This window comes from Osmerus mordax, chromosome 10, assembly GCF_038355195.1.
Source record: "Osmerus mordax isolate fOsmMor3 chromosome 10, fOsmMor3.pri, whole genome shotgun sequence".
Classification (NCBI taxonomy): domain Eukaryota; kingdom Metazoa; phylum Chordata; class Actinopteri; order Osmeriformes; family Osmeridae; genus Osmerus; species Osmerus mordax.
The window spans coordinates 2314799-2443921 of record NC_090059.1 but is presented as its reverse complement, the minus strand read 5'-3'; the positions used below and the strand labels follow the sequence as shown (position 1 = coordinate 2443921).

General features: G+C 47.4%; 12 protein-coding genes and 1 non-coding gene across 16 annotated transcripts in view; 9 read left to right on the top strand and 4 right to left on the bottom strand.

The window, feature by feature from the left end:
* The first annotated feature begins 2987 nt into the window (after window positions 1-2987).
* On the top strand, window positions 2988-10585 carry fshr (follicle stimulating hormone receptor). The gene is given in 14 exon segments (XM_067245110.1): window positions 2988-3110; window positions 5318-5391; window positions 5539-5560; window positions 5563-5612; window positions 6617-6691; window positions 6904-6926; window positions 6929-6987; window positions 7375-7442; window positions 7606-7680; window positions 8082-8267; window positions 8362-8582; window positions 8712-8893; window positions 8984-9175; window positions 10037-10585. Coding segments are annotated over 14 exon segments (1875 nt in total). The 3' UTR covers window positions 10562-10585.
* A 4694-nt stretch (window positions 10586-15279) lies between these two features.
* fbxo11b (F-box protein 11b) lies at window positions 15280-24498 on the top strand. 2 transcript variants are annotated; one of them, XM_067244740.1, is made up of 21 exons: window positions 15280-15560; window positions 16825-16976; window positions 17083-17164; window positions 17396-17537; window positions 17665-17794; window positions 17996-18079; window positions 18195-18327; window positions 18406-18512; window positions 18726-18837; window positions 18949-19055; window positions 19207-19344; window positions 19486-19703; window positions 19815-19995; window positions 20081-20203; window positions 20397-20482; window positions 20565-20785; window positions 20897-21007; window positions 21106-21213; window positions 22311-22419; window positions 22492-22590; window positions 22678-24498. In XM_067244740.1, the coding sequence occupies exons 1-21, from the start codon at window positions 15473-15475 to the stop codon at window positions 22805-22807; spliced, it is 2661 nt and encodes an 886-aa protein (XP_067100841.1). In that variant the 5' UTR covers window positions 15280-15472; the 3' UTR covers window positions 22808-24498. The 2 variants fall into 2 exon arrangements, with proteins under 2 accessions (XP_067100841.1, XP_067100840.1); XM_067244739.1 differs by having other exon boundaries at window positions 17393-17537.
* A 37-nt stretch (window positions 24499-24535) lies between these two features.
* Window positions 24536-33896, bottom strand: msh2 (mutS homolog 2 (E. coli)). The gene is made up of 16 exons (XM_067244738.1): window positions 33682-33896; window positions 33233-33381; window positions 32748-33032; window positions 32468-32614; window positions 32247-32396; window positions 32021-32154; window positions 31727-31926; window positions 31440-31549; window positions 31206-31329; window positions 30633-30783; window positions 29007-29104; window positions 27515-27757; window positions 27227-27431; window positions 26636-26883; window positions 26377-26543; window positions 24536-25016 (listed from the first exon to the last, which is right to left on the bottom strand). Exons 1-16 carry the CDS (start codon window positions 33887-33889, stop codon window positions 24855-24857), a joined length of 2781 nt encoding a protein of 926 aa, XP_067100839.1. The 5' UTR covers window positions 33890-33896; the 3' UTR covers window positions 24536-24854.
* Window positions 33897-52848: 18952 nt separating this feature from the next.
* Window positions 52849-55997, top strand: gch2 (GTP cyclohydrolase 2). Its single transcript, XM_067245208.1, has 6 exons — window positions 52849-53242; window positions 53743-53852; window positions 54079-54134; window positions 54796-54827; window positions 54969-55053; window positions 55229-55997. Exons 1-6 carry the CDS (start codon window positions 52930-52932, stop codon window positions 55356-55358), a joined length of 726 nt encoding a protein of 241 aa, XP_067101309.1. The 5' UTR covers window positions 52849-52929; the 3' UTR covers window positions 55359-55997.
* Window positions 55998-56586: 589 nt separating this feature from the next.
* On the bottom strand, window positions 56587-58172 carry cript (cysteine-rich PDZ-binding protein). Its single transcript, XM_067245078.1, has 5 exons — window positions 58078-58172; window positions 57760-57825; window positions 57613-57667; window positions 57362-57468; window positions 56587-57168 (listed from the first exon to the last, which is right to left on the bottom strand). The coding sequence occupies exons 1-5, from the start codon at window positions 58091-58093 to the stop codon at window positions 57104-57106; spliced, it is 309 nt and encodes a 102-aa protein (XP_067101179.1). The 5' UTR covers window positions 58094-58172; the 3' UTR covers window positions 56587-57103.
* A 118-nt stretch (window positions 58173-58290) lies between these two features.
* Window positions 58291-59891, top strand: pigf (phosphatidylinositol glycan anchor biosynthesis, class F). Of its 2 annotated transcripts, none has more exons than XM_067245137.1 (6): window positions 58291-58381; window positions 58529-58776; window positions 58900-58991; window positions 59165-59281; window positions 59369-59477; window positions 59567-59891. In XM_067245137.1, exons 2-6 carry the CDS (start codon window positions 58549-58551, stop codon window positions 59678-59680), a joined length of 660 nt encoding a protein of 219 aa, XP_067101238.1. In that variant the 5' UTR covers window positions 58291-58381; window positions 58529-58548; the 3' UTR covers window positions 59681-59891. The 2 variants fall into 2 exon arrangements, with proteins under 2 accessions (XP_067101238.1, XP_067101239.1); XM_067245138.1 differs by having other exon boundaries at window positions 58309-58372.
* Window positions 59892-63340: 3449 nt separating this feature from the next.
* cox7a2l (cytochrome c oxidase subunit 7A2 like) lies at window positions 63341-64558 on the bottom strand. The gene is made up of 3 exons (XM_067245228.1): window positions 64410-64558; window positions 63838-63972; window positions 63341-63709 (listed from the first exon to the last, which is right to left on the bottom strand). Exons 1-3 carry the CDS (start codon window positions 64479-64481, stop codon window positions 63569-63571), a joined length of 348 nt encoding a protein of 115 aa, XP_067101329.1. The 5' UTR covers window positions 64482-64558; the 3' UTR covers window positions 63341-63568.
* Window positions 64559-71911: 7353 nt separating this feature from the next.
* Window positions 71912-73750, bottom strand: kcng3 (potassium voltage-gated channel, subfamily G, member 3). Its single transcript, XM_067245518.1, has 2 exons — window positions 73128-73750; window positions 71912-72557 (listed from the first exon to the last, which is right to left on the bottom strand). Exons 1-2 carry the CDS (start codon window positions 73748-73750, stop codon window positions 71912-71914), a joined length of 1269 nt encoding a protein of 422 aa, XP_067101619.1.
* An 855-nt stretch (window positions 73751-74605) lies between these two features.
* Window positions 74606-91180, top strand: mta3 (metastasis associated 1 family, member 3). The gene is made up of 19 exons (XM_067245041.1): window positions 74606-74834; window positions 76169-76236; window positions 76727-76820; window positions 76897-77023; window positions 79144-79207; window positions 79330-79447; window positions 79566-79668; window positions 80125-80224; window positions 80492-80680; window positions 81062-81136; window positions 81795-81853; window positions 81959-82155; window positions 82493-82650; window positions 85045-85267; window positions 87374-87466; window positions 87542-87703; window positions 88016-88083; window positions 88214-88332; window positions 91009-91180. Exons 1-19 carry the CDS (start codon window positions 74807-74809, stop codon window positions 91178-91180), a joined length of 2217 nt encoding a protein of 738 aa, XP_067101142.1. The 5' UTR covers window positions 74606-74806.
* Window positions 91181-92833: 1653 nt separating this feature from the next.
* trnai-uau (transfer RNA isoleucine (anticodon UAU)) lies at window positions 92834-92927 on the top strand. Its single transcript has 2 exons — window positions 92834-92871; window positions 92892-92927. It is a non-coding gene; the product is annotated as a tRNA-Ile (tRNA).
* A 4147-nt stretch (window positions 92928-97074) lies between these two features.
* Window positions 97075-108665, top strand: ppm1bb (protein phosphatase, Mg2+/Mn2+ dependent, 1Bb). 2 transcript variants are annotated; one of them, XM_067244515.1, is made up of 6 exons: window positions 97075-97420; window positions 100904-101746; window positions 101840-101957; window positions 104372-104483; window positions 104666-104723; window positions 107381-108665. In XM_067244515.1, the coding sequence occupies exons 2-6, from the start codon at window positions 100916-100918 to the stop codon at window positions 107408-107410; spliced, it is 1149 nt and encodes a 382-aa protein (XP_067100616.1). In that variant the 5' UTR covers window positions 97075-97420; window positions 100904-100915; the 3' UTR covers window positions 107411-108665. The 2 variants fall into 2 exon arrangements, with proteins under 2 accessions (XP_067100616.1, XP_067100615.1); XM_067244514.1 differs by lacking the exon at window positions 107381-108665 and adding an exon at window positions 105302-106847.
* Window positions 108666-119162: 10497 nt separating this feature from the next.
* Window positions 119163-120709, top strand: six3b (SIX homeobox 3b). Its single transcript, XM_067245089.1, has 2 exons — window positions 119163-119854; window positions 120571-120709. Exons 1-2 carry the CDS (start codon window positions 119163-119165, stop codon window positions 120707-120709), a joined length of 831 nt encoding a protein of 276 aa, XP_067101190.1.
* A 5740-nt stretch (window positions 120710-126449) lies between these two features.
* prkcea (protein kinase C, epsilon a) overlaps window positions 126450-129123 on the top strand; it is a 23097-nt gene continuing 20423 nt past the window's right edge. Inside the window, exon 1 of the mRNA XM_067244190.1 lies at window positions 126450-126615. The gene's annotated coding sequence lies outside the window, so the exon portion shown is untranslated. The remainder of the gene's footprint in view (window positions 126616-129123) is intronic.

Here is a 129123-nt window from a genome sequence, read left to right as displayed (position 1 = left end):
CACCCTCCTCCTTACAGAGTTCCCACAGTACACACACACACACTCATACATACACACACACAAGGTACACTCACACCCACACACACATTCACACACCCACACACACTTTGATTCACACTTTCACACACACACCCCCACACATACACACTCACACGCAAACACTCACGCGAACGCACACACGCACACACTCAGGCACACACCACATAGAACACATCAACACACACACACGGATAGATGCAAAGTTTTGTAAAAGTGCAGATTTGTGTTCTTGTGACTTGTTTCTGTTGAGGGTAGTATTAGGGAACATTATGTCCACTGCTATCCTACTTTGCTGAAATATAATTCAGACAGAAACATGAGAACAAGACTAAACACCAAACGCAGGCTTGAGCAGGCTGTTATCCAGACACACCAGCTCTCTCACAATTCACCTGCAGCAGGTCACTGTTACAGGACTACATTTCCCCTAACCCTCACACGACCTCACTGGTAAAGGACTACATTTCCCCTAACCCTCACACGACCTCACTGGTAAAGGACTACATTTCCCCTAACCCTCACACAACCTCACTGGTGAAGAACTACATTTCCCTAACCCTCACACGACCTCACTGGTGAAGGACTACATTTCCCCTAACCCTCACACAACCTCACTGGTGAAGGACTACATTTACTGTAATCCACACAATTTAGGTGCAGGTGCAAAGGGGAGATGGTGAAAGGACAAGGGAAATGAGGGGGCTGTGCAGGAATGCAGGGACAGAAGGAGACAACCTGTTTATCAGATCCTTCTACCAAGGTCTTGGCCTGCTGATCACACTCACCCCTCCACACACACACACACACAATGCCACATAGACTCCCAGCAAGAGACCTCCTCTCTTCCAAACTCTCAAAGCTCCACACAACTCCCACAAGCATTCAACACTACAGGAAGAAACACCAGCTTATTTTACAGTTTTTCTCAATTGTTTACCACACAAATACTGGTACTTGAGACACAATGACCACAACATGTAACTCATGCACCAACCCCATGAACGAATTCTGCTAAACTACAAGCACAATTCATGCTTTACACTCAAATTGCAGTTTTAAAACACACTTTTTTCAAAACACTACACACAATTCTCTGCATTTGGCACAATTTTCATGAAGAAAATCTTTTGTTTTCACAAGGAACACACTGCCATTCAAATACACACACGGACTCATCGCATGGACAAACACCTGTCACACAGTTTTACAATTAGCAATCAGAGCTTTAAGCATAAAAGGGCAACAGGTGACCTTTTCTGTTTTTTGAGCAATGGATGCCAACATGGAAACAGAGGCAGAGGAGTGAGAGTAAAGAGGAGGAGGACGGGGAGGACGAGGATGAGGAAGGCCAAGGACATAATCTCTGATGAGATCCGAGCCGCTTTGGTTGACCATGTGGTCAACCATGGTCTAACAATGAGGGAGGCTGGGCAAAGAGTACAGCCAAATTTGAGCAGGTACACTGTAGCATCCATCATCCGGACTTTTCCGAAATGAGAATAGGTAAGAATCTACTCTCACTACAAAATTGAAGTAGGCCTACTGCATATCAATAGCAGTACTCAATGAGTACCGTAGTACAGTATTGCCTGTGGACTGTTCTGTAGGACTGTAAAAATAAAGTATGTTCAAGTATTTGGAAAATGTATTCCTACTTTGTATTCCAACACAGTATTTACAGTATTTTTACTATTTGTTTGGCAGAACTGAAAGATTACCAACACAAGGTGGTCGGCAATGTCTTCTGTCTCCTGAACAGGAAACTGAAATCATGAACATGGTCCTAGAAAATAAAACGCCATAACATTGCGGCAAATACAAAGAAAAATAATAATAATGTTAACTGTATACACTATACAGTAAATGATTCTGTTGTTTTGTATGTAGACCACTGTATGTGCAACTTTGTGTTGGTTGGGATGTATTGTACACTGTGTACATTGTTTTTCTGGGAAAAATACGTAAAACATATTTGTTACCGTGTATTTCTGTGTTCTGAGTATAAAAATAATATTTTCAAATATTTTACAACACACTTATGTATGTACTGTCTGTAGTAAGTGTAACACTGAACAAAAAAAGGCCTAACTCACTATGATGAATGAAGAAGAAGTGTTTTCCATTCATTATAGTGTTTTACATTGAGCACATTAGTGTTCAAATGGTTCTTATAAATGTCTATTCATATGATGGTTTGTGTTTGTCATTTGAAAACAAAATACCATTTTGAGATTAAATAACATTGTTTTGAATGTAAAGTTTAATTTTGCAGGAGAAGTGAGGGGTTTTGCCCATTGTTGTGTGTTTTTTTTATTTGTGTGTAGAGTTCTGAGAGTATGAGCTATGCATTCAGAAAATGTGTGTAACCAATCGAGAAAAACTGTAATCTCACACACTCACACACATCCTGAAACCCTGAGCAGGGAGAGGGAGGAGGGAGGGAGGGAGGGAGGGAGGGAGGAGGGAGGGAGGGAGGGAGGGAGGGAGGGAGGAGGGAGGGAGGGAGGGAGGGAGGGAGGGAGGGAGGGAGGGAGGGAGGGAGGGAGGGAGGGAGGGAGGGAGGGAGGGAGGGAGGGAGAGAGAGAGAGAGAGAGAGAGAGAGATAGAGAGGGAGGGAGGGAGGGAGGGAGGAAGAGAGAGAGAGAGAGAGAGAGAGAGAGAGAGAGACAGAGAGAGAGAGAGAGAGAGAGAGAGGGAGAGGGAAGAGAGAGAGAGAGAGAGAGAGAGAGAGAGAGAGGAGAGGAGGGGGGAGGGAGAGAGAGAGAGAGAGAGAGAGAGAGAGAGAGGATGGACAGAAGAGAGGACACATTTATGGGAAAAGAAAAGTGAGAACTGAGAGACAAAGAAGACAAGAAGAGCAGAGGAGAGGAGGACGAGGTGGAGAGAAACAGTCCAGAGGTCACTGGCGACGTTGGGAGAACTCAGAGAAGAAGTCGGAGGGGGGAAGGATGACACCAGCGCTTGTGCTGTTGCTGGGGCTGGTGGGGTCTCTGGCTGCGGCGGAGCTCGGCTCGGTGTCTGGGCCGTGCTCCTTCAGCAGGGACTGTTCCTTCCTGTGCGTCGGGGGCAAAGTAACACAGCTGCCTTCAGCCCTCCCCAAAAACACCAGCCAGCTGTAAGTACAGCCGCACACGACTCAGTCACTGCACCGCTGGAGGTATGTTTGAGCTGGTGTGTGAACTTTAGGGGCATTGTGTGTGTGTTTGTGTATGTGTTGGGGTGCTGGTGATTGTGTTGTTGGGTTGTTGCCTATGACATCATGGCTGTTGATCATCACTGTGATGGTCATGGTGACATGGACAGAGTGGCTAACCCTTGTTTGGTTGTTTTGGATGGAGTAACATTGTTTCAGGAATCTCAAGGCTGTGACCACAGATGACCAGGCGTCAGCTTGTTTGTGTGCGTGCTGGTGTTGGTCTGAGTGGCCGTGTGTGCGTGCTGGTGTTGGTCTGAGTGGCCGTGTGTGCGTGCTGGTGTTGGTCTGAGTGGCCGTGTGTGCGTGCTGGTGTTGGTCTGAGTGGCCGTGTGTGCGTGCTGGTGTTGGTCTGAGTTGGCCGTGTGTGCGTGCTGGTGTTGGTCTGATTGGCCGTGTGTGCGTGCTAGTGTTGGTCTGAGTGGCCGTGTGTGCGTGCTGGTGTTGGTCTGAGTGGCCGTGTGTGCATGCTGGTGTTGGTCTGAGTGGCCGTGTGTGCGTGCTGGTGTTGGTCTGATTGGCCGTGTGTGCGTGCTGGTGTTGGTCTGAGTGCCGTGTGTGCGTGCTGGTGTTGGTCTGAGTGGCCGTGTGTGCGTGCGTGTCTGTGTGCAGGTCAGCGAGTCATGGTAAATACAGACCTAATGATTTGGAGATGTAAAGAGCAATTCTTGTAGCATAATAGTACATTTTATACACACACACAAAGCAGTGCCTTTCCCAGGCAACACAGTGAACTCCCAGAAGAGTATGTGTTCTGCTGTTAGAGGTCAAGGCTGTGGGACAGTAAAGGGACAGCTACTACACATCCAAATACTGGACACTGGACAGCTCCAGAACATTCCCAGTTAAGCCCAGAGTCCATCTTAACTTCTGGTCAATGGCCAAGTTCTAATCAGCTCGTTGATCTTATTTATTTTCGTCATTTTTTTTCTATGCTGATGCATGACATGGTGGCTTGTGTTTTCACAGGGGACTAAAGCAAACCAACTTGAGAGAACTTCTTCAAGGTGCCTTCAGAGGTCTGAATGAGCTCAGCAAAGTGTAAGTATGTGTGTGGTCTTGTTTAACTACCCTTGAGAAATCCCCACAAGGATAGTAAACTAAGAAAACTTGACCTTTTGGGGAACTTTTCCTGGCCCTATAACTTCTAGTGCTTTCTATGGGGGTTTTAGGGTTACGGTTCATGATATGTGTTAGGGTTTGAATTACCTTAAGGGTTAAGGTTAGGGTCAGGGCTTGGGGTTAGGGGTTAGGGGTTAGAGGTGGGGATGACGATTTTGAATGTTAATGACTTGTCGGTCCTCACTAGGATAGTTAAAAAAACTTCTGTGTGTATGTGGGATGTGTCCATTGTATTTTGTCTTATTATGTGTTTAGTCTGTTGTCTGGGAACATGATGAGTGGGAGAGATCCAAACATGGTGGATATGAATCACAGAGAGAGAGGGAGGTGGAGGAAAACAGAAGGAAGGAGGAGTGGATATCTGGGTGCTAAGAATAGAATCGCCTGGTCTCTCTGTCTTTAGCTCTCATCCTACTGCTCTTTCCTCTCTCTCTCTCTCTCTCTCTCTCTCTCTCTCTCTCTCTCTCCTCTCTCTCTCTCTCTCTCTCTCTCTCTCTCTCTCATCCTCTGCTCTTTCCTCTCTCTCTCTCTCTCTCTCTCTCTCGCTCTCCTCTCTCTCTCTCATCCTCTGCTCTTTCCCTCTACCTCCCGTAGTCCTTTGGACTACGGGAGGTGGACAGTCACGCTTTCAACGGCACCAGGGTGGACAAACTGTGAGTCACAGCCACCGCATAGTTTTAAGAGGTCACAGGCTTGATTCCTTCTCTGTTACCACTGAACACGCTCTCTTTTCTCTCTCTCTCTCTCTCTCTCTCTCTCTCTCTCTCTCTCTCTCTCTCTCTCTCTCTCTCTCTCTCTCTCTCTCTCTCTCTCTCTCTCTCTCTCTCTCTCTCTCCTCTCTCTCTCTCTCTCTCTCATCCTCTGCTCTTTCCTCTCTCTCTCTCTCTCTCTCTCTCTCTTCTCTCTCTCTTCTCTCCTCTCTCTCTCTCTCTCTCTCGCTCTCTCTCATCCCCAAAACCTTAGTTGGATGATAGAGAACGTTGTGTGAAGAAAATAGGGGCTTCTGCCTTTGCTGACCTCCCAAAGCTGACAGAGATGTAAGTCTGACTCCTTCTACATCAGGAGGTCGTTCACTCAACATCCACACAGCCATCACTTTAGTCCTCTCAGCAGAGTTTACAATGTGTGTGTGTGTATGTGTTTGCGTGCGTGCGTGTGTGTGTGCGTGCCCTTGTCTCATCCAGAATCATAACCAAGTCGAAAGACTGGCAGTCATCTCTAAGAAGGCCTTCAAGGGACTGCCTAAGCTACAATACCTGTGAGTGGAGTGTTTCAGTGTGTCAGTGTACCTGTGAGTGGAGTGTTTCAGTGTGTCAGTATACCAGTGAGTGGAGTGTTTCAGTGTGTCAGTGTACCTGTGAGTGGAGTGTTTTCAAGTGTGTCAGTATACCAGTGAGTGGAGTGCCTAAAATCTCAAGTTTGAGTTTTACCAATTTACTTAGTTAAGTAAACAAAATAATGTATTTAGTCAGTGCATTCATTTTACATTGATAATCCTGGAAAAAAGTAATGCAGTATCCCAATCAACGCTTGTAAAATCAACGCAGTTTAAACCGAAAACACAAACTGATGCGTGTCCACAGATTTCCATGTCAGCGCGCTCTTCTGTGCTGCTATAATAGCCACTGCAGCGGCACACTGAAGTCCAGGTGTCGGCACACAAATCAGAATTGAGGTAGGCTAAGACAACTCAAGAAAGTCTCTAAATAATAGGCCTAGCAGTCAGTTTATTTATTTATTTTAAGTCCAAATTATTATATAAAATGAGGCTCAAAAAACTGTATTTGCGCTCAAATTATTGCAAAGAAAAATGGCTCGCGCCAAGCGTTGCACACTTCTGGTGTGAAACACATCGCCTGGTCTCGCAAGCTTGGAAGAAAAAAATTGTGACATGAGTAATGAGGAGCCTGTGCCCCATTAGAGCAACACTCCTGGTGTCAGTATACCTGTGAGTATCTGACAGTGTTTCAATAACACGCTGGACATGACACAGCCCCGTTGTGCTGGCAACAATCTAGTCTGTACGGCTGGTTGTTTTCAACCCTGGTCCTCAGGGACCCGCTGCCCTGCATGTTTTAGATGTCGCCCTGCTCCAACACACCTGATTCAAATTAATTATCGTTATGACGCTCAACAAAAGCCTAATAACGACCCATTCATCTGAATCAGGTGGGTTGGAGCAGGGAGACATCTAAAACATGCAGGGCGGGTCTCTGAGGACCAGGGTTTACTTCTAACTCCCCCAATCTGTTTTTTTTTCAGGGAAATCTCCAATACTGGGCTGACTGTTATTCCAGACTTCAGCCAGATCTTCTCTTCAGCTCCTCGCTTCGTTCTGTAAGTCCCAGTTTCCTGGTTCTGTTGGCAGGATGTGTGACAGCAAGCTGGCCTCACATCCAAGCTAACAACAAATCTCAAATTCAAGGGCTTAACATTAAAGCAAAAACTCAATAGGAACGTATACAGACTCACACGAGTACAGGTACGCACACACTCTTATTCACACACAAATCGTCCAGACACTGTGATGTGACATGTGTGTTCCTCAGTGACTTGCAGGACAACATACACATAAGAGGATCCCCAGAAACGCCTTCCAAGGCCTCTGCACCGACAACATAGAGGAAGTGTGAGTGATCCTGCACGTGTTCCACACAATTAACAACTTTGTAGACACTTTTATCTGAAGCTAGATCCACACTCTTGAAGGGGGTGGAGGGGTGGTGAGGGGGGGGGGGGGGGGGTAGTGGAGATGTTGAGGGGTGGTGGTGGAAGGGTGTATGTGGAGGAGGAGGGGTGGAGATGGTGGTGGAGGTGGTGGAGGTGGTGGTGTATGTGGAGGAGGAGGGGTGGAGATGGTGGTGGTGGTGGTGGAAGGGTGTATGTGGAGGTGGTGGTGTATGTGGAGATGGAGGGGTGGTGGTGTATGTGGAGGGATGGAGATGGAGGGTGAAGGTGGTGGGGTGGAGGTGGGGGTGGAGCATTGATGTTGTCGCTGTGTCTCTTTTTCTGCCTGGCAGGCGTCTGGCCAGAATGGACTACGGGAGGTGGACAGTCACGCTTTCAACGGCACCAGGGTGGACAAACTGTGAGTCACAGCCACCGCATAGTTTTAAGAGGTCACAGGCTTGATTCCTTCTCTGTTACCACTGAACACGCTCTCTTTTCTCTCTCTCTCTCACTCTCTCTCTCTCTCTCTCTCTCTCTCTCATCTCTCTCTCTCTCTCTCTCTCTCTCTCTCTCTCTCTCAGCTCTCTCATGGGGAACCCACAGCTCTCTCATATCCATGGCAACGCCTTCACAGGAGCGGTGGGGCCGGTGTCTCTGTAAGCATGACGACCCTGACCATGTGACTCTGTCCTCATCCCACATCACGCTGCCACAAACTCATGGAGGACAGACACACACAGAGCAGTTTAGTCATAGGGCGACACCATTACATAGGAAGAACGTTACAACAATTCCAGTCCACCACCAGTTTGATTCCAGCCGGGCTGATTTCCTGCATGTCTTCTTTTTCTCTCTCCCTGCTTGTCCTGTCTATCTCCAACTGTCCCCATTCAACAAAGCAGTAAAATGCCAAAAGCATATTAAAAAAAAAAAATATATATATATATATATATATGTTGGAGATGGAGACTAAAAATTGTGGACAATTCATTAATGCTGTGTGTGTGTGTGTCTCTGTGTGCGTGTGAATGCATATGTGTTTGTGTGTGTGTCAAAGCTTCATCTCCCACACAGCAGTGAGCTCTCTCCCTGAGTCCATCCTGTGGGGCATCCAGGTGCTGTCAGCTGAGTCTGTGTTCACCCTGAAGGAGCTCCCCTCCCCTGAGCACTTCCCCCGGCTGTGGGAGGCCAGCCTCACCTACCCCTCCCACTGCTGTGCCTTCAAACAAGAGCCCAGGAACTGGTGACCCCCCCCGTCTCCTGCACGCGCTCACCTCCCACGCCCACACAACACAGGCTGGTGTGCTCACCTGTGTGTGTGTGTGTGTGTGTGGCAGGTCCCGTATGAACCCCCTGTGTCAGAACCTCACGATCAAGGAGGAGCCCCACTTCCACAGAGACCACTGTCACAACTCAACAGCAGTCAGCTGTAGCCCCGCCCCTGACGTCTTCAGCCCCTGTGAGGACATCATGGGCGGGATGGCGCTCCGGGTCCTCATCTGGCTCGTCTCCACGCTCACGCTGCTCGGCAACACAGCTGTGCTGCTTGTGTTGCTAGGTAGGGTCACATGACGAGGGTCTGTGCGGTTGTCTTGTACGACGGGATGTCAACTGGGTCGCATCTGACAAGATGATCAAGATCGTGTTTGTGATTGGTCGACTCCATCCGTGCCCTCTGCCCTGATAGGCAGCCGGACGAAGTTGACCGTTCCTCGTTTCCTGATGTGCCACCTGGCATTCGCTGACCTCTGCATGGGAGTGTACCTGATCGTCATAGCAACGGTGGACATCCATACGCGCGGGAAGTACTACAACCACGCCATAGACTGGCAGACTGGCTTTGGCTGCAGCGCTGCAGGCTTCTTCACGGTGTGTGTGTGTGCTTACTAAGTCAATATTCTCTCCTTGTGGCATCTCAGTACAAACTGTACGTTACACCGTGTGTGTGTGTGTGTGCAGGTGTTTGCCAGTGAGCTATCTGTGTTCACGTTAACCGCCATCACCCTGGAGCGCTGGCACACCATCACATACGCCTTGCGGTTGGACCGCAAGCTCCGCCTCCAACACGCGTGTGTCGTCATGGCGGTGGGGTGGGTGTTCTCCTCGGTGGCTGCGGTGATGCCGGCGCTGGGAATTAGCAGCTACAGCAAGGTGGGGTCACCACTCCTCACATCACCACTCCTTACATCATCACTCATCACATCACCACTCCTCACATCACCACTCCTTACATCATCACTCATCACATCACCACTCCTGATATCACCACTCCTCACATCATCACTCCTCACATCATCACTCCTCACATCATCACTCCTCACATCACCACTCCTCACATCACCACTCCTTACATCATCACTCATCACATCACCACTCCTGATATCACCACTCCTCACATCATCACTCCTCACATCATCACTCCTCACATCACCACTCCTCACATCACCACTCCTCACATCTCCACTCCTGATATCACCACTGCTCACATCATCACTCCTCACATCATCACTCCTCACATCACCACTCCTGATATCACCACTCCTGATATCACCACTCCTCACATCATCACTCCTCACATCACCACTCCTCACATCACCACTCCTCACATCACCACTCCTCACATCACCACTCCTGATATCACCACTGCTCACATCATCACTCCTCACATCATCACTCCTCACATCACCACTCCTGATATCACCACTGCTCACATCATCACTCCTCACATCATCACTCCTCACATCACCACTCCTCACATCACCACTCCTCACATCACCACTCCTCACATCATCACTCCTCACATCATCACTCCTCACATCACCACTCCTCACATCACCACTCCTCACATCATCACTCCTCACATCATCACTCCTCACATCATCACTCCTCACATCACCACTCCTCACATCACCACTCCTCACATCATCACTCCTCACATCACCACTCCTCACATCACCACTCCTCACATCATCACTCATCACATCACCACTCCTCTCTTCTCCTGTGTTCCAGGTGAGTATCTGCCTTCCCATGGATGTAGAGACAGCCCAGTCCCAGGTGTACGTGGTGTTCCTCCTCCTGCTGAATGTGCTGGCCTTCCTATGCGTGTGTTCCTGCTATCTGGGGATCTATCTGACCGTGCGCAACCCGTCCTCCACCCCGGCCCGCAGCGACGCCCGTGTGGCCCAGCGCATGGCCGTGCTGGTCTTCACAGACTTCCTCTGCATGGCGCCCATCTCCTTCTTCGCCATCTCGGCTGCCCTTAAGCTGCCTCTCATCACCGTCTCCCATTCCAAGCTCTTGCTGGTCCTCTTTTACCCAATCAACTCCTGCGCCAACCCCTTCCTGTACGCCTTTTGCACGCGCAACTTCCGACAGGACTTCTTTCTGCTGGCCGCACGCTTCGGACTGTGTACGACCCGAGCGCAGATCTACCGGACGGAAAGTTCCTCCATCCAGCAACCAGCCTGGATTCCCTCGTCCAGAACCAGCCAAGGAACACTCTATTCGCTGGTCACGATTAGCCATGGCCACTAGCTGGTCCCTCCTCTGCCTTCCAAAGCAGGCCATTCTGTTGGTCTCAAGCTATGAGACATGGATAAAAAACGTTGATGAGGTCACTGCACAAGGCTAGAAAGAACCTAAGCTTTGATGGCCCTGATGCTTTTCAACCGTTGTATTTTATATTTGTAGTTTTATTCCATTTTATGATGCAGATATTAATACACACGTACAAATGCGTAATACAAAGAAATTAACACTCATACTCAAAACAAAGTCCTTGTCTCTTATATTCCATTTGTCTGTAAACGAAAAATGCAATAAACAATACATGCAACAAAAAACACCAGCCGACAAACACATACTCTCTTGAGTATTGTAGTTTAGAATATGTTATCAGAACTTTCTGTCCTTCAGCACACCCAGTTTATTCAAGGACAGAGTGACTCCACCTCACCGCCCGTTTTGAGTTTGGGAGGAGAGGTTACACAGCTGTGCTATGCCCTCATAAGGGGAGGATGGATATGGCTGGCACATGGGCCTCTCACACAAACACACACACACCCACTGGGATCTCAAGGCTCCAGGTGCAAGACAGGAACTGTATCCTACCTTTGAACCCACTCTGTTTGGAGAGCCATGTAGCCCTGGTTCTTCTCCCTACCCCTCGATCCCAACAAGAATCGGGACACCCGACCCATATGCGTGGACGCCCCAAAATGGTAGGGGCAAGGGTGTGTTGGGATTGGGCCTTTTTCCACTTGTCAATGAAAACAAAAAAAAACCTTACACACAGCCAAATGCAGGATTAGAAAAAAAGACACGACAGGGCATCACTGTGCAAATTTGTCTACTTGAAGATTTGCAATCAGTAGCATTAGTATTAGTGTTAACAGTATCTGTGTCTCAGCCACACAGCCTTTAACATGAGGGCATATTTAAATAGATTATGAATTAGACACGATAGAAGTTAATCTGGTTAAAATATAAAATGTTTCATCAATCAGAGCCAAGACAGACAATTCATATTTAGAGTTTTCACTTTGGCTCATTTTTAAACATTCTTTATACTGTATGTGTAGTTGTCTCCACTGTTTTATGGGACATCAAAACTCTATTGCGTGTCTTGAAAATGTAAAAACATTTAATTCATGCTTCAAAACTGAGTTATTGTGTCAGTAAATTGTCAATGCCACCAAAATGATTCTTGTGAGTAATGATTTTTGTAACTGTGTGGGCCGTACTACTAGTCAAAATGTTTTGATGTTTTTTAACCATGGCCCGAGAAATGTTTCTCATATTCAAATACAACACAACACACAAATGCACATAGGTAAAAGATTACTGGGAATGTTTTTTGAAATACTGTACAATACTGTAGTACAAAAAAAAAGGATATGAACATTTGCATATACAGTAAATTAATTTTTGTATCAATGTTACATATAAACTGAAAATTCACATTTGCATGTCAAATGTTTTATGTAGTCACTTAGGCTATATAGTACCGCTTTTCTCAATCACTTTTGCTCGATTCTCGAGTGAAATCAATCATTTTGCATGTGATGGTTCACACGCTGTTTAGAAGTTGTGAAGAGTATGACAATTTCACTGAGAAATAACTTTTATCAGCAAGCTATGTGCATGTGGTTATTGTGTAAATTGTAAACAATTGTACTTCTCTTTTGCACACTGCCAAATCATATAATAAATTCTAATCTAGTGAAAACAAGGAACTCATTGTTCTCAGAGATTTGAATTTATGGTTTTGAAAAAGAAATCTCATTCAACAATTACATTTACATTTATTCATTTAGTAGACGCTTTTATCCAAAGCGACTTCCAAGAGAGAGCTTGTCAAGATAGCCCCAAAACATTGCGGGTAGCCAAAACGTGAAGCATACATTGTGAAAAACCAAATAAGCTCAGCCACCTGACAGGGAGTCAGGTGGCTGGCAGGGAGTCAGGTGGCTGACAGGGAGTCAGGTGGCTGACAGGGAGTCAGGTGGCTGACAGGGAGTCAGGTGGCTGACAGGGAGTCAGGTGGCTGACAGGGAGTCAGGTGGCTGACAGGGAGTCAGGTGGCTGACAGGGAGTCAGGTGGCTGACAGGGAGTCAGGTGGCTGAGCGGTGAGGGAATCGGGCTAGTAATCCGAAGGTTGCCAGTTCGATTCCCGGTCATGCCACAGATGTTGTGTCCTTGGGCAAGGCACTTCACCCTACTTGCCTCGGGGGAATGTCCCTGTACTTACTGTAAGTCGCTCTGCTAAATGTAAATGTAAATAAGTGCCAAAGGGAAAAACCATAAGAGCATGTAGTTAAACAAGTTACAATTAAACAACATGAACCGCAAAAGTGCAAGAGTGTACCTGTAGAAAAGCAAGCAACAATAATATATTTTACAGCGAGTACAATAATTTTAAATCAGTTGCAACTAACCAACAAGAGCAACAAGTCCCTCAATAAGAGTCATTGTGTTCCTGGAGGAAACTAACATCAGGTTCAGCAAATCATTCCTAAATAACGTTGTACTCCCGGAACAAGTGCGTCTTGAGCCTTTTCTTGAAGGTGGGGAGACAGTCAGTGTCTCTGATGGAGGTGGGGAGTTGATTCCACCATTGGGGGGCCAGACAGGAGAAGAGCTTGTGTTGGGACCGGGCGCTATTGAGCGGTGGGACCACCAGACGGTTGTCAGAAGAAGACCGTAGGTGGCGGGTGGGTTGTAACGGTGCGTGTCCACTACAGCGGAGCGGGGCGTCGGCTTCCAATTCATTTTCAATGAAACCAGGCGTTGACGCTCGCATAGGGCATTGTGGGAAGGCGAGCAGAGCGTTGCAAGTTGGATTTTCTCAACTTTATGTAAATGAGGAGCGTGAAAATGCTAGCGTTGGTCAATCGGATTGGTTTCTTGTAACGTAGCAACTGTTGGTCATGGTAAACATTTCTAGGTTTTACAATTTCAAGATGGAGGAGAAACGTATGGTATGTGTCTGCTAAAGTTTTGGAAAGGGTGTCTCCCTTACATTCCACCTACTCGCTCGCAGTACCGGTCCTAGAACATCTGGCGCCCTAGGCGAAATGTATCAACAGAACCCCCCGCCCCCCCTGGGCCGCCCCCCCAAACGCAACACGGAGGTTGCGGTTGGCGCCCTCTGCTGGTTGTGCGGGATGGTTAATTAATGGATGCACTTGGGAAAATGCCACCCCCCTCTTCATGCCACCCTAGGCGGCTGCCTATGTCGCCTGTAGGAAGGACCGGTCCTGCTTGCGCGAGCTCTGACTGTACAGACAACTGTCATTTTGTTCAGATAGTGTGGCATGCAATACACGACCAGCACCCCCGTCGTCGTCGTAGACGCAAATCGACTAAGTGTCCTCTTTTTCACAAAGTCAAATCTGGTCACCCTACTTTACTGTATTATACGTATTCTAAAAATACAAAATTGAAACACAAAACCAAATTATCAATGATAATGCAATTCCAATAGTAAATACAAAAAACAGCATGTATAGTGTGATCACTGTACAGAACTGTGAGGGTTCTAGTTTCTTTTATTTATTTATTTAATTCATTTATTTTGCAGGGACAATGCACACCAATCAACAGCAAAACTGTAAGTGAGTCAGAGTGAGTCAGAGTGAGCCAGAGTGAGCCAGAGTGAGTGCTTCAGTTTTGACCAATGCATGTAAACAATTGCAAAAAGAAAACAATGTTTTTGTTCTATAATGAAATACTTAATTCATGTGAAAAATCATTAGAACTTCAAAGATAAAAGCCCATCATTTTTGTAATGCTCCCTGTTAGTGTCTTTTATGTCAGTGTGTTATGAGTGTGTATGCTTCTGAGTGAGAATAGTTTCCAGTGTTGTGGTAAAATGGGACATGTATACAATGTGTTGGTGGTTTGAGTGAGTTTTGGAGGAGAGATGAACTGTTTGGCCCACCTGCATGTTGCTAATACAGACTGTGTGAAGAGTTTTGAAAAAGTGAGTTAAGTTTTGACCAATTGATCTAATGAAAGAAATCGAAAAACTAAACAGTGGTTCTTTTTGTCAAACAATGACACCTGGTGGATTAAGTGTGTCATGAACAGGCAACATAAAGACAGACGGGGTAGGTTGAATTTCGACAGATTAGAAACAAGGGTTTTATCATCAACGTATTATTCAGACATGCAGGTTTTAAATTAAATCACAGTGTTCAACCAGGGTACAGCTCGAGGGACCCTATTCAGAATGGTCTCTTTAATTGGTGAGTGCTCCAATTGTCTGACATGACATAAATCATGATTACAGGATTAGTGAATTGCTTTGCAAATCCAATTAGTTGATGCGGTGATTAACGGAGAGACATTTAGTCCACTTCACTTCGTGAAGTTTAAAACTAGGGGTTGGGGGGAAGGGGGGTCTTGAGATTGGAAGTTGCGTAACTCGTCTATTGCGTTAGTCTGGACCATAGGACAATTCATTAATTGTCAGTTTTAACATAATTTTTTTCATCATAAATCATCATTCCAGGCTGAGTATCCTAGTACTTACATGTGCCACTCTTTAGCCTGGCCTCAGTCGGAATCAAACCCCACTAGTAAAACTGGATTCAGACCGAACCGTTCGTGGGGCAGCTGATCGTAGCCGAGGGGAAAGATTGAGAGCCTCCTAGTGGGGATTGGTGGGCAACACTACTTGCTCGATTTTTTTCTCTCGATAGTGTCCCCGTGTGGGTTAATGGCTCCTCCTGCAACTGAGAGAGACGGAGCTGGCAGCGAGTAGCAATACGGGGGAGCAGTCGGAAAAACATAACTACGGCCCTAATTTAGCTGTTTTCGGTGGCAGTTCGTTGGATGTTATTTGAAAAATAGGCAGACGGGGTTGTAGTTGGGGCATAGTGTCAAACTAGAAGTGGGGAGGTCGAGGAAAGCGTTCTATTTTTTAACAACCAACTCCCCAAATGAACTCCATCAGAGCCACCAACAGGAGACCCAGGCGAGTGTCGAGGCCGCGCCCGGTGCAACCCGAACGGAACAACGGGGAGCGAGGTGAGTCAGGTCGCGGTCGGCACACCGTTTAGAGTGTAAAGGTGTACGGTAGTCCAATAACAATCGCTCCGTGTATTCAAACCGTGCTATTAATGTACACTGATTGACAGAGGGTTTTCACTAGGAAAAGCCGAGGCTTCTTGCTCTATTGCTTAGGCCAGGCCGCGCTTTGTTTGGCTCCAGTGATTGTGGCTAACGCCAGCTTCTGGGAGGTTGGGGGAGTGCATTAGTTGCATTTGCTTACTGCGTACACGGCTCACTAGCCCATATTCCAACATTGTGACCGTTAATGAAAGGCGCGAGTACAAGACTTCGGACTACCCTGTGCCATTATGGCATTGTATTCTCAGCTGTCACTAACGCGTCTGACGACATAAATCTGCGTTGTCTTCTGACTGCCATTTTTGGGGTCAGCTAGCTAGGTTGCTACGGTTAGTTCGTTTATTCTGAGGCTAACCAGCTCATACGCTAGACATACAGCATTGCAGCATTGCTTATGCATTCTTGTAGCTGGAATGTGAAGTCCCTGTTTTAGTAATGAGACCCTCTGCTTTTGTTAGCTAACCAGAACTAGAGCCCATTCCTCAGACCCGGCAGTTCTAACCATCTGTCTGGCTACGTTAATGCTATTTGTTTACACCGCGGATTTGCAAACTACGCAGTTGAGTAAAAGGCTAGTCTGAATACAAAACGTTAGGCGTCCATAACCTGTCAACTTTAATTACCCCAGGCCTTAAATGTATTGCAGGGGTGGGTAAATGGGTTTGGGTGGCCAGTGCTCACTGTCTGGTCCAGACCGGCCCTTAACTTGGAGAAGATATGTTGGTTGGTTAAGTGAACGGTCAGGCCCTCGTCTGGCTGCGGGGATGCATCTGTCATTATCAGTCACCAACCTTTGTCTCACGTATGCAAGGGTCTACCGGCTTTTCTGTAATATTGTCAACCATTTTTTTAACACGACGCTCTCTCCAACTTGGGGACGAAAATGTCAGTGGGATTTTGAACTGTTACTGTGGACACTCCACACACTTACCCCAATAAAAGTCAAATCCATGAGTTTAAAAGCCATGCATAGTCGCACAAGCAATGATGTGAATGTGATGTTGCAGCAATGTCTGGCCTGGCATACAATTTAGCCAGTTCCCAATGTCTTGTCCATGTGATGGGTCAGTAATGTGTGTGTGTGTGTGTGTGTGTGTGTGTTTGACGTGCGTGGTGACTGAGCTGAATGGGGGGGCTCTAACGTGTGTTCTTGCCTGTTCAGATGGTGAGGCTCCACCAGCCGAGATGGCTGTGGAGGAGTCGGGACCAGGAGCTCAAAACAGCCCCTACCAGCTCCGCCGCAAGTCGCTGCTGCCAAAGAGAACTGCCTCTGCCGCCACTGCCTCCGCCTGCCCCAGCAAAAGCCCCATGGAGGTCATCCCTTACAAACATCACGTAGTGTTAGAGTGAGAGTCAGAGAGAGTGTGGACCTGTGTGTGTGTGTGTTCACGTGAACTTAACTTCTGATGTCCTCCAGCAGGGAGCCTCCACCTCGACCACAGAGCCCTTTGGCCACCGAGCCAAGCGAGCACGGGTGTCTGGCAAAAGCCACGACCCACCAGGTGGGTGTTCTGGAACATTCCAACAGGAACATTAATCATATTGCTTACAGGAGCTTCTTTGAAACTAGTCGACTTCTAAATGAAACAACAGCATGCTCGTATCCTACAAAGATCAGTTAGCTATAAGCTAATTGGCCATTTTGTTGTTTTTCTGGCTGTTATGTGGATATGTTCCTATCCCACACGTCTTGTGTAGACTTGCATTGAAGCATGTGTCTGTCTGAATAGCAGCACCAGCAGAGCAGTATCTGCAACAGAAGCTTCCAGATGAGGTGGTGTTGAAGATCTTCTCCTATCTTCTGGAGCAGGACCTCTGTCAGGCAGCCTGTGTCTGCAAACGCTTCAGCCAGCTAGCAAACGACCCCATACTCTGGTCAGTCTAGCTCTTTCCCAGAAGAATTCAACATAATTTTCAACATCATCATGAATAATTACATTTACATTTCAGCAAGAACTGCATCTTGAAAGGTTCATGGGGAATCTGTGTGTTTGCCATCCAGGAAGCGTTTGTACATGGAGGTGTTTGAGTACACGCGTCCCATGATGCACCCTGAGCCCGGAAAGTTCTACCAGGTCAGCCCGGAGGAGCATGAACACCCCAACCCCTGGAAGGAGAGTTTCCAACAATTGGTCAGTTTGTGTGTGTGTGTGTGTGTGTGTGTGTGTGTTTAGGATGTGTCATGTGTACTGATGTTGTGTTGTACTGTCTGTGTGTGGTGTAGGTGTGTAACAGTGTTGTGTGAGTGTGTATTGATTTGTGTGTGTATATGGACTTGATTATCTGAGTGTAGTAAGTGTTCATAGTGTGTGTGTGTGTGTGTTATTCTGCAGTATAAAGGAGCCCATGTAAAACCGGGCTTTGCAGAGCATTTCTACAGTAACCCAGCCAGATATAAAGGCAGAGAGAACATGCTGGTAAGAGACTCTCATCACATAGTTCTCTAGAATCAATTTTGCATGACCATGAGAAGAATTCTAAGCAAAAGGTGTGGTGTGTGGGGTGTGTGTGTGGTGTGGGGTGTGTGTGCAGTACTATGACACCATCGAGGACGCGCTGGGCGGCGTGCAGGAGGCTCACTTTGACGGCCTGATCTTCGTCCACTCTGGCGTCTACACAGACGAGTGGATCTACATCGAATCACCCATCACCATGATAGGAGCAGGTACAGCAGGGCTTTCACACCATGAAGGGCCGCGTGTGTGTGTGTGTGCGTGCGTAACCAGACTTCTCTTCCTCGCAGCTCCTGGGAAGGTAGCTGATAAAGTAGTGATCGAGAACACCCGCGACTCTACATTCGTTTTCATGGAAGGATCGGAGGACGCCTACGTGGGATACATGACCATCAGGGTAACGCACACACACACGCACAGTCCCTCTTAATCAGTCTGTGTGTGTATTATCTGTTTTTTCTCAATACGTTTTACTGGGAGATTTTCCTTGTCTTCCTCAAGGGTTTAGGTTGGATGAGGTGTAGTCCTCTGGGCTTGTGTGAAGCGCTCTGTGACCCAGCTTGTATGAAGGGCTATAGGGGTGTGATGTGTGGAATGTCTCCCTCCTCAGTTCAACCCCGATGACAAGTCTGCCCAGCACCACAATGCCCACCACTGCCTGGAGATCACCGTCAACTGCAGCCCCAACATCGACCACTGCATCATCCGCTCCACCTGCACAGGTAAACTCCTCCTCCCTGCATCATCCGCTCCACCTGCACGCACGCACACACGCAGAGTTGATGCCCGTGCTGTTGCGAGGAGTGTGGTCAGCGCTTTCTCTCTGCCTGCAGTGGGCTCCGCTGTGTGTGTGAGCGGCCAGGGGGCGTGTCCTACCATCAAACACTGCAACATCAGCGACTGTGAGAACGTGGGCTTGTACATCACGGATCACGCGCAGGTAAACGCGCGCGCATGCGCGCACACGGTCTGTTTTCTCCTAAACACACACTTCCTGGATCCGACACAGGCTAATGGGCACTCCCACGTCCAGACTGCTACACAGGCGCACACGCATGTTGTTGGTGGTCTTACGGTGTGTCTGCTCTAAGGGTATCTATGAGGATAACGAGATCAGTAACAATGCGCTCGCTGGCATCTGGGTGAAAAACCATGGCAACCCCATCATCCGACGCAACCACATCCACCACGGACGAGACGTCGGGGTGTTCACCTTCGATCATGGAATGGTAACCCCCCCTCCCCCAACACGACATGGAACTTCTCACCTGCCTTCACCTGGACTTGATCAACTCCAAAACTGGATGCTAATTCTTCACCTCTTTTTCCTGCTCTCTCCTCCGTTCTTGCCTCTGCTCCTCCTCTCCCAGGGCTACTTTGAGAGCTGTAACATCCACAGGAACCGCATCGCGGGCTTCGAGGTGAAGGCGTACGCCAACCCCACGGTGGTGCGCTGTGAGATCCACCATGGCCAGACCGGGGGCATCTACGTGCACGAGAAGGGGCGGGGCCAGTTCATAGAGAACAAGATCTACGCCAACAACTTTGCGGGCGTGTGGATCACCTCTAACAGCGACCCCACGATACGGTACAGGACGCGCACACACCACACAGACGCGCTCCCGGGAGCAGCCGTTCTGTCCATCTGTGCCTGCTCTTCCCTCCCTACCCTGACTCCCATTTCCGTGCGTGCGAACAGGGGCAACGCCATCTTTAACGGTAACCAAGGAGGCGTGTACATCTTCGGAGATGGGCGTGGCTTAATCGAGAGCAACGATATCTATGGCAACGCACTGGCGGGAATCCAGATTCGAACCAACAGCTGTCCCATCGTACGACACAACAAGATCCACGATGGCCAGCATGGAGGCATATATGTGGTAAACACATGCACACACGCACACTCAGAACATGTCAGGAGGAGTGGAGTGTTGGTACAGAAGCGTTTGTGTGTGTGTGTCTCAGCACGAGAAGGGCCAGGGTGTGATTGAGGAGAACGAGGTGTACAGTAACACGCTGGCAGGAGTGTGGGTCACCACCGGCAGCACCCCAGTCCTGCGCCGGAACCGCATCCACAGTGGCAAACAGGTAACACACACACACACACGTTTCACATTCTCACATCTGGGCAGGTCACACACACACACACATCCGGTGGCTGTGTAGTTAATCCACAAGAAAAAACGTTTTCCCTCTCTCTCCCCCCCTCGCTGTTATCTCTCTCTTTCTCTCTCTCTCCTCACTCTCTTTCCCTCTCTCTCCTCACTCTCCCCTCTCCTAGGTGGGTGTGTACTTCTATGACAATGGTCATGGTGTTCTGGAGGACAACGACATCTACAACCACATGTACTCTGGCGTGCAGATCAGGTAAGGCCCTTCCCCGCAGTCTTACCACCCCACACCCCCTTACAGAGCAGAGACACCTAACCCTCCATCCCTCCTTCCCCAGGACGGGCAGCAACCCCAAGATCAAGCGGAACAAGATCTGGGGGGGGCAGAACGGGGGCATCCTGGTCTACAACTCTGGCCTGGGCTTCATCGAGGACAACGAGATCTTCGACAACGCCATGGCGGGCGTGTGGATCAAGACGGACAGCAACCCCACGCTGAGGAGGAACAAGATCCACGACGGCCGAGACGGAGGCATCTGCATCTTCAACGGAGGGAGAGGTAGCTCTCTCTCTCTCACACACACACACGCGCATATACATATACGGAATGGATAAATAGACACATCGAAAGCTGCATATTGTAGATATGAGCGGTGTGTTTGTGTTGTAGGCTTGCTAGAGGAGAACGACATCTTCCGGAACGCCCAGGCTGGAGTGCTGATCAGCACCAACAGCCACCCGGTCCTCCGCAAGAACCGCATCTTCGACGGCTTCGCTGCAGGTGAGCCAGCTGTCTGTCCCGTCAATACACACGCACACATTGGCCTGTCCTATCCCGGGCCCCACCCCAGCCTCAACAAACCTCCCTTCCTGTGTCAGGTATCGAGATCACGAACCACGCCACGGCCACGCTAGAGGGAAACCAGATCTTCAACAATCGCTTTGGGGGTCTGTTCCTGGCCTCCGGGGTCAACGTCACCATGAAAGGTATCCAGCCCACCTCCTCCCAGCCACCTCCGACCCTGGCCCTAGGACGCCTGGCCCTGAGCCTAACCGTAACCCTAGGACGGCTGCCCTGAGCCTGACCCTGAGCCTGACCCTAGGACGGCTGCCCTGAGACTGAGCCTGACCCTAGGATGGCTGCCCTGAGCCTGACCCTGAGCCTGACCCTAGAAATTAGTTTACATTTAGTCATTTAGCAGACGCTCTTATCCAGAGCGACTTACATTAAGTACAGGGACATTCCCCCGGGGCAAGTAGGGTGAAGTGCCTTGCCCAAGGACACAACGTCAATTGACATGGCCGGGAATCGAACCAGTGACCTTCTGATTACAAGCCCGACTCCCTCATTGCTCAGCCACCTGACTCCCTAGTAGTTGAGGGAAAACGTGGGGGAATGATGAAGTGAAGGCTCTCCGGCAAATATGGGCTGATGATATTGCAGAGTTACTTGGAGACACATAAGAGTAGCGAGGTATTTCAATTATTTAGTGATATACTGAAATAAAGGGTCATCATTGCACAGTGGACCAATGTTGGTTGAAAGTTAAAAAACTAACTAAAAGTGTGTGATGTTCTATGGAATAGTCGGACGAAAAAAAAATAATTCCCATGGTTTGATAACCTGGATCTAATCCTGAGTAAAAGACCAACAAGCAACCCAAAAGAACGTGGTTGTGCACCACCAAATCATAACAATTAAAGATAGTATTGCAATACGCTGCTGTTCCCTTGTTGTTCGTGACAAGGAAGTGATTTTCCCTCACACATTTTCTGTCCAATAGATTAACAACCTGTACGACCGCGTCATTTTTATTTTTTTTATTTTTTTACAAACGTCATTGTTTTTTTACACACGTTGGTTCGCTTAAAACAGGACCGTGTGAAAAATGCAACAAAGTAGCAACTCATCCACTGATTGGGACCAAGCAAACTGACTAATGGGTTTGAAAGCACCCTTAGGTGTACAAGACTGGAAGTTCTTGTTGGAATACAAAACTGTATTTGTAGAGTTATCTTGTCCACTTGCTTCTCTTGACCTCTCCTCTCCCTGTTTCTCCTCCTCCCTGTTTCTCTCTTGTCAGACAATAAGATCATGAACAACCAGGATGCTATAGAGAAAGCTGTGAGCAGAGGGCAGTGTCTCTACAAGATCTCCAGCTACACCAGTTACCCCATGCATGACTTCTACAGGTACTACACACACACACACCTACTCCCCCCAGGTGTTGAGCTGTGCCTAACACATTTGATCCGTGTTTCCAGATGTCATACCTGTAACACAACAGACAGGAACGCCATCTGTGTGAACTGCATCAAGAAATGCCACCAAGGCCACGACGTGGAGTTTATACGACACGACAGGTGAGCTTCTCTCTCTCTCTCATCTTCAGGACTGTCGCTGTCACGAGCATTTCCTAACGTGTCACTTCCTGTGTGTGTGTCGCCTAGGTTTTTCTGTGACTGCGGCGCCGGAACGCTATCCAATCCCTGCACTCTGGCCGGGGAACCCACGCACGATACAGACACTCTGTACGACTCTGCCCCGCCCATAGAGTCCAACACGCTGCAACACAACTGAACAGAGTGAAGTGCCCACACACACACACACACACATATACACACACATACACACACGCGTCACACTCGGTGAAGGAAATGGTCCCTTGGAGCGTCTCTCCGAGAGCTTGTAGGGGCTGTCACTTCTAAGGTGCTGAAGACATGGCCTCTGTTTTGGTTTTTTGGTTCTTGTACAGATGTTCAGTCACTGGTTCCAAGTAAATGCATAAACCTTGCACATTCACCAACAAGCTTTCGACGATGGCTCCAGACATTTAAGAGATGAGATGTTCTTAGCATAACGTCATTGTGTTGTTCATGGTCTTGGGAAAGTGTACCCCGACATGGATGAGATCTTGGATGATGGATCTTACCTCTGGAAGTGATGGTTTTGCTAGGGAATATCTGCCAATTTCTCCCATTTCTGACACTCGACATTCATAGATGCGTTTTCACACATATATTACACACACACACACAAACAAACTGCAGCACACATACTCACACTGCAGAGTTGCAGCCACAAGGCGCCAGAGAGCCCCTGTGTATGTGGCTGTGAGACAGCCAGCCAGGCCAGGAGCCGGGGCCTGCAGACAGACTGCCTGCAGCGCCCAGAGCTCCCACTAGAGGGGGCCCAGACAAAACGGACTCCCACCAAACGGCCACATGAGATTCCTCACTCGAGCATTTCTTAACTCAGTCTTGGCAGAGCGAGACTGCTGGATGCAAGCTGCAGCAAACGAGCCAAGCAATGGAGGGGAGGGGCCTCACCACTTTTTACACCTTCAGGGGAGCAGCCAATAAGAAGCCACTTCCTCTGTGATCACCAACGCTCCAACTTCCTCTCTAGACAGGAAGTGTGTAGTTCTGGCCCCTTCCCCAGGCCTGCGGCCGTGAGGTTGCCATGGCAGTTGTAACTAGTCGACGGCTGGCCAGGCTGACAAAGCTGTTGTGCGTGGCAAAAGAAGAGTGAGACTGTGATGGAGCACTTCGTCTGTTATTTGTATTTTTTTGTAATATGTTATTCTGATCAACAGATATGATTTTAATGCTTTCTCATGTAGTTTTGTATTTTCAAGCAAAAATCTGACTGTATTTGAATGTCTTTTATTTTATTATATATTATGATAATTATAATTATTAATTTTCTTTGGTTAGCGCCCCCCCTCCCCACCCCCACCCCCCCAGCGTACTGCAGTAACTCGCTGTCCCAGTGGTAATAGTTCTTTCTGTGAAAGAGAAACTCGTTTAACACTAAGAACCCTCTCCAGTTGATCAGTTGAAGACAGGAGAACTTCCACAGTTGTATAAAGGTGTGTCTGGTTGTGGCGTACCTGTGTAGTGAATGTTGTGAGCGTAGTGTGCGATGTGTGTGTGTGTGGTATGGTTGTATTGATGTCAGATTATGCAGTCAGTGTTGCTGGGCAGGGTTGTTCTCAGAGGTGTCTGGGCCTCTGGAGCTGGACTGGACGAGTACGTCTGCAGTGTCCCCCCTCCCCCCCCCCCCCCATCCCCCCTTGTATTGTGCTGACTGTGGCTCCTCATGCAGCCTGAATCGTATGCATGTACCATAACATCTAGACTTAATATATTGTGAAGTATTCAATAACCATTATGTAGATGCTAGTTGGAGTTCAAAAAGGGGTTTAATTTCCTAGAAAGAAAAAAAAGAAAAACAGGAAACTGGTCATTTCTAAGAAAATAAAACTTTATTAGATCAACAGTGTCTGTCTGATTTATTTCCTCCAGTTTGTTCTCCCACAGCATCGATGAAGTCTGTTACTGCTGTAGACCCTACTGTGAATATAGTGAAGTCTGTTACTGCTGTAGACCCCTGAAGGTCTCCTGATTTTGTTTCCTGGTCATTTTCATCAGGGTTGGGCAAAAGAGACTAAATGCAAAAACGTTACTAGAAACACAATCCAATCCAAGACATTTATTTCAATTTTATTAAAGAGACTTAAAACGGTAAACCTAAAGAACAAAAAATGGAAATATGTATATAAACATCTCCAGGCCCTGCACACGCCAGCCAGCCCACCCTGCTGGGACAGGATGGAGGACAGCTCCTAGCTCCTGGAGCCCAGGAGCTCTGTGATGTAGCTGTTGTTATGGGCAACAAGCTCTGCTTTCATCTTCTTCAGCTGGGCCTTCACCTCCTCGTCCGTCATGGTGGCGGCCGGCAGGGACTTCACCTTGACCAGGAAGTCCTGGATCAGGCCCTCACCCTCCTGCAGAGACCACACATGAACACGTCCTGAAGTCAGTGTATGAAGCGGATGGTTAAGATGCCAAGTCAATATTGGCATGTGATTGTGGTGTTAAGTTATCATTTGTACACGTACACAGTGTCAACATGGGCGGTTAGGGTCATTCATGATGACAACCAATGTGAACTGAAAACAACCCGGATGTCCCCGTCTTGGCTGATGCCAATATAAACATGAATGCAATACTATAGGCAGACACTGGCGTCAGTAATCTACCTTTGCACCCTTGTGTAAATATACAGTTAGGTCCATAAGTATTTGGACATTGACACAATTTTCATCATTTTGGCTCTGTATACCACCACAATGGAAATGAAACAATCAAGATGTGCTTTAAGTGCAGACTTTCAGCTTTAATTTCAGGGTATTTAGATCCAAATCAGGTGAACGGTGTAGGAATTACAACACATTTTATATGTGGGCCCCCCCCTTTTTAAGGGACCAAAAATAATTGGACAAACTAACATAATCATAAATCTAATTGTCACTTTTAATACTTGGTTGCAAATCCTTTGCAGTCAATGACAGCCTGAAGTCTGGAACCCATAGACATCACCAGACGCTGGGTTTCGTCCCTGGTGATGCTCTGCCAGGCCTCTACTGCAACTGTCTTCAGTTCCTGCTTGTTCTTGGGGGCATTTTCCCTTCAGTTTTGTCTTTAGCAAGTGAAATGCATGCTCAATTGGATTTAGGTCAGGTGATTGACCATACATTCTTAAAAAGCCACTTTGACTTTTTAAGAATGTACCAAACAGTTGATTTGGCCACACCTAATGTTTTTGCTATCTCTCTGATAGGTTTGTTTTGATTTTTCAGCCTAACGATGGCTTGCTTCACTGATGGTGACAGCTCTTTGGACTTCATATTGAGGGTTGACAGCAACAGATTCCAAACACAAATACCATACTTGAAATTAACTCTAGACCTTTTATCTGCTCCTTGTCAATGAAATAACGAACTCCCTTTATGAGAGAATAACATACACCTGGCCATGGAACAGCTGAGCAGCTAATTGTCCAATTACTTTTGGTCCCTTAAAAAGGGGGGGGCCACATATAAAATGTGTTGTAATTCCTACACCGTTCACCTGATTTGGATGTAAATACCCTGAAATTAAAGCCTGCACTTAAAGCACATCTTGATTGTTTCATTTCAAATCCATTGTGGTGGTATACAGAGCCAAAATGATGAAAATTGTGTCAATGTCCAAATACTTATGGACCTAACTGTATTTCTAGTTTCCAAGAGGGACCAACATACATGACAAGGACATAGTTAATGCCTCACTGGTCAGTGATGAAGCCTGTGTCCCTGCCTCTACCTGTTTATCTATGCGGCGTCTCTTGTCATCAGGCTCCTCCCCCTCGCCGCCTGCTGGCTCCTGGAACTCCTCCAGCTCTGCAGCCTTCTCCTTCGCCATGGCAACCACAGCAGCAGGAAAGTTGGCCATCTCCGCCACGTGAATCCCAAAACTTTGATCGCACACACCTGAACAAAAAAGGTTTGGTGAGAGAACAATGAAAGCGATACAAGAACTTATGGATACGTGTTTTTCTATTCCGAAGTGTGTGCGCGCTCACCTGGTCTGACCCGGTACAGCATGGTGAGTGTGTGTTGGGAAGTGAGAGCAGTCACATGCAGGTTGTGTACGGTGGGATGGTGTGTAGCGAGCGCCGTCAGCTCGTGGAAGTGAGTGGCAAACAGGCAGAAGCAGCCGATCTTGGATGCTATGTGTTCACTGATGGCCCAGGCCAGACCGAAGCCATCGTACGTAGATGTGCCTCGACCCAGCTCATCAATTATGATCAGCGAGTTCTCCGTGGCCGAACTAGACAGAGAGATCAGTGAAAATAAATCAGGTGTCCAAATTTGAAGAGGATATCCAATGATTAGCTTATTTGAAGGTTTGCGGAAGGATTCCTATTTGCCTAACTGCTCCATGGGACCTTGTTTGTGGCAAGTACAGGGGGATTAGAATAATGACAAATAAGTCTCAACTGTCTCCCTCAAAACATTTCACAAGTAAAGCAGCTAATGCTACCTGGAGCTAGCATGGATTCTCAAGTGTAGGCTAAAGTATGCATCCTTCCTTTACAGTGCAAAACCATTTGTGGGTTGTCATCCCATGTTGGATCTTGTGATTGCGTGTGTGTGTGTGCGCCTGCTCTCACCGGAGGATGGCGGCGGTTTCCAGCATCTCAGCCATGAAGGTTGACACTCCCTTCACCTGGCTGTCCCCTGCCCCCACGCGGGCCAGCACGCCGTCAATCACACTCAGCTCTGCCTTGTCACATGGCACGAAGCAGCCGATCTGGGCCATCAGGGCAATGACGCCCACTTGGCGGATGAACGTAGACTTGCCACCCATATTTGGCCCTGGAGGAGGGAGGGGGGGAGGTTAGAACACACAAACAGAAAACCATCACAATCTGTGTAAGTGTGTGTGTGTTTGTGTGTACCTGTGATGATGTAGAAGCTCTTCTCCCCCTTGACGAAGGTGATGTCGTTGGGTATGAAGGCTGTGTCCACGTCGCTCTCCATACATGGGTGTCTGGCCTGCTGCAGCACCAGCCTGCTCGCCCCCTCCAGGAGTTGGGGCCGCACGTAGGGCACCGGGGCGGACACAGACGCTGCGGCGAAGCTCACCACGCCGTCCAGCAGGGCTATGACATCACTCAGACCCTGCAGGGGGTCCACGTAACCTGGGGAAGGAGAGGGGGTTAGTCACCTAGGGCCAGTTGTTCAAAACGTTTAATCTGGATCAGAATTATCTGGATTTTGAAATCCCATGTTTTTTTGCTATCCAGGATCAGGTAATCAATCTTACATTTGTACTGGTTTTTCAAAGCAACATTGGAGTGTTGTAAATGGGACTACGTATAACAATGTAAGCCAATGTCAGTGTTTCCCCTAACATTATATTTTCGGGGGGTGCCCCGCCCCCCCGCCCCCCCCCGGAAGGGCAAGTTATTTTATTTATTTTTTATAATTTTTGTATTATTATTATTTTTTTTAATATAGCAACAGATCACAAAATCTATATCTACAGCTTGCTCTTTTATTAAACAAACTAAATGGCCTTATGTTATTTATACGACGGCATGTCCTATTTCTTCCCCTCCCCCCCCCCCCCCCCCCCCCCCCCCAAAGCTGTAAACCTAGGGGAAACACAATGTAGTAGGCTAGCCAAGTAAAGAACAGGTTCAATAGCCAGCATGGCGTCACTTTTAAGTGTTTTGATTCGAAGACACAGAAAAAGGCCAAATAAAACAATCCAAACAGAGCCATCATCTGACCCACAAACAATTGAAAACAAACAAATATACATTCTTCACAAATACAATGTGAATATTTTGAACATGTGTTTCAAAATCAGAAAAGGGCTAAATGTCCAATAGTTAACAAAATTACAGAACTTTCAAAGTTAGTCTTCGGTTGTGGAGACACTAGCTTTTTGAAACTCTCCTTTTAGGAGGCGGATCTCAAGTCTGGCTTTGGTTTGCTGAAGTTGGGAAAGAGTGATTTGTTCTTCTGCCAGAACAATCGGTACTTCTGCTCTTTCATATAAATATATATATGCATTACATGATGCAAACAGTTTTATTTTGACCAATTTCAAGTTTTATTAAATGTTGTTCCTGAAATCCACCCTGAGTCTACCCGTCTGCTGGGATCAGAATGATCTTGATTTTTTAGATCAAAGGTATCCCAGTCCTACTAAAAAGTTTTAAACAACACATATTGAAGGTTTGATCCAGATCAAAACCAAGACTGGATTACGTGATCTAATCCAATTTCAGAATCCTTTTATTTTTATTTTGAACAACCCATTTTTAAGATTTTATCCAATCCAATACCCGAAATCCAATCAAATTACTTCTGAACAACTGGCCCCTAGTGTTTAACTGGGTCACTGAGGTCATCAAAAGTGTGTGTGTGTGTGCATGTCACCTGAGGCGATGCTGATGATCTCCTTGACAATGGCATTCTGAGCCTCCTCGTACTCCTGTCTGTTCTTGGTGTACTCCTCGTTCAAGCTGCTCAGCTTACTGCGCATGCACACAAACACAAGAAGCTTGTTTGTTTTAGTATGAAAGATGCCCTCCTAGCAGTCATCCTCCTGGACCAGGACAGCACCACTAACTCAGTCATCCTCCTGGACCAGGACAGCACCACTAACTCAGTCATCCTCCTGGACCAGGACAGCACCACTAACTCAGTCATCCTGCTGGACCAGGACAGCACCACTAACTCAGTCATCCTCCTGGACCAGGACAGCACCACTAACTCAGTCATCCTCCTGGACCAGGACAGCACCACTAACTCAAGTCATCCTGCTGGACCAGGACAGCACCACTAACTCAGTCATCCTCCTGGACCAGGACAGCACCACTAACTCAGTCATCCTGCTGGACCAGGACAGCACCACTAACTCAGTCATCCTGCTGGACCAGGACAGCACCACAAACTCAGTCATCCTCCTGGACCAGGACAGCACCACTAACTCAATCATCCTGCTGGACCAGGACAGCACCACTAACTCAGTCATCCTGCTTGACCAGGACAGCACCACTAACTCAGTCATCCTCCTGGACCAGGACAGCACCACTAACTCAGTCATCCTGCTGGACCAGGACAGCACCACTAACTCAGTCATCCTGCTGGACCAGGAGAGCACCACTAACTCAGTCATCCTGCTGGACCAGGACAGCACCACTAACTCAGTCATCCTGCTGGACCAGGACAGCACCACTAACTCAGTCATCCTGCTGGACCAGGACAGCACCACTAACTCAGTCATCCTGCTGGACCAGGAGAGCACCACTAACTCAGTCATTCTCCTGGACCAGGACAGCACCACTAACTCAGTCATCCTGCTGGACCAGGACAGCACCACTAACTCAGTCATTCTCCTGGACCAGGACAGCACCACTAACTCAGTCGTCCTGCTGGACCAGGAGAGCACCACTAACTCAGTCATCCTCCTGGACCAGGAGAGCACCACTAACTCAGTCATCCTCCTGGACCAGGACAGCACCACTAACTCAGTCATCCTGCTGGACCAGGAGAGCACCACTAACTCAGTCATCCTCCTGGACCAGGAGAGCACCACTAACTCAGTCATCCTCCTGGACCAGGACAGCACCACTAACTCAGTCATCCTGCTGGACCAGGACAGCACCACTAACTCAGTCATCCTGCTGGACCAGGACAGCACCACTAACTCAGTCATTCTCCTGGACCAGGACAGCACCACTAACTCAGCCTGTCCCCGGAAGGGTAAACGTAGTCCATAGAAGTTGTACTAAACAGTGAGTGGTTTCAAAATATCTATGCCCACAGTGGTGACGTTAGCATTCTGGGTTCTCCATGACAGTTGTGTTTCCTGTCTGTTCTAGCCTCCTCTCTGTAGACGACCCCTCCCTCATCAGAATCAAGCCACACCTCTGTCTGCTGTGTTTTTGCCAGATAAGAGTCAAAAACAATGTCATATTCCATTCCTCATCCAAGTCTCATTCACTACCTATACCACTAAAGTACAATCAGGGACACGCACACACACACACAAACACTGACCTGTTGGTGAATCGAACTCCGTTCTTCTGGACGTCCAGAGTGGTGAACTTCTTGTTGTTCCTCAGACTCTTCTCCTCTTTGCAGGTGACCCTCAGGTAGAACCCCAGCGCAGAGCTACTCTCCAACTTCACAGTCTTCCCTGAATCTAAACCTAACACACACAGACGGCACAGGGAACATCAAGCTCATTATATTCACTGAACCATGTCAAAAACAAAGATGTCTGTGTACAAACTTCAACATATAGTAAATCATAACTACTCATAAATGTATCATAACTTATTCAAATTCTAATTTGTCGCTGTGCGTGTGTGTCGCTGTGCGCGTGTCGCTGTGTGCGTGTCGCTGTGCGCGTGTGTCGCTGTGCGCGTGTCGCTGTGCGCCGCTGTGCGCGTCTGTCGCTGTCTGTCGCTGTGCGCGTCTGTCGCTGTGCGCGTGTGTCGCTGTCTGTCGCTGTGCGCGTCTGTCGCTGTCTGTCGCTGTGCGCGTCTGTCGCTGTCTGTCGCTGTGCGCGTCTGTCGCTGTGCCCGTCTGTCGCTGTGCGTCTGTCGCTGTGCGTCTGGCGCTGTGTACCCAGGTCTCTGGCTGCGCTGGACAGGACAGCCTGCATGCTCTTCTCCAAGGTGTCCATGGTCTCCCTCAGTTCACTCAGCACCGGGTCAAACGACGCTTTCACCAGAAACTCATGGTTGTCCACCTGCACTCATGTTTATCCACAAGGCCATGGCATTACATTTAGACAACACACACTTTTTCCACTTTGTAGTCTACAAAGTCTGCGTTTGGTGGTCGTGCTCCCTTACACACCTGGTTCATGTCCAGCGTGGTCTCAATCATCTCCTGGTACTTGGTGAAGTCTGCCTCCAGGTCTCGGAGCGGGGACAGGAAGACGGCCTCCAGCAGCACCTGGTGACTTCCTGTCAGTAAACACACTCACTGTAGTCTGGGTGGCATGTTCACGTCCAGTTGAGGCAGTCAGTTATACAGTTTGGGCCTGGTCATAATGATGTTTGTACCACACCGTAAAACAACTTGCACCTCAAGTCCATTTTTGACACTAGAGTCCTGAACCAGTCAAACACTGTGTGTCTCACCAGAGTAGCGCTCCAGGGCCAATAGCAGGGCAGAGATCTGGTTGACAGCTTGGTAACCGCGGTAACAGTCCTGCAGCGTAGCAGAGTGGCGGTGGAACTTCTTGGACAGTCGGTGGAGGTCAGGGAAACGCCGGAGCAGGTCAGTCTGGCAGGTCTGCCTGAGCTCCGCATCACACACGAAACTCTCCACCAGGTCCAGTCTATACACACACAGGGATAAACAGCTTTGAAGTCATCCCAGAACTTGGCAGCCTCCACTGTACGTGTGACAGCACACCTTCCCCAGTCCCTCACCTCTCCTCTATCCTCTTCTTGTCCATGAGTGGCTGCTTGATCCATTGGTTGACCAATCGCTGGCCCTGGGGGGTGCGACACTTATTCAGCAACCCAGCCAATGAGTGAGCGCCACTGGTGTCGTCGGGCGAACCCTGGGGAGCAGAAATCAGAAGGGAGCCGTTACGGGAAACGAGCGGCTGCCGAGGCAACAGGAGACCCAGAGAGCGGGGGGAGGTGAGCTGACCTGGAAGAGGCTGAGGGCATGGATGGCAGCGTTGTCCAGCCTCATGTACTGGCCCAGCTCCAGCGGGGTCAGACTGAACGAGTTGAAGTTGGACTCATCAGACAGCAGCTCCAGGTAGCGAACAACAGCTGCCAAGCACGACATGGCCACCTGGACATACGGCTACATGAGTCCTCCTCCACAGAAGGGGCCTGTGGGACAGCGTGTGTGTGTGTGTGTACCTGCTTGTCCAGCTCCGGGAGTGTGTTGCTTGCGACGGTCTCTCCTCTCTTGGCACGGAGCAGCCTGTTGAGATCCTGCACCACATCCTTACTGTTGAACTCGGCTCTCTTCCTGTCCGACAGCAGCACCCCTCCACGCTGCACCACCTGTTCACACACCACCCCCTCCTTGCTGTCACTAACACACACGTGTCTAGTATGATGCACGTCATGAAGTCACATAATATGTACTGTATGTGTACTGTAACAGAGAAAGAGACCGACAGAGAGACAGACAGACCTCGCGTAGCTTGGCCGTGTCACTGCTGTTGTCTCCTTGGGGTAGCAGACACTCCTTGGGGCTGATCTGGACCAGGAGAGACTCCAGGTTGGAGAACGTCTCGTTGTCGGGAAACTCACACACTCCCATGGTCCTCAGTGCTGCGTCCACGTAGCCCACGCCCACCACACGCTGTCCATCCCCCCCAACAGCCAACCGTACCCCCACCACTCCAGCACATCCTTCTCCCCCGGCCCCTCCTCCAAACAAAATCTCTTCAAACTGGGTCAAGTTCCCTGGGGATGCCTGGCAAAGAGAGAGAACTGAATACACTGAAAGAAGGAATGACAGAGGGCTCAAACGTAGCCCACTAAACAGAACAGTGCTGGTCTAGTGTTTAGTTTGTAACATATTTTAAGTTGCTCTTGGCACTGCGATCTAAACAGAGCTGAGCAGTGTGGAATGGGTTGGAAGATAAATAGCGGTGGTAGACGCAAGCTAGCTACCTTGAACTCTATCTGCCAGTCGTGGTCTCTGTTGGTCTTGCCATTGTTTTTGTAAACCTCCACTCTGTACTGACGAACAAGCAGCAAGTCTCTCACGAAGGCCTCGAAATTGAGCTTGCTCAGGACAACACTCTCCAACTTGCGGCTTCCTGCAACAGGCCCCCAAACACAAGAACACACTGTCAAATGTCGTTCACTAGGGCTGTCGTACCATTCTAAAATTCACTAGCTGTTTATTCATTAACTTGCTGTGCAAGCTGCAATAATAGACTTAGGCAGGGTAATGCGCAATACCAAACTGCACATAGCTATATGCACATACACGTTTAGATTGGTCTAAAATTAGCTCCAATACACTGCAGATTAATTATGTCAACATTTGTCAGCTCTCTATCTAGTTAACTCGTCAAAAAGCTGTCTTTATATACCGCTGCCAGCGAGTGACCTACCAGAACCCAGATTTTTGATGACTCCATTCGTCTTAAAAACCTCTTTAGCAGCAAATGTAGCGTCTTTCCCGTGCACTGTGTAGTAGTCATTCCGGTCGAATATCCGAAACGTAGTGTCTGGTTTGTCCGGCATAGAGAAAAAGAATTTAAGAAAGCCATGTTCGGACACACTGTCCATAGACAGGTTCTGCTTCGGTTGCACCGCCATGCTACAATCTCCCGCCACCGGCAAGGCTAACAAAGGAAATGACGTTATTGACTCCCTGCTGTTTAGGATGTAAGTCACAGGCTGTCACAGGCAACGAGAGTGAATATTTAGAATAACTACTTTGTTATCGGTACCATCTCATTCAAGACTGTTGGAATGTATTATATCTTCACCTCATGAAGCTGGTTGAGAGAATGTCAAGAGTGTGAAAACCTGCCATTAAGGCAAAAGGTGGCAATATAAGTATACTTATCACACATTTTACTAGATTAAAATTGTACTGGTTACTACACGATTTCATATATGCCATGTGATAGCCTACTTTTGATGTCTTCACCATTATTCTACAATGTTGAACATCGTAACAAAAAGAAGTCCAAATATAGACCAACAGGTGGCGCTATGATGGTACTGTAGTCTTTTAGTTTCGAAATTAAATTAATGAAATAAATGATCGGTCTTCATAGAAAAAGAGATATTGATGGTGCACATGTGATACGTGTCTGATCAGTGTAATAAGTGTTTGGTTATGCTGCGGTCAATTAGGACCAAAACCTCACGCCACTTCCCAACCACTGCTGGCCTCTTCAACTGCACTTTAACGTCATCTTCATTGTGTCATGTCAAATAAAAGATGTCTATGTACAAACCTGTACCTATAGTAAATCATATCTACCTATTCATTTATCAATGTATTTATTATTTTAAGAGAATGGATTAAAGATAAATTCTTCTGGTGTGAACTAGTGTCTCTGTGTGTTTGGGTGTGTGTCTTTTTTGTGAATAAATTCTACGCCTGTGAGCCTAAATCTATGGTACGTGACGATCATTTATAGCGTAGCATACATTCTTGATGTGGTTGAGGACAAAGTGCTACATTGCCATATCCTTATCTAGCATCTACATACTGGAAGATTCCCTTCATTCAGGCACTGGGCCATGAGGAAAATGTTCCAGTCACACTGGATTTGGGTGAATCGGAATAAATCTTCAGAGATGGATATCACTTTTGAAGAATTCCTTCAAGTTAGTATACGAGTCTTTTAGAAACTAATCAAAATTAATAGGTTTTCAAAAATAAATAGGTTGATTACGAGGTACTAGGTAGAAGTTTCAACATACCCATCTAATTGATTTATATGGTACAAGGAATATGATGTTAAAGTGCAGACTGGGTGTTTTCATCCAACATCCAGAAGAGTTCCATAATCTTTTGTTCCTAATAATGCTGCCATTTCAGGGCACTGGTAGAATGGGCTTTGCAACAGTGTTTCATTTGGTAGAACATTGTGAATGACTGGTTGTTCTCGGCTTCACATTTGCCTTTGAAGATGGTTGTTGGGGTTTGACATGTGAAATACAGCAGTGCTGGCGTAAGTTAAATGCTGGCCACATTAGGGTCATAAATGACAGTCTGTTGATAAAGAAAAGCTGTAATAAAGAACAACAGGACCAGGAATAACAGCAAGTGTGTTTGAGTTAGGGTTAGGCTCTGTGTGGTGCAGTTTATGGCCTGGATATGGTGGGTGTAGTACTGACATTACTTAGATTTGTGTGACTGGAACTGGAACTGGCTCACTTGTCTTAATGATGTGATTGTGTCTGCTCAGATACAACCACATACCTCCAAACTGGAATTGCAGTTCAGACAGGGACCCCAAATGTACTCCTAGACCAACCAAGGAGCCATGGGCAAATGTTTTGAAGTTTTTTGTGGTCCAAGTCAATCAGCGAATCTAAGAGAATCAGTTTGAACATGTGCTTCTCATGATGAATGATGTACAGTGCAGGTCTGGACGAGCTCCTCCGCTGGAGAACCCGATCATCTGGTGATCTTAGGAGTTGTAGATCGTCACTTTCATCATTACTGTCAAAATAAGGATGTGCAACCAGTTGTCATTTTTGCCTCTGTGTTATAATGTCAAAAAAGGTCCATTAGATCTGTATAGAATACCTTCAGATTCAGCTTGACAGTCATAAGGCTCAGTGGCTTTGTATCCTGTGAAACACACTATTGGACAGAACTCAAATAACCTAAAACATGTATCACTGAATAACAGGACTTTCACTGTATTAATGGGTACAGCATGTAGGCCGAGGCCTCGCTGTGGTGGCCTGGGTTTGATTTCAGCCCAGCCCTGTAACACATCTCTCTCTCCCACATTTCCTGTCCTCTTTAAGCACACTATCTTTGTCACAAATAAGATAATAAAGGCAGTAATCCCACCAAAAACATATCTTAAAAAAAGAGCAGGGCTTTTGGTGCTAGCTGAAAAGCTGACACTGTGTGTCCAGTCAAGCGGTTTGTAACGTCAGAGCCTTCTGCAGCTGGTAATTGGCTGCCACGCTCGGCATCCCCGGAATATTGTTTAGTATTAGTATTTAAGTCTCTGTTTGTGGGTTGTCCGGTGCGAAGTCTTGATCTTGTTTTCCAGTTCAGCCCGAGTCTTGTTAAGAATACGTCTACTATTACTGACTTTAGCTAGTTGTCTTACTCCGTTTTGGATCTCCTGTATTGCCCTGTCTACCGTATATCGATCTTTGCCTGTCCGACCATTCTAATAAATCTGTGCTCTGCGCTTGGATCCAACCCCGTCTGGTACATCCTTACACTGTTCCTCAGAAGCTGCAGATATCATTTCCATTCATAATACAGTAATAATCAATCCTACCAATGACCTTTATAAAAAAGTTATTGTGGTTTAATAAACCATTAATAAGTATGATGAAGCAGTGGAAGGTCATTCTGTCTTTTGTTTATGAATGAATGGGATGATGTGTCAAGTGTCTTTTGGTAAACAGGGTGACAAATGTCATGTCAGCCCAGATGATGTCAACAAAAATGGAAGGGAATAGTGTGTTGTACACACATGGTGTGCAATGTCTGAGGCCTGCGTGTTATACACAGTTTCATAAAGTAGCCTATAACCGCTGTGCAGTTGGTTACATGTGGTATTCTGTCTGTGTGTTGTGTGTGTGTGCCTCTAGGGTGGAGTTGGAGTTAATGTAATAAGTCTGGCAAGGAGGTTGTTAATGACGCACCACTATAACATGATTTTAGGGAGGTTATGGTGATGATGGCAAACTCTGTAAACCTGTTGTGAAGTAATCAAAACAGTGGACAGGCTATGGAGAATCTGCGGGCGTGCTTGTACTGTACTGACTGGGATATGTTCACAACTGCTACCAATAGTCTGGATGAGCTAACGGAGGCTGTGACGTCGTACATCAGCTTCTGTGAGGACTGCTGTATACCAACACGCACCAGGGTGAGCTACAACAACAACAAACCCTGGTTCACAGCAAAACTCAGACTGCTGAGGTTGGACAAGGAGGAAGCGTTCAGGAATGGGGACAGACCCAGATTCAAGGATTTGAAGAATAAGTGTAGCAAGGTGGTGAGCGAGGCTAAATGAATGTACTCTGACAGACTAAAAAAACAGTTATCAGCTAACGACTCTGCTTCTGTCTGGAGAGGGCTCAGGCAGATCACCAACTACAAGCCCAGAGCCCCCCACTCCACTAACGACTCTCACCTGGCCAACAACCTGAACCAGTTCTACTGTCGAGTTGAAAAACAATTGGACTGTCCTGAGCCACACCGCACTTGTCCTCTCCAAGTTGGACTATTGCAACTCGCTGCTCGCTGGTCTCCCAGCATGTGCAACCCGCCTTCTTCAGAGGATTCAGAACACAGCGGCCCGCCTGGTCTACAATATACCCAGACGCTCCCATGTTACCCCGCTCCTCATCTCTCTCCACTGGCTACCTATCATGGCCCGTATCAGATTCAAGACCCTGGTACTGACCTTCCGAGCAGTGAACGGGACTGCACCCGTCTACATCAAGTCTCTCCTGCAGCCTTACACCCCCACCCGTCACCTACGGTCTTCTTCAGACAACCGCCTGGTGGTCCCACCGCTCAAGACCGCCCGGTCCCAACACAAGCTCTTCTCCTGTCTGGCCCCCCAGTGGTGGAATCAACTCCCCACCTCCATCAGAGACACTGACTGTCTCTCTACCTTCAAGAAAAGGCTCAAGACGCACCTGTTCCGGGAGTACAACGGTACTTAGGAATGGTTCGCTTGACCCGATGTTAGTTTCCTCAAGGATCACAATGACTCTTGCTTAGAGACTTGTTGCTCTTGTGGTTAGTGGTAACTGTTAAAATAAATAAATAATTGTACTCGCTGTGATATATTGTTTTTATTATTGTTGCTTGTTTTTTTCCCACAGGTACACTTGCACTTATAGCGGTTCATGTTGTTCAATTGTAACTTGTTTAACCAAATGCTCTTATGGTTCTTCCCTTTGGCACTTACTTTGGTTGTTCACAATGTGTGCTTCAAGTTTTGGCTACTCGCAATGTTTTTGTGGCTATCTTGTTGTTATGATCAGTGACCTATGCACTTTGTAAAGCTCTCTCTTGGAAGTCGCTTTGGATAAAAGCGTTCTGCTAAATGAATAAATGTAAATGTAAGTAGCTATGCAGGAAGTAATAGGTAGTACTACATTAACACCGAATTTAATACTATTAACTAATATGGAACCAAGATTAACTAAGCAGTAAGTAATAGCTAATTTATGACAAAGGTAGTTCCTTGGTAGGTATTTGGTTATTACTAAATAAATATATCCTCTTGAGAACTACTTGTGAACTATGACCAATTAAGAAAGAATAACCAATTAATTACTAATCACAAAAGTAACATGTCTAAAAAGTGAACAATTTGGTTGTTTTACTCTTAACATGGTCATAACTTTTCAGAAGCTTGTGCCTCAAATGGGTTCTTTGTGGAAACCAGTTTATGAATATTATATCCCCCCAAATACATTAGCTACGGGTTTAGATTGTGACTACTCTTACCAAAGGATGGACGTATGTTCTCTGTTTATTTCAAACTTAAACATGGTATAATACAAATAATGATAACTTGTTTAACATTTCTAATAATTAAGAAGTGATGCTGACACTCTCATGATTGGATTAGTTTACTATTATGAGCTCTTGAGTGTCAGTTCAATATGTTTCAGACTCCAAAGACCTACCTTTATGTTATAGTAGTCATGCGTTACCTTGTCATCCTGCAGGAACGACTTGTTGTGTGGACCATTATTTTAAAGTGACAAACATGTGAACTCCTCACTAATAGGGAGTCAGGTGGCCGAGCGGTGAGGGAGTCGGGCTAGTAATCCGAAGGTTGCCAGTTCGATTCCCAGCCGTGCAAAAATGAAGTTGTGTCCTTGGGCAAGGCACTTCACCCTACTTGCCTCAGGGGAATGTCCCTGTACTTACTGTAAGTCGCTCTGGATAAGAGCGTCTGCTAAATGACTAAATGTAAATGTAATTACTCAAGCGTTACCCTGTCATCCTGCAGTAACTGTAATCTGGACCATTATTTCAAAGTGAAAAACATGTTAACACCTCACTAACATGTCACCTCGAAAGATCTACAACATAAAACAACTGCAGTGATTGGGTAAAAAAAAAAAAATATTTTATGCACTGGAAGTTTTCCATGAAATCGTAAAAGAAAATCCGACATAATGCAAAAATGCATATGGGCATGCAAGAATAAAGCATTTTGTAAAATATGTCTGAATGAAACATTCTTTGTTTGGCACAATGATGAAACCTAGCATTTAAACAAAAACATTCTGTATTTTGGAATGAAACATACACATTCAACAAACTGTGATGAGAAACTGAGTCAAACATAATGGCTAAACAAGTAATAAGTAAGTACATGGCTAACCCTAACCCAAATTAACGTATAGGCCTACTCACTCTATAATGAGTCTAACATTGGCCACTACTGAGAAATACAACAGCAACGCAATTCCAAAGGGATGAAAATGATGAAGGAAGAAAGAACAAATGGGACTGCAGGACTGTAAAATAACTTGCTAGATAACCCAATTCAGAGAACAGGAACATGGCCCAAAACGCTAGCTACAGTTGTTGCTAGCTGTAAAGCCAGACTAGCTGTCGGCTAGCTTGTAAAAAGTCCCATTCATACAAACTGTATAATATTGCAGTCGAAATTTGCACTAATTCTACAATTCGAAATTCGCACTAATTCTACAATTCGAAATTCGCACTAATTCTACAATTCGAAATTCTAGTGAAATTCACCTAGTCGTTATCTAAGGGATTATGTTAGCCAAATACTGGATATTTACCATCCATAAAAATGTGAAATTTTTGGTTGTGAAATGTGAAAAAAAAACTAATGATGATTGATGATTTTGCGCTACAAACTCACTCATTGACGTTGCACCAGAGTATAGGTTTAGGGAAAACATGACATGGATTTCAGGACAAATAGGTTTCGGTAAACTAAAACGACTGGATTTGGAAAATGGACCGGCCAGGATTTGATATTTTTTGAGCCTGGCTCTTCCCTCCTACGTACTTCCGCTCAATTTTATTTTTGCTTCTGTACATAGGTCTGGCCATGAGGTAGGTAAGTCAGATTTTTCAGGTTGATTTTCTACAGGCGAATCAGCGTACAGAGGGAGTGGCTGAGAACGATGACGTTGATGTCATGCGCTAGTTTGTGTTGTAGTTCCATAATGGCGGCAGGGAAAGATGCGTGCGAGCAAATCCATTCGGTCCGTTGTGGCAATGTTGCCGAATATCCAACAGCTAAAGCCGGAGCAAGAACAAGTTTTGTTAGTGGCCATGATGTTGTGGCCCTCCTCCCCACGGGGTTCGGGAACAGTTTGATTTTCCAGCTACGGCAGCTAGCTCTGTTACAGTAGTGGTGAAGGAATTGGCTAAGGCGAACGCTAGCGATTGGTTATGGCTCTGGGCAGATCCAATAGTTTTAAACTTCAACAGAGTACCCGCCCACAAGGAAGTCAACGCTTGTCAATGGAGCGAGGCCAGACTCTCTGTACAAATGCAATGTACGAGAGTCTGGTTAGGACCAGGCTAAGACGTAATAGCAGTCACATCGAAATTGCCCGCATAATCATACAGTATGATCAAATATTGGGGAGGACGTGTCCCATAATTATACAGTATGATCAAATATTGGGGGGACGGACGTGTTATAACTTTAATATTCATAAACTGGTTTCCACAAAGAACTCATTTGAGGCACAAGCTTCTGAAATGTTGACCATAAGAGTAAAAAAAACACAATTGTTCACTTTTTAGACATTACTTTTGTGATTAGTAATTCATTGGTTATTCTTTCTTAATTGGTCATAGTTCACAAGTAGTTCTCAATGAGGATATATTTATTTAGTAATCATGAAATACCTACCAAGGAACTACCTTTGTTGTAAATTAGCTATTACTTACTGCTTAGTTAATCTTGGTTCCCTATTAGTTAATAGTATTAAATTCGGTGTTAATGTAGAACTACCTATTACTTCCTGCATAGCTACTCGTTAGCAACGGACCATTATTCTAAAGTGTTACCTCATCTTTTATTCAGGCTAATAAGTTGAGAACCTGTTTTCCTGCCTCTTGAACAGTCTGTTAACTTCTCCCTCCTGAATAGAGAGTCGTCTCTGTGGTGGTGGGGCACCCTTATTCTAAAGTGTTACCAAAGAGGATGATGAACAGATTGAAGATGGCGTCTATCTATTTTAGGCACTGATGCTGAACTCCATATAGCCTACCATGTATACAGATGTGAAAGGAATTTAAAGGACACATAAAATGACTAATGGCTTCCCTGAAGTGGGATAGAAAAACAAACACAGAATAAAATCCTTGTCATCAGAATCAGAATAACCTTTATTCGCCAAGTGTGTTTCCACAAACTGGAAAGGGAATTCACTGTGGCAGAAAGATGCATAAGACAAATATATAAGAATCTTAAATAAACTCCTAAAAAAAAGTTTGGAAACGTTATTTCGGTCGATTATTCCTGCCCTTCAGTAATACCAATTGTAATTGTATTTTATATCGTTGGAAAGCCTGATTAGTCACCTTTACAACGAGGTACAACTTGTAAGGATCGTGCAACACAGCTAACCGTGTGGGTATCGGCCCCAAAAAATGTGCCAAAATCCCCTGCAATATTCTTCTGTTGGTATTCACTCTCGTTTTGAGCTTCAAGTGGGATCAGCTTGGGCCTGCTGTACGTGCCAGAGTGACCAACGCAAACATTGGCTGACTTGCGACAAATCTTGGTTGAGGAATGGGATGTCATCCCACAGCAGTGTGTGACCAGGCTGGTGACCAGCATGAGGAGGAGGTGCCAAGCTGTTGTGGCTGCGTATGGATCTTCCACACGCTACTGTGGTCCCTGACAGTGTAAAATGAATAAAGTGTAAAAATGGCCAATATGTGTTGTTTTTTCCTTATTACTGTGAGAGTGTGCAAATCATCCAATCCACCAAGCAACTCAAAACGATAGTGAATACCAACAGAAGAATACTGCAGGGGCCGCTACCCACACGGTTAGCTGTGTTGCTAGTTCCACGATCGCACGATCCTTACAAGTTGCAGAGCGGAGCGTTGCAAGTTTGATTTTCTCAACTTTATGTAAATGAGGAGCGTGAAAACGCTAGCGTTAGCCAATCGGATTGGTTTCTTGTTTCTTGTAATGTAGCAACCGTTGGTCATGATAAACATTTCTAGGTTTTACAAGATGGAGGAGAAACTTTTCGTATGTGTCTGCACACCCAGTTCTGTTCAGAACAAAGTTACTAATGTGACGAGCCTGAATTTAAAGATTACATTAAACTAACTAGAGAGGGTACAATTTCTGGGGAAATTGTAGGGTGTGCTTGCTTGCGTCGGTTGCACAGGGGTCCGTTTTTGAATGACATTTTTACAACTGATATTTCTGTATATTTTATATAAAAATGAATACTTATTATTTATAAAGATTACATAGATTTAAAAGCATTTTTTTTTGCTGGTCATTTACAACTGAAAATACGAGTGAAGTGTAGAATGAAATAGATGTCTTCTCATTTCCCCTGCAAGAGGCAGCCTCAACGTTGAATCAAAACGAATAAATTTGGCAGACCGGTGTAAAAATTGACCTAATCTCTATGACTTAAACGTAATCTTAAGTTTTTCCCTTCTCATGATATTTTCAGGCATTTAGCCTACTCATTGCATTCATTCATTAATAAAGAACCCCCTTTGGAGATTATTCTACGACGTTACCCGGCAGTAGAAGATGGAATCGCGATTCAAACAGTACCATCTGCTAACTGAAAATATGCCCCCCAAAACGTAAATAAGCTTGACATTTATTTAGTGGAAAATCACTCATTCATAAAAAGCTCACTGGTAGCGATCATTGTCAGTAACAACGCAAAATGCGATATAGCCCTGTGTGGAGAAGCTGCCCCGGTAAATTGTACTACTACGGTAAAGTACTAGACTACTGCTGTGTTCGTCTTGGTTGAATTTGATTTAACGTTCTGTTGTACGGTTTAAGCTGAAATTAATTATTTTCATGAACAGATTGACAACGTTTAGGCTGTGGCAATGAAGTTCAGGTTAGTAGTTAGATAGACTTTTGATTTAAGTAAGGGGAGTGCCGAACATGTTCTGTCGCCGTTTGACTTCCTAAACAGCTTTGTACTGTAGATGTTTTTGTAGTGTGTCTCGCGTAAGCTACAGCGTTGCAGTGAGCTACACTGGTTTGAAACCACAGGTAATGGTAATTTCACCAACAAATAGTTTACTAATGTCAGAATAAATCCTACAACGAAAATGTGAGGAATGTTTATTTTAACGATTGAAAACAGATAACGCTATATCATAGACCACTTTAGTATATGTTGCCCGGGCAACACAGCATGTCATGATGCTAATACTTCAGTGAAATAGTAGACTACTGTTTCCGAAAGTAGATGTACTTCCTTAATAATATCAGCTTATACTGTACATTACACATCACAATTGTGTGTCATATCACAAAGTAAAATGAGTAAATAGTTATCACCCTGGCCTCTTTTCTTGTGGCGTTTCTGCAGCTGCCTTGCAGTAAAGCTATAGTTAGCCTAGCTATCCCCCAAGTTAACAGATGCGAAACGAATGTTCTGCCGAAGGTAGTCACGCGTGTTTTCGTGACGTTAGTGACGCAGTGACGTTAGTAACGTCAGTGACTGTGGCTAGCAAATTAGCCACCGTTAGCTTCACTTTTCGCCACAAAAACTTAACTTAAGCCTAAACCATGCAACGGAACGTAAATTCCAATAGAAGCAACTCAATCGCTACCAAGACGAAACTTTTGACACCTACGCTGTCAATGTAGGCCAAATATTGACTGAGTTTTAGGGGGGCAAAAAGAAATTAAAAAAATAATAATAACTAGAGATGTCCTTTATATGTCTGTGCGGTCAGAAATATGTCTCTACCGGCAGTTTCGAAATCGTCTTCCTTCTTGCTTTCTCTGACGGATTTTACCCACCTCTCCATTGAAGTTAGTGAGAGAATTTGAAAGGCTGCTCTCGCTTCAAGGCTCATAGCTGAAAATCTGTCAATGTGAGCTCTTTAGTAGTTACATTGGCTGAAAGAGGAAAATGTTTCCTACATTTTAAGGTATAACTTGTTTCTGTAAGTTAAACTATATGAACGTTAGAGGAATTTGTTTGACAATTTAGTTGAATATCAGAAAAAGAGCAGCCAGCAGAGTGTGCCACTCTGCTTGCTGCTCATTCATAAAAATCAAGAAGGAGCAAACATTTTAATGTATTTCAAACTGTCATAATTCAAAATTGGCTGAATATTTGAAAAACTGAATCATGTGGGAATAGCTGAATGTCTTGTGAACATTTTAAAGGTTGAATGGTGTCTCTAGCTGAAAGTATGCTGAAGTAGTTACGTTTGAAAGAGGAGGAAGCTTTTTAATCATTTGAAAGTATTTACCATTACTTTTAATGGGAGAATAATTTGCACAAAAACCTTAATGTCTTAAAAAGTATAAAAGTGAGAAATACCAAAAGTCATAGCCAACATCTTCTGAAGGAGCTGAACGTTTTGATACAAAAAAATTTAGGAATCGGTGAAAGTATGCAGAACTAGTTAAAGGCCAAAAAACGGCAGAAGAACTAAGAAGTTGATATAATAATAATAATAACTAGAAACGGCTGTTCCTGCGAAACAGCATTGAGAATGCTTAAAACCTGAATGGGGATAGCTGACCATGCTAAAAAAGTGGAAAAGTTTGAACATTTAGTAGAAAGTTATAAGCTGAAGCACCTGAAAGGTATTTTTGAAAGGGGCTGGAGCTGGACGAAGGTATAAAACTACAGAAAAGAGAAGAAAAATTTAAAAAGAGAAATAATTCTGAAGATTTTGAAAATGTAGCAGAAAATTATTTGCTGGAGTTTCAAAAGGCCTGAAATGTATGTTACAAAGGACCTGCAGCAAGATGAAGGCAGAATAGTACAGAAAGGAGAAGAAAATGCAAAAGTATGGCAGTTGGAAGGTACTGCTGTGAAAGGTATTTTTGAAAGGACCTGGAGCAAGATGAAGGCAGAACACAGAAGAAAAGAGAAGAAAAGAATAAGAAAAATGCAAAACAATAAGGGCAAAAATTCAGAAAGATGAGCTGCAGGAAAATGTGAACATTTAGCAGAAAACCAGTTGCTGAAGTCTGGGTTGAACGAATTTGAAGGTAAAAGGACAACACTGGAATGACTTGAACTTGCTGGAAAAACGTAGCAACCGTTGGTCATTGGCAACAGACTGGCAACATTTCTAACCTAGAATCTAGGTTTCAGGTTCAAGGTGGAGGAGAAACTAATCATGTGTGCCTGCACACCCAGCCCTGTTCAGAAACTTAATTTAAGATGACATAAAAATAAAAACTTTTAAATTCAATCACGTCACATTACGTGACTTTGTTGGTTGTGCAACTGCAAAAGCTACTTGAACTCAGATTAAAATGCTGCTGCAAAAAAAGCTGAACTACAGTATTGTGGGTATTAAATAAGATCATGCTACATCTAACCAGCGGATCATTTCTTGAAAGTGTGTCAAAGTGGTATTTGTACAGACTGTATTAACACCGTAGGCGTGAACAATGCATGCATCGTCATCTCGTCCATCTGACTTTAGCCGAAGCGAAGCTAGAGAGAGGATGCATTGGGATATTTCCTATAGTAAGCTAGATACTGCTTCAAATTGAAAACGGAGAATATATTTGAGTAAAGACAAGTTACTTAACATCTGTGTTCAATATCGTAAATTAAAAGTAAAAACTTTCCAGTTACTAAGCGTTTGTTCGTAGGATTAACGCCAGCTGCAGCAAACACTTACCCCAGCCTCGGGTAGGCTGTTCGTGACGGTCAGCTGTGTCAGTCTTGAGCCTCGATTTTTGCAAATTTCTGTGAAACTTGCTAAAATAAAAACGATCTAGCTAGATTATGTACACTTTAAGCTCAATGTACATACCTTGTTTGGCCAATTTGGTCGATTGTGGAAAAGAGGTCGAACCGTTTTTAGTTATGGAGAGCCATCGCGCTAGCTCGACTATAGGAGAGAATAACAGAAATGTAGCTAGAATCCACACCTCAAACAAGTTAACCTAGACGCAAAACTGTACGTCCAATACAAAAAATAAGGATATTTTCCGAGACCCAAGACTCTGCCGAAACCAGAGATATCCTTTATATGTCTGTGCGGTCAGAAATACAACTCTACCGACAGTTTCAAAAACGTGTACCCAATTCTGCTTTCATGGTGCGTGTCTGTTTGGTTGCCACGGTGATGGCGCAGCTGTGATAGCTAACGAGCTGGGCAGAGAAAAAAACTAACATTTACCTAGCATCCACACCTCAAACAAGTTGACCTAGACGCAAAACTACACGTCCAATCAATAAAATGAGGATATTTTCCGAGACCCAAGACTCTGCCGAAACTAGAGATGTCCTTTATATGTCTGTGCGGTCAGAAATATGTCTCTACCGGCAGTTTCGAAATCGTCTTCCTTCTTGCTTTCTCTGACGGATTTTACCCACCTCTCCATTGAAGTTAGTGAGAGAATTTGAAAGGCTGCTCTCGCTTCGAGGCTCATAGCTGACAATCTGTCAATGTGAGCTCTTTAGTAGTTACATTGGCTGAAAGAGGACAATTTTTCCTACATTTTAAGGTATAAATTGTTTCTGTACGTTAAACTATATGAACGTTAGAGGAATTTGTTTGACAATTTAGTTGAATATCAGAAAAAGAGCAGCTTGCTGCTCATTCATAAAAAATCAAGGAGCAAACATTTTAATGTATTTCAAACTGTCATAATTCAAAATTGGCTGAATATTTGAAAAAGCTGAATCACTTGGGAATAGCTGAATGTCTTGTGAACATTTTAAAGGTTGAATGGTGTCTCTAGCTGAAAGTATGCTGAAGTAGTTACGTTTGAAAGAGGAGGAAGCTTTTTAATGATTTGAAAGGATTTACCATTACTTTTAATGGGAGAATAATTTGCACAAAAACCTTAATGTCTTAAAAGGTATAAAAGTGAGAAATACCAAAAGTCATAGCCAACATCTCCTGAAGGAGCTGAACGTTTTGATACAAAAATTGTAGGAATCGGTGAAAGTATGCAGAACTAGTTAAAGGCCAAAAAACAGCGGAAGAACTAAGAAGTTGATATAACTAGAAACGGCTGTTCCTGCGAAACAGCAGTGAGAATGCTTAAAACCTGAATGGGGATAGCTGACCATGCTAAAAAAGCGGAAAATTTTGAAAATTTTGTAGAAAGTTATAAGCTGAAGCTTCAAAGCAACCGAAAGGTATTTTTGAAAGGGGCTGGAGCAGCATTCCAACAATGACTTGAAAGGATTTACCATTACTTTTAAAGGGAGAAAATTTGCACAAAAACCTTAATATTTAAAAAAGTATAAAAGTGATAAATGAGAATATACCCGCAAGCTGAAAGCTGAAATTAATTTCAAAAATGTGTGAGTCACACAAAAGAGGCAGTGTGGAATCTGAACTGCATCATCTAACAACGCTAACAGCTAAAATAGCCTACAATGCGGGAGAAGCTGAAAGCTGAACTGTTAAACAGAAGAAGTAGGCTAGCTAGTCGTAACAAGAATATTATCGTTTTAACAGCTGAAATTATAGTTGGGATAGTAATAGCAGTAGCAGATGTAGCCTACCATTGAGTGTGTTTACTCGGCTTTCTTAGTAGGATTCAATGTGTTGATGGAATGAAACATACAGCAGTAGAGCCGATAAAGGAAGACACGGCGACACTTTGTTGCAGAAGGATGATGGTGCAAGTTTTGGCCGTGGAGCATACAACGATTAATAAAAAAGAATCATGTAGACGCGTTTATTGAGTAATCGCATAACTAATTACACATGTAAACGGAGTAAGCGTATTATTGGTATAAACCGACAATTGCTAGTAATTGTGTTTCTCATGGTCAAGTAAACGTACCAATCACCTGTGTGAGAGACTGAGTGGTGCGTGTCTGTCGTTACGGTGATGGTGCAGCTATGATTGCTAACGCTCTGAGGGCAGAGAATAAGAGAAATGTAGCTAGAATCCACACCTCAAACAAGATAACCTAGACGCAAAACTGTACGTCCAATCCAAAATATAAGGATATTTTCCAAGACCCAAGACTCTGCCGAAACCAGAGATATTCTTTATATGTCTGTGCAGTCAGAAATACGACTCTACCTGCAGTTTCAAAAACGTGTTCCTTTTGCTTTCCTGGTGCTTGTTTGTTTGGTTGCCACGGTGATGGCGCAGCTGTGATAGCTAACGAGCTAGGCAGAGAGAAAAACGAACATTTACCTAGCATCCACACCTCAAACAAGTTGACCTAGACGCAAAACTATACGTCCAATCCAAAATATAAGGATATTTTCCGAGACCCAAGACTCTGCCGAAACCAGAGATGTCCTTTATATGTCTGTGCGGTCAGAAATACGACTCTATCGGCAGTTTCAAAATCTTGTTCCTTCTTGCTTTCTCTGACTGATTTTACTCACCTCTCCATTGAAGTTAGTGAGAGAATTTGAAAGGCTGCTCTCGCTTCAAGGCTCATAGCTGAAAATCTGTAAATGTGAACTCTTTAGTAGTTACATTGGCTGAAAGAGGACAATTTTTCCTACATTTTAAGGTATAACTTGTTTCTGTAAGTTAAACTATATGAACGTTAGAGGAATTTGTTTGACAAATTAGTTGAATATCAGAAAAAGAGCAGCCAGCAGTGTGCCACTCTGCTTGCTGCTCATTCATAAAAAACAAGAAGGAGCAAACATTTTAATGTATTTCAAACTGTCATAATTCAAAATCGGCTGAATATTTGAAAAAGCTGAATCATTGGGGAATAGCTGAATGTCTTGTGAACATTTTAAAGGTTGAATGGTGTCTCTAGCTGAAAGTATGCTGAAGTAGTTACGTTTGAAAGAGGAGGAAGCTTTTTAATGATTTGAAAGTATTTACCATTACTTTTAATGGGAGAATAATTTGCACAAAAACCTTAATGTCTTAAAAAGTATAAAAGTGAGAAATACCAAAAGTCATAGCCAACATCTCCTGAAGGAGCTGAACGTTTTGATACAAGAATTGTAGGAATCGGTGAAAGTATGCAGAACTAGTTAAAGGCCAAAAAACGACGGAAGAACTAAGAAGTTGATATAATAATAATAATAACTAGAAACGGCTGTTCCTGCGAAACAGCAGTGAGAATGCTGAAAACCTGAATGGGGATAGCTGACCATGCTAAAAAAGCGGAAAATTGTGAAACTTTAGTAGAAAGTTATAAGCTGAAGCTTCAAAGCAACCGAAAGGTATTTTTGAAAGGGGCTGGAGCAGCATTCCAACTATGATTTGAAAGGATTTACCATTACTTTTAAAGGGAGAATAATTTGACAGTGTGGAGAAGCTGCCCCGGTAAATTGTACTACTACGGTACAGTACTAGACTACTGCTGTGTTCGTCTTGGTAGCGATTGCGTTGGTTGAATTGGATTTAACGTTCCGTTGTACGGTTTAAGCTGAAATGAATTATTTTCATGAACAGATTGACAACGTTTAGGCTGTGGCAATGAAGTTCAGGTTAGTAGTTAGATAGACTTTTGATTTAAGTAAGGGGAGTGCCGAACATGTTCTGTCGCTGTTTGACTTCCTAAACAGCTGTGTAGTGTAGATGTTTTTGTAGTGTGTCTCGCGTAAGCTACAGCGTTGCAGTGAGCTACACTGGTTTGAAACCACAGGTAATGGTAATTTCACCAACAAATCGTTTACTAATGTCAGAATAAATCCTACAACGAAAATGTATATGTGAGGAATGTTTATTTTAACGATTGAAAACAGATAACGCTACATTATAGACCACTGTAGTATGTGTTGCCCGGGCAACACAGGCTAATGTCATGATGCTAATACTTCAGTGAAATAGTAGACTACTGCTTCCGAAAGTAGATGTACTTCCTTAACCCTTGTGTTATCTTCGGGTCATTCTGACCCATCAGTCATTGTGACCCACCGTCGTATTGCGACAGATTTACCGCATACAAAGACAAAGTGAAGCATTTTCTTTTAACAGCTAGGCTGTCTCAGACCCCCCACATTGCAAAGGTTAAAAGAAAATTATTTTAATTTGTTTTTGTATTGGGTAAAATTGGGTAAACACAACGATGATTCGTTATGAACCTTTGGGTCATGTGACCCGAAGGCAGCACAAGGGTTAATAATATCAGCTTATATTGTACATTACACATCACAATTGTGTGTCATATCACAAAGTAAAATGAGTAAATTGTTATCACCCTGGCCTCTTTTCTTGTGGCGTTTCTGCAGCTGCCTTGCAGTAAAGCTATAGTTAGCCTAGCTATCCCCCAAGTTAACAGATGCGAAACGAATGTTCTGCCAAAGGTAGTCACGCGTGTTTTCGTGACGTTAGTGACGTAGTGACGTTAGTAACGTCAGTGACTGTGGCTAGCAAATTAGCCACCGTTAGCTTCACTTTTCGCCACAAAAACTTAACTTCAGCCTAAACCATGCAACGGAACGTAAATTCCAATAGAAGCAACTCAATCGCTACCAAGACGAAACTTTTGACACCTACGTTGTCTATGTAGGCCAAATATTGACTGAGTTTTAGGGGGGCAAAAAGAATAATATATATGTGAGAGAACAAAGGTTGTGCTCTCGCCGAAGGCTTGAGCACACCCAATAATAAAGAGAAACAGGAAAACAATAGTGAGAATGCTTAACAGCATTCTCACAATAATAAAGAGAAACAGGAAAACAATAATGAGAATGCTTAACAGCATTCTCACAATAATATATATGTGAGAGAACAAAGGTTGTGTCCTTGCCGAAGGCAAAGCACACCCAATAATGCATGGTTGCCGATGTCGTCAGTGTTCCTAGTGTGTTTTTATAGCCTACTTTTAAATTCAGTCTCGTCACATTACGTGACCTTTCTGTGCCACTGCTAGCTCGCGAGCCCAGCCTACAAACGACTGGTTGAGTGGCCGGTGGCGTAACATGTATTCTACTGTAATCTTGCACTTACATAAATGTTGTGTAAAAGTGGTATTTTGATCGATATTGTGAGTACATGAACCCAAATCTGCACGCTTGGCCATGACTACAACAGTGACCTTAGAGAACTACAACTCTGTATTAACTTGTCTAACACGCCCCCGAGCGTGGTGTACTGTGGGAAGGCAAGCGATGCAGAGCGTTAAAAAACGCTGCAGTGTGAACGCAGCGTAAGAATGTAGGCCTAGTTATGAAGCCATCAAGTCCTAATCTTTAGCCTTCAGTTTAGCCCTCGTTGGGATTGTCACCTTCTGTATTTGAATTCTAAGAAAGTTATGGCCACGTTCTGCTGCATACCCTTCAACCCTGAACAGCGCCTGACACACACATGATGAACGAGGCGATGTATCTGTCACCGTGGCGACTGTAGTGTGACGACTAGGTTGACCGAACAGGGTCACGTTACAGCATGACCATACTGGCAGAATGTATGTCTTGTTCTGTCTTCCACTGTAATATTTATTTTGTTGCTTTAACCCACTATTCCCTTTCGATGACTTTTGTAGCCTACAGTATTAGGGCCACGGAAAAAGAGTAGGGTGAATTCAGGCAATGTTGGACAATTTTTGGTAGATGCTCCAATAGACTTACAAAGAATCTCACTCCAGTGATGTTTGTATAAATAATTTTAGCCCTTACTCAAATGTTTATGTTGGAATTAAATGGGAATATACTATATTTTAGAAGCTACACACCTTCAAACATACCATGACCCCCTCTCTCACCCACGCAGCATTTTCAGTTTGTGTGGGACAGCTTGTTTGGGAAAAAAAAGAAAAAAAAAGGTTTATCCTCATTGTTATCCTACGTTTTTTTTTTTATCAAAACAAAGCATTATCAAAAATATTTTTGGGTGTGTTTCAAACAATGGTTAAACCACTTCATCATGAACCAGTAGTAGGCTACAAGTTGTTACCTAATTTAAATTAAATTGACATTGGGGGTCGGTTTGAATCGTTTGGAATAGAAACTAAAACTTAGCTACACCAGCTTTATACTAAATTAGTCTATAGAGAACAAGTACAAGAAGGGGATGTCCATAACGGTGTGTCAGGATAGGCAAATTAGGCTATCAAAGTAGCCGTCTGCGTAGTAAGGATGGCTCAAGTTGGTAAACAGGTCAATTCCTATCAATATTTTGTGTCAGAATGTGGTGCGTTAGTGGTTTGCTGAACTGAACAGAAAACGTGTTTCTTTGTTCATGACAGGAATCATGCGTTAAAGACGAAACGCGATGAGCCCGCAACTATAGGTTTAATCGATCATCGATGATCAAATTGTGCTGCTTTTTGCGGACAGCGTCGCCTGTAGTAGGCTACTGAAGCTACAAGTCGTGACATTTAATTCAGTGACGAACGTGAAGATTTTGACGTGGTCACCATCGTGACTAATTTGGAACGGATTTGGCACGGTGCGCACGAGGTCGCGGGTATAAAAGCAGCGCGCAATCCAGGAATATGACCAAACTACTTGACTTTTGCGTTGTAGGACGATACTGCTCCCAGAAACCTCTCAGCAACAAAAAAACCCGTAGTTTTCAATGGAATACCAGAAAGCATCCGAGAGGAACGTCCACGTCAACGGAAGCGGAAAGCTGGGGACTGAGTTTCACTGCAGGAACGGTCGCAACGAGCACAGTGTCGAAGCCAAGAAGGCTCTTGTGCAGAGCAAGAATGAAACGTCACACAGAGAAGCTGAAGACGAATCTCGGTTACAGGCGATTGAGGCCGCCTACACAACTATCCTGCGGGGTCTTGGGGAGAACACTGACCGTCAGGGGCTCCTGCGCACACCTTTACGCGCCGCCAAAGCCATGCAGTTCCTCACCAAGGGCTACCACGAGACAATTTATGGTGAGTTCGAATACAATACCTTGACCAGTGGTGTTTGTTTACCAAGTTGTTTCTTTTTTTCTTTTTTTACTTCAATATGTCAGCAGTGTCTGTAGACATTCATCATCCGGTCCCCATATAACCGTGTGCACCATATGCATATAGTGGTTTATAAATACGTACACACATACACACTTCACAGACCTTGTTGCCACGTGCAGCTAAAGAAGAATGTCATTAATGGGAGCTGTTTATGGTATAAACCGCACAGGGATAATCTGCCCATTCAACAGCTCATTCTACATTTAATCATTAAAAGTGCGTGTGCGTTATAACATTGTAAGCTCCTTTTTTTCCTCAGTGTTGTAAGACAGTTTTATTGCCTAAGTTTTGTTCCTGTGGTCTTTTATCAAGTGGCAAGGCAGACCAGGAAAACCCTGAGCACTAAATAAAATTCAGACTACACTTTTCCTAACCTCCTTGTAGTATAGTAAACATAGTTCCATGTTGTGTGTACACAGACATCCTGAATGATGCCATATTTGACGAGGACCACGATGAGATGGTGATTGTGAAGGAAATAGACGTGTTCTCCTTGTGTGAACATCACCTGGTGCCCTTTTTCGGCAAGGTCAGTGTGCGTGTGTGTGTGTGAAAGAGAGAGAAGGAGAGAGAGCGAGAGATAAAGGGGTTACTGGGTTCAACTCTATTTCAGATTCTAACTTTCATTTTCTAAAAACACACAACCAGTCTACATTTATGTGAATGCCTTTAAGCCAACAAGAGCCATTGGGCGTTTGTGCATTAATCCGTGTGACCTTTAATCTTGTTTGGCTAACCTCTGGTGATGTCCCCAGGTTCACATCGGGTACTTGCCCAACAAAAAGGTGGTCGGCCTGAGCAAGCTGGCAAGGTAAGTGTACTGGAAGTCCTGCACACATAAATACACACACACACACACACAGTGGGAGCTGGCACATAAAAGAGGAACTCCGAGTGTGTGTTAGTTCCTGGTGGCTGAGTTCTTCTGTTATGTTACTGCATTGACCTGGAGGCTTAGGGTATAAGCCCCATGGCCAATATCCAGCCCCAACTCCAGCCACACACAGACACACATACAATAACCCAGACCTAGCCGCTCTCACCCCATGAGAAAATCCCTTCAGACCTGTGGGAATCCAACCAATATTATCACAGTCTCTCTCTCTCTCTCTCTCTCTCTCTCTCTCTCTCTCTCTCTCTCTCTCTCTCTCTCTCTCTCTCTCTATGTGTCTCCCTTTTTCTTTCTCTGTTACCCCTGCCTTCATCCTGTGTATCCCTCTTCCAGTGTACATCTCTCCCTAGCTGATCACACCAACCCACATTGGGAGCCTCACATGCACTCTTGCATCAATACTTGATCAGTAGATTTAGAGGATTTGGAATGAATGATTGACAAACGAAGGCCTATATGAGGTTGACTGGGTACAGGACCAGGGGCAGGGGCAGCCATCTCTTTCATTGTTTATCAAGAGATTAATCATTATTGTGTGTATTAGAACTGCGCTAATTCTGACGGCTTGTTGCCTCCATAGGATTGTAGAGATTTACAGCCGGAGGCTTCAAGGTGAGACATAAACACATTAAAACTCCCAGTGCCTACAAAAGGGTTTTCCTGTTGTTGTTCAGATCATTTACCCCCATTGCCCTTAAGTGGTAGTGTTGGCCCCGGTCTCTCTCTCTAAAACAGCCCCTTCTGCCTCTTCAGTCCAGGAACGCCTGACCAAGCAGATCGCCATGGCGATATCAGAGGCTCTCCAGCCTGCGGGTGTGGCCGTAGTCATAGAGGCTGCGTGAGTACGCACACACACACACACACACTCTAAGGCATGGAATGGACTATAAGCTGCTTGAGGTAGTAGACTTACAAATCACATGCTATTCATGGGGGTACATTAATCGGGATGTCCTGGCCACGTTCTACATGTCGTAGGCACGTGTGTAAGCCATGTTTCTTTTGCGTGACAGGCACATGTGCATGGTGATGCGGGGAGTCCAGAAGATGAACAGCCGCACGGTGACGAGCGCCATGCTGGGGGTGTTCCGAGAGGATCCCAAGACCAGGGAGGAGTTCCTGGCTCTCACCAAGAGGGACTAGCAACTCACCCTATCTCTGGAGCACTGCTCCAGCTCTGGGTCCGTTTACCATCTCCCAGACCCAGCCTTAAAGATGACTTCCTTCCTCACACCTCCTTGATACCATATAGCCTAAACCTCCAAAGCAGGACAGGTCGTGTAGTACATATATAACTTTCTTGTTTGTTTGGTTTTATTATCATTTATATTCATGTTTTGTGGTGCTAGTAATCCTGCTGCTGACCCATTCCCACATCTGTGGGTCCAACAACACAATCTCTCCTACCAGACTGAGCTGACGATGACAGTGACAGAAACAGCAGAGATAAAGACCTAAATCAATTCAGCCAAACTCTGGTGCCTTAAGCTAGCTGGAGCTAGGACCTCAGTATTTAAATGACATGCTGTAAATAATATAAATATTCAAGATATGGTGCTTTGATATTGCATATATAGTATTTTGATATTACATTTATTAGGTTTTCTGTCAGTAGAGTGGTCAGTTACCACTTACAGAGGTCTTATTCAGTGACTTTATAATCAATCAAGGAAACTACTCTCATGTCTGTGTAGTTCATCTTTTTGGGAGCCATAGTTCACATCTTCTTATGAACATAATGCTCTATTGTCTATTGCCTAAACTAAATAAATCAATGAACATAAACGGTCTCTGCTTGTTTCATACCAGAATAAAATATATATTTGTATGTAAAAAAAACATAATACATGACATCACCAGAGAGACAGATGCAGCATAGGATGGTTGTCTCCACCCGTGATATCCACAGCTTCACAGAAGAGGCAGGGCGTTACTGCTCTCTCCAACACTGAGAATGACCAGAACATCAACCAAAAGACCACAGAAGCATTAAAAAGAATAACATTATCAGTGACATAAATAGCATTAGCATCCTTCCCACATGGCCAACACGCACTCGAGAGTGCATCTGTACACACGCAGATCAAACAGCCTGAGGGGGAGTTAGGCCTTTACAAATGTCAGAGTTTAAGCCTGTTGCTGATTCAGTCAGACAGTCTTCATCACCTAGAACTCTAACCCTGTCTAAATTGAGGGTCATACCAGAATTGACATTATGCTGTTTCAAAACATGATGTCAGAGTATGTACACCAGTTGCCAACAGTACATCCGTAAGGCTATATAGAAAGATGTCCATACATGGAACAATCCAGAACCATATGGTGGGGAATGTTGTTATGCCTCATAGCAAAAAAAACTAAAACACCCAACCAAAATAAAATTGTTTATTGCACAAAGTATTAAATGATATACATTATTTCACAAACAGTTAGTAAAAGAAAAAACAGTCAGAAATCCTGTATCGGTGGAGGCGTCTACTATGTTCACCAGTGAATTGAAGGGTGTTTTATGACCACAGTGCTCCTGTGTGTATTGCTGTTGTGAAGCTGAGGGTTACATAAGCCATGTGCAGTACGGAAGGGAAACATGTCCATACACGCATTACACTTCCCATCCCAGGGAATACAGCACAGACGTCTTTCTGTCTGTCTCTCTCTCACACACACATACACACACACACACACACACACACACACAAACACAGGGGAGAAAGAAAGGATATCCTCAGCTGATTCTACCTTTGCGATTGGAGCTAGCCTCAGCTCAGACAGGGTTCAAAGAGAAACCTGCTACTACTGTTTATAAAGCAACTGCCGTCTGACTCTTTTTCCCCCACAGCCGCTCTCGTCTTGCTTCTTGATTCCCACCAGGTCAAATGGTCCGTCTCTCAGACAGAGGTCTGTTTGTAGTTTTTGGTATCCAGAACCTTTTTCCCACACATGGCACAGATCCCTGAGGAGGGCAGAAATAAGGGATGGAGGTGGTGGTTTGAGTGTGTGTGTGTGTGTTTGTGTGTGTGTGTGTGTGTGTGTGGGGGGGGGGGGGGGGGGGGGGGGGAGTTAATTTTCTCAGCAAAACTGTTTTCCATTTGTATGCAAATCAGCTTTTAAGTGAAGTCTGAAGCCCCACTGAAAGAGTGTCATACCTTTCTTGTAAGCACACCCTTGGCAATAGTGTGAACCCAACTGGTGAACAGAGCTCTTACAGATCCGGCAGATGGCAAATCCTGACTTCTTCCCATATGGATCGAATCTAAAGAGGGAAAACATAATGAACACACTCACAGCACCACAGTTACATAACATAAAACAGTACCTGTTTACATATGACTGACTGAGTGACACAAAGTACAGTATGCTTAATGTATGTGCTGATGACATACACCAACAGACTCACCTGGCCTTTTTGGACGTCAGAGCCTTGTTCTCGTTCAGTTTCCGCCCACCACCCTCTGGAAAAACAATAATAATTACTATAAAACCTTGGCAAAAGTTTGACATTCACGACATCATTCTGAACACATCCCCTCCCAGCTAGCTCTACCTGTGGTGTTCCTTGCTCCATCCTTCCAGGTGTCAGGGGTTATTACCTTTCCTAGTTTCTTCTCACCTGAAACAGGAAGTTCATTAAAAGAGCACGAGTTATTTTAATTATATGAAACACTGCGTTTAAATAGAGTTGTGCCATATAGAGATAACAATGTGTTATCTGTTTATCTAACCAGCCAGCTAGCTAACGCTAAAAGCTAACCAGCTTTAGGTATGCTACAAAATCAGCAAATCAACTAAATCAGGATTTACTTTAAATACAACTCTATAATAGCAAGTATTATAGGTATAGAGTACATCAATGTTCTCTTACACTTTTCACAAACCATTTCTTCGTTGTTCAAAGTCGTTATCTAGATATAAATGATTGTCACTTGTTTTCTAGTTATGTAGCGCTTTGCAGTCTCTGAACGTTTGTAAACTTCCGGTATAGTTCTTCCGGTGTTTCTTTTTCTTAACCTGATTGGTTATTTTTCTGACGCAGACTATATTTTATTAGTTCACCAAGATGTCAATCACTGTGCCTCCTGACCTTGCGCAGATGGTTGTAATCCATGTTTACGGAAGAGTTTGGATGAATAAAGCTTTCCGTCTCTGATTGACATATTGTAAAAGGGGTATTTAAATCAAATTGGTGTTGTTTATTTTAACAAAGGACCAAATGCATTTCTGTCGATGTGGAACTAGATAGGTCATGTTATAACAATGTAGCTAGGCTAGCTAGTAGGGTAATGACTAACAACTGTGCTGTGCTTGTCATGCAGGTTGACTTCTTATCGGCATCATGTGGGACCATGAGATTAGAGCCATGGCGTCCTCGCATGCGATTGTCGCCTCCTCGGTGTTTATGGCCACTGTATTACCTGCGGTGCTTGTGCAGGGGTTTTCGGTATATGGCACGCACCTGCTATGGCTGTACTCAGTGGCCGGTGCTGTGGCTGTGGTCAACATCGCCGTCTTCTGGCTGCTTGGAATCAGCCAACCCACCAAGAAGCACACATTGACTTACAAGGTTTGGACTATCGCAAATTAAAACAATTAAAAATAACATATTGTCGATCCTATGTATCAACATTTTCATATACATTGCCTATGTCACCTGTTCCGCCTAATACTGTCCCTGCTCGTCTCTTAGATGTCTAGATTGGTGCGCTCCTGTCTCTATTGCCTTCTCTCCTGTCTGTTCTTCCACACTGTGGTGGTCCTGTATGGAGCACCCATCCTGGAGTGAGTTTTGTTTTTGTTTGTGCGAGAGTGGGAGGCTGTGGGAGTGGGAGGCTGTGGGAAAGAAACATGTGAAATATGACATATGAGCTGGCAAGACAGGGTTTTTGGAAGTTGGAATTTCATATTTATGTAGCTGTGTGTCTGCCTCACTCCTGTACCTGTGTGTGTTTCAGGTCTGCCTTAGAGACATTCTCTCTGGCAGTGTTGCTGACCACTCTAACCACGCTGAGATGTCTGTGTGTCCTTGGCCCCAACATCCAAGCCTGGATACGAGTATTCAGCAGACATGGGTGAGCCCTTGTCACCCATCCTCCCTTTTAAAGCAGTGTCTTCTGCTCTTGCTGTGTCCATGCTGACGCATGCTTGTTTGTCTTCAGGGCTATGTCTGTGTGGGACACTTCTCTTCAGATTACAGTGGCATGTACTGTGGTCGGAGCATGGCTAGGAGCTTTCCCCATACCCCTGGACTGGGACAGACCATGGCAGGTCAGTACACACACACATACAAACACGCATATACACACACACACACACACACACACTGTTTATGACCAAGCATGTTCTCCATCCTGTAGGTGTGGCCAGTTTCCTGCAGTCTCGGTGCTGTGATTGGTTTTCTGACTGGTCTGGTTGCTGCCCCCAGCTGGATACACTGGCATCGCAAACACCTTACGTACAAGAGCAAGTGATGGAAAAGTGTGTGTGTGGTTCGAGTGTGACTGGAGGGTTTTGATACAGCCTAAAGCCTGCTGTTATAGGGTATGCATTTAGTGTACCGCAACATTACTTTAACTTAACAAAATATGTAGTATACCGGTGTTTTCAGTTCTTCTGCATTATGATAAATGTGATTTTATAATGAAATACAATAAAAAGAGTTTTGAAAGGTCAGTTAATTACACAACTAAAGTATTTGTTTCATTTGGTGTATGGTGAATCCTGTCAGGCTTGTTTTAAGACGGAGAAGAAGGTTACTTTTCTGCAAGGAGCCCTTGTTCTACTGTGGTGGGGTCGAGAGGCGGGGAGGTGGAGGGCGGTTGACGGGGAGGTATTTTATGGTGGAGGGTACAATAGTGGAGGAGTGGGGTGGGGGTATATTCCATAGAAATAAATTGTTTTGGAATAAATTGGACTGGATCCAGGTTTTTTATTTGAATATTTATGAGGACACGTTTCTTGACAATAAGTCAATAAGTCACTCTCACACATTAGATACCCAAATAATCTTGCTATATAAAAAAATAAGTGACAGTACAAAGACATAAGACAATTTATTCATACTCTCACATTCACCCCAAATTCTCAAATTAAATGTTTGCAGTGTGTTGACTTTGCTAGGTAACAGAATATCATCTTTTGAAATAAAAGTCCTCCAGTGCTGCAGACCTGAGGTCGTTTTTACCATCCAGTCCACAGAATTTCTCCAACATCTTTGGATCCTTTGGTCCCAGGTAGCTGTGTGAGGCTTAAGATAGTTTATTGTAATAATGTTGTGGGCTATTAACACAGGAGCTCTGGGCATATGTAGTTTGTTGTCTTTTAGAAATAAATTAGAGAGACATGCGTACAACAGTAGTTTCAACTCTTAGAGGTACATTTCCGACATAGACTTTTTTTTCATTTCCTTACAACCTCCCGATTAACTTGTAGTTTACTCATTTAAATGAGTAATTTGTAAAAACAAATGTGAGAAAAGTCTGCGATTAAACCACATACTTTCTAACAGAGGATTAGATTTACTGTCACAGTTGAAAGATCCATCTTAATTTGATTGATTTAAATGAGTAATTTGTAAAAAGAAATGTGAGAAAAGTCTGCGATTAAACCACATACTTTCTGACAGAGGATTAGATTTACTGTCACAGTTGAAAGATCCATCTTAATTTGATTGATTTAAATGAGTAATTTGTAAAAAGAAATGTGAGAAAAGTCTGCGATTAAACCACATACTTTCTAACAGAGGATTAGATTTACAGTCACAGTTGAAAGATCCATCTTAATATGATTGATTGATGTTTTGTCAGAAAAGTATCACAGTATTTCTATTTGCAGAATCACAGAGAAGACAGACTTTAGAACAAGGAAACACAAATACAAACATTTACCATCGCTTCACGATCACAGGAGTCAATGCTTTATGCATGCACAAAAGGTTGCCTTTGTGCTGGTTGGTCCTAATGAGGCTGGTTCAATTTGAACCACTATTCATCTCTTTCTCCAGCTTCATTTAAAGTAGTTATTTTCCCATTTTCTGCCATTCCCCAGCAGCACCTCAGGCAGTCATGATGATGAAGCTTCAGTTGAAGAACATTAATCCTGGTCACTCCCAGCGTGCAGGGTGAGGTCATGCTGTTCTGAATACCTGACAGAACCTGCAGTGACCATAAGGAACGACACCGAGGACCTTGATGACACTGTTCAGATCATTGAGGACGAGGGAGAGATGGAGGAAGACAGCCCAAAGAGGGTGAAAATGTCAAGTGAAGAAGGAAAAAAAGATAGAACTCAAAGATCTTCCATGGTAAATTGGAAAACCAATCTACACCATGGAGTACAAAGGCTTCAGCCAATCTGATGTCTAGCTGGAACCACCTGTGTCCTTCTCATCCCCCAACTCCGGTTTCTGCCCCTCCTCCATCTGCAGATTCCTGCTCCATTTGAGGAGGAGAGGCAGGGGGCAGTAAGGGAGCCACTTTTACATTTCAGTCAGAAACCTCATCAGAGGTGAGAACACTCAGGTGGAGATTTTTGGAAAGAACATATTAACAAAATGTGTATGAGTGGATAATATGAAGGCACATGATTGGCCAGTCCCCATGACGGTAGGGTGAACACAGTAGTGTACGCTACATGTACAACACAGTGTCGTGTGGGGCATGTTCGTAGTTGTATCCTCTGGTTGCTTTTGTTATCTGGTTCTGTTTCTTCTGACCAGAGCTTGCAAACAAGAAAATTTACATGCACACAGCAAATTGCACATTTCTCCCCACATTCAATCAAAGACAGCATCATTTATATCATTCTTTGCTTTTCGGCAAGCCTATTGTGGCAGTGCTGCGCTTTGAAAGGTAATTTGTCCTCCCCTCTTCCCTCCCTCCTTTTTCCCCACAAGGCAAGAGTGGCTGTGCATAGTGTTAGATGAACCACTCAGTCTTTCCCATTGTTTCTCTCCAGATTGATTCGGGGGGGGGGGGAGTACAGAAAGATTGCTAACTATTCTTTCTGTAAAAAATATTCATTTGTTTAAGTGGATTCACTGGTGATCAATAGGTGACACTACTGGGCATTTCTTTCTAGTATTCAGATTCTGCCACCACTGATGTTAGACAAACACATTATATAAACTAGATAGAAGCTTGTTCATTATTTTTATTTTTCTGAGAACACCCACATTCCTTTTCATCCTGATTTCCCCTCCCCCCTCTTGTATGACCTCCCTCATGCAGACTGGGTGGTACTGGTTGTTAGGACCAGTGAAAGTGCTATTTTACCAGGAGAAAAACATGATTACCTGGGTCGTAAAAATGTAGGGAACTCTGTAGTGATGGTGTCTCTGAGAACACTTACAGCAAGAACAGAACACAGTATTATAAATGAGGGACCTCAAGCAGACTGTCGTGACTCATCTACTTAGACGGAGGTAGAAGAGCGGATGAGGATTTCATGCTGCATGCTTTTATGTATTTATTGACGATTTGTCCAGTTAAGTTATTATACAGTATGTTCTGTCATTCATCAAAATGTGTACCATAGTGTGTCTGACTGTGAGTCTGTTATTTACAGATTACTGTCAAGTTTGGAATGCCAACAGTAGAAATCCCATTCAGATCCAGTAGCCGGGGGAGAATAGTCCACTGGAGACGTCACCCAAGGTTTGACCCGTTATGCAACCCGGTAAAGGGATTTCCTCCACTCATTCATTGATTGAAGTCGATTCTCCTAAAAATCATTTTGAATTCAACATATTTGGATGGATGAGTAAAACAATGTAGGAGAAGCATTCAGGTTCAGGAGTACCACCTTTCCTTCAGCTGTCGAATGTGGAAACCCAGCGTGTCTTGGTAATGACACACACACACACAGACACACAGAGCATCTGACATCACACTGGGCCCACCCACACACACCACCGGAGACAGAAAGGGCTTCAAGAGTTAAGTGAGCAGCAGCTATGAACCAGACGGGAGCTCTCCTGTTCACACACACACCCTGGCACGGCTCCCACACAGACTGGGGCAGCGGCTGGTCCAGCCCTGAGTGGGTAGAAAGGTACAACCATGTCTGCCATTATAAGAGAAGCAGGGTAACACAGTCTGATTCACAAGATATCAAACCCAGAGTCGTTTTACTAGTGGTTCAGATTTATTGGCACACATATAAATATATACTTTATAAATAAAACTGTCATTTACAGGTATGTATTTGAGCTGTAAATGAAATTCGTTATCATTGTCCTTGGCTATCAGATCGTGTGATTGAGTGGGAGGGTTTGATGGAGTGATGGCGGATGACACACAGAGAAGGCTGGGGGGGAGGAGGTGACAGACTTGGCCGGCCTGGTTCAAGGCTGGGAACGGTTACTTGTTGCTGGGTTGGGAAGCGATGTAGAGGGCCATGAGACAGTACAGAGCGCCCCCTACAGTAAGGGCCATTGTGGTGCGGTACAGGAGCCTATCAGGAATCCCACGTTTCAAATGAACGGGGACCCCATCAGATGTCTGAGTGAGAGAAGGAGACAGAACCAAGAGAGGGAGGGTCATTATGAAGCCAAAGATCCAAACAACAACACACTAGGTTGTGCTGTGGGTATCATACGTGCAGCCAATAAGACCGGGTCTCCTTGTACCTGGAAGAGTCTCTGGAAGTCTGGCACCTTGTTTCCTCCGAGGTACTCCACCGTGGCTCCTGCCTCTGACACAAGTTTAGTGGGAGAAGCAAACACCATGGTTGGGGCTTCAGAGGGAACACCAGGTCTCAGACCCTGAAAACACACACAAATCACTCACACGACTGCTCTACACAGGTCAACACTAGGAACAATGATCACCAACGGAGACCTTTTAGCTGCCTGTCAGAGAGACAGACCCTTTTAAGGTGATTATATAGGTGACTGTGCTACATAACTGATCTCTGACAAGTATGGTCGCTGGTTAAGTGTCCCAAGGGGGGCAGCTAGATGGTAGAATAACCTGCTGTCTTGAAAGTAATTTTTTCTTCCGAAGCAATCTAATGAGTCGATTTACGCTTCCCTGCTTGCACTGTCTAATGCATTTGATTTCTAGAAAAAACGTTGCAGGTCGTAAGGAGACAGGATGCTGACGTTAGCTTGCTAGCAACGTTAGCTATGAAGGTCAAGAGATCACTAAGCCGGTTACAAGAAAACCCTTAACACACGATAAAGCCCGTTTCAAGCCTTACCTGGGGACTGTATGCGTTGGCAGGAGCAGACCCTGTTAGTCTCTGAGTAAAGCCGCTGAATTTGTAATACATTTTTGGTTAAAGGACAGTGGGAGACGAGATGTTACAGCACCCAAAAACACCGGCAAAAACTCCTCGGTGAAAGAGCTTCCCTCAGTCGGCGTCGATTAATGATGACGTAGAACATTGGCATACATGCAATAGTCCCTCCCCCAAAGAGTATAGAAGCACTTCACTTCTATACTCTTTGCCTCTCCTTCCCGTGAAAAGCAATCATCTGTCAGTACAAATACTGATAAGATCATTTAGTTTACATTGTTTATTTGGTTAACTGAACATTGTAAAACAAATATCAGTGGGAATTAGAAGAAATGTTTGGCTAAGCACACAAGGAATGCAACTTTATCCTATTTCAAATACAGTTTTTTACGGTCACTTTGACACTAATTTCAGAACCTTGATGTCCTTTTTAGAAACTCTAGATACAAAACTCGAATCAGTCATTACTTGTAACACAGACTGTCACATGTTCAAAGCATAGCATGTTTCTATATTTAAAGACACCTTGCGCATGCATTAGTTCAAATAATGAATTTATCATGAAATACCATACATTTACATGACACTCTTATCCAGAGCAACTTACAGTAAGTACAGGGACATTCTCCCCGAGGCAAGTAGGGTGAAGTGCCTTGCCCAAGGACACAACGACATTTTGCACAGCCAAAATCGAACCAACAACCTTCTGATCATTAGCTCGACTCCCTAACCGCTCAGCCATCTGACCCCATAGGAACATTCACTTAGATCATCCACACACAAGATACCCATAGTTTCACCATGTAGTTGTTTGTACAATCAATATTGTACTACAAAATATGTGATACATGTTTCATAAGATACTACATCACCATAAATGGACTAAGAGAGAATACTACAGACAGTGGAGTCATTAAAATCAGAAATGTATTGATGAAATCAAGGTGAGTCAGGTGGCTGAGCGGTTAAGGAATTGGGCTTGTAATTTGAAGGTTACCAGTTGATTCCCGGACGTGCCAATTGAAATTGTGTCCTTGGGCAAGGCACTTCACCCTACTTGCCTCGGGGGAATGTCCCTGTACTTACTGTAAGTCGCTCTGGATAAGAGTGTCTGCTAAATGACTAAATGTAAATGTGAAATACAATCAAATTACAAAATGTCTTTGTTTTTTTGTATCAAAGCAAACTAGCTACAAAAGTACACTATTCTACAGTACGTAAAACATGTACTGCAGTGTTTCTCACCTGGCTCAAAAAACAAACAAACAAAGCAAAATAAGGATTGATTACTCCTACATGCCTACGTGCCTTTTTCTTCTTTGGCTCTCGACGAAGGCGGTCACATTTTTCTCTCTTCCCCTCCCTGACCTTCCCTGCTTGGCTGTGTCTTGTGTCTTGTCTTGTCTCAAGATACTCTCTCATCATCACTCTCCGAAACTAGAAGCATGGAATTAATTAGATGGTCTCTCAATGCTATTGACACCATCTTCTCGAAGAGAAGCTCGGGTTTGGGGGAACCCAACTGTCCGGACGGGACGTTCGCAGCTGGCTACACGATGGACGCGTGGGAGAATTGGCGTGTCGTGTGTCTAGCGGCGCTTTCCGTGGAGGACGTTGAAGACATCTTCATATTCGGAACCATGATTACAGGCTTTCTGCTGTTTGGAATAGGCGCTGGCTTTGTATATCGGAAAATTAAGGAAACGGCTGCAGCCATCAAAAGCCCCGTTAGGCTGCCCGATATGATTGATGCGGTGGGCAGAGTTGTTGGAGCTCAGACTGTGAACTTACAACGCAGCATTGAACCAGCACAGGCCTTGGCCAAGGCCGTCACTGGAAAACAACTCCCCTGGAGAGCGCTGAAGCGAGACTATCTTGCTCCTCCCCCCCCCCCCCCCCCCCCCCCCACCGACATCTGTGGTTTGGTCTCTGCCCGGGTCATGACCAAGGATGTCTCCTGGCCAACACAATCTGCATAGGGAGAATCGGACTGATTGTGGCCTAGGTCGAGGGCGCCAACCCAGACCTACTCACACATTAACTTTCACCTACTACAGATATCACCACCCCCCCACCCCCATCCAGCCTGCTTGTTTCCCCAGGGTGGCTGGCGGGTCTGTGTCCAGCGCCTACCATGGCTGCAGGTCCAGATGCTGCTTGTCTACCCCCCCCCCACTCCCCGTTGCAAGTCACGTGTTTTTGTAAATGTTGTTGTGCTTATGTGCTGAGGTTTTTGTCTGTTCTCCTCCTCGCTCCTCATGTTATGCTGTAACTTTCAACTTTCTAGTCTTGTCCTGTCTACCCCCTTGTCATGTTTGTGTATTAGAAACTGCAAGTGGCAGCTCGGATCTAAGATGGATTTAAGAGACCGCAGATAGAGTGCGGCTAGTTTGGTTTGTTAAACGTTTTAGATCAACACTTGTATTATTGTTTTTGTTGATTTTATGTAAAGCACTTTGAGCTGCAATTCTTGTATGAAAAGTGCTATATAAATAAAGTCTTACTTACTTACTTACTTACATTTCCATCAACCCTGTCTTGTGGATTTGGTCACAAGTTTTCATCCACATCACAATGGATGTTTTCATTTGACAAACATCTCTGAAACAATCTCCAGGCATGGCGAATCCAGGCCTGACACTGGTCTGCCGTGATGTAATTGGGTTTTGTGTTGAGTTTTGTGTTGAGTTTTGAAAAAGGACATCAAGGTTTTGAAATTAGTGTCAAAGTGATTGTAATTTTTTTTTCCATCCATCCATCATCTTCCGCTTGTCCGGGGGTCGGGTCGCGGGGGCAGCAACCTAAGCAGGGAGGCACAGACTTTCCTCTCCCCGGCCACTTCCACCAGCTCTTCCTGGGGGACCCCGAGGCGTTCCCAGGCCAGCCGAGAGACATAGTCCCTCCAGCGTGTCCTGGGTCTTCCCCGGGGCCTCTTCCCAGTGGGACGTGCCCAGAACACCTCACCAGGGAGGCGTCCAGGAGGCATCCTTATCAGATGCCCGAGCCACCTCAACTGGCCCCTCTCGACGCGGAGGAGCAGCGGTTCTACTCTGAGCCCCTCCCGGATGACCGAGCTTCTCACCCTATCTCTAAGGGAGAGCCCGGACACCCTGCGGAGAAAACTCATTTCGGCCGCTTGTATTCGCGATCTCGTTCTTTTGGTCACTACCCACAGTTCGTGACCATGGGTGAGGGTAGGAACGTAGATCGACTGGTAAATAGAGAGCTTCGGCTTTCGACTCAGCTCTTTCTTCACCACAACGGACCGATGCAGAGCCCGCATCACTGCGGACGCCGCACCGATCCGCCTGTCGATCTCGCGCTCCATCCTTCCCTCACTCGTGAACAAGACCCCGAGATACTTGAACTCCTCCGCTTGGGACAAGATCTCCTCCCCGACCCGGAGATTGCACTCCACCTTTTTCCGGTCGATAACCATGGCCTCAGATTTGGAGGTGCTGATTCCCATCCCAGCCGCTTCGCATTCGGTTGTGAACCGCTCCAGTGAGAGCTGGAGGTCACGGCCCGATGAAGCCAACAGGACCACATCATCTGCAAAAAGCAGCGACCCGATCCTGAGGTCCCCAAACCGGACCCCCTCAACGCCCTGGCTGCGCCTAGAAATTCTGTCCATATAAGTTATGAACAGAATCGATGACAAAGGGCAGCCCTGGTGGAGTCCAACCCTCACCGGGAACAAGTTCGACTTACTACCGGCAATGCGGACCAAACTCTGGCACCGGTCGTACAGGGACCGAACAGCCCCGATCAGGGAGTCCGGTACCCCGTACTCCCGGAGCACCCCCCACATGAGCCCCCGAGGGACACGGTCGAACACCTTTTCCAAATCCACAAAACATGTGTAGACTGGTTGGGCGAACTCCCATGCACCCTCCAGAACCCTGCCGAGGGTATAGAGCTGGTCCACAGTTCCACGGCCAGGACGAAAACCACATTGCTCCTCCTGAATCCAAGGTTCGACAATCCGACGGACCCTCCTCTCCAGCACCCCTGAATAGACTTTCCCAGGGAGGCTGAGGAGTGTGATCCCCCTAAAGTTGGAGCACACCCTCCGGTCCCCCTTTTTAAAGAGGGGAACCACCACCCCGGTCTGCCAGTCCAGAGGCACTGTCCCTGATGTCCACGCGATGTTGCAGAGTTGTGTCAACCAAGACAGCCCTACAACATCCAGAGCCTTAAGGAACTCCGGGGCGGACCTCATCCACCCCAGGGGCCTTGCCACCGCGGAGCTTTTCAACCACCTCGGCGACCTCAGCCCCAGAGATAGAAGGGCCCCCCCAATGTCCCCAGACTCTGCCTCCACGTCGGAACGCGTGTTGGTGGGATTAAGGAGGTCTTCAAAGTATTCCTTCCACCGATCCAGGACGTCGCCCATCGAGGTCAGCAGCGCACCATCCCCACCATATACAGCGTTGACAGTGCACTGCTTCCCCCTCCTGAGTCGCCGGATGGTGGTCCAGAACCTTTTCGAAGCCGTTCGGAAGTCATTCTCCATGGCCTCGCCGAACTCCTCCCATGCCCGGGTTTTTGCCTCCGCGACCGCCAAAGCCGCATTCCGCTTGGCCTGCCGGTACACATCAGCTGCCTCTGGAGTCCTACCAGCCAACAAAGTCCGATAGGCCTCCTTCTTCAGCTTGACGGCTTCCCTCACCTCCGGCGTCCACCACCGAGTCCGAGGGTTACCGCCGCGACATGCACCGACCGCCTTGCGTCCGCAGCTTCGGTCAGCCGCCTCAACAATGGAGGCCCGGAACATGGCCCATTCGGACTCCCCCGAGACATGGTCGAAGCTCTCCTGGAGGTGGGAGTTGAAGCTCCTTCTGACAGGGGATTCTGCCAGCCGTTCCCAGCAGACCCTCACATTACGTTTGGGCCTGCCAGGCCTGACTGGCGTCAGGCCTCGTAGCCAACTCACCACCAGATGGTGATCAGTTGACAGCTCCGCCCCTCTCCTCACCCGAGTGTCCAAGACATTCGGCCTCAGATCCGACGACACGACTACAAAGTCTATCATCGAACTGAGACCTCGGGTGTCCTGGTGCCAAGTGCACATATGGACACCCTTATGCTTGAACATGGTGTTCGTTATGGACAAGCCGTGTCTAGCACAGAAGTCCAACAACAAAACACCGCTCGGGTTCAGATTGGGGGGGCCGTTCCTCCCAATCACGCCCCTCCAGGTCTCACTGTCATTGCCCACATGAGCAATGAAGTCCCCCAGGAGGACGAGGGAATCTCCAGGAGGAGCGCTATCCAGCACCCCTCCCAGAGACTCCAAAAAGGGTGGGTACTCTGCACTGCCATTTGGTGCATAAGCACAAACAACAGTGAGGACCCGTCCCCCCACCCGAAGGCGGAGGGAGGCTACCCTCTCGTCCACCGGGGTGAATCCCAACGTACAGGCGCCGAACCGAGGGGAAACAAGTATTCCCACCCCAGCTCGACGCCTCTCACCGAGGGCAACTCCAGAGTGGAAGAGAGTCCAGCCCCTCTCAAGGAGACTGGTTCCGGAGCCGATGCTGTGCGTCGAGGCGAGGCCGACTATATCTAGCCGGAACTTCTCTACCTCGCGCACCAGCTCCGGCTCCTTTCCCGCCAGCGAGGTGACGTTCCACGTCCCTAGAGCTAGCTTCTGCAGCAGAGGATCGGACCGCCAAGGCCCCCGCCTTCGGCCGCCGCCCGTCTCGCACTGCACCCGACCCCCATGACCCCTCCTGCGGATGGTGAGCCCACTGGAAGGGGGTCCCACGTTGTCTCTTCGGGCTGTGCCCGACCGGGCCCCATGGGAAAGGGCCCGGCCACCAGGCGCTCGCCATCGAGCCCCACCCCCGGGCCTGGCTCCAGGGGGGGGCCCTGGTGACCCGCTTCCGGGCAGGGGCAACTGAGAACCATTGTTCGTTTTCTTCATGGTAGTTTTTTGAGCCACGCTTTGTCTGATCCTTCGCCTGGAACCTGTTTGCCTTGGGTGACCCTACCAGGGGCATAAAGCCCCCGACAACATAGCTTCCAGGATCATTAGGACACGCAAACCCCTCCACCGCGGTAAGGTGGTGACTCAGGGAGGGGTAATTTTTTTTAATTAAAATTAATTATTACAAATACTTATCAAGAGGCTACAAATGACATGTATCACAAGTGAAGTCACAGTGTTTAACCCTTCACCATACAACACAACACATACTGCAGTCTTTTTACAACCGACAAATTAAGTAAGCTACTGTCATGGACAAACTTTCTTAAGACAATATTGCACTAACTCAGGCAATTTTAAGCAAAGCTTGAACAGGACCGGGGAAAACATCAAGACAAAGAACAAGTTCTCACATACTCTCTAAGAATATAGCCTGGAGCCATAGTCTGATGCTCCCACTAGTGTGAGCCACAGAGACACAGAGATGGCAGAAGGAGGAAGAGACAAGGAGGAGGAGGCGAGGAGGAGGAGGCGATGAGGGATGAGGGAGTGTTATGTGGGAGAGGTGTTGGCTCATCTGTTTAGAGCGCGTCTCTCCTCACCCAATCATCTAACTGTGACGGAGCACCGGACAGGTGGTGCTGGTCAGATTATTTGCTGATGTTTGTTGGTCTGAACATGTGCGCATACGTGTGGATGTGTGTGAGTGTCTGTCTGCATGTCTGTTGAGTACAGTATGTGACGTGTTCAGGACAGTGTACGCTGGGCTGAAAACCTGATACTTTTGTTCAAGGCTCCAGTATGTGACTGACAGCCTACATGAAATGTGGGGAAATCTGTTGCCTTGGAGATATTGTTTATCTTCTGTTCTCTCACTCTGTTGAGTACATGCTGCTTCTCTTTGTACGTGCTGGCTGTCAGGATTTCTCTCTCTCTCTCCATCATTGTCTTCCCATCTCTGTTTATCGCTCAGTTTTCTTTCTGTCTGTTTCCTTGAGCCTGCTTGTCTAACACCTATCTTTCCATGACCCACTCCTTCCCTTCTTCTCCCCATCCCCCTTTCTACTTCACAGGTAGGTGGGGTACCATAGTAACGGGGAGCATCTGGGTCACATGTACGTCACCATCTGGACACAGGCCTCTTGACGACACACACATGTGCACACATTGGCCGTTAACTTATTTACCATGAGACTGCAATGCAAACAGGATCTGAGACTCAACAGCTTGAAATATGACCATTTTTATGTATGTACATTTCCTGTCCAGGTGGTGGTATGTGATTGGTGGAGACATCAAAGCCAGTTAAAACAAGATGGAACCCTTGGAATAAAAAGGATCCGAGGGTTGTAAACGTGTCGCCAGGAAGCAAATAGTGATATAAGTTCAAAGAGTCCAAGTCCCCAAAGAGTGTCAGTGTTGCCCCCAGGATACCTACAACTGTTAGAGAGAGGACATCTTCTGGGTCGTTCCACAAGCTGATGTGGGTGCTTGGGGGCATGAGCTCCAGAAGGTTGTGAGTGGGTCCAGCTCAGTGCGGTATCTGGTCTGACAGGCTACGTGTGTATCTCTCCGAGCGCAGTTTCACTTCCTGGTAGCACTGTACAAAGCTGTGGTAGATGAAGGTGATGGGCAGAGCCAGGAGGACAATACCACTCACCACACACACTCCTCCCAGGACACGCCCCCCCATCGTCACCGGGTACACGTCTCCGTACCCCACGGTCGTCATGGAGATGATGACCCACCACGCAGCCGCCGGGATGCTAGCGTAGTCGTGGTTACGGCCCCCGAGGTCCAGGCCGTACTCTAGCAGCTGGGCTAGAGCGCTGTAGATCGCCATGGCGACACAGACAAACACTAGCAGCATGAGCATCTCCCGGTAGCAGCGGCGCAGGGTCAGACCCAGGGTCTGCAAACCCAGGAAGTGACGGGCCAACTTCATCAGCCAGAACACCCGCATCATCCTCAGCACCCGCAGGGCCACCCCGGCAGCCCCTAGCCCCGCCCCTGGCAACCCCGCCCAGGCTAACACCATTGTGATGTAGTAGGGAGAGATGGCCACCACATCTATGAGGTTTAATGGCTGGCACAGGAAGTCCCACTTATCCCTTGCCACGAGGAAACGCACCCCACACTCAGCAGTGAACCAGCCGATACACACCGCTTCCACAATCCTGCAGGGCAAAAAAGAAGAAAAAAGGATCAAGATGTATGAAGTAAAGAGTGGTGTAGACAGGAGGGAGGCATACAAGAGGCAGAGAAAGGGGTATGAAGGATTGCTGATGAAGGAAGTGAAGGAGGACGGGAGCCAAAAGAGACTGCCTTCTAGATGTCATTTACCAGCCTGGAGATCGAGAGCAGACAATGGCAGCCAGAATCTTACGAGTTTCCCAAAATAAAAAGAGAGGTTTAAACAAAAAAATCTGTGACGTCATAGTGAGCGAATATTAAAATAAATGATCTATTGTTAATTGTATATGGACGATTGTTTATTTGTTTTCTGCTTACTTTTCTCATGCTGTGTGTGTGTCTGAGTGTCTGTGTCGGAAAGCGAGTTAGAGAGCACATTTGATAGGGATCAGAGGAGATTGCTGTGATTGTAACGATGACGAGCCCGCAATGTGAACAGCAATGTCTCCATGCAAGCAACAATGCAACCTTACTCTAATTACGCGCGGCATTTGAGCTGTAAAAGAAGTCACTTTCAAGAATTTCAAGAAGTTTTATGGAAAAACGCCATCTACCTGTGTTCTTCCACGGTGTTGCGTTTGGCCGTGTCCCAGTCGGGAAGGGTGCTGGCACACAACATGACCATGGATAGAATCACAAAAACGACCGAGACAGATGCCAGAACCTGCGCTGCGATTGATGAATTGGGCTCTTCGAACGTTCTGCGCATCCTCTCAAGCCATTTGGCGCGCCCTGTGTCCGTTTCGTGCTCTTGCCCGGTTGCGCACCGGGACTCATCTCCCGGGGATCGCAGGTTCTCCTCCGACAGACTAGATATACCGATTTCAGACAAACGGTCGTCCAGACGCTTTTGGCAGCAGAACTCCAGGTGCGCGCTCTCGAGTCCCCAATAGGCCATCTCAGTGTAGAAAGAGAGCTCGCACAACCCGGGAAGGAAGCGGAGCTTACCGGAGCGCACGTACAGCATGATGAACACAAAAGCCTGTGCATGTCGGTCAAAAAAGAACTCGTTCAAATCCCGGTCGTAGTCATCACAAAGCTCGAGGACCTCTTTCTCAGAGGCGCACGCGTGCAACCGGCTGACGCGCTTCAGAGGGAAATCCCTGATCACTTCACGGGGGAAAGCATACCGGGTCCCCCCAACGTTGAGCACACAAATGCTCTTACCGAACTTCATCTCACCTTGGTAGTCCCTTATCCTGGTTGTTACACCAGCTTTTTCCACCAACACGTTTTCCTCCGAAGAGTTTAAAGCTGTGGATGGTGATCCGGGCCAGGGAGAAAGTTTCACCTTTGACGCGTTTTCTACTTGGTGCTGCTGCCGCAAGTGGATCATGATACAGCGCTGTTCGCTTGTGCGCAGGACGAACACTCCGCTCTCTGAGCAGACCTCAACTCTCCACCCTTCAGTCCGCAGCCAGTCCAAGCAGTGATGTCACATGTCTCTCCCTCTCTCTTTCTGTCTCTCTACTCACACGCATCCCTCTCTCTCTCTCTCTCTCTCTCTCTCTCTCGCTCTCTCTCTCTCTCAGAAACACACGTTTTCTCTGCTTCTCTCTACCACTTCAGAATCAGAATCAGCTCTATTCGCCACTTACACACACACACACACGCACGCACACACACACACACACACACACACACACACACACACACACACACACACACACACACACACACACACACACACAACCCGAGTGAGGACTGGTTTTACGCACCGGAGAGCGCACCCCTTTCCTACACACAATCTATTGTTCATAAAACTGCTTTAGGTGGCACCTGATGAATAATCCATCGACTAGTTTCTACAAACTAACATAAGAAAAAAATGTTTTGCCTATACAGCAAGTTTATAACACAATTTGCGATAAAGGATACAAACTTGACTTTTAATAGGCTACATATATTCTGAGAGTGTGCGTGTGTTTGTACTACGCATTCGCTCGTTCCCTCCCCCTCTCTCGTCACTAGTGGGTTTTCGGGTTGATCCGAGTCCTTTTGGCGAATGAGTTTACTGTAGGCTATTGTACTGTGAAGACATAGGGAGTGTATCCTACCTACATTAGGCTACCAAAACATCCCGCCTAACTCCACTTTTAAGTCCTGGGACCAGATTTTTTTTTTATATCAGCACATTGTGAACTAATCGCAGTATTTTAATATAAACGGTGTGATCATTTTGTATGTTTTTGTTAGTTTATGGTTTGCGTTTCAACACTCCGGGAGGGCAGAAATGGCGGCCAACATGTACCGGGTCGGAGGTATGTCAGTGTTTTTTTTTTTATGAAGGCGAAACACAATAATTGTTGTCTCTCGTAGCCAGTCCCTGTAGACGTTTTTGCTCGTGTATAGATGTAGTGGCATTGCCCATAAAACAGATACATTCTCGTGTAGTAGTTTGCAGCAATGTTTGTATTTTTTGTTTTTATGGGATTCAAATATGGGTCAGGCCTCACGTCTGTCGTGGCCAACTAGCTAGTAGCTAGCAAGCTAACATGCTGGCCATACAAAAACAAATCCAGTTAGCTTTTCTAAAAGCCCAATGTCCCATTTTATTGTGCATATTCCCCTACATGATCTCATACACACTGGTAGCATTGCACGGATTACCCTGTGCGTTGCTGGTTGTCTTCACCCATGTTGTTTAGGTGAGGTGCCTTTGTATATTGCCTCCTTTTTGGCACGCTTCCATTTATTGCAAGGTTTTACTGGTTAGCAATGACAATGCTAACTGTTCCCCCGAATTCACCTTATTTGCAGACTGGCTGCATTGAGAATAGTATATAACAATACCCAGATGTTTATGAGGGAGTATGGCGATAATGCTCGCCGTTAGCTACACCTGTGTTAGCTCATAGCTCTTACATGGAATTCCACACCATCGTATTCTTTCACAGAGTCGTTGTGGTGGGTGACTGATTACTTGCTACTTACTACGTTCTAAGTAACCTTCTATCGATAAACTTGCATTGCTAATAATTGCAATAGCAAAATATGCATAGTCAAGTACACAACGATCACGGCATGCACATAGCTAATAAACAGGAAATATATTTTACGGCGAGCGGTTGTAGTTGTAAGGTTGTTGTTAAATTGGCAACAATGAAGCCATTACAATGCTTTGGCTTTGCTAGGAAGTTTCGGAATGTTTGATCACATGATGTCCTCGCCGTTGTTTTTTTTAATAGCTTTTACTGCGCTGTTTTATGATCTTGCGGGGCAGAACTGTTGCTGTTTAACATTACTAGTACCCAGGAAGCCAGGGGAAGGCCGGTAGGACGTGTTTCGGTCATCTGAGTGCACATAAGAGTGATGCAGAACCCATAGCTTTATTTTGTCTGTCAGCTGGTTGTCATCACAGTTGTCATCACAGTTAGTGATTATAGGACATTATGTTTGATGACTACACTAACATACAGCGGTTTCCTGGAGTTTCATGTAGGCTATGTGTTTTTATCGTAATTCACCCATTCACATGTGTTATTTTACTTCAAATTCCTCTGTGTTTGTGTGTGCAAACTGTTTACCTATTAACTGTGTCGGAGGTGTTTCACTGATGACATTTGTACTGATTTCACCTTCTGTTTCAATGCAGACTACGTGTTCTTCGAGAATTCCTCCAGTAACCCTTACCTGATCCGCAGAATAGAAGAGCTCAACAAGGTAGTACTCAAGGGTGTGTGTGTGTGTGTGAAAGAGCACGAGGGAATGTTAGGACATAAGTGTACCTAGAAAGAAAAGGTGTAGCAGTTGCTAGTGTGCTTAGGGCAGAATATCTTAAATACCTGTTTAGTGTAGGTGGCACCCGCCTCTCCTACAGTACGGGCTATATGTGTGTTTGCCTGTAATATGAGACAAGGAGGCAGATGTTGACTGTGTGTGTGTGTGTGTGTGGGGGGGGGGGGATCTCTCCCTCTTCTCTTCTCAGTCCTATCACCAGTGTCTGCTTTTAATCTCATACTACTCAATTACTTTGTCTGGTTAATTAAGCTGCCAATCAGTCAAAGAGTATTTGACAGAGCACTCAGCCCACCATGGCAACATGGAGCATCACACACAGGGAAGACAGGCTTCTGGGGAATGCAAGGCTGCCTGTTAGAGGAGACAGTCTGAAATGACCTGCTCTGTCTGACTGTGTGTGTGTTTCTTTCAGACAGCCAGTGGGAATGTTGAAGCCAAGGTTGTGTGTTTCTACAGGAGGAGGGACATCTCACACAGCCTCATCCAGCTGGCAGACAAGCATGCAAGTCAGTGTCTCTCTGTGTGTGTCACAACTGTGTGCGTCAGTGTGAGGCTGGGTGTAACAGGTGTGTGTGTTTACAGAAGACCTGGAGGAGGAGAAGGAGTGTCCATCAGAGGCGGAGTTAACAGACAAACAGAAGCACCAGCTCCGCCACAGAGAACTGTTCCTGTCTCGTCAATATGAGAGTCTACCAGCCACACACATCAGGTACACACACACACACTCACGCATTAGGTACACACACACACACACGCATACTCACGCATTAGGTACACACACACACACACACTCACGCATTAGGTACCCACACATCAGATACACACACATACACTCACGCATTAGGTAAACACACACATTTAGTCATTTAGTCATTATCAGAGCGACTTACAGTAAGTACAGGGACATTCTCCCCGAGGCAAGTAGGGTGAAGTGCCTTGCCCAAGGACACAACGTCATTCGTCACGGCCAGGAATCGAACCGGCAACCTTCTGATTATTAGCCCGCTTCCCTGACCGCTCAGCCACCTGACTCCCTACACACATGCGTCAGATACACACACATCAGGTACACACACATCTGGTACACACACACACACATCAGGTACACACACACACATCAGGTACAAACACATCAGGCACACACACTCACTTACATCAGGTACACACACATCAGGTACACACACTCACATCAGGTCCACACACACATTTCTATTTTTTGTGTGCACTCGCAAACCCCATGTTTATAATTGTTCGCCGTAGCACTGCTGTTAGTTGCTTTTATTCTTGTAGTAAATCGAGCGGGTAAAACAGACAACATAGTACTTTTTCTAATTAATTATACAGTTCATGCACATGTACTTGTCGCATTTCACTCACACTGTCATGAGTAACATAATGTGTTCACGTTGCTATTCATCTTCCTCGTTCACACACTTTTATAAAAATAATCCATGATCTTGCCTTTTCTATTGTCCATGATCTGCCAATGGACAAGTACAATCACCAATTGAAATGTAATTAACCGAATTGATTCATTTATTATTTTTGCTGTTGTGTTACGTGGCGGTTAGCAGCTTAGGCCATTGACTCATCTTTGTCTCCGGCTCAGAAAGGTAGAGTTCCCTTTAGGTAGCATCTTCTTCGTCTTCCACGAACATTGCGTATAACGTCAAGATAGCCTAGCAGACTGGTGGCAAGACTGAAATAAATGCATGCAATTTTTGCATTCCTTTGTTTAGCACAACATTTCTCGTAGAAGGCTTATTGCGGAAAAGCCTTACGTGGGCAGTCAAAACTTTTTAATGCAGGAAGCACTCTGGGTACACACACACATATATATGGTGTAAACACACATCAGGTATACACACACAATGACTCCAACCTCCAGCTGTGATGCAGGCACTGCACATGAATACACACTCGGCTAACCATGAAAACTGTAGTCAGGCACTGCACTCCTCTCATCTCCCACTCTCCCCTCAAACTGCTCCCCCTGACCCTCCCCCTCCACTCCTACCACCCTTCTCTAACCACCCTGCTATTACCACCCTGCTCCTACCAAACTGCTCTTACCACCCTGCTCTTACCACCCTGCTATTACCACCCTGCTCCTACCAAACTGCTCTTACCACCCTGCTCTTACCACCCTGCTGCTACCACCCTGCTCTTACCACCCTGCTCTTACCACCCTGCTCTTACCACCCTGCTCTTACCACCCTGCTACTACCACCCTGCTCTTACCACCCTGCTCTTACCACCCTGCTGCTACCACCCTGCTCTTACCACCCTGCTCTTACCACCCTGCTCCTACCACCCTGCTCTTACCACCCTGCTGCTACCACCCTGCTCTTACCACCCTGCTCCTACCACCCTGCTCTTACCACCCTGCTCTTACCACCCTGCTCTTACCACCCTGCTCTTACCACCCTGCTCTTACCACCCTGCTCTTACCACCCTGCTCTTACCACCCTGCTCCTACCACCCTGCTCTTACCACCCTGCTGCTACCACCCTGCTCTTACCACCCTGCTCTTACCACCCTGCTCTTACCACCCTGCTGCTACCACCCTGCTCTTACCACCCTGCTCTTACCACCCTGCTGCTACCACCCTGCTCCTACCAAACTGCTCCTACCAAACTGCTCTTACCACCCTGCTCTTACCACCCTGCTGCTACCACCCTGCTCCTACCAAACTGCTCCTACCAAACTGCTCTTACCACCCTGCTCTTACCACCCTGCTGCTACCACCCTGCTCCTACCAAACTGCTCTTACCACCCTGCTCTTACCACCCCGCTCTTACCACCCTGCTCTTACCAAACTACTTCTAGGGGGAAATGCAGTGTGGCATTGTTGAACGAGACAGAAGCCGTCCTCTCCTACCTTGACAAAGAGGTGAGTCAGACGTCTGAACTGTTCACAGTAAAACAGATTCTCACTGATTGCATTGTCCACTTGTATTTGCCTGTGCACTACCTGTGTGTTGACTGAGTGTGTGTGTGTGTGTCTGTCTGCAGGATACATTCTTCTACTCTCTAGTGTATGACCCGACACAGAAGACGTTGCTGGCTGATAAGGGAGAGATCCGGGTGGGGCCACGCTTCCAGGCTGACGTACCAGAGATGTTACAGGAGGGTGAGCTATTCTCTCGCACTCTTGCGCTCTCTCTCTCGCTCTCTGACATTCACTCATTAAGTCTCTTTCTCATTCTCTCCCTCCCTCCCCCTGTCTGTCCCTGCCTGTGGTCTCCTAGACGAGGCAGATGAGAGAGACCAGTCCAAGCTGGAGGAGAAGTTGTGGGATCCACAGTGTCCTCTGAGCAGCAGACAGATCGACCAGTTCCTAGTGGTTGCACGGTAGGAAGCTGACCCCTGACCCCGGCCTCCACCCCTTACCCCGGCCAGGACCCCTGCCTCCACCACTGATCCCTGCCTCCACCCCTTACCCTAGCCTCCACCCCTTACCCTGGCCAGGACCCCTGCCTCCACCACTGATCCCTGCCTCCACCCCTTACCCTGGCCTCCAACCCTGACCCTAGCCTCCACCCCTGACCCCAGCCTGCACCCTTGACCACGGCATGCACCCCTGACTCCTGACCCTGCATACTTGCATAAGGGTGGGAATCTTTTGGTACCTAACGATTCGAATGGATTCTTGGGGTCACAATTCGATTAAAAATCGATTCACGATCCCCCCCCCCCACTCCTATACTTGCAGCAGTTCATATAACTGTCCTTCACTCCCATCCTCAAACCCTGACCACCACGTCTGCCTCCTGCGGTTGGCTCACAATGCTGTGTGTGTGTTTACAGGGCGGTGGGTACATTTGCGCGAGCTTTGGACTGCAGCAGCTCAGTCAGACAGCCTAGCTTACACATGAGTGCTGCTGCAGCATCACGAGACATCACACTGGTGAGACTCACACACACACACACACATGGACGCAGACACACACACGGACGCAGACACACATACACGCGGACACATACGGACACACACACACGGACACACACACACGCAGACACACGGACACACGCAGACACATACACGTAGACACACACACACACAGACACACACACACACACACAGACTGCAACCACGTAGCATCGCCTCAAGTTAAATAGCCAGTCGGCTGACGGGCTACCTTAACCCTAAACATGCCCTTCTACACGTATGCAGTTCCACGCAATGGACACGCTGCATCGCCATGGTTACGACCTGTCCAGCGCCCTGAGCGTGTTGGTGCCGGCAGGGGGTCCGGTGCTGTGCCGGGACGAGATGGAGGAGTGGAGTGCCTCCGAGGCCAGCATGTTCGAAGAGGCCCTGGAGAAATACGGCAAAGACTTCAACGACATCCGACAAGACTTCGTAAGTGTGTGTGTCTGAAAACCGCTACGCGCACGAGTCAAGGCATTGGCCGTGCGTGCGTGTGTGTGTGTGTTTCGGAGGCTGCGCTCGGAGTAATGAGTATTTATCTACAGTGTAGAGCCGGCCATCATTTCTTTGGTCTGCCAGCTCTGCTCATGAATACTCATGTTGGATATGGCACCCACACTGCAGAGTCAAGAATAACATCCATATTCTCTCTCTGTCCCTTTCTCTCTTTATCTCTCTTCCCGTCTCCCTCTCTCTCTCCGTCTCTCTCTTTTCATCTCTCTTTATCTCTCCCCCTGTCTTGCTACCTCTCTCTCCCTCCTCCTGTCTCTCTTCATCTCTCCCTCCCCCCCTTTGTTGTGTCTCTGCCCCCAGCTGCCCTGGAAGTCTCTGACCAGCATCATAGAGTACTACTACATGTGGAAGACAACAGACAGATATGTCCAGCAGGTGAGGCCATGGGGGTAGGGGCAGCTGGGGCCAGGCTAACACCGCCAGGCCAACACCACTAGGTTAACACCGCCAGGCTAACACCGCCAGGCTAACACCGCCAGGCTAACACCGCCAGGCTAACACCGCCAGGCCAACACTGCCAGGCTAACACCGCCAGGCTAACACCGCCATGCTAACACCGCCAGGCTAACACCGCCATGCTAACACCGCCAGGCCAACACCGCCAGGCTAACACCGCCAGGCTAACACCGCCATGCTAACACCGCCAGGCTAACACCGCCATGCTAACACCGCCAGGCCAACACCGCCAGGCTAACACCGCCAGGCCAACACTGCCAGGCTAACACTGCCAGGCTAACACCGCCAGGCTAACACCGCCATGCTAACACCGCCAGGCTAACACCGCCATGCTAACACCGCCAGGCCAACACCGCCAGGCTAACACCGCCAGGCTAACACCGCCATGCTAACACCGCCAGGCTAACACCGCCATGCTAACACCGCTAGGCCAACACCACTAGGCTAACACCACCAGGCAAACACAGCCTGTGTTCCTGCTCGGAGAGGCACGGAAAGCTCTCCAAGGTGACCTGACCTCAGTGAGTAGAAACCTGTGTCTGATCTCTCGTGTGTGTGTGTCCTTCTCTCTGAGCAGAAGAGGCTGAAAGCAGCAGAAGCAGAGAGCAAACTCAAGCAGGTTTACATCCCCACATAGTGAGTGACAAAACGACGCATGCGTCTGGGAACCTTGGTTACGTTACCTCAGGCAGCAGGAGGAAAGCTGCAGGAGTGTAACACGCTGCTTCTGTGTATCCACAGTAACAAGCCCAACCCCAATCAGATCTCTGTGACCAATGGGAAGATGGCGACAGTAAACGGGGCCGGGCCTGGAGCCTATCACACAGCAGGAAGTGGCACAGGAGGAGGAACAGGAGGAGGAACAGGAGGAGGAACGGGAGCAGCAGGAACGGGAGGAGCAGGAACGGGAGTAGGCAGAGCCTGTGAAACCTGCTACTGTAAGTGAGAGAGAGAGAGAGAGAGAGAGTGTGTGAGTGAGTGGGAGAGCAGTAGGTAAGGTAACAGATCGGGGTAGGAGGACCCAGAGCCAGGCACTGAGATCAGATCTGTTGATGAAGGAAGGAGGAAGTGTGGTTGATCAGCTCTGACACCAGCACAGCAACTCCCCCTTCCCTGTGTACGCTGGTTCACCAAGACTGTCTATCAGGAGTCATCCATCACCAAAACCTACCACTCTGCTGGGATTCTCACCACATACTGACCACATCCACTAAGACACATACACTATGCTAATGCTGCTTATTTCCTGTGCGTGTGTGTGTGTGTGTTCCCCAGCCATGCAGTCAGCCCAGTGGTACTCGTGGGGTCCTCCTAACATGCAGTGTCGCCTGTGTGTGTCCTGCTGGATGTACTGGAAGAAGTACGGTGGCCTGAAGATGCCAAGCAGAGCTGAGGGGCCCGAGGAGAGGACGTCCCCCACACCAACCACCAACGTAAGATCTCCCCAGCCCTGTCCCCCAGCACTGTCTCCCCGGACCCGTCTCCCCGGACCCGTCTCCCCGGACCCGTCTCCCCGGACCCGTCTCCCGGCCCTGTCTCCCCGGCCCTGTCTCCCCGGCCCTGTCTCCCCGGACCCGTCTCCCGGCCCTGTCTCCCCCGGACTCGTCTCCCCGGCCCTGTCTCCCCGGCCCTGTTTCCCTAGCCCTGTCTACCTGTCTCCCCAGCCCTTCTCCTTGTCTCCCCAGTCCTGTCTCCTTGTTTCCCCAGCCCTGTATCCCTGTCTCCCCAGCCCTGTCTTCTTGTCTCCCCAGCCCCGTCTTCTTGTCTCCCCAGCCTTGTCTCCCCAGCCCCGTCTCCTTGTCTCCCCAGCCCCGTCTCCTTGTCTCCCCAGCCCCATCTCATTGTCTCCCCAGCCCTGTCCTCCCAGCCCTGTCTCACCAGCCTTGTCTCCCCAGCTCTGTCTCCATGTCTCCCCAGCCCTGTCTCCTTGTCTCCCCAGCCCTGTCTCCCCAGCCCTGTCTCCCTGTCTCCCCAGCCCGGTCTCCCCAGCCCGGTCTCCCCAGCCCTGTCTCCCCAGCCCGGTCTCCTTGTCTCCCCAGCCCTGTCTTCCCAGCCCTGTCTCCCTGTCTCCCCAGCCCTGTCTTCCCAGCCCTGTCTCCTTGTCTCCCCAGCCCTGTCTCCCCAGCCCTGTCTCCCCAGCCCTGTCTCCCTGTCTCCCCAGCCCTGTCTCCTTGTCTCCCCAGCACTGTCTCCCTGTCTCACCAGCCCTGTCTCCCCAGCCCTGTGTCCCCAGCCCTTTCTCCCTGTCTCCCCAGCCCTGTGTCCCCAGCCCTTTCTCCCTGTCGCACTGTCTCCCCAGCACTGTCTCCCCAGCACTGTCTCCCTGTCTCCCCAGCACTGTCTCCCTGTCTCCCCAGCACTGTCTCCCTGTCTCCCCAGCCCTGTCTCCCTGTCTCCCCAGCCCTGTCTCCCCAGCCCTGTCTCCTTGTCTCCCCAGCCCTGTCTCCCTGTCTCCCCAGCCCTGTCTCCCCAGCCCTGTCTCCTTGTCTCCCCAGCCCTGTCTCCCCAGCCCTGTGTCCCCAGCCCTTTCTCCCTGTCTCCCCAGCCCTGTGTCCCCAGCCCTTTCTCCCTGTCTCCCCAGCCCTGTGTCCCCAGCCCTTTCTCCCTGTCTCCCCAGCCCTTCTCCTTGTCTCCCCAGTCCTGTCTCCTTGTTTCCCCAGCCCTGTATCCCTGTCTCCCCAGCCCTGTCTTCTTGTCTCCCCAGCCACGTCTTCTTGTCTCCCCAGCCTTGTCTCCTTGTCTCCCCAGCCCCGTCTCCTTGTCTCCCCAGCCCCATGTCATTGTCTCCCCAGCCCTGTCCTCCCAGCCCTGTCTCACCAGCCTTGTCTCCCCAGCTCTGTCTCCATGTCTCCCCAGCCCTGTCTCCTTGTCTCCCCAGCCCTGTCTCCCCAGCCCTGTCTCCCTGTCTCCCCAGCCCGGTCTCCCCAGCCCGGTCTCCCCAGCCCTGTCTCCCCAGCCCTGTCTCCTTGTCTCCCCAGCCCTGTCTCCCCAGCCCTGTCTCCCTGTCTCCCCAGCCCTGTCTTCCCAGCCCTGTCTCCTTGTCTCCCCAGCCCTGTCTCCCCAGCCCTGTCTCCCTGTCTCCCCAGCCCTGTCTCCCTGTCTCCCCAGCCCTGTCTCCTTGTCTCCCCAGCACTGTCTCCCTGTCTCACCAGCCCTGTCTCCCCAGCCCTGTGTCCCCAGCCCTTTCTCCCTGTCTCCCCAGCCCTGTGTCCCCAGCCCTTTCTCCCTGTCGCACTGTCTCCCCAGCACTGTCTCCCCAGCACTGTCTCCCTGTCTCCCCAGCCCTGTCTCCCCAGCCCTGTCTCCCCAGCCCTGTCTCCTTGTCTCCCCAGCCCTGTCTCCCCAGCCCTGTCTCCCCAGCCCTGTCTCCTTGTCTCCCCAGCCCTGTCTCCCCAGCCCTGTCTCCCTGTCTCCCCAGCCCTGTCTCCTTGTCTCACCAGCCCTGTCTCCCCAGCCCTGTGTCCCCAGCCCTTTCTCCCTGTCTCCCCAGCCCTGTGTCCCCAGCCCTTTCTCCCTGTCTCCCCAGCCCTGTGTCCCCAGCCCTGTGTCCCCAGCCCTTTCTCCCTGTCTCACCAGCCCTGTGTCCCCAGCACTGTCTCCCTGTCTCCCCAGCCTTGTCACCTCAGCCCTGTCTCCCCAGCCTCTCTACCAAGCAGCACCACTGTCCAGCACAGTCAATCTACCATGCATAAACTGGCAGACAGTTGTATTGCTCTTCCAGTGTTTGTGTCTTTCAACTATTTTATTACACTTTCTTCTGTCTCTCTGTCTGTCTCTTTCTGTCTCTCTTGCTGTTTCTCTTTCTCTCTCTGTCTCTCTCCCTCCAGGAGCCTCGTTCGCGAGGTCACGGGCCCCGCCAGTCCAGTCACATGGTCCCGGTGCGTAACAGTGGCAGCCCCAAGTCGTCCATGAAGACCAAGCAGGCGTTCTTGCTGCAGGCCACACGCCTCACCAAGCTGGCCAGGCACATGTGCCGTGACCTCATCCGGCTGCGCCGTGCCGCGCGACGCCCCTTTGTGCCCATTAACTGTGGGGCCATAAAGGCAGAGTGTAAGAGCTCTTTCAATTCCTAACTTCCGCTCTGTCACACACACGTTCATACAAACACACTTAAACTCACACCAGGCCCTTTTCATCCTGGCGTCCCCCCCGCCCGCCCACACACACACCTCTCCCCCCTCCCACTGCTGCTCCATCGCCCACCGACCCCCCCCCCCCCCCCCCCGGTCTGTCTCTCTTTCTGTTTTTATTATTATTGTTATATAATTATTATTATTGTTTTTGTATTCTTCCCCCCCTCCCCCTGTTTCCAATAAAGACTGCCTGTCCTCATAAGTATTTGAGTTCTGATCATATTTTCATTTTTCTGTTTTTCTCATTACGGTCTTAAATCACTGTGAGCTCAAAGTTTCCATCACTGACAGTTGTGTAAAACCTCAAAGAGATGCCTTAGTCCAGGGGAGGGCAGAGCTCAGGGGTTAACTTCAATCTGGAAACTTTAACCCCCTCCTGTACTGTGTGTCCTTGGACAAAAGTGTAAATAAATGCATTTATTTATATATTAGTTATTCAAGGATGACCGTCCCCCCAACACACACAGCAACACAAACATAATCAGCGCTCTTCCTATGACTGACTGTAGATGATAGTGACTTCCATATTGTAGTTTGAGCTGTATATTTCCAGGCTTGATGGAGGAGGCATATTTTAAGAGATGGTCTAAGAGATGCTCTATTTTGCACAGCGCCCCCTGGGGGTGGCCAGCCCAACCTGTGCTGGTGGGGCCGAAGCGCCTGGTTAAACTGGGAACGTTTCAACCTGTTCAGATGGATAACCAAGCCTAGGGCTCAGCTCACTGCTGTGTGTGCGGGAGTGTGTGTGTGTTGGATTTATGAGCCTCAGTGCACAAATTAGTGCTTCCCATGCTTGTCATAGTGTGAGTGTGTGTGTGTGTATGTGTGAAAAGGAGAATGTATTGTAATCAGGGATGGATTGAGACCAGTTATTCAGTTCCTACCTCTTCCAGGATAGAAGCATAAGCAGGCAGAGTTGGGGTAAATGTGTCAGTCAGTGGTGGAACAGGACTGGCAGGTTCAGCCACAGACCTGCTCCTCTTCACATGGAATATCTCCACACCATCCATTCATCCCCTCCTGAGTTTGACGTTTGTGTCCTTCTTGATTTGTTACCGTAGTAACCCCCTACCTACATGCTTCCGTACATGTAAGAACCTTCGCCTGTCACATGGTGGGTTTCATCCAATAGGTTTACTCTCACCTCTCAGCTCTTTTCCATTTCTACTCTCTAACCAGGCTTGCAATACCTTCACCCCTCTCTCTGTCTCTCTCTCCTCTCTGTCTGTGTCTGTCTCTCTGTCGCTCTCTCTCTGTGTGAATGTGAGAGTAGTATTCTAATAAAGTCACAGCTGAAACCATCCTATCCGAGTCCTTGTGCTTCATGTGTCTGTGTATCTGTCCATCACGTCGCCACACTCACCGATTTGGCTGTTCAGACCAGAGGAGCAGGAAGGGCCCGCCCCCTACTACAGCATGGGCTCTACCTGCCTGTCACCATCCCACCTCAACCACCCCCTCCCATCCTCTGTGCTTGTGCTGTGGGGTGTGTGAGTACGTGTGCATGCCCGCATGTGTGTGCAGAACAAGGTATGTATTCAGCGTGTTTGCATGTGCGTGTGGGCGCCTATACTTCCTGCGTGTCACCTTTACACCAGATAGGCTGACTCGTTTAATAGCGGATGAAAACTAAATATGAAATACATTTTTGTTTTAAGGTTGCAAGATTGAATAATGTTACTGAACATAAATTTGAATTGAGTGTTTTTATCAGAAGTCCTGAACTGAAATAACTGGATAAAAACTTCTTGCACTTTAAGTCTATCACTAGAGATTATTCATGAAGGAAAAATGGAAATGATGAGTTGTATAACCTGTGGGGCTAGTCAAAAGAAGGGCCAAGGGTTCTGCAAAAACATAGATACAACAGTGGATAAGAGAAGTTAATATTATAAATACAATATCACTTCTGTAAATTTGGAATATAATCCTGTACTTCTGTGAGGTACATGGGGAACCGGCTCCATCAAGGTGTGTGCTGGTTTGGAGAGGTGATTCCGTGCGTGTGTGTTTGTGTATCCAGATATGTTGCGAGTGTCGGAGGGTCAAGGGGGCAGGCCGCCCAGGATCCGGACCGTTCCGAGAAGCACCCTCACCAGCGTTGTGCAGTTCCTAGGTAACACACAAACACACAGAGGTTAGACATGTCAGCACCATGTGGTGTCTGGAACAGTCCGTGTTGTTGTTCCAGAGTCTCGCCCGGCCGCTCCGGCGCTGCGCTCTTACCGCACGCCCGGCCTGCAGGCCCCTCCCCCCCGCCGCCTGCTCTCCTCCCTCCCCCATGGACCCCACGGCATGCTGGGAAAGAGGAGCTACCACCACCACAGCAGGATGGAACAGGAGAAAGGCTCAGGTGACACACACACACACACTGCATACAGATGTAACAGATGTAGTCGCGTTGCTTGTCAAGGCTGCTTTCTCCCAATCTTGCCCATACTTGGATTCGAACTCGGGTCTTCGACTCACAAGCGCGACCACCACCTTTACAAACACTTCTTTAACCTGCTAAGCCTAACTAGCTAAAACTAGCTGTTGGATGGTGCGGGTGTGCGGTGTTTATACTGAGGAGTGAGTGTAACCAGTTCAACTCGGTTACACAAACACGAACTGTGGTAGAAATGACTCGTTATTCTAATTGTTCTCTCCGTCTGCCCTGCCACAGAGAACCAGGGCCCCACGCCCGGCCCCACGCCCGGCCCCATGCCCGGCCCCGCCTCGGGTCCAGTCCTGGTGTGTAGCGCCTCAAACCACTTCCAGCCTCCTCATTTTCACGGGCTAATCAGTAAACGCTCCTCGTCGACAGTGATGTGCTGACACGACGCCATGTCTTGTGTGTGTCCTTCTGATTGGCTGTCACCAGCACAACGGGCGTAGCAGTAGTGGGAGCAGTTCCAGGGGCGGGGTGATGATGCGGAAAAGACGCCCTAACTGGATCGACGCCCCCGATGACAGCTTCTTCCTGGTCACCAGGGAGACAAGGTAGGTGTGGCCAAGCTTCCTCCGTGCCCTCTTATTGGACGCTGGCTTGTCTCTGTGTGAGTGAATGGGAGGCGGATGGCTGGTGTCTGACTGACAGCCGACTGCGTGTATGAAGCACCAGACAGGCCTTGATAGAGAGAGCCACAGAGGGGAGATGCGTTTATCAAACAGTGAACAAAGCAGACCTCACTGGCAATATAACTAAAGAATTCCACAGTAGCAGGCTAGTGAGCTGAGAATAGACCTATAAATGGGTTCAGGTTCATCTACCGTGTTTCTCACGAAAGCTCTGTTACGGTGAAGAAAGAGACTCCACGGGTTTCCACAAACACTCTCTCCAAAGCTTAGATACTCTGGCACACATATTTCGAAGTCTTTCCACTCATGCTACCGTACAAGCACACACACACGCCAGACAGACATGCATGTAGACATCCTGGCCTGATCCCTGACCTCTGACCTCTCGTGTGCCCTGTCTTGGGGTGAGCGCGTGTTGTCCCTGCCTGTGAGTGACTGGCTGCTTGTCTCATTTCAGTGCTGCAGCTGTTAGACACCTTCTCACGGTAAGCCCTCTATCCTGCACACACACACACACACATACACACAAGAATACACATTCAGAAGCACAAGTTGACCCTGGTAACCTGTGGAGTCTCACAGTGTATTCACCTTTCAGATTCTGAAAGTAGTAGTTAACAGTACTATCTTACTGGATGTAACATATAATACAAACACCTTACTAACTGTTCAGCTCGGATGTTGTAACTGTGACATGGGTTAGCGGTATTTGTGGGTTTTTAGACACACACACTTTAGTTGAGCCATATGTACTGCGTGTATGAATGAATTGTTGTTTGGGTAATGAAAGAAGGAGGATTTGGCCTTGTGATTTGGTACTAGGAGTGTGTCCTAAGGGAGCCTGACACCATGTCCCTCTCTCCAGCCTCCATCCAGTTTCTCTCCCTCTCTCTAGCCTCTCTCCCTCTCTCCAGCCTCCATCCAGCCTCTCTCCCTCTCTCCAGCCTCTCTCCCTCTCTCCAGCCTCCATCCAGTTTCTCTCCCTCTCTCTAGCTTCTCTCCCTCTCTCCAGCCTCCATCCAGCCTCTCTTCCTCTCTCCAGCCTCTCTCCCTCTCTCCAGCCTCCATCCAGCCTCTCTTCCTCTCTCTCCAGCCTCTCTCCCTCTCTCCAGCCTCCATCCAGCCTCTCTTCCTCTTTCCAGCCTCTCTCCCCCTCTCCAGCCTCCATTCAGCCTCTCTTCCTCTCTCCAGTCTCTCCCTCTCCTCCAGCCTCCATCCAGCCTCTCTCCCTCTCCCTCTTTGGATTTAGAGGCTAGCTTGCCTGAGAGGAAGCAGACTCCCAGCTTGACTCTGGGTGTAAATACAATTACAACATTACTGGACCACCATATCAATTAACCTGTGTGCGTGTACATGTCTGTGTCTGTGGGTCTGTGTGTGTGAGTGTTTGTATGAATGTATGTATGTGGATCTGTGTGCATATATGTTATTTGTGTGTGCGTGCCTATGGACACTAAGTTAGTGTGTGGGTTTGTATACGTGTGTGTTTGATATGCTGACTCTGTTGATAGTGTTTCTATGTTTCTGACCAGAGACAGAAAAAGAAAACACTGTTCTGAGTTAGGAGAGGGTTGTGACAGAACCAACCAGGGGCAGCTACCCAAGCCTGAGCCTATGTTTCCCAGAATAACTCATTAATTACGTCCACTATGCTAATCTTTTTCATCTGGTAGGCTAGCACTAACGACAGAAGATAGAGATGTCCCCCTCGCCTCCTTCCTGTGGTGAGCAGGAAACACGCTCTGACAGAAAGGGGGAGGGATGGGGTGAAGGGTGGGGTGAAGAGGGGCGGGTGGGGTGGAGAGGGAGGGGGTTGAGTGAAAGGTTGGAGAAGGGAGACTGGAAGGAGCTGAGAGGAAAAAGCAGAGGGAGAGTGGTGGTGTTTGTGTGCAGAGTTTGACGTCTGAATGATGGAGGCAGATTGAGCTGTAACATGAACAGAACATGAGCCCCCGTGTGCTACAATCCAGTCACATTGAAACTCCTTTCATCTATTCTGAAATCATTTCACATCTCTGAGAGAAGGGATGTATATTTATTTCAGTTTTATATCATTTGCAGAGATATGGAGTGACAAATCTGCCCTCTCTAAATCTGCAACCCTGGACAGCAGTATGTTACCTCTTTGCTGGCACAAATGGAAACAGGGGCATTAATTGAGTTGTGCGTCACAATCATGCATTGTCCCTGATAAGGTCATTCTAATTACTGAACCCCATTCACACTCAGAAGTAGGAGATTTTCTTCTGGGTTTTTCAATTTGGAGAGATGAACAACAAACCTGTTAGAGCCCTTGTGCCACGGGGGGGAAGAGAGAGGAGGGAGAGGGAAGGAGAGAGCGAGGAAGAGAGAGAAACAGAGAGCTAGAGAGGGAGAAGGAGAGAGAGAAACCGAGCTAGAGATGAGGGAGAGCCTGTCAGAGTGCTTGTTCTGTGGGGGTAGAGAGAAAGGGAGACAAAGACAGAGAGAGGGGGAGAGAGAGAAAAGAGAGAGAGAGAAAAGAGAGAGAGAGGGGGGGGGGGGAGAGTGAGAGATGCTGTTGTTTGTGTCATGGTTCCTGGTTGGTGGTGCTGACGCTGCAGACTGTGTGTTCCACAGGAGGGCCAGACGCCTGCTGTCCAGGTCCCAGCTGAGACGCGCCTGTCGGCAGCCCTGTGAACAGATCACCCTCCGCAGGGTCTCCCAGGCCCCGCCGCAGGGGCCCGTCCTCGCCCCCCCACACCCGCACCCCAGCTTGAGGATGAGGGGGCCCATCGTCATCCACGACTGACTCGCTCCGGTCGCTCAGGCCCTTCTCCCCACACCCACCCCCTCTGGAATCACCCACCAACCACCCTGGCATCAAGAGGATTTACTACCTAATACAAACTACTGATGTGGTGCCCACCTATAACTTTCTAACCACTGGGACAGGGGGGAGGGGACGAGGTGCGTGTGTGCATGTGTATGATCATGCTTGTGTCTGTGTTTGCCGCTCTGCTTTATGAGAACAGACACGATGAAGGATCATTCTGGTGTTTTTTTACTTCCGTACATGCTAAATGGCCGTGAGTTGTGAGGCTGTCTCAGTTTGTATCAAGCAGGTCAACCATCTGACTTTGGCATGGTTGTCATCATGTTGCCCAAGATTCCTGACAGGCCACTGTCGTGGAAACAACCAATCAGACTGATCCAACTGCATTTAAAGAAACAACTGCATTATTAAGTAGGCTGAGCACAGACCTATAACTGTGCTAAATACATAGATACTGGATTACTGATCCTCAGTCCTGAGCAAATGACCCCATAATGATCATCAACATTATCTATCTCTTCTCTTGTACCTTTTCAGACTGTAGTTAATCTGCCCAGATGGAATTAACTGCCCAAGCTAGCAATGCAGACAGCGAGCAAAGACACATCTCACACCATGTGGGCCTCGTTCATAAGATTGTGTATCGCATACTCATTGTATATTCCACCCATTCTCTTTCTATCGGCTCCTAGCCTGGTCATAGATGACAGCACTTTCGCAGTAAAGGGCACAGGGCTCCTACTTCTTTCACTGGCACCGCCGCATGTATTTGAGGCAAGCCTCTACTGGCCAATTAACGGTTTCTCTTCATTAAGAATGTTTACTTTGGTGTTTCCTATATGTCATGTGTTGACCTGAGATTCAGCTGAATAAAAACCAACACTACACTGATTGTGATGGTATGCACGTATCCACAGAATGTAATGTAATGTATATTTAATAGCGTGTAATACTGTTGATTGTATCCCAGCCTTCTCCCTCCCTTTTTCTGTCAGGGATTGTGACTGATAGTCCTGCGTGGGATGGAAAGCAGTCTCCGACCATTAATACCACAGAAACAGACATCTACAATACCACATTGCGGCATATTAAGGATGACTCTTCAATCATGTGACACAAATTATAAAACAACACAATGCTTGTCAAAGTGGTTGAGAGAGAGAGAACGAGACAGGTCATTAATCCGAGACTAATATGAATGTTGTTTTGAAGATCGTGTGTGTTTGCTGTGTGGAAAAAATATGAAAGATTAATGTATGGATTAGAACAGATCATTGGAAAATTTAATGGGATGAAAAAAGAGTACTAGAGAAGTAATGCATCATTAGTTTAAATAACCCACAAGGCAAAGGTAATAGTACCTATTGACTGAATGTGGTGACAGTGTCTTTAGCTACCTATCACCATTTGTTTGAGTGATGGCTTTGCTTTGTATTCCCAGGTTGAATTAGCTGTAGGTTCAGACGGATCTGGGGAGCCTAGGTCTAATACCAATCATAACACCCAGTATAGAACTGGACATATAGTAATAAAAACAGAACAAAATAACACTACCAGAAATGTATGTATAGATGAATGTCCCTTTTAATTGCAACATCATAAAATCTATTTATGACGTGCAGCGGCGTAGCTCCAGTGGCGCAATCGGTTAGCGCGCGGTACTTATATGACAGTGTCCAGCTGAGCGATGCCGAGGTTGTGAGTTCGAGCCTCACCTGGAGCAGAGAATTTTTAACCGGCTATTTACAGACCAAGTGACTCAAACTTCCCTGTATATATTTACAACATCTACGTATAGATATTGACTGTTCTTAAACCGGAATTAGATCGCTGAAACCTAAGTATTAGTTAGGCCGCAAGGTGAACCACGAAAAGTCTTTTAGAAAATGATTCCCGCTCCACAGTCTGGCATCTACACAATCTTTAGCTCATAAAAAAGAACGAGTCGTGCTAAGCTACCAAAAAAAAGTTCGTCGCTGAAATTCCAGTCGATTGTCGATGCGTCTATGTTTTATGCAGAACTAGTTTCTTTAGAACGTAATAGGATTTTGGTGGCACGGTTCGACACGTGATCGTTCTACACCAATAAGGTAGCTGCTTTTTGTCAACATGGATGGATATGTTTGGCAAATAGAGGATGGGACCTTGCACGTAACAGAAATTCGGCCCCTGACAGTGTTTTGCATGTGATACACTGCGGCTGCAAAAGTGCGTGTGAGACAGGCAGATGTTCATGTTTTTCTGCAGGACTGTGTTGCACAGACTTATGTCGTTGTTGTAATTGTGCCAACACAAAAGAAACTGAGGAACTGGAAGATAACTGTCCTGACACTGACAGTGAGGACTGAGTGTCCTTAATCTGTTATTCCTTATTGTGTTTTGTACAGTTTTATATATCATATTTCATATTTTTCATTACGATTGTTTTTATGGTTGATCAGTGTTTTCATTTGTGGAAGAATGAATGAATGTTACAACAACGACATAAGTCTGTCTGCCCCCCCCCCCCCCCCCCCCCCCCAGGTTAATGTAATAGCCTAGTTTAACAACTAATGTAATATTGCACATATTTTCGTACTATTTCCCCTAAAGCAATAAGGTTAGGCTACTTAGAGACCTTCCACTCATAAAGTGTTCTAAATGGCATAAATGCTGCCAATTATTAATTGACGTATTAATAATTGACGTTGGTCAGTAGCCTAGCTTATCGATTAAGGTACTCGAAAGCATGTACACTGTCTGCTTCATTTGAGCTTGATAGGCTAAGCATTCTGTAGCAAATAATAACAATAAACCCACTATTAATTAAAACTACTTCTGCATAGTTGCACCGAAAATACAAACGTAAGCAAAGGCAGCAATCGCTATCGAATCAACAGACATGTGCAATTTAGCTAGCAGGGGAATACAAACAACGAAGATCACCAGTTAACTTAATTTAAATTAGCAAGAATATAGACAAATACAATAACAGGCTTAAATTAACTGACAAGTTAGCTATACGACTTCTCAAAGACGCACAATCTCAACTGCGGTGTGAAGCGCGACATGCTATTCTTCGACATGCACTCTGCGTTCACACTGCAGCGTTTTTTAACGCTCTGCATCGCTCGCCTTCCCACAGTACACCACGTTCGGGGGCGTGTTAGACAAGTTAATACAGAGTTGTAGTTCTCTAAGGTCACTGTTGTAGTCATGGCCAAGCGTGCAGATTTGGATTCATGTACTCACAATATCGATCAAAATACCACTTTTACACAACATGTATGTAAGTGAAAGATTTTACTAGTGCAAGATTACAGTAGAATACATGTTACGCCACCGGTCACTCAACCAGTCGTTTGTAGGCTGGGCTAGCGAGCTAGCAGTGGCACAGAACAGTCACGTAATGTGACGAGACTGAATTTAAAAGTAGGCTATAAAAACACACTAGGAACAATGACGACATCGGCAACCATGCACCATGCATTATTAGTTTAATGGAATCTTTAAATTCAGGCTCGTCACATTAGTAACTTTGTTCTGAACAGAACTGGGTGTGCAGACACATACGAAAAGTTTCTCCTCCATCTTGAAATTGTGAAACCTAGAAATGTTTATCATGACCAACGGTTGCTATGTTACAAGAAACAAGAAACCAACCCGATTGGCCAACGCTAGCGTTTTCACGCTCCTCATTTACATAAAGTTGAGAAAATCCAACTTGCAACGCTCCGCTCCGCTCCGTTATGTTTATTACAAAATAAACATAGAGGAAACAAACGTGCAAGGTCCCATCCTCTATTTGACAACCATATCCATCCGTGTTGACAAAAACAGCTACCTTATTGGTGTAGAAGGATCATGTGTCGAACCGTGCCACCAAAATCCTATTACGCTCTGAAGAAACTAGTTCTGCATAAAACATAGACGCATCGACAATCGACTCTAATTTCAGCGACAAACTTTTTTGGTAGCTTAGCAGGACTCTTTTTTGAGCTAAAGATTGTGTAGATGCCAGACTGTGGAGCGGGTTGAAACGATAACAGGGTTCACTTTACAGCCTAAGTGTGGATCGATGGATTACAGATTTTTGTAGTCCAGAAACACTTTCTGTCCTTTCATTTCAAAGCGGACTTCTTTCAGTTCTTTTTCAGACATGCTTAGTTTCAGACTTGGCGAAACATTGTTGCACAGCACCGCCTGTAGGTTAGTATGATGGTTGTCATCCATTGTTTCATAAGATATCAAATATTAACCAGCAGAGGGCAACGATTCCTCACTATATTCAGTCTGTTCAAACCAAGGTGAGTGAAACCCTTCGACTTGAAAGGTCAATTGAAAAAGAAAAAATGAAACTATTGAAGATTGTATGAGTTATACCGCACGACAGATGGAGTCAAATTTAAGAATAGTAAAAAATAGTAAAAAAACATGAACTATAATAATAATTTGAAAATTTGACAGAAAGAATTCAGAAAAAATTCTGAAGCTGAGAAAAATGGGTTTGCTTGTTGATAAATGTACCAATGGATAGGAAATATAATTAATACAACTGCTCAATTCCTTCAATGTCTTCCCTGTATTGTTAGACAAAGCATCTTGCCTGCACGGAAAAGACTATAACCAAAATGCCAGATTGATTGAAGATAAATCTAAGCTTGTAAATACATATTTTGCATTCCTCGTGGGTGATGTATTAGTGTGTGTGTGTGTGAGTGTGAATGAAGGGGATCTGTCCCCCTAAGCTCTGTAAGCTGGGAATGAACAAGCAGAAGATTGCTGTAATGATGTGACCTAGATGTCCCAGTGCTGATCTCTGGGCTGAAAAAAATGAGAGTGCCGTTCAATACCCAGCACCCCCCCCCCCCCCCCCCCCCCCCCGCCCCCCATGCATCTGGGCCAGGACACAATCTGTGGGCCTTTATCAGCAGGAGTCTGGGGTAGGCTGTGTGTGTGTGTGTGTGTGTGTGTGTGTAAGAGAGAGCTGAGCCATGTAAACACAGAGGATCAAAGCTCAGATTTTGGAGCGTGTGCCACTTGTTCTTGGTGCTGCAGATTAGACATAACAGTTTTTAATTTTCTCTCCTGAGCTGCTTACAAGACGATAAAGCTGCTTGGTTGAAAAAAAAACCCCCTTCAGCCTCAGTCTGCCAGGGGCTGAGCAATCATACACATACCCCACCCGAGGGGTCAGCGGGCCACTTTACCCAAGTACAGAGAGAGAGTAAGTACTCAGGATAAACTGTGATTGAACATCCTGTCAGAGAAGAATGATCAAATTCTGACCACCCTAATCCTCCTTCATTGAAAATAGAATTTTACACACACAAACACACACAGAATCACACACATACATACAAAAACACGCTTACTTGGGTGTTTAAAAAGACTTAATCCGACCAGTCTCATAACTCTTGTTGGCTCCTGAGGGATCTGTTCGGATATCTGATGAGTTATTCATTAATAAGACTGAGCGTAATCTGCCAAAACACAAAATGACCCCCTACTATCACCAGATTGGTAACCACTACAAATAACTGTGGTAACCACTATAAATAACTGAGTTCCTTTGATTCAATTCCATGTGTGTCATATTCGGGGATATCCATATTAAATACTGAACTATAAGGTGTTGCTTTGAGAATCTGTTTACACAAACCTTCCTTGCTTGTACGCCGCCCTCTCAACCCGCACAGCAAAACGAGTGTACCCTTGCCTAACGTCAGAAGGTTAGAGGGATGACATTAACCAATGAAGTGGTTGTTTCGAACAGGGGTAGAGGTGATTGGCAGTAACAATGTCCAATCGATGTAGGTAATGGTACGAATATCTGACCAACCACCGAGAAAATACTTAAATCAGCACCTCCCCTTGTTCAGTACCCAAAGTCGAAGGATAGCTGGCCTTTCAATGGACGAAAGTGCGATATTTATTTGTGTTATCTAATATAACTAATTCGGACCGTCAACAATTCTTTCGAATACACAGAATTGTTTAAGTTTGTTGTGAGAAACATCATTGGTGTCAAACATGCGTAAAAACCAACGCCATCCAAGCAGGGAACCGCCGAGAAAGGAATTATCGCCGCTCATCTGAGGCCAATCTCGCTTATTTTTGTCAAATAAGGAAACATAACGAGATAGCTAGCTAGGTAGCTAACATTAGCTACATATATACGAAAAATACCACCCAGGGAGCGAATTGAAACTATATTTGTAATTACATCCAGAAAACGTAAGTATTGATGCGAAGACTATTTGACGCACACACTCTTAGCCAGATAGCTAGCGTTACATTAGATAGATATCTAGCTAACAATACTGTTAGATTTAGCTACCTTGCTAAAGTGGCTAGCGAGTAAGGCCTACTCGTAAGGCCAGGACCAGTCTAATGTCTGGAAATGCAATGGAACGGTGCGTGCAATTGAATAGTTAACGTATTGAATTAGGAATGTACACACGTACTTAGCTCTAGCTAACAGGTCAATTGTTCCACAATACATTGCGGTTATCTCTCTGGGTTTTACTTCAGCTACCTACATGGTTTTATAATCTTTCAAACTTCATAAAATGTGTTTTTTCTTCTTCCAGGGATTAGACAAACCCCTGTCTCAGCCGGACGTCGGGGGCTAGCTAGTGGCTATTATTGTTGCTTTAGCTAGATAGCTAACAACTTGTAAGTGCATCTGGAGGAATGGTGTTGCTAGCTCACTGCACAGATGCCATTTCAATCCAGCTAGTTGGTTAGATTTTTATGGACGCACAGACTGACATTATGCGTAATCATAGCGTTTATTGCATTTGGCTCTGTCTGCAGTGTAGCGCAGTCAACAAACAACTGCGCGCGTCAGAAATAATCCAATCGGATCAAGCGTAATATTAGCATGGTTCATGGGATTATGTAATCTGTAACGTACCCCCTCCCAAATCAAATTGGCTAGTTAAGACACCAACTCTTGCTATTTACTGGTTTTGACGACCATGGAGTCTTCATCCGCAAATTGAATAGAATTAAACTTGTTTTGCTTCTGATATTGTTAGCAAGATCACATGCTCATTTAATAGATTCGTTTGTTTAAACCAAATTTGTAAAAGTGGAAAAAAAGAGAAAGGAATGCAGAGATCTTCCATTTCCTTCCAGTTGTACGATTAGAAAACGATCGTGGTTCTACACATTTTGCTAAACATGCGCTTCACACCTAGTCAGTGACATTTAAGAAGATCACAGGTGGGATTAAGTGACACTAACGCAATGTTATCTAGAATATGGTGAACTGTAACCCCTGCAAGATTAAGGGTCAAACTAAGCAGGTGACCTACAGTGTGACAGCATGGATTTTGACCCCAGCTCTGATCAAGTGATTAGGGTGTTTCATGGGGGGGTGACAGTTCTACTGGAGGGACAGCTGTGATGTGACAAGTGTGTGTGATGGCTGGGGTCGCTCACACGGGCACGGCAGTGTCTGCTGAAGGTGGGTGTGTCAGGGCGTTGGCTTGTGTGCCACTTAAGACGAACCTTATCTGTTTGCCATCCCGGGTCACATGATCACGAGAGGTGGACGTGTGAGTCAGGTGTTGCTTGGCTTCTTTGGAGCCCAGGGTCTTGATTTGTGTGAGGGCATATTTAGGGTGTGTGTGTGACCACAGAGCTGAACCCAGGCACACAGTAGCATTACGCAATCTCTGACCTCCACTTCCCTCTGAAGAGCCAGTGGTTCTTGGCGTGTGTGTGTGGGGAGGGGGGTGTCTGGTTTCGTCCTGTGGTTGAGAGAAATGAATGACGGCAGTTTCGATGGTTGAGTGGTCGAGAGTGCAATATAAACTTAGGTTTTCAATGAAACTCTTTGGATTGAGAGGGCCCATATTAGTTTCACTAGTTAGTCCACTTGACTAGTCACTAGTCAAGTGGACGTCAATAGATAGTTTCTTGTAGATTCCACCAGCAATTCCATGTGTTTGCGAATGTCCTTAGTCTTTTGCTGTGTTGTAAAAGCTGGGTGATGCAACTACCCTATTCTGTCAGTAGAACTCTGTGTGCGTGTGCACGCCAGACCAAGGATGTTGCTGAATGAAGCTCAACCTGGGTGTTTGCAGCGGAAGGTCGCTAGGCAACACCAGTATGTTTGTTTTATTTTTAGAGAGGATCACTGCTGCCGAACACAACAGATGACATACACACACCTCAGCATGCACGCTCACTCCTTGAAGGAGGGATAGTGGGAGGGAGGGATAGTGGGAGGGAGGGAGGGATAGTGGGAGGGAGGGAGGGATTGTGGGAGGGAGGGATTGTGGGAGGGAGGGAGGGTCGTAGAGTCTGACACCGGCGAGGGTGGCAGCATGGTGGAGGTATGAATGGGGTGACCCCTCTCACCCTAGGCTTGAAATCCAAACCGCAGGGGTATTAATAGACCCGTGTGTGTTTCTCAGAGACACAGGACTGCGCAAGTGGCATGACACTGTGCACTCGCGTACACACACACACGCGTGCGTGCGTGCGTACGCACCCACACACACTCATTCCATTAAGGCCAGCTGGAGTCACTACTCGCGTTTACCAGCCTTTTTTGGGCACATGCTTGTCATTGTGTGTGTAATAGTGTCTGTGTGTGTAACAGTGTGTGTGTGTGTGAGTGCCTGTGTAAGAGAGAGTGTGTGTGTGTAAGGGTGTGGGAGTGCCTGTGTAAGAGTGTATGTGTGTTTAAAAGTTAGTGTGTGTGTGTGTAAGAGTGTAGGGAGAGTACACTTCTGTCCTGTGTGGATGGTGAGGGACGTGATTCTGTCCTGTGTGGATGGTGAGGGACGTGATTCTGTCCTGTGTGGATGGTGAGGGACGTGATTCTGTCCTGTGTGGATGGTGAGGGACGTGATTCTGTCCTGTGTGGATGGTGAGGGACGTGATTCTGTCCTGTGTGGATGGTGAGGGACGTGATTCTGTCCTGTGTGGATGGTGAGGGACGTGATTCTGTCCTGTGTGGATGGTGAGGGACGTGATTCTGTCCTGTGTGGATGGTGAGGGACGTGATTCTGTCCTGTGTGGATGGTGAGGGACGTGATTCTGTCCTGTGTGGATGGTGAGGGACGTGATTCTGTCCTGTGTGGATGGTGAGGGACGTGATTCTGTCCTGTGTGTCTGGTGAGGGAAGTGATTAAGGACTGCTGCTCTGGTCACATGACTGGGGAGACCTTCCTCTCGTGCTGCTCTCTAAAGTTGAGGCCTCTGGAGAGTGCTGGCCAGCCGGCAGCGTGCTTGGTGTGGCCCACGCAGTAACACTAGAGCCGAGGAAATGTTTAGGTTACTTCAAAGAAAAGAGCGTGTGTGTTGGAATAGTTAGTGTTCCAGTCAAGGTGTGCTCTGTGAGGCCGTCAGCGGCTGTGAAGCAGAGCTCTGTGGAGATACTTCCTGTCCGTCACACAGCCCTGATGCCCCGTGGTGATGTCAGCATCACTAGCTTGGCACCAGCTGGTCAAACAAACAAGCCCTCAAGTGCCCCCCCCTCCCCCCCTGTACTCCTGGTCCTGTAGTAGGGCAGGGGTGTAGATCTGAGATTATTGGATGGGCAGGAGTTGTCTCTTGTTCACTGATGACCTTGGTGGAGGTGGTACCGTGTATCCTCCCAGAACCTCTCTGTAGATGGAGTAGGATGTATCAATCAGTGACTACAGCATGTAACTGACATCTCAAACTACTTGTTCTGTGTCTCTCTCCACGCCTCCCCAGGTGTAGGCAGCAATGGGCGCGTTCCTGGACAAACCCAAGACAGAGAAGCACTGCGCCCACGGCGAGGGCAACGGCCTCCGCTACGGCCTGAGCTCCATGCAGGGCTGGCGGGTGGAGATGGAGGACGCCCACACGGCCGTGGTGGGCCTGCCCCACGGACTCACCGACTGGTCCTTCTTCGCTGTGTACGACGGCCACGCCGGCTCGCGCGTGGCCAACTACTGCTCGGGCCACCTGCTGGAGCACATCCTGACCGGGGGCGCGCAGTTCAGCCCCGGGGCGGGGGCGGTGGACGGCGTGAAGGATGGCATCCGCTCGGGCTTCCTGAAGATCGACGAGTACATGCGCAGCTTCTCGGACCTGCGGCAGGGGCTGGACCGCAGCGGCTCCACGGCGGTGGGCGTGCTCCTCAGCCCCACCCACCTCTACTTCATTAACTGCGGCGACTCGAGGGCCGTGCTGAGCCGCGACGGCCGGGTGGGCTTCTCCACGCAGGACCACAAGCCCTGCAACCCCCGCGAGAAGGAGCGCATCCAGAACGCCGGCGGCTCCGTCATGATCCAGAGGGTCAACGGTTCGCTGGCCGTGTCCCGCGCCCTGGGCGACTACGACTACAAGTGCGTGGACGGGAAGGGCCCCACGGAGCAGCTGGTCAGCCCGGAGCCCGAGGTGTGCGTGATGGAGCGCGCTGCCCAGGGAGACGAGTTTGTGGTGCTGGCCTGTGACGGCATCTGGGACGTCATGTCCAACGAGGAGCTGTGCGAGTTTGTGCGCTCGCGGCTACAGGTGTGCGACGACCTGGAGAAGGTGTGCAACGCCGTGGTGGACACCTGCCTGCACAAGGTAAGCACACACACACACACACACACACACACAGACAGTTTAGGCCTGTAGACGAGGCGTAACAGGCTGTTGTGGTGTCTGCGTGGTGTCCAGGGGAGCAGGGACAACATGAGCGTGGTGCTGGTGTGTTTGCCCGGCGCCCCCAAGGTGTCTGAAGAGGCTGTGAAGAAGGAGGAGGAACTGGACAAGTACCTCGAGTCTCGCGTCGAGGGTGAGAACACACACACACACTCACACTCTCCAAACCCCCGCATGTCTTTCATTCTCACACACACACACCACACACACACACACTAGGGGTGGAACGGTACACTGAAGTCACAGTTCGGTTCATACCACGGTTCAGTCATCACGGTTCGGTACAACGGAGGGAAAAGCAAAACAAACCAGGTTCCTCTATGAGTGAATACGGAGCATTGAAGATGACATGTCAATTCCGATTGCGTCAGTAATTTATTTGGCCCTATTTGTATGTGTATCTAATGGCTGGTTAAGCACTGTAGGGAGCAGTCGATTTTTTGTCTCGTTCCAGTGATTGGCACACCTGGGTGATGTTTTTAGTCATTTAGCACACGCCAGATGCGTTATGTGCGTTAGCATGTTACATGTATTTCCACTCACATACCCCACAACCACGTGCGGTGACATCAGTCAGGATAGGCACTGAGTTATGAAAGTCAGATTACCTAATTACCAAATTTATCGGCAGACACCGCTGCTGTCATTTTGACTCGAATTTTGCGGGGATTACGCTTACAATGTAGCTGGTGTAATGACGTTAGCTGCGCAAATATCCAGTAATATCTCGAGTTTAAATGGTCCATGTTTGATACGTAACGCAGGTGATTACTGGCATAACATATTCAGTGTTTCCCCTAGGTTTACAGCTTTTGGGGCGGCGGCGGGGGAGGGCGACGGCGACCATGTAGAGACAGAAATGACATGCCTTTGTGTCAATAAGATAAATAACATAAGGCCATTTAGTTTGTTTAATAAAAGAGCAAGCTATAGGAAAGGTAACCTTCAATGACTCATTTTGTGATCGGGCGCTATATATATAGCGCCCGATCACAAAATGAGTCATTGAAGGTAGGGGTGCCCCCCTAATATAATGGTAGGGGAAACATTACATTACATTTAGTCATTTAGCAGACGCTCTTATCCAGAGCGACTTACAGTAAGTACAGGGACATTCTCCCTGAGGCAAGTAGGGTGAAGTGCCTTGCCCAAGGACACAACGTCATTTGACACGGCCAGGAATCGAACCAACAACCTTCAGTTTACTAGCCCGATTCTCTAACAGCTCAGCCATCTGACTCCCTGAAACACTGATATTTATGTGCAAAGGCACAGCAGAGTTGTGCTTTTCAACGTACATTTAGAAGAATACAGGATCGAAGTGCGCAATGGAGTTTTTTGCTTGTCGTCCGCAGTGAACGGACATTAAAAGCACTGCTTATTTTACATTTTTTTATTTATTTGATTATGCGTAACTGCTACATTTGTCATTGTAACGTCTAAACAATTGTAATAACACACATATTGCATATATAAATCACAAGAATAAACATTTTTACGTTTTAATTTTGGCAGGGTAGGCAGTGCCTCTACCTTGCCTACCCAGACTGCATGTCACTGCCCACAACTGCTGAACAACGCCGACACACAGTGCTTGTCTTATCTACCACTCTCTCGCCTGTACTACTGTAACTGAATGGGAAACCGAAGTTTCCCCAAACTTGCAATCTTAACCCTCGTGCTGCCTTCGGGTCACATGACCCAAAGGTTCATAACGAACCATCATTGTGTTTACCCAATTTTACCCAATACAAAAACAAATAAAAATAATTTTATTTTAACCTTCGCAATGTGGGGGGTCTGAGACAGCCCGATGGTTAAAAGAAAATGCTTCACTTTGTTTTTGTATGCGGTAAAGTTGTCGCAATACGACGGTGGGTCACAATGACTGATGGGTCAGAATGACCCGAAGATAACACAAGGGTTAAAAAGGCCGGCGGGTCCTCTATCTCTCGTGGGTCGCCACCACTCGCCATACTCGTCCTTAGTGCTGCTAGCTAGACTATCTCTGGCTCACGGCGGCGCCAATCAGAGCTTCAGAGATACAGATTAGATGTCACTAAAGAACACGAGTATCTAACAGTAATTCTGCATAACATTAATTAATTTGCACGCAAGTTTTATTAGTTTTTATACCGTGTATTCTCCATGTAATTTCATGCACCGAACCGTGACGCCTGTACCGTACGGTTCGGTACGAATACATGTACCGTTCCACTCCTAACACACACACACACACACACACACACATTCTCTCCAAACACATGCATGTCATTCATTCCCACTCACTCACTCTCATAAACACACAAAAACCCATAGAAATTCTTTTTTTGTATTCTCACACTGCCAGATTCCAATTGACAACCTAAAAACCCTTTTCCTGTAGACAATTATCGATGCCTTGACCCACTCCACTCCCCTTAAGCAAAACTCCCCCAGTCTGGCCTGCCCCTCCCTCCCAAAGCTGCCAGGGAGACACGGAGGTGACAGACACACACACACTCTGTGACGGTGTGTGTGTGCGTGTGCGTGTGTGTGTCTCCGTAGAGCTGCTGGGTGGCTGTGGGGAAGAGGGGCTCCCTGACCTGGTGTCTGTCCTGAGGAACATCGCCACTGAGAACATCAGCAACCTCCCACCAGGAGGAGGCCTGGCCAGCAAGTAAATACACACACCCACACACACTCACTCACACGCACACACACTCACGCACGCTCTCACATCCTTTTATTTTGTTGCCAATCAGACTCCCATGACCTCATGAATCAAGCATGCTGTACCTTGGTTTTCCTCCTTAGAAGCAGTGTGTTGGCTGACCTGTGTGTGTGTGTGTGTCCTCCCAGGCGCAGTGTAATCGAGGCTGTGTACAACAAGCTGAACCCCCATAGAGAAGAGGAAGGGGTGAGTTGATCCCTCTGACCTCTCACACCCACAGCCCCACCCCGCCCCCTCCATCAGCTTCAGACTGGCAGCCTGCTTCAGCCCACACACGGCTGTGAGAGGAGTCTGTCTGTCTGCCCGTCTGTCTGCCCGTCTGTCTGCCCGTCTGTCTGTCTCTGTCTGTCTGCCCGTCTGTCTGGAAATTGTCATGTTGTGACATGAAACGAGGAAAAATGACGACTGTAGAAACGACACTAAACATCTTTTCCATCCATGGCCTTAACACCATGGCAGCCTGGGATGTTGAGCCTCTGTCTCCGAGAGCCTGTAGAACTGGACAGTACGAGAGCATGGTAGAACACATCCTCTCACTGCCACTGGGACAACCATGCACCTGACCTCCCCAAAACATGCTGTTTGTATAGTTTAGCAGGGTGTGTGTCTAGTTTAACAATAGACTGTGTGGTGTGGCTGGGTGTGTGTGTGCCATGTTCTGGGTGAATTGAGTGTCTGGCCTGGTCACTCCTTGAGAAGTATCCCAAATCTGGCCAGGGTTAGTCCGTGTGTGTGTGTGTCTGACGGTGGCGTGTCGCCCCAAGGCCTGCGCGGGGGGAGGCGGTGCGGGCGAGGAGGAGAGCGAGGAGGGCGGCCCGGCGGGCCACCTTCTGGAGGCGCTGCGCCAGTTCCGCCTGTACCACCGTGGCCAGTACCGCTCGGTGCTGGAGGAGGCCCTGAGCTCCTACCGGCTGCCCGGCAACCAGGAGAGCCCGCCCAGCCAGGACCAAGAGCGCCCCGCCTCGCCCCCCTCACCCCCTCCCTCGCCCGACGCCGACGCCCCAACCGGTGAAGACGTGCCCGCCCCCACAGTCGCAGACCAGTCCGCCCCCTCCTCTGCCTGAGCCTCCGCCCACCCCTCAGCCCCACACCCAGCCTCTCCCCCACCTCCATGTAGGGACCCCACACGACAGAGAACGACCAACCCTGGTGAAGACCATGTAGCATCTGGACCTGGAGACCACATGGACACAAGCTCTGTCTCTAGCACAACAACTTGCACAAACATAGACCACCACCCCCACTGTGTATGTGTGTGTGTGTGTGTGTGTGTGTGTGTGTGTTTATGTAAGGAAATGACACTCGCCATAATTGGGAGCTCAGTGTATATTTTCCCTAAAGGGTTTGGGTTTTGCCGATGAAGTGTTTTTAGTGCATTCTGGGCTTTGTAGTCATGGGGGGCGGGTCAACCTGAGTGGAGACTACAAGAGTGGGTTGGGTTGTTCCCGGACCATTCTTTGTGTGTTTGGGAAGACATCCCAGAATGACCTGTACAAATGGCTTCAGATGGGACCTGTCATCTCTGCTGTATAAGCACCAGTCTCCAGTCTTCCCATCCTGTTTCATCTACTGCACATTTCTCGGAGACAGCTCCGAGCATTTTTATGGAGCAGTAGCAAAGAGATTTGTTGTGGTTAAACCCTGCCCCGCCTAAGAATGTATCTAGAACATTTGGAAATGACTCCTATCATCAAATTAGTTGCTTACAACAACAACAAATCTATAAAAATTGTAGTTTGGCAGGTGCTCTCAGAGGCGCAAAAATATACTAACTACTGTGTTGTCTCGTCTTGATATGAACTGGGCGTTAAACTGTAAGGTGTGTGTGAGTCTGAGACCAGTTTATGATTCCTTTTCTTATCCCAGTACATGCATTGTACCTGATTATCTCACGTGTGGTTCATATGATATGAGGCCATGCGAAGGTGATGGTGTATGTTTAAGCAGTTCAATGCGTTTCAATGTAAGCAACAAACCCTCAAATAAAGCATTGGAGCTCCAGAACTTTGATGTGCGAGTGATTGGGTTACATGTCTGTCTGTCGTGTCCACTGGGTTGTATGAGACTGGCTACCATGGCGACCCTCTCCCTGGGCATGTCTGTGTTGCGGTTGCTTCATGGTCACGTGTGTTCCTGTGTAGTTGTGTCGGAGCTAGAGGGAGTTAGGTGAGGTGATGACCAGAGCTGGTCATGGATAGACCCAGCCATGTCCTCCTGTAGGTGATGACCAGAGCTGGTTAGAACCATAGCCATGTCCTCCTGTGCTCCTCCTGGTCTTGCCCCTATGTAGCTCTAGTGCCCAGCTGAGAGCCTGCGTGGTGTAGCCACAGCTGGCCTCCTGTGGTGTAGCCACAGCTGGCCTCCTGTGGTGTAGCCACAGCTGGTAGAGCTGTGTGAGTGCATGCAGGGAGACGGCTGATGGAGGGCTGTATTTCCACCCGTCCAGTTCTACTGCGTGCCTGTGGAGGAGAGGAGCCTAGGACAGGACAGCTCCATAAACTATTGAGATGCGCTCCCCCTTCTAGCAGTGTTTGTCTATCTGCCAGGTGAGTGGGGGGAGGAGCCCTGGCAGTCCTACTGGTGGGGTGGGGCTGGTGGGGTGGGGCTGGTGGGGTGGAGCAGGGTAGAGTAAACCAGAGCCGTCCCAGCTTAACTTCTGCTCAACTTGAACACACAGAACGCCAAGAAGGGACCCTGTACATTTTGACATGCTTCCCATTCGTGGGCCAGTATGCATGATTAAACTTTGATCTCTCTCTGTCTCTCTCTCTGTCTTCCACTGTCTTCCCCTCTGTCCCGCTCTCTCCTTTCCTCTCTCTCCCTTCCTCTTCCCTCTCTCTCAGAGCGCTGCTGACTTAGAGGACCCCTGGTAGCCATGGTAACGACCCCCGTCTCCTCCTTCGATTGGTGCAGCCACCCAGAGGAGGAGTGTCTCCATTGGGCAATGTTCCCTCTCTCCACATGGGGATGTTGTGTTGGAGTGTGTGTGTGTATGTGTGCGTATGTGTGTGTGGCAGGGGACTACATACACACACACACACACCCACTCTGCTTAAACCAGGAGGAATCTCTTTTCGGAAATGTTAAAAATTTAAAGAACTGAAGCATCGTAATGGTAGAGATGATTTTTACCATTGAGTTAATTTTTGTGTTTTTTTTTTTTTCTCTTTTTTTTTTCTCCTTTTTTTTGGGATGTTGTTGACAGTGATCACCTGACTTCACAAGCCGTGCGGGGCGACTCTGTGCGTGTGTGCGTGTGTGCGTGCTACATGTGCTTGGAGGAGCAGGTTGGGGGGGGGGGGGGGTCGGTAACTTTGTGGTTCTGCTCCTTGTTCAGCTCCAGGACTGTGCTGCCTGACATACCAGCCCTCGCTCCACCGTTCACACACACACACACACACACACACACACACACACACACATTACAACCTTACACACAACCTGCACCCTGCACACGCATGTGTTGTTCCATCCTGGGGCACACAAGGACTTGGGTTCTACATGTTCATAGTTCTTTAACCCCTCCCCCCACCAGCCCCCTCCGCTTGGCGCCACAAGCCTCAACGGATCTCATCTGCAGATCTCTGGACTCTGATTGGCTCCTGCTGTTGATTGAAATTCTGATTAAATGTATATTTTTCTGTTTGATGATGGTAATGAGGAGGAAAGGGGAAATGAAAACTCTTGGCGCAGGGCCGGGATGGAGAGAGAAGAGTTAGTGGGTAAGATGGCGCGGTGAGAGAGCGCTGTCTGGACTGAGGTATGGGAAGAGAGTTCTAAGAAAGGGTGCGGGGGTCTTTAATATTCTCTAGTTTGTTCAAAGTCAACTGAATGGGAAGTAACCTTTTGGACTATGTGAGGGCAAGGGAGGGCTTGATGGGATGATTCTGTCATGGTTAACAGCCTCAAGCCCTCTTGACCCCCCCCTCCCCCCAGCTACTCCCCACCCACCAACATCAGGGGGCCAAGGGGCCCCTGGGCCCCTGCCACAGGCTTCCAGTTTAACCCCGTGTTTCCTGGTTCTCAGACTGCATTGGTAATGTTTGTATTTGCTGTTGTTTGATTGCACTCACATTTGATTACAGAAAGCGTCTATATATGAAATAAAATACCTGCCAAGGACCAGTGGTCAGAGTGTCTGTCAATGACTGTGTGTTTGTTGACTGTCAGAGAGCAGATCTGAACGGTCACCCACTCCCCCTCCAGGGTTCTTAAGGGAGGTAGTGTGTCCACATCAGGGATGAGTGAGACTCCTCCGCTGGGGTCTGTGTCTCCAGCCTGTGTCGGTGGTGGACCAGAGAGGGGCCTCCCCTTCTAATCCACCCTCAACATAATTTGATCATAATCTCCCATCACAATCATATATCTTGAAGGTGTTCTCAATCTGCAGGGGGATTAGGGGATTACAGGCAGTGTGTGTGTATGTTTGGTGGGGGCGGGGGTGGTGGGGCTTGATTTAATGATGGGTTACTCCTCCCCTCTGACATTTCAGTCCATCCTGGCAAAGCAGCTCCTGGAAGGACACTAAATGTCAAGGAAACAAACAAAATATTTTTGGGGCCATTCCAGAAATGCTTACATCTGTAGAGAGACGAGTGGGACAATGAAACAAGATGGTGGTTACCCTGACATCTGCCCTGTTCTCCCTCATTTTCCACCCCCTTTCTCGTCTTCTCCACAGCCCACACTCCACACACTTCTTCCTTGAATGTCCTGAATAGATGGTTAGATCGAAGTCTTTCCACAACCTTGAAACCATTTATCACATCTCCGTTCAGTCGACAGGAGTGCTTGCACTGTGGATTCCTGGTGATGAGAACGGATGCTTTGTGCCCTTGCGCATGCTTTTGTTCAGAAATATGCAGGTGCACACATACTCGCTTCATTCACACTTTCATAGACAGTCATTATTTAGCTGCAGGCACTGGTCTCATGGTTGGTCTTCATTTTGAAACAGAATAAGATGGTTGAAGCCGTTGTCCCCTGAGATGTTCCATGTGGTGTCACACACCTTGATCCTCACTCTCATAGAAAACCTGCTGCTGGAGTTTGTTTTGTTGTGTAGGTTTTCTCATCACTGCTCCTCACCTTCACTCCCTCCTCTCATCCACCCACTCTCTTCCGATGTAATTCATTTCCAGTGACTGTGAGCTGTGAGGCCCTGAGATTCCATGGCAGTTCTGGGAAATCTCCAGGAAGAACACATGCAAGTTTACAAGCTTCTATGCACACCTTCAAACATTGGATCTGCTTTTTCTGATCATAATTTCAGGACAGAAAATGAGGGTTTGAACACATGACCGGTCGACTGAGGGAACTGGTGCTCGTGTGTGTGTGTGTGTGTGTCAGGAGCAGCATATGATTTTGAGTGGAGTAATTTAGCAGATGAGCGAGAGGCCATTGTCAGAGGGATAATCCATCTCTCGCTGCTCAGATGGGTTAAACACGCAGCAGATTAGACTGGATTATGCAGACCCACACCAGACAGGACAGACTCAACGTTCACCTCCAATTTCACTGACCAATGCCTCCTCCTCCCCCCTCCTCCCTCCTCCTCCCTCCTCCTCCCCCCTCCTCCCTCCTCCACCCCCCTCCTCCCCCCTCCTCCCCCCCCCCTCCTCCTCCCTCCTCCCCCGTCCTCCCCCCTCCTCCCTCCTCCTCCCCCCTCCTCCCCCCTCCTCCCCCTCCCTCCCCTCTCTCCAGCCCACCTGACCTCTGCTGTGTGAGTGCTGTCTTTTCCTCTCGTTTCAAACTTGATCCTTTTGTTCCGTCTCACTTCCATCACGCTCACGTCTCTCCTCATCTCACGTCTCTCCTCAATCTCACCTCTCTCCTCATCTCACCTCTCTCCTCATCTCACCTCTCTCCTCATCACGCTCCCGTCTCTCCTCATCACGCTCACCTCTCTCCACATCACGCTCACGTTTCTCCTCATCACGCTCACGTTTCTCCTCATCACGCTCACGTCTCTCCTCATCACGTTCACCTCTCTCCTCATCACGCTCACCTCTCTCCTCATCTCATGTCTCTCCTCATCACGCTCACCTCTCTCCTCATCACGCTCACCTCTCTCCTCATCTCAGGTCTCTCCTCATCACGCTCACCTCTCTCCTCATCTCAAGTGTCTCCTCATCACGCTCACCTCTCTCCTCATCTCACCTCTCTCCTCATCTCACGTCTCTCCTCATCACGCTCACCTCTCTCCTCATCAAGCTCACCTCTCCTCATCACGCTCACCTCTCTCATCAAGCTCACCTCTCTCCTCATCTCACGTCTCTCCTCATCATGCTCACCTCTCTCCTCATCACGCTCACCTCTCTCCTCATCACGCTCACCTCTCTCCTCATCACGCTCACCTCTCTCCTCATCATGCTCACCTCTCTCCTCATCACGCTCACCTCTCTCTTCATCTCACCTCTTTCCTCATCTCACGTCTCTCCTCATCACGCTCACCTCTCTCCTCATCACGCTCACCTCTCTCCTCATCACGCTCACCTCTCTCCTCATCACGCTCACCTCAATTCTCATAACGCTCACCTCTCTCCTCATCTCACGTCTCTCCTCATCACGCTCACCTCTCTCCTCATCACGCTCACCTCTCTCCACATCACGCTCACCTCTCTCCTCATCACGCTCACCTCTCTCCTCATAACGCTCACCTCTCTCCTCATCACACTCACCTCTCTCCCCATCTCACGTCTCTCCTCATCACGCTCACCTCTCTCCTCAATTCACATCTCTCCTCATCACGCTCACCTCTCTCCTCATCTCACGTCTCTCCTCATCACGTTCACCTCTCTCCTCATCAAGCTCACCTCTCTCCTCATCTCACATCTCTCCTCATCATGCTCACCTCTCTCCTCATCAAGCTCACATCTTTCCTCATCACGCTCACCTCTCTCCTCATAAAGCTCACCTCTCTCCTCATCTCACCTCTCTCCTCATCTCACGTCTCTCCTCATCATGCTCACCTCTCTCCTCATCAAGCTCACCTCTCTCCTCATCTCACCTCTCTCCTCATCTCACGTCTCTCCTCATCATGCTCACCTCTCTCCTCATCAAGCTTACCTCTCTCCTCATCTCACCTCTCTCCTCATCTCACGTCTCTCCTCATCATGCTCACCTCTCTCCTCATCAAGCTCACCTCTCTCCTCATCTCACCTCTCTCCTCATCTCACGTCTCTCCTCATCACGCTCACCTCTCTCCTCATCTCACGTCTCTCCTCATCACGCTCACCTCTCTCCTCATCACGCTCACCTCTCTCCTCATCACGCTCACCTCTCTCCTCATCTCACGTCTCTCCTCATCACGCTCACCTCTCTCCTCATCACGCTCACCTCTCTCCTCATCTCACGTCTCTCCTCATCATGCTCACATCTCTTCTCATCACGCTCACCTCTCTCCACATCTTCATCTCACGTCTCTCCTCATCACGCTCACCTCTCTCCTCATCACGCTCACCTCTCTCCTCATCACGCTCACCTCTCTCCTCATCACGCTCACCTCTCTCATAACGCTCACCTATCTCCTCATCACGCTCACCTCTCTCCTCATCACGCTCACCTCTCTCCTCATAACGCTCACCTCTCTCCTCATCACGCTCACCTCTCTCCTCATCTCACATCTCTCCTCATAACGCTCACCTCTCTCCACATCACGCTCACCTCTCTCCTCATCACGCTCCCCTCTCTCCTCATCTCACGTCTCTCCTCATCACGCTCACCTCTCTCCTCATCACGCTCACCTCTCTCCTCATCACGCTCACCTCTCTCCTCATCTCACGTCTCTCCTCATCACGCTCACCTCTCTCCTCATCACGCTCACCTCTCTCCTCATCTCACGTCTCTCCTCATCATGCTCACATCTCTCCACATCATGCTCACATCTCTTCTCATCACGCTCACCTCTCTCCACATCTTCATCTCACCTCTCTCCTCATCACGCTCACCTCTCTCCTCATAACGCTCACCTCTCTCCTCATCTCACGTCTCTCCTCATCACGCTCACCTCTCTCCTCATCACGCTCACCTCTCTCCACATCACGCTCACCTCTCTCCTCATCACGCTCACCTCTCTCCTCATAACGCTCACCTCTCTCCTCATCACACTCACCTCTCTCCCCATCTCACGTCTCTCCTCATCACGCTCACCTCTCTCCTCAATTCACATCTCTCCTCATCACGCTCACCTCTCTCCTCATCTCACGTCTCTCCTCATCACGTTCACCTCTCTCCTCATCAAGCTCACCTCTCTCCTCATCTCACATCTCTCCTCATCATGCTCACCTCTCTCCTCATCAAGCTCACATCTTTCCTCATCACGCTCACCTCTCTCCTCATAAAGCTCACCTCTCTCCTCATCTCACCTCTCTCCTCATCTCACGTCTCTCCTCATCATGCTCACCTCTCTCCTCATCAAGCTCACCTCTCTCCTCATCTCACCTCTCTCCTCATCTCACGTCTCTCCTCATCATGCTCACCTCTCTCCTCATCAAGCTTACCTCTCTCCTCATCTCACCTCTCTCCTCATCTCACGTCTCTCCTCATCATGCTCACCTCTCTCCTCATCAAGCTCACCTCTCTCCTCATCTCACCTCTCTCCTCATCTCACGTCTCTCCTCATCACGCTCACCTCTCTCCTCATCTCACGTCTCTCCTCATCACGCTCACCTCTCTCCTCATCACGCTCACCTCTCTCCTCATCACGCTCACCTCTCTCCTCATCTCACGTCTCTCCTCATCACGCTCACCTCTCTCCTCATCACGCTCACCTCTCTCCTCATCTCACGTCTCTCCTCATCATGCTCACATCTCTTCTCATCACGCTCACCTCTCTCCACATCTTCATCTCACGTCTCTCCTCATCACGCTCACCTCTCTCCTCATCACGCTCACCTCTCTCCTCATCACGCTCACCTCTCTCCTCATCACGCTCACCTCTCTCATAACGCTCACCTATCTCCTCATCACGCTCACCTCTCTCCTCATCACGCTCACCTCTCTCCTCATAACGCTCACCTCTCTCCTCATCACGCTCACCTCTCTCCTCATCTCACATCTCTCCTCATAACGCTCACCTCTCTCCACATCACGCTCACCTCTCTCCTCATCACGCTCCCCTCTCTCCTCATCTCACGTCTCTCCTCATCACGCTCACCTCTCTCCTCATCACGCTCACCTCTCTCCTCATCACGCTCACCTCTCTCCTCATCTCACGTCTCTCCTCATCACGCTCACCTCTCTCCTCATCACGCTCACCTCTCTCCTCATCTCACGTCTCTCCTCATCATGCTCACATCTCTCCACATCATGCTCACATCTCTTCTCATCACGCTCACCTCTCTCCACATCTTCATCTCACGTCTCTCCTCATCACGCTCACCTCTCTCCTCATCACGCTCACCTCTCTCCTCATAACGCTCACCTATCTCCTCATCACGCTCACCTCTCTCCTCATCACGCTCAACTCTCTCCTCATCACGCTCACCTCTCTCCTCATCACGCTCACCTCCCTCCTCATCACGCTCACCTCTCTCCTCACCACGCTCACCTCTCTCCTCATCACGTTCACCTCTCTCCTCATAACGCTCACCTATCTCCTCATCACGCTCACCTCTCTCCTCATCACGCTCACCTCCCTCCTCATCACGCTCACCTCTCTCCTCATCATGCTCACCTCTCTCCTCATCACGCTCACCTCTCTCCTCATAACGCTCACCTATCTCCTCATCACGCTCACCTCTCTCCTCATCACGCTCACCTCTCTCCTCATAACGCTCACCTATCTCCTCATCACGCTCAACTCTCTCCTCATCATGCTCACCTCTCTCCTCATCACTGCTTCTCCTTCTTCTGCCTTTTTCTGTTTCCCAACACTAGCAGATGCTGCTCCAAGAAATAGGATTAAGCCTTATAAACAACCAGCTAAATACATACGGCACGAAACCTTCTCTCGTCGGTCTTTCGCCAAATCTCTCAAGACCTCTTGACATTTGGAGCATGTGAATGCATAGAATGCCATAGTTGTTCCAGTAATAATCACCATGGGGAAATCTTTGTTTCTCAAAACCCACTTTGTCAATCACCTTCCACCTTTTCTCTCCTACTTTCATCATCTTTCTCTCTCAGAACAACCTGACTTCAGCTAAACAGCTGTATGTGTGTGTGTGTGTGTGTGTGTGTGTATGTGTGTGTGTGTGTGTGCGCCTGTGTTGTTGTCCAGCTGTTTGTATTTTTGACTGTGGGTATGTTTGCTTGTCAGGTCAGTTATGTTTGTCACATACACACAGAGTAATTAAAAACAACCCCAGCGATGATGTGATATCTGCAGATCACAGGATAATGATTTAATTACAGCATCAACATCTGGTCCACACATTATAACCTACCGCAATGTCCAGTAGGATGATGCTGTATTAGAACTGAATATCTCATTATTATAATCTTGATGTTTTTTGTTTACAGGTACACTGTACATGTTTTTGTGTGTGTTTGTATGGTGCTTTTGTGTGGTGGAGAGATGTTGCTCTGATTCAGCTGTGAGTGACTACTAGACAATGTGAAAGACATTGTAACTTGCACCCATAACTATCTGTAAATGAGGGAAATCGATGAGAATGTTCTTGTGAGATATCTGAGAAATTAATGTTCTGTAATCAGTAAATTCACATTTAGCGTCTAACCAGCTATCTAACCAGCAGCTCTATATAACCAGCAGCTCTGTATAACCAGCAGCTCTGTCTAACCAGCAGCTATGTCTAACCAGCAGCTCTATCTGACCAGCAGCTCTATCTAACCAGCAGCTCTATCTGACCAGCAGCTCTATCTGACCAGCAGCTCTGTATAACTAGCAGCTTTATCTGACCAGCAGCTCTATCTGACCAGCAGCTCTATCTAACCAGCAGTTCTATCTGACCAGCAGCTCTATCTGACCAGCAGCTCTATCTGACCAGCAGCTCTAACTAACCAGCAGCTGTATCTAACCAGCATCTCTATCTGACCAGCAGCTCTGTATAACTAGCAGCTTTATCTGACCAGCAGCTCTATCTGACCAGCAGCTCTAAATAACCAGCAGCTCTGTCTAACTAGCAGCTCTATAACCCAGCAGCTCTGTCTAACCAGCAGCTCTATCTAACCAGCATTTCTATCTAACCAGCAACTCTATCTGACCAGCAGCTCTATCTGACCAGCAGCTCTATCTAACCAGCAGCTATGTTTAACCAGCAGCTCTATCTGACCAGCAGCTCTAACTAACCAGCAGCTGTATCTAACCAGCATCTCTATCTGACCAGCAGCTCTGTATAACTAGCAGCTTTATCTGACCAGCAGCTCTGTCTAACCAGCAGCTCTATCTAACCAGCATTTCTATCTAACCAGCAACTCTATCTGACCAGCAGCTCTATCTGACCAGCAGCTCTATCTAACCAGCAGCTATGTTTAACCAGCAGTTCTATCTGACCAGCAGCTCTAACTAACCAGCAGCTGTATCTAACCAGCAGCTCTATCTGACCAGCAGTTCTGTATAACTAGCAGCTTTATCTGACCAGCAGCTCTATCTGACCAGCAGCTCTATATAACCAGCAGCTCTGTCTAACTAGCAGCTCTATAAACCAGCAGCTCTGTCTAACCAGCAGCTCTATCTAACCAGCAGCTCTGTCTAACCAGCATCTCTATCTAACCAGCAGCTCTATCTGACCAGCAGCTATGTCTAACCAGCAGCTCTGTATAACCAGCAGTTCTATCTGACCAGCAGCTATGTCTAACCAGCAGCTATATCTAACCAGCAGCTGTAACTGACCAGCAGCTCTATCTGACCAGCAGCTCTATCTAACCAGCAGCTCTATCTGACCAGCAGCTCTATCTAACCAGCAGCTCTATCTGACCAGCAGCTCTATCTGACCAGCAGCTATGTCTAACCAGCAGCTCTGTCTAACCAGCAGTTCTATCTGACCAGCAGCTCTGTCTAACCAGCAGTTCTATCTGACCAGCAGCTCTATCTAACCAGCAGCTCTATCTAACCAGCAGCTCTATCTGACCAGCAGCTCTATCTAACCAGCAGCTCTATCTGACCAGCAGCCCTATCTAACCAGCAGCTCTATCTGACCAGCAGCCCTATCTAATCAGCAGCTCTATCTAACCAGCAGCTCTATCTGACCAGCAGCTATGTCTAACCAGCAGCTCTGTATAACCAGCAGTTCAATCTGACCAGCAGCTATGTCTAACCAGCAGCTATATCTAACCAGCAGCTGTAACTGACCAGCAGCTCTATCTGACCAGCAGCTCTATCTAACCAGCAGCTCTATCTAACCAGCAGCTCTATCTGACCAGCAGCTCTATCTAACCAGCAGCTCTATCTGACCAGCAGCCCTATCTAATCAGCAGCTCTATCTAACCAGCAGCTCTATCTGACCAGCAGCTCTATCTGACCAGCAGTTCTATCTGACCAGCAGCTCTATCTGACCGGCAGACCTACAGCTGGGCTGTTGCTCCACCTAAATGAAGGGATTGAGAGGTTCTCTCAGTTTACACTCCAATCAGAGCTCTGGATTAGGTCCTGTTCTCCTCACCTGCCCCTCCTTGTCCCATTGAGGTGTCACACACACAGCCAACACCTGCCTAGCAGTACATCAGGAGGTACGTCTTACCAATGTTGTGTCCTGTAGTATTCTGTTTGCCAGGAGATGTTTGTGGGTTTGTGTGTGTGGGGGGTGACGGTGGGGCTCTCACCTCACTGCTCACCCTCTTACCCTGCTCCCTCTCCTCTCCTCTGCTTTCAGGCCTCCCAGACTCTTCATTCTCTCTCTCTTTCCATTCCTACCCAAACAAAAACCTGTCGAGCATCTTGTCCGAGCACAAAAGCACAACAGCACACACAGGAAGTGAGAGCATCTTAACGAGGGGATTGTGAGCAGACTGAGGGGGAAGATCCTCATTGGAACCGATCAGGGGTTAAAGTTGGAGGGCTTAAGAGGCCCACTTAGTGAAGTGTTAGGTCACAAGGGTTAGTTAAAGGGTTCATTAGGACCTGGGCGCATTGTCTAGAGGAACAAGGAGGGGAGATACGGAGGGAGAGGAATCCACTAAAGTTTTCAGTTTGCTCCTCTGCTTGTTTTGGTTGTGTTGATTGTCACCCTCCTCTTCTCCTGCTCCTGCTCCTTCTCCCCTTTTTACTACCCTGCCCCTCCTCATCAGTAGCATCTCCAAGGTTACAAACACACACACATACACACTCTGAAAGAGAGACATACAGAATAAGGAATGGGTAAGAGTATAGCCTTAACACAGACATATACACACAGTGAATGGAGAGAGAGAAAGGAGTGTATAGTAGTTTAACATTGACACAACAGTGTCCCAGTGGTCCGTTTCAGTAAATAAACAAAAAAACATTTGAAACAGCTACTCACCCAGCAACAAAGGCAAGCACACACACACACTCACAGACTGTGGCCCGGTGATCAGACTGGGACATCTGTCTGTGGGAGTAATTGGCATTAACCCTTTGAGCTCAACCACTCCTCTTCCATATAGTTCACTACCTTTTCACCAGACATGTGTTTAAAACAGTCCCCTTCCAACCTAAAACACTTACAGTATACCCACAAAAATTGTGGTATATTGTATGTTTTGTTGAAACCTCTGCTACTGTAAGTGCAATTTACCTTTGATAATCAATAAAGTGCTACTCCACAGTTCTATAAAACACATTTACAGACAGAGACAAAGGCAGACAAACACACAAAACACTTTTACTTTGTCACCAAATAGAGAGCGGTCGACTCCAACCCAGCCTCTCTGCATGGGGTGTTTTTGCTAAGCTGCTTGTCCTGTTCATAATGGCTAACGTCAAACATCAGGTCCTCCAGCAGGACGGAAAACTGGACCAAAGAGCGTATGTTTCTCTAAGTGGTCCACCGTTATTATAATCACTTTTCTCGTTTCAAATCGAATTTGATGTTAAGCCGTTCTCCATTCTATCACATTGGGATTATCATAGGTCTACACCTAACATTAGACTAATAGAGAAGCATATTCAATCAGCATTAACACACTCTAGTCTAAGCCATATGCTCTGAACCAGTACCCTTTGTGAACGTGTGTGTGTGTGTGTGTGGGGGGGGGGGGGTATTTTGAAGTAAGATTTTTTTTTATTGTGCCAGTGCCTGTCCTCAATTTTTTGTGGATTTATATTAGGTCCATGAAAGGTGCAATAAAAGTCAGTCTGGTCTGATATATTTTAACAAATAACTGTCAAAAACTTTTTCTGCATTCCATCGTTTATTCCATCGTTTGTTAATCTTGACTCTTAAACTTTGGTTACCAGTACCAAGCTCCCTCCACCACCACAAACGTCATGGTGTTGGTAGGACATGTGTCCATGATCGGACCCAGTTGCATCCTAACCAAACTAAGAGCCCTTGTGCAAAGGGCGGCGCTTGCTGGTCTGTGATTGGCAGCGGTGTCATTACAACTGCGCAGTGTGACCAATTGAGAGAGACACTGTGTCGCACCCCGCCTTTCAGGTAAACTAAAGAGAGAGAATCCACAGCCCCAGTCAGACAGTACAAATACGTGACCCGCAACTTACGCTCTAATTTCTCCGTTCCGTTTTTTTCCGGTTCACCAATGGTGTTCAGATCACCGCTTGAGCTATTGTCCGCCTCCCGTCTCCTCCTTCCCCACTTCACCGACCGGCCAACAATCTTACCTCGCGCTCGGTCACCGGAGGAGACCCCAGTTTGCACTCCCGTGGCTCTCCCGGGGCTATGCTTTTCTGCAGCACAGGTGGCCAGTGTGTGTGAGACTCTGGAGGAAACGGGGGACATTGAGCGGCTTGCACGTTTTCTCTGGTCTCTACCGGTTGCTCATGGTACGTGCGACTCCATCACAGAGCACGAATCTGTGCAGCGAGCTCGGGCCGTGGTCGCATATCACACGGGAAGTTTTCGTGAACTTTATCACATCTTGGAGACGCACCGCTTTACGCGCGTTTCCCACGGCAAACTGCAAGCCATGTGGCTCGAGGCACATTACCGGGAGGCGGAGAAGCTACGTGGACGGCCACTCGGGCCAGTGGACAAATACCGAGTACGGAAGAAGTTCCCGTTACCAAGGACCATCTGGGATGGCGAGCAGAAGACGCACTGCTTTAAGGAGCGCACGCGCGGGCTTCTAAGAGAGTGGTACCTGCAGGATCCGTACCCAAACCCCGGAAAGAAACGGGAGCTGGCGCAAGCCACCGGGCTTACACCAACCCAGGTTGGAAACTGGTTCAAAAATCGGAGACAGAGAGATCGCGCTGCCGCTGCCAAAAATAGGTGAGGACTCTTTCACTGTTACCACCTTGGTCTCCATGCGGAAGGAGCCTATGAAAAAGCAGAACAATATTGGGTCAATAACGTAAATTTATATTTAACGTTAGAGTTAAATTTGAGCATATTATAGGTTGTTGTTAGGATGTTAGGCGAACTAAAACTAAAATAAATAGTTTGCCTATACAACAACTTGGAGAAATTGTCATCTAAATAGTTTAATCCTGGAACAACATGAATGAAAAACTGCGGCCAATTTTCAGTTGTAGTATAGCCTATGTACATTTTGCCAGAAGAAAAATGCTCTTATAAAATGTATTTGTCAAATAAAGCAATTCACAATTATGATATAAACGCATTTAATGTGTGCTCATTGCTTAAAAAAAAAGCTTATAGGCCTACATTAATTTTAAAAATACATAATTTGAACTAAGAAATAATAAATGCTTTCTAATATTTATTTATGAGAGATATTTGGTTTCCTCGTGAAGAGCAAAATGTGGGACTTTGCTCCGTCAGAAGTTAGACCATATCTTTATCTCGGTCCAAACTAGACATTTCTCTCTCTTTCCTCCGTCCTTTCCCTATAGGGTCTATGTTTGTGTGGAAAGTTAATTGCTTGCACGCCCCATTGGACCCACGAACACGCGTGATTGAGTGTCAATGTGTTTGTAATTCAAGGCAGAATCTATTAATTCTCTAACATTCTCCATCTCTTTCAGATTGCAAAATCACGGGATAGGGCCCAACGGCATGCGCGCTCTTACGGGAACCGAATGCAGCCCTATGGGCAGCGCGGAGCATGGGGAAGGGGACATGCATCTCTCGGTAACGGATAGCGACTCTGACTTCGACATTTGACTTTATAAAAACGGACACGCTTTACCACATCCGGACGCGGATGATCTGATTGTTGTTAGCCTATCTTATTGTCGGGAGACGATAACATATTATCTCCGCGAAAGAGAGATCAAGAGAAATGGTTTCCATGCATTGAGGACACACGGAACTCTTTTAGGCTTGGTTTGAGTGCGATGCGCATCCTCAATACCTCCCAAATACACTTCTTGTCTAAAGATTAACAAACAATTTGACTTACTCTCCTCCCGGTTGTGGTCGGACTGTTTGTCGTTGTTTTAAATTGAACAGGAGTTCCTTGTAACTGTCCTTTGACTACATTAGATTACAGTACAATAGACTACAGTACAAAACCTGTATATGTGAAATGCCCTATTTTGTCTTTGCCCTGAATTGTGTTTTTAAAAAGTTGTCATTTTATGTAAATAAATACATTTAATATATGAGTGTTTGTGTTCTGTCTTTCTTTAGGCTACAATAATATCCATCATGCTGAATGTGCATACAGCCTTTGTGCAAAATTCAGGAATTAATTAGGCATTGAATAGCCTTCTGAAATTTATGAAAAACGTTTCAAACTGTAGCCCTCCAATATAGTGAAGTAATGAGTACAGTACTAGCGGTGCACCTTCAATCCGTGTGCTTACAGCGCCGCCTACTGACAAGTTGTAAGGTAGCGTCTATCTAAACGGCTTTTCTCATGACGTCAGTCTGTTTGATGCCATACTGTTTTTTAACACAGGATGGTGACAGTAGCTTGGACTGAATAAAAATCTGGGTCCAATCCACGGAGCCGCTACGGCCTTAGTGTTTTCACACTTTGCAGACAACACAGGCAGGTGCGGTCCTGAGGGGGGGGGGGAGGGGGGGGGGGGGGGAGGGTTTGTGCCCCTGTGACAACAAGCTTGTGGCCCCGCTAAATGTAGAGTCTGGATAATTATACACATGCTCTTTTGCCCGTTAATGCCTGCAATGCAGTGAAGAAAACTATATGACAACAATACTGGTCCCTCTAACAGTACAATTGGCCTATAGAACCTCCTCTGAACAGTAGTAACGTTCTATTAAAGATATGTTACAGCAAAACATGTGAACAGGTATGGTTATATGACCACAGAGGCTATGATGAGCACAAAAGTCATTGGATAACTAGGCTACATGAATGTATTTAGTTTAGCTTGGCATCGCCAGACCAATCCACATTTTCAAATTCCAATGTGTCATCAGCGCGCCCAGACCAAAATGCCACCTGGCTGCAGTTGAATACAATCAGATAGATACAGCATCAGAGCTAGAAAAGTCCTCTTGTTTAGGGTTAGTTTATAGTTTGTAGTTTGTTTACGAAAAGAACACATCATTGGATTACACCCGCTCTAAATCAAATACACAGTTGTGATTGGTCTGACCAGATCCATTTTGGATGGGAGGGTGGCCAGACGAATTTAACCTGACTTGCTAGATGGTTTGTTACATATATACATCTGGGAAGTTGTATTTGGAGATGGTTTGGACAAAGGCAGGCACTTATATAAATACTTGGCAGGTGTTTGGATGAACCATCTGTCTATCACGGGCTAACTTCACCCGGAGCTGCCAGTAGATTCTTAGAGGACTGGTCTGAACCACTGTGGTTTAGACACAAACAGGTAAGTTGGAGTGTGGCAGGACGGATTTATGGTCATGATCTCGCGAATCCAGCAGTTTCACATTATGTACGATGAAGTCATCATATTTCATGTTCGGTTATGTATCACAAACATGCAGTGACTCAAATCTGAAGTCTACAACCTATAGATATCGCCAGATGTTCTTGTAGAAGGCCTCTGTGTTTCGTGCCAATTCCAGCCTGTCCAGATGCACGTCTGAAACGTCAGCCCCGGATGGAAACAGGAGTCTGCCTGGTCCACCACCATCTCCGTGGTCACCCTACATCGAGCTGCAGGTGGGTTTGTGAGCGCCAACAAGTCTACTATCAGCTTTCTGGATTACCCCTCTTCTTTAGGTGAACTCTTCTTAAGATCAGGTGCTTGCCTTGTCCAGCCAAGAACAGTCCTCTTTTTGGCCATGGCCATGAAACATGACTTAGTTGCTCTGGCACTGTGTTAGTCTCATGACCTGGCCATCAATTGGGAAATGTTTGTGTATTTCTGCAAAGATCAAACGTTTCGGAACACTTCCTAAAGAAACCAACTCCTGCTGCCAGCCGCCACATCATCCGTGAAGACAAGTGAGTTTTATCAGCTGCCACACATGCCCAGGTCCCAACACCACCTCCACCATGTTCCTCAGAGGGGGTGGTATGCAGCACTCGTCTGTTCTTTAAGCGTCCTCTAGGTTTGCATTGGGTAGTGTGTCCTGTGAGGGTTCTGTAAGTGAAGGATCCTGGATGTAGTAGACACAGATACTCCTCATCCTGGAGAGTGTGCCTGATCTGTTGGGCTCTGGTAAATCTTCTCAGTAGAGAGTATTCTCTGGTAGATCTTCTCAGTAGAGCATTCTCTGGTAGATCTTCTCAGTAGAGTATTCTCTGGTAGATCTTCTCAGTAGAGTATTCTCTGGTAGATCTTCTCAGTAGAGTATTCTCTGGTAGATCTTCTCAGTAGAGTATTCTCTGGTAGATCTTCTCAGTAGAGTATTCTCTGGTAGATCTTCTCAGTAGAGTATTCTCTGGTAGATCTTCTCAGTAGAGTATTCTCTGGTAGATCTTCTCAGTAGAGTATTCTCTGGTAGATCTTCTCAGCTACTGGTTGCACTTTCAGTAATATTGCACTATTTTACTTCACTGTACTTCACTTAGTTTAGAATAGGTTTATAGGGTTAGCAATAGGTTCAGGCAGGAGGACTCAGTAGTGTTGTTAACTGATACTTTATTCCACACGATACAATACATTATTGTAATATTGATTTGGCATATGGTTGTGCTCGCAGCGGCTCCCTGCCGCAGCCAACTGAGACACCGTCTCCTGAGACACCGTCTCCTGAGACACCCCGTCTCCTGTGACACCCCGTTCCTGAGACACCCGTCTCCTGAGACACCCCGTCTCCTGAGACACACCGTCTCCTGAGACACCGTCTGAGACACCGTCTCCTGAGACACCCCGTCTCCTGAGACACCCTGTCTCCTGAGACACCCCATCTCCTGAGACACACCGCCTCCTGAGACACACCGCCTCCTGAGACACCGTCTGAGGACACCGTCTCCTGAGACACACCGTCTCCTGAGACACACCGTCTCCTGAGACACCGTCTCCTGAGACACACCGTCTCCTGAGACACACCGTCTCCTGAGACACACCGTCTCCTGAGACACACCGTCTCCTGAGACACACCGTCTCCTGAGACACACCGTCTCCTGAGACACACCGTCTCGACATCTGGGGCAGAGAGCAGCGAACGCATTCCCCTGAGAAAGAAGAAAAAAGAAGAACAGACAAAGGGTGGAGGCTGAGGAGGCGGAGGCCGCAGGAGACCGAGAGCGTCTGTGTCGCACTAGCAATGCAAGTGCCGGGATCCCTGCTCTATACTCCGCCCTATCAGGAAGGTGTGCCTTGACGCGTGATGACGATTTGCAAATGACGTGCTAGGTCTCGCGTCCCCCTGCATGAACCAGCTCTGCTTGTTTATTATGGTTTAGTATATTGTATATTTATATGTATCTGTATATTTTAGGAGGTTTACTTATTTAAGCTTAGCATAGATGTAATTATGTTCTGTGTACTTATATGTTATGTTATGCCAGGTGCTTGCGTTGTCTTGTCTTAATAATTTCAGTGCCAGTCTGACCTTGTGTTGTTCTGTGCATCTGACAATAAAAGACTTGAACTTGAACTCAGTAAAGTATTCTCTGGTAGATCTTCTCAGTATTTCTGGTTTTACAGTTTTTTCTGTCCTCTCTCTCGTGGAGAACATTAAAGTCTCTCTCTCTCTCTCTCTCTCTCTCTCTCTCTCTCTCTCTCTCTCTCTCTCTCTCCTCTCTCTCTCTCTCTCTCTCTCTCTCTCTCTCCTCTCTCTCTCTCTCTCTCTCTCACACACACACACACACACACACATGCCTGAACCTGCAGATGGCAACAGGCCTGGTCAGGCCACAGTTAGTGTGAACTGTGTGAACACACAGATTCCAACTAAAGAGGGATTGTTATCAAAGTTACGATTGTTGTTGAGCCCATGGACCAATCAACTATCTCTACACATGAAGCTGTCATATACTGTAAGCGTGAGAAAGATCTTTGTGTGTGTGTGAAAGAGAGCGAGCGAGATCATTCAAATCATGCTGCCTGTTATAGGCTACATGTCTTCTCTCACCTCAGCACTGAGTATACCAGCTAGCATGTGTGTGTATGTGCATGTGTGAGCTGGGGGTGGGGGGGGGGGGGGGGGGGGGGTGTTAGTGTGTTTGTGTGACTGGGACCATGCATAGGGCAGAGACCGGCTGATTGAGTATTTGTTGTCTGCTATTTTCTCTCTCTCTCTCTCTCTCTCTCTCTCTCTCTCTCTCTCTCTCTCTCTCTCTCTCTCTCTCTCTCACTCTCTCTCTCTCTCTCTCTCTCTCTCTCTCTCTCTCTCTCTCTCTCACACACACTCACGAACACACACGCACACACACACCCTCTATGGCCCGAGGGTGAATTCCATCCTCCCCCCTCCCATCCCTGTCCCTCTCGCGCACAAACACACCTCTCCCCCATCTGCACACAGTCACACACTATCCTATTCGACAGAAGGGGCAGGCGGCGCGTCTGACGCGTTTTGCGCATTTCTGAAGCTCGCGCTCACTCACAGATTCAGGAGAGGGACGGGAAACAGGAGGGCGCGCGCAGGAACAGAGAGAGAACGAAGAGGGAGCTGCGCTAATTGTTTGTTCAGTTTGTTTGCTGCAAGACCGCACAGAAAAACGTAGCACGCGCGGACCAACATTGCATTACCTTTTAAATCAACCGAAGAGATTAGCGGGTTCGAGCTGCGCACAAGACAGAGCACGGATCCCGGATGGCTAGGCGCGGGCTGCTCGCGCTTTCTTCACCCTGACCCAGGAGAGACGGCTGCTCTGTTGAGGTAGTCTCCAGTGGTCAGACAACCAGAAATGCCCCGCTAACCGTGTTTTCGTCGCAAGGTTTCTTCAGCCACTACAATCTCTTTCACGCTATACCCATTTCCGTTTAACCGGGATCCTGTCTCGCGCACCGGACGGACTGTAAACAAACGAGCGGTTTCCATCCCGATCCGGTTGGCGCGAGAAGGTTTGGAAGCAAAATACCTGGTGCTTTGTGGTCCTTCTAGATTTCTTCCCTTTATCTCTGCCGTGTTCATAGATGAGTTTTGTTTAACATGACTGTAGGATGACTGAGAGTCCAAAACACCGAATTGAACGCTGGAATGTAGCAGGAGTATGTATGTCCATCTGATGCAGTGACTGGTCAAACAGCCATCAGACTTTCCCTCCACATACCAGGACACACACAACTTAAAAACTACACACACAGTGACACACACACACAGTGACACTCACAACCCCCCCCCCCCCCCCCCACAAACACAACCCCCCCCACCACCACCTCCGGGCCATGCTGTGTTCAGTGGTCTGTTGAAGGTGCGTGTGTGTGAGGCTGTGGACCTGAAGCCCACTCCCTGGGCACTGCGTCATGCTGTGGGGAAGAGTGGCTCCTTCCTGCTGGACCCTTACCTGGCCCTGAACCTAGACCAGGCCCGGCTGGGCCAGACCGCCACCAGGACCAAGACCAACAGCCCGGCCTGGCACCAGGAGTTCTGCACCGAGGTCCGCGAGGGGAGGAGCCTCGAGCTGTCAGTCTTCCACGATGCGCCGATCGGATACGACGACTTTGTAGCCAACCTGTACTATTCAGCTGGAGGACCTGTTGCAGAATGGGACCAGGCACTATGAGGACTGGGTACGTGTGTGTGTTGTGTCTTAGGTAAAGGTAACCTGTGCTGCATCAGTAAATAGTAATGTTCTATCTTATATCCAGACCTGGATGAACTGCACTGTATTAGAACTGGTAGACACCTGGACCCCCAGCAGAGATGTGTGTGTGCGTGTGTGTTTTTCGAGTCCCCTGAGTGATACCTGTGCAGAGCAAGGGGTGGGACGGGCCAGGGTCTTGTTGATCTGGACAGACACTATATAGCAGCTCTACAGAACACACAGCACCCCAGGCCTCTCCTGGCCTCTCCTTTCAGTGTCCTGGCTGACTTGTGCCTGGTGTCCCTGGGACCTAGGGTCTGGTCTAATGATTGTGATTATGTAACACGTAAATACACACACCACACACACACACACCTCCGGGCATTCTGCTCTTCCAGGCAGTGTCCCAGTGTGAGGTCAGTTTGTATAGATCACTCCACTGATTGAGCACAACATTGATTATCCAGCCTGGTTAGGTCAATACATCTGCCCCACGGTACTCTCCCCTCTCTCTCTCATCCCTCGCTCCCTCGCTCACTCCTAACCCCCTCGTTCCTTCACTGCTGAACTCCATTCCTGACCTCTATTTTCCATGGTGTTCCCCCTCCTTCCTCTCTCCCTGTCGTAGCTCCTCCTGTCTCCTCTCTCCTCCCTGTCGTAGCTCCCTCCTGTCTCTCTCTCTCTCCCTGTCGTAGCTCCCTCCTGTCTCTCTCTCTCTCCCTGTCGTAGCTCCCTCCTCTGTCTCTCCCTGTCGTAGCTCCCTCCTCCTCTCTCTCTCTCTCTCTCCCTGTCATATCTCCCCCTCTCTCTCTCTCTCTCTCTCTCTCTCTCTCTCTCTCTCTCTCTCTCTCTCTCTCTCTCTCTCTCTCTCTCTCTCTCTCTCTCTCACTCTCTCTCTCCCTGTCGTAGCTCCCTCATCCTGTCTGTCTCCCTGCTGTGTGTTCAGCCTGTGGACTTGCAGGGGTTAAATGATTCATAGGGGTATGATGCTTATTAATTGTTTCAGTCTGTAATTGAGATGCTCTCTGGAGCCTGTCCCCATGGTGACACCATAGCCACTCTCCTCCTCCACCACAGACAGAGAGGGGGGGGGGGGAGTGAATAGTGAGATTTAGGGGGTGCAGGAACTAGAGAGATAGATGGGGGGGCAGGGAATAGAGAGGGAGGATACAGAAAGAGAGGGGCAGGGAAAAGAAAGAGGGGGGATAGAGAGAGAGAGAGAGAGAGAGAGAGAGAGAGGAGAGAGAGAGAGAGAGAGAGAGAGAGAGAGAGAGAGAGAGAGAGAGAGAGAGAGAGCAAAAGAAATGTGTGTTGATTGTTTGCATGTGACGGTACAGTAAGGTCATAATGAGATGAATGCTCAAGGGCTCTCCTGTAACCCAATAATGGAACAATACTGAGGTTTGAACACACGCACACACACGCACACACACGCACACACTCACTAGACTGAAGTATTACCCAGAGCGCCACAATCAGAGGCTGCCTCTGGCTCGTTACTGTGGCAGGATGCCGGGTAGTGACATCATTAGCCCCACCCTCAGTGTAGAAGTAGGGCAGACTGGGCTTAAGATGCCTGGCACATTATCACCACGGAGACAAGTAACACACACACCACACACACTGGACCAAGATGCCAATCAGGTCATCATCCCTGTGTGTGTGTGTGTTTCTCTACGGTGTGTCATGCATGGCCTTAGTGAAAGGAAAGAAATAGGGTGACATTTTGAGAACGTATTCAGCAGGTGAAACATACACTCTCTTTTTCTCTCTCATGGTCCCTCCCTCCCCTCCCTCCCTCCCTCCCTCCCTCCCCTGCCCTCCCTCCCTCCCTCCCTCCCTCCCTCCCTCCCTCCCTCCCTCCCTCCCTCCCTCCCTCCCTCCCTCCCTCCCCTCCCTCCCTCCCTCCTCCCTCCCTCCCTCCTCCCTCCCTCCCTCCCCCTCCTCTCGCTCTCTCTCCTAACTGTTAACCTAAGATCAATGACAAAAGAAAGTATCGCTTTCTCCCATTCTATATTCTTAGTGTGTGCCCCCCTGTATCACTACCTGGCCCATGGGCCTGTCATTCAGGGTTATCACGCAGGGGCGGGGTTTTCTCGGGAGAGCTCCAATCAGAGGGCCCAAGGGCTGACCCAATCCAACTCCACTTACATGATTAGCCGCCTGTGATGTTATATTAAAGATGCATGACTCTCAACACTGTCTCACTCAGCACGGCCTCTGTCTGTGTGTGTAAGTGTGTGTGTTTATGTGTGTGAGTGTGCAAATGCCTGGCCGACTGAGTGAAAGAGAAACACTGAGTTATCTCTGTGCTCAAATTAGTCTTTTGACAGATGGACGTGGGAGGCTGTCACTAAGAGAGAGAGAGAGAGAGAGAGAGAGGTGGGCGACGGAGGGAGGGAGAGATCATGAGAGAGAGAGAGAGAGAGAGAGGGTACAGTTTGATAGGAGAAAGAGAAATGGATATGCAGGGAGTGGGAGGTAGGTGTAGACA

Excerpts from the sequence above, each read along its gene's own strand:
- fbxo11b (XM_067244739.1), top strand. The coding sequence starts at position 15,473 with ATGAACTCCATCAGAGCCACCAACAGGAGACCCAGGCGAGTGTCGAGG. Across the intron at positions 18,513-18,725 it reads TGGGATACATGACCATCAGG|TTCAACCCCGATGACAAGTC; the intron begins GTAACGCACACA and ends CTCCCTCCTCAG. Across the intron at positions 21,008-21,105 it reads CTTCGACGGCTTCGCTGCAG|GTATCGAGATCACGAACCAC; the intron begins GTGAGCCAGCTG and ends TTCCTGTGTCAG.
- gch2 (XM_067245208.1), top strand. The coding sequence starts at position 52,930 with ATGGAATACCAGAAAGCATCCGAGAGGAACGTCCACGTCAACGGAAGC. Across the intron at positions 53,853-54,078 it reads TGGTGCCCTTTTTCGGCAAG|GTTCACATCGGGTACTTGCC; the intron begins GTCAGTGTGCGT and ends TGATGTCCCCAG. Across the intron at positions 54,828-54,968 it reads TTACAGCCGGAGGCTTCAAG|TCCAGGAACGCCTGACCAAG; the intron begins GTGAGACATAAA and ends CTGCCTCTTCAG.
- msh2 (XM_067244738.1), bottom strand. The coding sequence starts at position 33,889 with ATGGCGGTGCAACCGAAGCAGAACCTGTCTATGGACAGTGTGTCCGAA. Across the intron at positions 32,615-32,747 it reads ACACGGCCAAGCTACGCGAG|GTGGTGCAGCGTGGAGGGGT; the intron begins GTCTGTCTGTCT and ends GTGTGTGAACAG. Across the intron at positions 29,105-30,632 it reads GGAGTTCGATTCACCAACAG|TAAGCTGAGCAGCTTGAACG; the intron begins GTCAGTGTTTGT and ends GTGCATGCGCAG.
- pigf (XM_067245137.1), top strand. The coding sequence starts at position 58,549 with ATGTGGGACCATGAGATTAGAGCCATGGCGTCCTCGCATGCGATTGTC. Across the intron at positions 58,777-58,899 it reads AGCACACATTGACTTACAAG|ATGTCTAGATTGGTGCGCTC; the intron begins GTTTGGACTATC and ends CTCGTCTCTTAG. Across the intron at positions 59,282-59,368 it reads CGAGTATTCAGCAGACATGG|GGCTATGTCTGTGTGGGACA; the intron begins GTGAGCCCTTGT and ends GTTTGTCTTCAG.
- mta3 (XM_067245041.1), top strand. The coding sequence starts at position 74,807 with ATGGCGGCCAACATGTACCGGGTCGGAG. Across the intron at positions 74,835-76,168 it reads CAACATGTACCGGGTCGGAG|ACTACGTGTTCTTCGAGAAT; the intron begins GTATGTCAGTGT and ends GTTTCAATGCAG. Across the intron at positions 77,024-79,143 it reads CTACCAGCCACACACATCAG|GGGGAAATGCAGTGTGGCAT; the intron begins GTACACACACAC and ends AACTACTTCTAG.
- cript (XM_067245078.1), bottom strand. Across the intron at positions 57,668-57,759 it reads TGGAGCAAGGAACACCACAG|AGGGTGGTGGGCGGAAACTG; the intron begins GTAGAGCTAGCT and ends TTGTTTTTCCAG. Across the intron at positions 57,169-57,361 it reads AGGGTGTGCTTACAAGAAAG|GGATCTGTGCCATGTGTGGG; the intron begins GTATGACACTCT and ends TGCCCTCCTCAG.
- ppm1bb (XM_067244514.1), top strand. The coding sequence starts at position 100,916 with ATGGGCGCGTTCCTGGACAAACCCAAGACAGAGAAGCACTGCGCCCAC. Across the intron at positions 101,747-101,839 it reads TGGACACCTGCCTGCACAAG|GGGAGCAGGGACAACATGAG; the intron begins GTAAGCACACAC and ends CGTGGTGTCCAG. Across the intron at positions 104,484-104,665 it reads GGAGGAGGCCTGGCCAGCAA|GCGCAGTGTAATCGAGGCTG; the intron begins GTAAATACACAC and ends GTGTCCTCCCAG.
- kcng3 (XM_067245518.1), bottom strand. The coding sequence starts at position 73,750 with ATGAAGTTCGGTAAGAGCATTTGTGTGCTCAACGTTGGGGGGACCCGG. Across the intron at positions 72,558-73,127 it reads AACACCGTGGAAGAACACAG|GATTGTGGAAGCGGTGTGTA; the intron begins GTAGATGGCGTT and ends TTTGCCCTGCAG.
- cox7a2l (XM_067245228.1), bottom strand. The coding sequence starts at position 64,481 with ATGTATTACAAATTCAGCGGCTTTACTCAGAGACTAACAGGGTCTGCT. Across the intron at positions 63,973-64,409 it reads CCAACGCATACAGTCCCCAG|GGTCTGAGACCTGGTGTTCC; the intron begins GTAAGGCTTGAA and ends GTGTGTTTTCAG. Across the intron at positions 63,710-63,837 it reads ACTTCCAGAGACTCTTCCAG|ACATCTGATGGGGTCCCCGT; the intron begins GTACAAGGAGAC and ends TCTCTCACTCAG.
- six3b (XM_067245089.1), top strand. The coding sequence starts at position 119,163 with ATGGTGTTCAGATCACCGCTTGAGCTATTGTCCGCCTCCCGTCTCCTC. Across the intron at positions 119,855-120,570 it reads GCTGCCGCTGCCAAAAATAG|ATTGCAAAATCACGGGATAG; the intron begins GTGAGGACTCTT and ends CATCTCTTTCAG.